Here is a 117,006-nt window from a genome sequence, read left to right as displayed (position 1 = left end):
CCGCGAGGAGGCTGTTGGCTTTTGTGAGAATTGACAAGCGAGAGTCGGGACGGAAAGCGGGCGGGGCCGTACTGGCACCATGTGAGCGATGTCCACCTGGCTAGCCAGGCTGGTACGCGAAGATGAGAGCAGTAGCACGCGGCTACCTAGGTACCTGCCCAAGTACCCAGCTAGACAGCCTAGGTCAGGCGTAAAGGTCCAGTCAGTCACCAGTTTGAAGGGCACGGCTGCACGTGCCAAAAACCCAAGTGTTCAGGCCTGTTACCCCAGGTAAGGCAGACACACTAGGAAGACCGGCGGGCTTGCAGGCTAATGAACATGAGACGAACCACGGCCGGCACGGCCATGTCTCAAAAAGCTTCACATAAGACCTGGCATCATTTAGCAAGCAGATGGATATAGTCTAGTAGTAGCACAATTTATGGGTGGCCAAGTCAAGTCAAGTCAAGTCAAGTCAAGTCAAGTCAAGTCAAGTCAATCCAAGCCACGAGGCGAGGAGAGACGTGGAAATTCCCGGCTTGGCAAGATTAGGTTTGTTTCCGCTATGAATCCCGTCCCCCCCCCCCCCGGGATTCTACCTCCTCGACTCTGGTTAAAAAATTCATCAGTGAGGATTCAACTAACTCCAACCCAAAGTGGTTGTTGGTTTCTATATTGTGCCTAGCGCTGGATCCCAGCAGCAGGCGCTATGGTGGACGTCTCCGTTCAGATGTTCTCCACGCCGAGAGCGGCTCCGCTTGGATCCGCTGGGTGGGAAGCGGAACCTTTGCTCAAGTCAGCGACTTGCTTCTGTTGACAATGGTGTCATACGAGAGTCCTCTTTCGTGACTCGGGGGCCCAAGTGGAGGTGAGTACGTCTTATAGCCCAGGATACTGGGGGGTTCTGGAACACGAGCACCGAGGAAGACCGAAACCTGATTCAGCCGGATCCGTGTCCATGTCCGATATCTTGAATCAAGGCCGGTGGAATCAATGGGAACAGTGGGGCCGTTGACTGCAATGAGGCTCCCCTGAGGAACTGCACCCGTCAGACTCGACCAGTGGACAGCGAACCCCCCGATTGGTGTCTCTGCCTCCAATGTCGGATAGGAAAACCTGAGACTAGCATTGCTTAAAAGAAACACTGCTGCTTCTAGGCTCTAAGAATAATGATTATACAATATTAGAATGTACAAATTCCGCAAGCTAGAGTGTCAAAGAAAACAGCCCTTGCAAATGCTCGCTTGATTTGGAATTCATCGTCCTGGACCCCCTCCCCCGAAACCGACCGCCCAATGCAGTGAAATGCAACGCAGAACTTGGCTTGCTGTCGCGCGCCGTATGTACACACGAGACGCCCGCCATCGTCCTGAGGTGAGTAGATGTCTCGTGAACGCCTCGACAGGCGCGCGTCACTTGGGTGCCCGGCTTGGTTCTCGTCCTCGACCCTCCCTCCTGCCCTTCCGCTCCTGTTCCTCTCCACACGCCCAGCCCTAGCCACTGAAGCCGTGGGTTAAGAAGTCGGTCAACTGGTCGACAGGATCGAGAAGCGAAAGCGTGTGCAGGGGTATCCTTGGTTGCAGACAGCGAAAATTGGCAAATTGGCACCTCCTCCAAACGCCCTATCCCCTTTCAGAAATTCGGTATCAAAGTCGTTACTGGGGTGAGGGCTTGTTTTTCGCCAAGCCCCCAGGTATAATGTGAGTGGTCGTAATCAGTCGGTGACATTCGGTCCGAGTGGTGATAGTGATCCTAGTGGTAGTCCTCGCGCTGCTTCTCCCTCAGGCCTCCAATGTCGTCCATGTCAATGGAATAGAACTGGTGTTTGCTCTCCTTCTCGTAGGCGGGGAGCTGCTCCTCATCCAGAGGCTCCATGCCGACGGTAGCATTATCGCCAACGCGCACGACGAGGACGCGACCACTCTTGCGACGGCCGCTGTCGTCCTCCTCCTCAGGGAAGGTGATGTGAATCTCGGGGACGTTGTCGGGCGAGTGAGGGGGCTGGCTGGGGTTTGACAGCATCGGCTGGCCGTCCTTGTTGAAGACCAGCACACTAGAATGGCCGTTTCTGGTCTCGATGGTCAGACGGCGGTGGTTACTGTTGCGCTTCGCGTCTTGCACGACGTCGTTGTACTGGGGTAGGGAGTCCTTGCGCACTCTCTGCTGCTTGTTTCGCATTCGTCGGAGAACGAACAGGACTCCGCCGAGGAGCAGGCCGAAGACGACCACGACAGCCAGGATGATAATCAAGAGGTTGATGACGTTGGTGTTGCCGTCATCGTCCTCTGTGAGGCCGTCGCGCATGGCGAGCGGGTTCCGTGCGGTGAGCTTCGATAGGGCAGGCATGGCGGTTGTGGTTGCTGTTCCTAGCTGTGGTCTGGTTTTGGTTGTGTGTGTACAGGTTCAATGAATGAATGTGATGTGTAAACGATAGTGATGATGATGCTCTCGATCGAGCAGTGACAGTGACAAGACAATACAGCGTATTGGAGACTATCCTGCCAAGTCTGTCAGTTTATGGTGCTTGCACGGTCGGGCAGATAGGGTGACTCTGGGACCATGTCTCGCCGCGGCTGTTTGGACAAGGGAGGAAGGGATCTGAATCATGGGCGGTGAATAAGATTGAATAGCGTGCCCGACATACCTCTGCGAAGAATGGCCCTGGCGGGTCAGGGTGGGAGTCGGAGTCAAGATCACTAGTTATTACGGGTTGGAAAGTCGGCCGGGCTCGCACTGATTTGTTTATCGTGTCGTAGCGTAGTCGTCAGGAATTTCCGGGGCGGATGGGCCAAGTACACACAAGGGAAAATGAAAGGACGGAAACTCGACTGAAAGAATGAAGCCGAGACCAAGGAGGGAGGGAAGGGGCGGCGGCAATGTCTAATCTCGAGGGATTACGAGCAGTGCAGCAGCATGTGCAGTATGGGAAGGAACGAATGTGGACTTGACGACGCCGGTGACAATGGACCAGGTGGTGAAGGAAAGGGAAAGAAAGGAAAGGGTTGGAAGGGGCAGGAACGGGCAGACCACCTCCTTAGATGAGATCGAGCCGCTCGAGCCACAAAGAGCACAGCACACCACCCGGGCGGCCAGCCCACACACACACCTTCACTCACCAATTCGCGCTATCGATCGTTGCCGCTGCCACTGCAAGCTGCAGACTGCCCTGCACCGCATTGCACTGCCCTGCCGTGCGCACGCCTGGCCCAGATTGGACTGGCAACTGGCTGGCTGACTGACTGGGGGGGGACAGCGAAGGCCAGGGCAGGGTGAGGTTGGCTGGATGGATTCCCACTCTACCACCGGGGGACTGACGATGGGGGTTCGGTTCGGTGCCACTAGACTGCAGGTGCCAGGGACAGAAATGCAGGTACGCACGGGGGATGCAACGGCGCCAAAGCTCGGGTGGAGAGCACGCCCGCGAGGCTTTGTTCTTTAATTGGCCGCGCCCGGCCTCACCCCTGATCATTGCCGCCCTAGCGTCAGCTCAATTTCAACGCTCAGGAACACGCACCCAATCAGTCGCCTCGCCTGTTTGTAAACGAAGGGAGAGAGTGGGCCACCCAATTTGGCAACCATGGCAGCTTTCCTGCATGCTTGTCGTCCTTCCCCTTACCCCTTCTGGCCGCACAACCAAATGATCAGGATTGTTCAAGGTCACGCTGCCCAGGATCAGTGCTTTCTTTGGCTCCAGCGCCCGTCGACGCGGTCCAGATTCGAAGATTTGCATGGCTCAAAGGATCGCCCGCCTCGCCTCGCCTCGCCTCATCAGGACGTCGCAGCGAAGTAAGGGCTCCTCGTCCTTGCCGTCGTCCTCGTCCCCATCCCGATCTGCTTCCTCCTCTGTCGCCAGTATCCATGCTGTACAACAGACAACCTTGAACTTAGTAGACCAGCACAGAGGAAACAACACCGAGAACCAGGAATCAGGACAAGCCCATCGGCCCGGGGCTAATGTCCGAGCCAGAGGTTCATCCCGTCCCCTGACCTCGACAAGAAGCCCCATAACCAATAGAGCAAAGAGCCCTCCATCAGTGGCCAGTCCCGTTCACTGCCTGCTTCCTGCTTGGGGGCCGGCCGCCCTCGTGTTGCATCGCCTCCGACCCGCCAGTCAGCCAGTCCAGTCATGTACCGAGTCCAGGCCAATCCATACATCGAATGCATGGCCTGCCCTGGGTGTGGGCGTTTGTCCTTCTCCTGCATCTGCAACGTCACCGCACTGACGTGTTTAGCAAACACGGAAGAAGGGAAAACTCTTACCAATAGTTCGAGGTTACACGAGAGCCACGAGAACCCCAATAGAGTTTTGCCTTACCTTTGCGTCCATGCTCACCATGTGTCGCATTGTATGAAGATCATGGAGATCACTTCCGATTCATGTCGCCTAGACCTTCTCACGCGGGAGCTCATTATCTATTCTTTTCAAAATTTTATTACTTCAAACCTTTCTGACACGCAGCCACGCAGCGACGCAGCGACGCAGCACAAGCTCTCGGGTGCCGGTAAATCACTTAACTGACTGTCGAGTCGGTCACCCAATCGCCTTTTCACGTTGGACTTGGGGGCCGTCGCCTACATTCAGAAATAGGTTTGGCAAGTCAGCCGTCAGTCGTCCTCGGAGCGAATCGCCTTGCGTGGTCGCCAACCATTTTATCCGGACTCCGGCGTCGCCATGTGTCGGCAAGGAATGCATCTGCCGGCCGTGGAGAGCTTCGGCATCGGCAATGGGGTTTGTTTCCTCGTCGATCCTGCACTCACTGAAGCATGCGTGGCTGACCCCAGGCTCAATCTCGCCGCTGCTGGTGGCACATCTGCGGTCTGCGTCTGCTATCAGTCAGTGGTCGACGGGCCAGGACCCGACTGCGGGCTGCACGATCGGCTCGCAGCGCATGAGGTGATTGAGCTAATCCCATGGCCGGCTGGCTTGCTCTGGATGGACGTCTTGTCATCATGGCATCTGCCGTTGTGCGAGTCTGGCTTGCGCCCTGCAATCTCGATGGCAGGCTGCACGGCTGCGCAACCATGTTGTGAACCGCAGATGTGTCTTTCGCCACTAACCGACCGCCATCAGCCCAAGAAACGGTTTTGGCCGTTCTACAAAGCTGTGGTGTGCGTTGCCTATCCTGCGCCGTCCGCGGCGTGCCGGCCGTCTTTGCCCGACTCCAGGCCGGAAAGTTGACGGGCAGCACCGCTGGCAGACCGATGACAAGAATGCATCGTACGTGAACTGCTTCTCATGCAACGTGATGGAACCTCGCGTTGGACAGCAGCCTGCCGCGGTAGACGGCCACGATCATGGAAAAGCAAGGCTCCTCTATGACGCAGAGGTCGCGGCCGTCGTTGATTTGGTTGATTGTCGTTGACGATCTTATCATGCCACCGCCCTCAGTCGAGGACTCGAGGTTGAAAGCGGTTGTCATGGCCTCACCGCTTTTCTATACACGCAAGGATGGATGCTCATGAAGACACAGTGTGTCTTTGCCTGCGGGAACTACCCTCGTCGGGAGGCCTAGGCTGCTCGCTAACGGGCCAGTATCACTTCGTCCGAAGTGTTAAGACGATCTTGCGAGGCGTCGTGACGGGACAGGTCGCCCGAACTGCCATTGGCGATGTTTCACTTCCGGTCACACAAGGGCGGGGTCCTGTCTCCCCTTGGAGCTTTGCCCCGGTATGGTTGTGGTGGAGCAATTTGATTACCCGCCCCCAACCCTCAATGCGCACCATTGTTGCTTCGTGCCTTTTTGTTTTGGGAACAAGATGTTGTTGGCGGAGTCGAATCATGTGTTGATAATCCTTGTGGTAGGCGAGGCTTTGGGAGTCGAAGACGCTGGATGGAAATAGAACAGGCCCAGAGCTAGACCCAACCCGGAGGATTGCCAACTGTTGTGTGACAAGGGAGGGAGTGAGGTTGTTGGCTGTTGGTGCAGAAAGGCTTCAGTCAGAACCGCTATTCCTGCAGGTCACGCCTGGCTGTCAGCTGTGCACCTCTCCTGAAGGCAAGAATTCTGAAACGTCGAGTTACCTGGCACCCTGAGTATCGAGGGCAATATGACGATCACTGCGTTCTTTACGAAAAGCTTTGACAGACCCCTCCCGCGGAGGCAAAGTGGCAGGCCCCTGTGGGGAGGGGGATGGAATCATAATAATACTGTACGAGAAGCCCGGTATTTTTCTAGTGTGCGTATAGCTGCTGCTCCTAGGTATGGATACATGCGGCCTGCCCACAGCCTACCGGCCTTTTTCTCCCACATGCAGATGCAAGATCCGCCCGTCCACCACCCGTCCACGGGTCTCTGCCCCACTAAAACTGCGGGGCATTCCGCGGCTGAAGCCTGAGCGTGCATCAAAGGGGGGATCCGGGGCGGATTGGTCTCGAAACCAACTGGCAGACACTTGTGTGCCGTGTGTTTTGTACGGTACCGATCGGGACGGGCGATTGTTGTGAGAGCCTCTGGATACCTACCTGCCTTGAACACGGCGTGACTTGGGCCTTGCAGATTTAACTCCAACATAGACTTTGTACCAAATTTGGTAGACTCCCACGAAGACCGGCGCCGAATAGAAAGGGGGACGAAGTAAGGAAAAAGGCCTATACGAGGCTAGCTTATTGCGCGTAGATCCCCTCTGCCCAGCGAAAGTGGCTTTAAAAAATTAGATTTGCAACGTTCCTGATGTGCACGCATCTCCCAAAGGCACCGATTTCGCGATCACCGTTCACGGACAGCTATGCGGCCTCGCCCGCGCACGCAAAAGTCGCCTCGGCTGCTGCTAGTCTGACCTTGCTGTCACGTCTCCTGTTTCCGCTTGTGGACAGGACACAGGATGCCCAGTTGGGCTACGTGATTGGAGCCGATGTGGTTGACCGGGCACAAGCGAGCCTCGCGAGCAAAAGTCTCTTTTTTGTTCTGGCGATATGCATGAACGGCGTCACCGATGCCTCCCTTGGCAGAGGGCGAGTGTTTATTAGTGGCGGGCCAACATGCCAGTATCTGCTGTGGCAGAGACCACCCTATACCGCACCTGGAGGTCCACAGGCGGGCGAGAATGCCAATGAGCCCCTGCTGTAATTAGATGGTCAATATTGAACCGGACCCCCAAGGCGGTGCATGCAGCGGAGGTTTCGACTTCAATGGTGAGCGCGGCGTGGGGGGAGGAGGGAGGACTATCCGGGGCCGTTGGCCACCGTGGCCGCCGACCGTGACCATGGACCAATGCGGTCGATCTGACGGGCATCTGGTATCGCTACCTGAGTGACCTGACGTGACCCGAAGCTGTTCCTCCCTTCCAAAGCTGAGGCTGACCAGATAGGGAAGTGTTGTCGCCCTTTTCTCTCGCCCTCTCTCTCTCTCTCCCTGCTGCCTTGCTGCCCTGCGTCGTCGTTCATCGCTCGTCGTTCGTCCAGCAAAGCGCACACCCTTCCCTTCCCTTGCCTTCACTATCCTCTCCTCCCCCCTACTGTACTCTTGAAGGGGAACATATGTCCAAAATCCCACCCCGTCCCATCTCATCCCAGTTTCTTGTCCATTCTCCAGCTTGTTGGTATCTGCAAATCATATGCAGCAAATACATCATCGCCGTACAAAAAAGGGTCTTTCGGATTGCTGGTCGTTCGTTGGTCTTGCGACTGCTCCAGCCTTTGGAAACAAAACAAAAAAAGTATCCACACCACCTTCATTGACCGTCACATATCAAGCCGTAAATAGCCTTGTACATCATCAGCCAACAGCAACCAGTTGGCCCTCAGATCCGCCAGACGCACTTACATATCCACTACAACTACTGCCGCTCGTCACCTCGTAGCTGTTCATCACGCCCATGGCCATTTGAGCCTTATTGTCCTGCAGTGAGTCGCCCTTGTTCCAGTCCACTGACGTGACACGCAGGCAGGCAGGCAGGCAGTCAGTCAGTCAGACAGATGGGCAAACTACATGCTGACCACTGGCTGCAGCCACGTACCGCGAACATAATATCACAGGCGTTCTGCGCAGGCCTCACTTTATTCCGCGAGAAGAATTGACGAGGACAACAAAGAAGCCCCGTTGCAAGTCTTTTGCCAAGGCAACTGGGCCCGCCTGAGCCGCCTCATCCGATCTCTTGACTTTCGGGAACCAGGTACACGCACCTGTGAGCCCGGCATTCACGGGCAAGCCAGGCACTTGGAGAGCGTCAGCCTTACCAGCCATTAGCTGCGTGGCCAGTCCGGTGCCGCCCCTGCACGCTTGCAACCTGCAATAATAATAAAGCTGCGGAGAGATTGCCCGTCCCGGCGCATTTAGTGCGCACGCAGGAGCCTAGGCTGCCGCATCCTGTCCGCCCCATCGACACCACCCTGGCGCGCATAGCAGGTCCCGAGCCGTAGAGAAGAGGGCCGGACATCATCAGCAGCACACACCAGGGCTGCACCATCCAGCTGGAGGCCAGAGTTCGCTCGAAAGGACACTGACAGGGTGAACTTGTCGTCGCGGTGAGTCGTGTGACTTGTGACATCCGTCTCGGACCCGGTTTACCCCTGACATGCTGCTAACAATGCGCTAACGGCGACTTGTGGCAGACGGGGGGCCACACCGGAGTCAGTATCTCAAACATTCAAGAAGCTCACCCCGCAAAAACCCAGGCCCTCTAGGGGTCCCTTCTCCGGCCTCCGCTCCCTCTCCTCTCACTTCATCGTCGCGTTTCTGGAGCTCGGCCCGTGGTGGTCCTCGCGCAGTGCTGAACATCACAGTGCAGTCCGGTACAGTGCCCTGCTGTGCCGCGCACCTCAGCTCAGCTCAGCTTCAGCTTCAGCTCAGCTTCAGTCCGGCTCAGTGCAGCAGTGCAGCGCAGTGTGCAGTGCAGTGGGCTGCTTGGCCACCTCGCTCTCGACCTGTGCGTACTTTGTCGCCCGTTTCCAGGTTCTCCCCGGTCTGGTCTCAGGTGTTTCGCACGCTGGATCATCCACATTTGCTGCCCCTTGGCATTGGAATGCAACCTTAAGACTTCACAACTGCAACCTTATCCTTCCCGTCCGCCTCGTCCCCGTCAACTGCATTGTCGCAACCCACGCCCGACACTTTGTTTGCATTGATACAGCACCCTACGCCCTGCCCTGCCCTGCCCTGGCCTCGCACCCGGCCGGACAACACACCATAGGAGAGGATAGGAGAACGACAGGCAAACTGTCCTCCGAACGAGTCTACAAGGTAGGTACTACACAGACACTGACACAGTATACACACACCTACACACACGCGCGCACGCCCTTTCTGGCAATCGTCGCTCACCCACCAAGGCATGCTCTTCACACTAGCCTGAGCACCGCTGAACCCTTGCGAGTTGCGAGGGTGGATCGACTCGGCCCTAGGCCAAAGTCAAACTCCACTGGCTCGCCGGTAGTGTCCCTCCCTCACTTCTAGCCGTGGGCTGGAGGCGTGTGTGTGCCTGACAGCTGAACGCCTTTATCTTAGCGCATCTGTCTGCAGCACACACTCCAACTTCGCAATCCGATTCCCTATCCTCCAACTTGGTTTCCTGCATCCAATCCTCCAACGACATCTTCCTTCTCTGTACATCTTGGTTCGCGCGCACATTTTCACGGCCCCTACTTCCCTTCTAATAGGTTCTGTTCTCCCGCCTAACACACGTCTGGTCTTTTGCTGCAGCCTATCCACCATCCCACAAACTGCCAGGACGATAATTTCCGACTCTCGATCGCGAGGCTCCGCTCCGGAGTGACGCCCACCATGGACAACAGTCAACCAGTGAGTCGCCCACAGCCTCGTACCCGCGCACTTCCTTTGCGCATGCGAAATGCGCATGGCCCAAATCATACGCCCTTGTACTGTCCTGTGGTCTTCTGGGCATGCGCTTTTGACCCTACTCCGACTCCGCTGGGGAGTCGGCACAGAGGCACTGTTTTGGAATCTGCGGCTGACCCTTTGACGCAGACTCACGGTCAACAACCTTCGACGCAGACTCAAGGCCAACAACCGAACCGCAACTCGAGGGCCACAAACCTCTTCCCTCCCATATTGAATAGCACCGGACAAGGAGGCACCAGTAGCATATGGACCAGCCACCCACTCACAGATGGCCTTGCCTCCAGGGACAGCACAGGTGTGTCCGGTGCGTATAAGAGCTGGGATAACGAGGGCGCAAAATTGACACAATCTACAGCGCCCGGCCAGTCGCTGCACTCTGTACAGAGACCGACTGCCATCGGCGGATCCGACGCCAGCCGGTGGCCCAGTGGACTGGCAACCTGGTCCTCTCCAGACAACGTGCAATCTCGACCGAACCCATCACGAAGCACATCTCCTCCGTCTGCGTTTCAGAACACTTCCAATACATCCCCATCTTTCAACCCAGGTCGCTTAACGAACGGGCAAAGCAACACCTTTCCGACGTCCCTCGCAAACACGCCCAGCGGCCTCGTTAGTCGCGCCAGTGTCTCGGGAACCTCTGGCAGAGTCAACAGTTTCCAGTCTGGATTTGGTGGTTTTGCAAGAACCAACTCAGGGACCTCGGCCTTTGATGATGGCGCGGCGTCACGCGAATCAGTACTGCCGTCATCGAGACAGTCAGATAGCGACACAACTGTCAAGTTTAACAATGACGTGTCTGGGTTCCCCCAAGGGATTGCATCGCACTCTCGGCGTGCTTCTCGACCATCCCTCAGCGCCGCACCGTCGTCATATTACCCGCAGCAGCAGCCAAGCTCGAGATCCCAGAGCCTGAACCCGCAGAAAGACGATGCCGCTCTCGAGGCTGCACGCCAATCCCTGGCGAGGAACTTTGCCAGCAACTCTCCAGCCCCTCGGTTCAGCACAGTCCAGGCAAGCACACCTGCGCCTTCACAAGTCCGCTGGTGGGGAAGCGAGTTCACGCCCAACAACGGTGTCGTTCAGAACCCTGCATACCCCCAGGAAAGCAGACGAGAGTCGCTAGCCATGAGTGCCAACCAGTCCGCCATGAACAGCCCGAGGGCTTTTGGTAGCGCCAGGCCCGCCGAAACATGGGCGAGTCCAGCGCCACCCGTGGATTTCGATCTTTTGGCCAGATACCAACGATCACAACAAAGCCAGATGTCAAGGCTGGCCACCCAGTCGCCATATATCGATCCCACATTCGGCCAGATCCAGATCCCCGAGGTACCAGCGCATATAATGCAACAACTAATGCAATATCCCAATTATGGAATGGCAGGACAACAGTACTACACTCCTACTGCTCCCGCTGCTTACGGGGGTCGACCAGTGCGCAACCAGAATCCTTACGAGAATTATAAAACAACGCCTCAGCTACTCGACGAGTTCAAGAAGACGTCAAAAGGTGCCAACAGGAAATGGCAACTCAGGGTACGTGGCCATGTGTTCTCGTCTCACTGGGATCCGTACTAATTGACCTGCAGGATATTTTTGGCTACGTGGTTGATTTCGCCGGTGACCAACAGGGCTCGAGGTTCCTCCAGGAGAAAATTCCTGCGGCGAACAGCGACGACAAGTCAAAAGTGTTTGATGAGATCATCGTGAATGCCAACCAGATGATGACGGATGTGTTCGGCAACTACATCATTCAGAAGCTCTTTGAGTACGGGACTCTTCAACAGAAGAGAGCCCTTGCTTTCAAGATGCAAGGAAACGTGGTGGATCTCTCCGTGAACATTTACGGCTGCAGATGTGTCCAAGAGGTCAGTAGGCTACGGAATTTTGCGTCATATCACGCCCTGCTAACCGTATCTCTAGGCCCTTAATTACGTCCTTGTTGAACAGCAGGTCGAGCTAGCCATGGAGCTCAAAGACGAGATCTTCCAACTGATGAAGGGTGTTCACTCAAACCATGTCGTCCAAAAGATCCTCCAAAAGCTACCCAGGGAGCGCATCGACTTCGTTTACGACGCCGTCCGTGGCAAGGTGTACACGCTGTCAACACAACAATACGGCTGTCGGGTGATCCAGCGTATGATCGAGCAGGGATCGAAGGAGGACAAGGCCTTCATCCTCGACGAATTCCACCAAGTCGCGCACAAGCTCGTGACGGATGATTGGGGCAACTATGTCGTCCAGGCCGTCATCAAGCAGGGAGGGCCAAAGGCACGGTCGGAAGTGATCCGACTCTGCATCGACCAGTTCCTGGTGTTCTCGAAGCAGAAGGTCGCCAGCAATGTTATGGAGCACTGCATCGAGTTCGGAGAACCGGAGGATCGGCTGGAGATCTACCGCTTGATCATGAACACCCACACAGAAGACGGCGGTTTGCTGCAAGCCATGTGGAAAGATCAGTTTGCAAACTATGTTGTCCGTAAGTTATATACTCCAGCCTCGGTTTTCCCTTCTGGCACGGTGGATTCCGGACGACTCGCTAACAACAAGCCAGAAAAACTTTGCTTCCACCTCCAGGGTGTGGAGCAGGAGACCCTTATCAGGGAAAGCAGACCTTACTACCTCGCGAGGAAGAAGCCCAGCCGCCCGGATGAGAAATGGGCGGCGTTTGAGAATCTCATGAGCCAGTTCAGAGCCACCGTCTCAAGGCAGGGTAGTATCAGCAGCACGAACGGCGACCTGAACGGCGTGACAGCATCACGACCAGGCTCACAGTCCGACATGAACTCGGCGATGCCTACCCCGGCGCTTACTACGGGTGGTAACAGCCCGCGGACCAGCTCCTCCCAGGCCACCAACGACGGCCCAGCCGATGCCGATACACCTCAACCGTTGCGAGACCTTCTCAACAAGTTCGACGAAGCGACCCTACATGATAAGGTTCGGGCTTAGGCATCAGGAAACAGGTCCAAATCGACATTTGGGGTGCGCACGCAGCTTTCACCTCGGTCTCTCTCAACGCTCGCCAGGGCAGTTCTTCTCGGGCGTCAAGGGACTTTGGGATTCTCTCGACATACTCGTTCACTTGATGTGACGCTGTCATTCGTTTTGATGAGTCATAGAGTAGTGACGACAGGTTTTCGACACAAAAGACGCGACCGATTTTCTTGCGCATCTTATCATCCAAGAGTTACAAGGGCAGGCGTGGTGTCAAAAAGTAGTTTACTGGACTGGAAGGGGCCAGTATTGGGATTTCTTGTCCATTGTTTTTTGGTGGTTGGGAGCTTGTTTATTCTTTTTTTGGTGGGTTTGGAATCATCACTATCGTCAACGTTACTCCTGGATACCATGTCATGTCTCGCCCATGGGACATCAGCGGATTATGAGGGGCTCAGATGAGCCGGGCACAGCAGACGTAAGGTTGGGCAAAAAGGCCTCGGGCTCAGGTGCTTGTTTTCCTTTTCCTCCTCGTCAACTCTCCTACACCTCTCTCTATCTCTCTGTACTAGTTTAGTTGCCTCCCCCCCCCCTCCAGCGCCGACAGACCCGTCGTCTGGCGGTTGTCTCTCGCTTTACACCCTATTTTTGATATTATTTCTGCTGTTCATACTTTGGCTCGGCTGGGTATATGGGATTCTTGTCATTTTCCCGTTCTCGTTCTCTCTCACTTCAAGTCGAGATCTGGCACAGTAATGAGCGGGGTGAAAGACTCAGCATAATGGGTAGGCGTCTTTGGTCTTCCATGGTACAGCGGTGTTATTTTAGGGGTTCATCGGGGAAATAAAAATACAACCAGACTTTCTGTCATACTTGATGACTGTCCGCTCGTCCGTCGTGAGTCGCTCGGCACGGTGGCCAACATATCCTGCCGTGTTGGTCACTTCTTGTCTCTTCGGTCTGAAGATCGTCGGGTTCCGGCTGGAAAGGCGGCGCTGAGGACAGGAGACGCTCCGCTAACTTGACCTCCCGCCGTGTCTCACCCGTGGGCTTGCACTTCAGCGTGCCACTGATTTGTCTCCCTCGAAATCGAAGCCTCGCTCGAAAGCCCAATCCCCGCCCTTCTCGTACCGCCAGAGCGCACACGCCGTCGCCATCCCTTCGGCACCGCGGAACCCCGCCCCCACCTGTTCCAGCGCAGCATCCACGGCCCCCTCGTCGGCGGCCTTGTTCTGCACCGTCCAGTGAGGCCTCCACGGCCGCCGGTCCTGCGCGCTGAGCACCTCCCACCAGCGGCGCTGCAGCTCGCCACGCAGACGTCGTGCCGCCTGGGACCCTCCTTGCCCGCCCACGTCGCCCGCGACGTTGATGCCCACGCCACGGCGCATGCGGAACGCGCTGCCCGTCGCCAACCGCAACGGCGCCTGCGCGGCGCACAGGTCGTCCAGCGCTGAGGTGATGAGGGGCATCTCGGACCCCGGGAGGGCGTGGAAGAGGGTCAGGTGGGCTGGGTGGCGGTCCAGGTGGCGCGGGAAGTGGGACCTGCGCAGGGCTGTTAGGGGGTCCGTCAGGGGAGGGGTGGTGGTTAGTGTTAGGACGTGGACGGTTTGTTCTGGGGCTGTGGTGTTTGGTTTGTGGTCTGGGTTGGGTTGGCGTCGTGCTGGTGAGGGCGTGGGATGATAGCCCGTGGTGGGTTTGATGTTCCCGGTCTGGGCATGTTTTGGAATCCCTGGTGTTCTGGCAGTGGGTGTGTCTGAGTGGGTTGTGGCTGTGGTTGTGCTGGCCGGTGAGGATGAGGAGGATGGTGCTGAGGCGTGATGCCCAGTCAGGGCTTGCGAGCATAGCATGGTCCGTTGCAGGGTCGGTGCAAGACGGGGAGGAACTTTGGTGTATGTCCGGAACATTACCATCAGGCAGATAGAAGAGAGAGTTTTCCGACGTTGAAACGTAGTTGAATGTCTCTAATCCGAGAACAGTTTTGAAAATTCCACAAGCCGTGAACCCAGGACGCTAGGACATGGTGACATCAACGACATCCTCGCCCGTCAACCAACAGATCAAGCTTTCTTGCAGTCATAACAGCTTGATGCCGCATACCCAGGTTGTTTGAAAAGTCTTTCTGGTTGGTTTCAATACCCAGGGGACCTTCATTCCATCTCTTGCCTTCTCTACCTGTCTTTCTTGCAATCTTCATTACTATTGTCAATGTTTTCAAGTAGAGATCACTCCTACAATCTTATTGTGAATGTGCAAACCATACCCGAACTGATTCTAGTAGAATATAGTTGCAGTCTTCAAACCCAACCAATAAATGCTATCTCATCGTTGTTGCCGTATTGACTTTCCGCGTCCTGAGACGACCATGACAACCTCACTTTCTATTTCGCGGTTTGTTGACCTCCTTCCTTGTGATCTCTTACCTCTCAAGGCTCCCAATTATGCATCCACTCAAGATCCTCGGTATAGAAGTCTTCCAAGGCTTTGTCCCAGCTCCTGATCGTATCTCTCATATGCTCAACCAATTTCACCCACAGACGGCCATGTCCGTAACCGCCAAGGACCTCCGGGTCCGAGTCATTGCAGCTTTTGCATCGGCACGCGAATGAATCATAGGCGGCATGTGCCATTTCATGCACTAGAATCTCCAATAACTCTTTGGGAGTCTGTGGGGAGCCGTCGAGGTGGAATGCGTCGATGTAAATGGTCGACTTTCCATGTTCCGAGGGATGAACCAACGCATGGGCTGCAGACTCGGAACGTACAGCGTGCCCTATGTGTCCTTCGGCAAAGATGTTGCCTTCAACATGGAGTTCTGCAAGTGCAGGCCAGTTTCTCGTTTGCGTTGTGCCAGTGAGTGCTCTGCCGAAGAAATGGAAATCCAGGGCTGTCATCGCAAGATGTAGTTCCCCCGAATCTAGAAGTTGGCGGATATCATCATGTGTGTTGCGCCCGTTCCAATGTTTATAGACTGCGACAAATATTCTCCGGGCGAAATATATGTTGCGGAGGGACAAGGGCAGATTTGCGAGACGTGCCACCTCGTCCCAGATATCTTGTGGCTTGTGTGCCACTGGTGTCATCCCCAGTGTTCTGAATATCTGAACTCTACCGAGTATAATGCTGCTCACGTCGTGAGGTTGGGGTCGAGGGTGCGCTACATGGCGAGACATTGCGCCAGTGTGCGTGGATCGTGCTTGATTTGTTGATGGTCTTGCCTTCGAAGGCGATGGGACTGTGGTAAGTACTGTTGTGGGTCAGCCTTGGTCGTCACAGAATATATAATCGGGATTCAATATCTGGACGCCACATGCATGTGTCTCGATAGTTATCTTGTCCGTGTTTTGATCTGAAATGTTTGTATTGCCTGAGTATTTCATGACCGAAACGCTCCTCTACTGAGCTGGAACGACCACGATTGTCCAAGTGGGGCAAGAAGTTATGTGGGATGTAGGCAATTACAGTCAATTTCGCTATGAAATAGCTTTAGACAGTTGCCTTTTAATATTCTGCAAACCAGTGTGGTGTTAGAAGCCACTAATTCGCATTAAAAGTCTTAGTGTCAGGCCGTACCTATTCGTGATGGCGCGAGGCTGTTGGGCCCACCGAAGTATCAAGGTTGTTTCTCAGAAAGGAATAAACTAAAGAATTAGCAAGTTAGTGTGATGCTATTTTGACATCTGAGAAGGAATCTCACGCTTCAGATCTCTCCATAGGTCCTGGATTTGAGAATATGGCTTGAAGAGCACGGTCTCCAGCATACGCTGATATGATTTGATGGAAATATGATAGGACAACGTCTAGGGGCATATTGTTGATGTATCTAAGCACTATCTGCTATCGCGCCAGGATCCAGGTAGCATCACCACAGTTGTGCTCTCCATCGACTGAAGACACAAAACACTAAGGCTTCCTCACAGCTTCGCTCCCATCTGCCACCTGTTGGCCAATGCCTGATGTGTGACCCAATGCTCCTCAAATCCCAACAAGATCAGTTCAGTTTTCTGTTGTGCCTGCGTATATCATCGGTGTTGTAAAAGTCGGCCAAGTCGTCGTCCCAGGTTTGGATGGTATTCTTCATATGTTCAGCCATCTGCACCCACAGATTTCCGTGTCCGATTTGACCCAGAATCGACGGGTCAGTAGCTACACGCTGGCAGTCTGCGCTTCTACACGCGAAGGAGAGGAAAATGGCATGTGCCATCTCATGCACCAGAGTCTCGAAAATGCTTTTAACGGTCCTTGGGGAACTTGTTGGCAAGTACGACCCTTGCTATTAGGAGGCTACTTTAGTTATCCCCTACGGGGCACATAGCCTTTTAGAACTTAAACAGAACAACACCAATATATAATTGCTTCCTATATAATTATTATATATATAAGAAACCTATTAATATTAATTAATAATTATAAGTATTATAAATTAATAAGATAAAAGAGATAACCTTATAAGGATTTCCTTAACTTAAAAATTATATTCTCTTTATTAGCAAGCGCTATATAATAATAATTGCTTCTTTAGGCCTCCTTATATTATTAAACTTTCTAAATAAATATTACAAAGATTAAATAAATTAAATAGCATTTTCTATAATATTTATATATATATTTATTATTATTTAAGAAATATATATTTATTATATATAAAACTTTATTAAAAATAAACTTATTATAAACTTATCTTTAAATCCTTTAGCAAAACTTAATAAAGCTTTATTTTATTAATAAATAAAGCTTATAATTATTATAATTATTAAAATTAATATAATGCTATATTATAAGTAAGCATAAGTTATATATTATGCTTTTAATTAATATAAAAAAACTTAATAATAAGAAAAAGCCCTAACTTTTAAGGCCTAAAGAAATTAATAATTTCTTTCTCTTAATAATTATAACTTACTCCCTATTAAATTATCATTATTAACTTACTCTTAAATATTACTTATTTTATTAATATTTCTTTTTATTTTATTAATTTTACTCCTTATAATATTTATTATAAAAACTTATAAGAATGGCTAATAATGTTAAAAAGCTATTAACTTTTATTAAAAGGTATATAGTTAATAAAATGCTTGCTTAAACTTTAATTACCTTAACTTATTATAAATATATTAACTTAAAATTATAATTTATAGCTCTTATATAAAAAGCATTAATAAAACACTTAGTTATTTACTTAGTAAATACTTTAATAAGCTATATATAATAAAACCTTTATAATAATAATCTTTTTATTATTTACTATAAGAATTATGCAATATAAATATAGATAATGTTTAAAGCATTGCTAAATCCTTATTAATAATGCTTAAAAGTTTTTCTTTAAATATAAGGTATTTATATAAGATATAATAATTAACTTATAATATTATAATTAATTATTATAGCTTAAATTAAGGAAAGATTAAAATAAATTAATAATATGCTTTATAATGCTTTATTAACCTTAAAATTAAGCATAAATAAATATTGCATATAACTTTAAAGATAGCAATAATAATTATAAGCATAGCCCTTATAAGCATTATAAGCAAGTTTTAAATAATAATAATTATTAAAAGGATAATTCCTAGGATAACTTTTATCGCTACTATTAACTTTAAGCACGTAATTATAAAATTTAAACTTAATAATGCAATTTATTAAAAATTAATATAATTAGCAAAGCTTATTATTATTAATAAAAAAATAAAAATAATGCTTATATTAAAAATATATATTATACTTAGCATAACCTTAAGCTACCTTAAAAATATCTTTATTAAATAAAAAGTATAACTTATATAAAACTCTTTCCTTATAATATATTTTTAATAAATACTTAAATTTAATAAAGTTAGCATAATTTATAAAAACTTTTAATAATTTTTATAAGTATATTAAGAACTTATATAATTTATTAAATAATAAAATAAAGATATTTTTTAATATTTATTATTATATTAAAATTTAACTAAGTTAATTTTATATAATTTTTTCTTAAATACTTAAAGATTAAGCTAAGGCTTATTACTTTTATTTTATAAATTAAATTAATATATTTATAATAGCATATCTTAAAATTAAAATACATTTTAATATAAATCTTAATTATTAATATTATTATATAAATTAAATAATAATAATATTTATAAAAATAAAAGTATAAAACTTAAATAAAAACTTATATAAGGTTTTATATTTAATGCTTAATAAATTATAACTTTATTAATAAGCATTAAGTTAAGATTATATTAAAAAGAATAACTTAAAAATAATAATAATTAAAGCTTATAAAAAAGTTCCTAAGTTAAAAATAGCTCTTTTTAAGCTAACTTAACTATATAAAGAGTTATTTTTAAATTTAAAATTTATAATAAAAATATAACTTAGCTATATAATTATAATTTATATTATAAATAAAGTTTTAAATTAATATTATATTAATTATAAATATAATAGCTAAAAGCTAAGAGAAAGATAATAATTATAATTTTAAACGTTTTAAGGAAATTAAAGATTTAGCTAATTAAACTTAAGCTATTTAAGCTTTAAGTAATTAAAATTTTATAGCATTAATTATAAAGCTTAAAGTAATAATGCTTATAAAAAAGGAAAAAAAGAATAACTTTAAAAGAAAAGATATTATATTTATAAAAAGAAAGGATATTAATTAATTAAATATTTAATTAATAAATAATGTTTAATAAGAAAAAGCTACTTAATATAGTATAAATATAAAGGTTATAATAATAACTTTAATATCTTTTTAAGTAAGTTTAAGAAATATAAAATAAATAATAAAAATAAATTTTATAAATATAAAAATAAATAGGATTAAGATAATAATTATAATAATAATGCTTATATTATAAAAATAGGACTTAATAAAAAAGTTTATTATATAAATATTAATTTCTTAATTAATAAAGCGTTTATATATTAAATTATTAAAGATAATATCTTTTAAATGGAAATAATTATTATAGCTAGCTAATTTATTTTAAAAAATAAATATAATTAAACTTATTTTTAAAGAATCTTATTAAATATAAAAGCATTATTAATATTTATAGCTAAATATAAGTAATTCCTTATATTATAATAAGAAAACCTAAAGTATTAAATAAATATAATTGCTATAAGAAAAGCTAAAGTTAAATTTAGCAATAAAATAATTATTAATTTGCTTAATATAATTAAAGTTCCTATTTTAATTAATTATATTAATTTTTATATTATTTAAATATAAACCTTATTCTTGCTTTACTTAATAAATATAAATAAACTTTAAGTATATTATAATAATATTATAAATAAAATAATTTCTTTTAATAATATAATTATTATATTAATACTTAAAAAATAAGGTTACTTATAGTTTTTTTTAAATTAAATTATTAATACTATATATTTCTTCTTAAAAATAAAAATAAGGAAACTTTATTACTGCTTTAAATATCTATTAATAAATTAATTATGCTAAATGCTTAAAAAGGCTGGTAATTTAAATATTAATAAATAAGTAATAATAGAAATTAAGAAGATATATTATTATTATTAAATAAATAAATTTATATTTAAGCGTTTTAAGTTTATATTATATAATAATTATAAATTTAATTATAAAATCTTAATTAATATAATATATTTAAGTAAATACTTAATTCTTTATATTATAAACTAAGCTATTGCTTTTTAAAGAGTAAAATTTTTAAAATTTATATTTGCAAAAACTATATAATAAATATTATAAATGCTTTAAATTAATATATATTAAGAATTATTAAATATTATTAAATATAATATAAGAATAAACTTTATATCTTTAAAATTTTATTTAAAGGCATAAATAATGGAAATTAAATATAAATAGGTTTTTATAAAGGTATATTAATTCATTAGGAAAGTTAAAAGATATTATTAAGCTCTTAAATAAATATATAAAATCCTATATATTAAACTGCATAATAATATAAATAATAATGCTATTTTATAAATAATTATAAAAGTTATTAATAATATTACTAAACTAAATAAATTAATCCCTATGCTCTTAATTTTTAATGCTTACTTATAAATATTATATAAGTTATTATTATTATTATTAATATAAAAGTAAGTAAAAGTTATTTTAAAGGCTATAAAAATGCTATAAAAAACTATAGCTAAATAATAAGTATAAAATGCATTAAATATTAAGATTAAACTTATCTTTAATATAAAATATTTATTATAATATAAAGTTTATATATAAAGAGAAAAAAAGGGATAAAAAGGTTTATATAAAGTTATTACTATAAATAGCTATAATATAACCTTAAATATACTAAATAAAGCTATAATATTTAAATTAATAATTATTTCATTATATTATTAAGATAATAATAAGGAAATATAATCCTTATAAGCAAAAAACTTAGCCTTAGCTATAAAACCTTAAATATAACTTATTATATAATTATAATTATTAAAGATAAAAAACTGCATTATTATATTATATATCTTAAAAAAAGAAAATAAAAACTATAATTTAGTAATTAAATTAAAATAAAATAAAGTTATTATAATATTAAGCTTATTATTTAAAAAGTTTAATAAAATAAAAATTAATAACCTTATTGCTAAAAGTATTTTTTAAATTAAGAAATAGTTAGCAAAGCAATATAATAAATATTATTTTTTTAAGTTTTGCATAATATAAAAGATAAAAGATAAAATTATAAAACCTTATAAAAAATTCTAATTTATTATTTAAGGTTATAATAATAATAAAAAGGAATTAATTTTAATATAAAGCTTAATTATTTAAAGAATAAGCTAATAAATAATCCTTATACTTACCCCTTTATTAATTTAAGAAAAAGGTATAATTTTTATATTTTAAGATATTACTTAAGCTTACTCTTAAATAAAGTTAAAATTATATAAAATAATCTTTATAAAGTTATTAAAGGAATTAAAAAATAAATTTTCTTTAAGTATAATTATTTATATTATTTAACCCTTATATAGCATAGTAAAATTTAATGTTTATTAATTTAATATATATTAAAAATATTATTAATAAAAACTTAAAATAAATTATTTTATATATAATTCTTGCTTAATAATTATAAAGCCTGCATAACTCTTTAAGATAATAAGCATATAAATAAATAATATATTAATTTTATTTATATTAAAATTCTAAAAAAAAAAAATATTAAAATAAAAGTTATAAAATTATAAGGAAAATTAAAATAAAAGTTAATACTTAAAAACTTAATAAATTATAATAAGGCTTGCATAATTATAAATATTATTAACTTAATTATTACTTAATAAAAGGAATAAGCTAATAAACTTACTCTTATTAATATAATAATTAAAAACGCTCCTTAAAGATATCTTAAATAAAAAGCTTGCAAAGCATATATAGCTTTAATTTACTAATTAAAAGCTTTATATAATCTTTTAATAGCTATATAAGTATAAAACCTAAAAGCAAGAAATTATAAAAGCTTAAATATATAATTATTATAATAAATAAATAATGCTATGCAAGAAATTAAATATATGCCTTTAAATCTTAAAATAATAAAACTTTTTATATTTATAAATAAATTATTTATAAATAACTAAAACTTAATATTTTAACTTAAATATATTATTATTCTTATAAATAAAACTTATAAGGAAACTAAGGAATTTATAATAATAAGTAATATTTTTCATTAATTATTAATAAAGTATAAATATATTACTTAAAGTATATTAACAAATAAAATTTATAATATAATAAATAAAGTAAATATTAAAATTTCTTTAGTTATAATAATTAAAATAATTATAAGATAATTCTTATTATTAAATATACCTTTAATTATTTATATAAACTTATATAACTTATATAAATACCTTATAAAGCTAAGAATAATAAAGGAAAAATGCCTTATAATTAATATTATATTATTATAAGAATTATATAAAATAAAAGGAATTATTAAAATAAGGTAAATAAATAAGAAAGATAACTTTATTAATATAATAATAAAATTAACTTTAAATACTATATTATAAAAGCTTATTAATAATAATAAGCTTTATATATAAGTAAATAAGTTAATTAAAAAACTTAAAGTAGCTTTTTTTTATTAAGAAAGGAGCAATTTATTATTAATACCTTTTCCTTTTAACCTTATTGCTATTAATTATAAAATCTTATACTTTTTAAACTTAAACTCTTAATATAAACTTTAACTTTTTATATTTTAATTAAGATATTTTTAATACTTTATTATATATAAGGATAACTTTATAATTATTAATATTATTAATAATTATTATTTTAAAGTTAACTTTATTATTATTATTACTTTTTATTATTATTTATTAATAATAACGTTAAAATTAACTTTTATTAAATTTATTTATAACTTATTAACTTTTCTTATAATTAAAAAATAAATTAATAATTATTATATAATAATTATAAAGTTTTATATTATAAATATTTATTTTAATTATTAAATTTTTATAAAATCTTTTCCTTTTTATTATAATAAAAAATATTAATAATAACTTATAAGAATTATTTAATATTTTTATTAATATATTTTATAAGAATAATAATAATAAGTAAAATTATTTAATAAATATTATATTTATTATTTACATTAAAAATATACTTAATATAATTATTATTATAACTATTATTAATATAATTAATATTAAAGGTAGCTTTGCTGCAATCCTTAATTAAAATTAAAATTCCCTTATAAATATTATAATTATAACTTTAATTAATAAAATAAACATTATAATTATAACCTTAATTAATAAAATAAATATTATAATTATATTCTTAATAAGCAATAAAATAAAGATTAAAATTATTATTAAGGCTATAAAAAGAGTTAAAATTACCTTAAATAATAAGAATAAAGATAAGCTTATTAATCTTATTAATTCTTATAATAAGGTTATTACTAATAATGCTTATTTAATAAATATTAATAAAAAGATTAATAATAATAATTCTTATTTATTTGCTTATTTAATAAATACTAATAAAAAGGTTAATAATAACAATTCTTATTTACTTAATATTAATAGCAATTTAATTATTATTAATAATAAAAATAATTAAAATTAAGCTAATAAAACTTTAATAAAAATTATAAAAATTACCTTTAACTTTATTTTTATATTAAGTATTAAAAAAAGCAAGCTACTTATTAAGGTTAATTCCTATAAAATTATTAAAATTAATAAGCTAAAGGTTATAATTATAGCCTAAGTTAAAATACTTTTCTTAAATAACGTTATTATAATAGCTATTATTTAAATTATTAATAACTTTTAATATTAAAATAAGTAAATATTTTTTAATAATATAATTAAAAAGCTATATATTTATATTAAAAGTATTAAAATTCTTAATATAAAAATATATAGCATCCTTAATAATAAGAATTATTAAAATAATTACTATCTTAAATACTAAATTATTATAATTTTTATAATAAATAACTTAATAAAAGTTTTAATTTTAAATATCTTTTATATATATTAAATTAAAAAAATTTAATTATTAAAGAATTAAATTATTATACTAACTTAATTTTAAAACTTTTTATATTAAACTATTAATAAATATATATAAAGCTTATATATAAAGAAACTTATTAAAAAATATATATTATTACTTAAGCAACTTAAGTAAAAAATAATTATTAAGAAAATTAAAAAAAATAATAAAAAATAAGAAAAGGAAATAATAAATAAATAAGCTACTTATAATACTTAGTTTTAAAAGAATAAAAAGTAGCTAAAGGAAATTAATTTAAAATAATATTAAATATATTTTAATAATAAAAGTAAAGATAAAAATAATAATATTTATATTATAAAAATATATAATAAAAATAAATATAAGCTAAAGGATTTAGCATTAGCTTTATAAGCATTAATTTTCCTTATAAAGAAAAAATTTAAAATTAAGGCTATTATATAAAAGTTAATAATTTTTATAAAAAAGTAACCTTAAAAGCTAAATATTAAAGATAATAAATATAATATTTAAAAAATAATATAATAATAATAATTATAAATTTAAAGAGTAATATAATAATAAAGATTATAAATTTAAGAAATAATATAATAATAAAGATTATTAAAACTTATTTTAAAACTTATAAGTTATAATTTTAAGCCTTTTTAATAATGCTTTTTTATAATAAAAATTATATATATATAATATATAATGAATTATAATTTTAAGCTAATTATAATAAAAATTATATATACTTATTAAAAAAAAAGAAAACTTTAAGTATTAGTAAGTATAACCCTTGCTATTAAGAGGTTACTTTAATTATCCCTTATAAGGCACATAGCCTTTTAAAACTTAGATAGAATAATATTGATACATAATTGCTTCCCATACGATTATCATACGTATGAGAGACCTACCAACAGAACCATCCTCGAGCGTGTCGATGAAGATCGTTGTGCGCCCGTCACTCACAAGACCAGCGGCCCCCAAGAGCCCCGGTAGCCCAATTTTGAGATAGACTTGATGCCCAGGTTGTCCCATACCAAAGACGTTGTTCTGAACTGTCAGATCTGCAACGGGCTTCCCATGTTCTCCGTATGAAGACGGCTTGGTTAGACATCCAGCGAAGAAGAAAACATCGAGGGCCTCCACCGCACTTCGTAGATCCCTGTTCAAATCCTTGAGCTGTTGAACATCATTTGGCGTTTTCATTCCTATCCAGTTTTGGTAGGATTCAATAAATTCTTCCCTGGCCTGTTGTTGACGATAGTCTGGCTGCCTTGTGAGCATTTTCACTTCATGCAGGATGTCTTGTGGCTTATGTGACAGCTTAATTAGCATCAGTGACTTGTACATCACATCAGAATTGGAGACAGGGTGAATCCTGACTCTATGGATGGAGTGACAGTTGCAGCTGGGCATGATGCTGAGATTTTGGCTTGTGCTTGGTGTTTTTGATGGTCTGTGTTGGATGCTGATGTGTTTCTGGGAAAACATCGCTGTAAATCTGCGCTGACAGCCATGAGTTATATACTTGGGATTCAAAAACAAGCGCATTGAATATTTCCCCCCCGGGCTTACCAAAACGAGGCACAAATTCATCGAGGACAATGCAATTCTCTGCCACCGATGTTTCAGTTCAAGATGTTCTTATTGTCTCCAAATACCTGGGCAGTGCCACGCCTATTGCTTTCCTGTGGCTGGCCAGACAAAGGAAAGCTTTCTCTCAAGAAATTTATGATACGACGCTCAATCCAACTGAAACTTGAAACTTCTGAATACATTTGTACTCGAGGCAGCGAGTGCCTTTATGAGATTCCATGCATAGCAAATCTGGTACCTCAGCACCGTCAAGTTCCATTCGAAATGACCCGAAAGAAGGGCAACCCCTCGAATACTGTGTGGCAGCCGTGAAAAAGAGCAAATCCGATCAACTCCTTCACCAATGCAATTATTTTCCGACTGCAAATGCTCATCCAGCTTTTTCTGCTGTATGCTTTCCGAGCCTGTCACACAAGCTCCGTCTCCCTGTTCAGGATATCATGATCCCCACAAGGCATCCCCCAACCCAGACCCGGTCTCACATGGTGGCTCTCATTGCTCATACAAGTTCCAACATATGACGAGCCCGATAAATCCAGTAAAATATCCCAGCCGAGATGACTGCTAATGCGCTTATAGCGATGAACTTGTTGACCCCAGCCTGTCGTGTATGAATGCCCTTTTCGTTGTGCTGAAGTTCATCGTCCTCCTCCCAGCTTATGCAGTCCTCAAGCCACCGTCCTCTTCGAATCCACTCCGCGTCTCCTACCTCGCGACACTGCTTGCAGGCCCGGGGGGAGCACCTGAGGCGACACTGAGGCTGGTGATGCCCGCCGTAAGAACAGCCGTTCCAAAGGCCCGGGCAGGACGGAGCACAGTCGTTTATCAACTCTGGGGGTGGTGAATCGAGTTCTGAGCTGGATTTTTCGTGATTCGGTTCTCGTTCTGATAGACTGTGCGTTGGTGAAATTGTCCTTGATGAGGGTATGCTATCAGAGGGTAGGTTGTTCCCAGCTCTCGAGGCCAGCAAGGCTTCATCGTTTGGACGTTCCATGTTCGAGTGTTGCTGTCGTTGCTGCTGCTGGCTGCTGCTGCTTCTGTTGTTGTTGATCAAAAAACGAGGCCTGGTAAGATCGTTGAGTAGGTGATTATCGGTCTGGATGAGTGGCATTATTGTGACGGAGGTAGAAAGCATTATAAGTTCGGTGGTTTGGTCATTCTTCGCAACTATTGTGTGCGGTGCCTACCTAGGTAGGTCACCCGCAAAGCGACGGCTAACCTTAGTGGTACAATTAGTACAGAAATAGATGAATATACTGTGCTCATGTGCCTTCATGAGATACAATTTTTGGAATTAGAAGAGAGTTAGTTGCCGCGCCGGTTCTTGCTTGAGAAACAAGCTCTCGACCCCAGATGTAAGCGCTGACGTCAAGGGCATTTGAATGTGCGGAGTTGATGCTATGCGCTTTGATTGGTTAGTCCGGGTGTCGGCTCGAGATCCTAGGATAGCTCCCCTCTAGCGTTGCCCGGCCTCTCGACTCATGTGCTGCCAGCTGTTCGATTTCATCGTCGGACTGCACGTGCTGCCAGTAACGAGATCCGGCTCGAGGTTGACTCACACGGCATACAGAGCAAAAAATATTACATCAGGTCATCACGATGGCTTCAGATTCGGCAAAATGGACGACCACGGGATCGAACCGTGTACCTCGCGCATGATGATCTTCTCAGAGAGAGGATTGATGCTAAGCGCGCGCTCTACCATTTGAGCTAGACGCCCTTGACGATCTGCCAAGACGTGGGTATTATATCGGTGGTGTCGGCCGGGATATCGGCCGTGACATGGGACCGAAACCTTGCCCCAGAAGTACAGAACGCACACCCAGGGGAATTTTGCTTCATTCCAAATCTCACGCCAATTTTTTGCTACTATCAATTATTTGCATACGGATTCTTTTCATGTACCGTAGTTAATTCTGACTTTGCACATGCATAGAGGGGGCATGGTGCATTGAAAGATATGACCAATTCTGTCTCACCAGAACTATTCACATAGTAGTCTGCACGTGATAGCAGCATTCGCATGCCAAAGTCACGAGATACCAGAGTGTACTTCTGTCATTCCGTCTGAAATGAGCTGAACTCGAATCTCCTTTCCGCCACTATATGTGAGTTGGTGCTCCTTTGGGCGAACGTTGCGCTGATGTTATCCCACTTCAAGCCCCGGGGGGGGGGGGGAACACGATTACACTACTGAAAGAGTACTTATGGCGTCACCGTCAAACCGATTCTCGTTTGGTGAGCCAGTGCCTTGGCTTTGATCCAGCACTGGCTCACCAAACGAGAATCGGTTTGACGGTGACGCCATCTTCCATGTCCTTAATTGCCTTGAGGTAGTCCTCAGCCGGGTAGAGCTTGACTATCTTATCGACAGGGAGGTTTCCAGCCTTGTACCACTTGACCAATTCGGGAACATACTAATATCAAATAAATTAGCAAAATGTTCAGTCGCGAATATTTCACGTAGGAGGTCATAATTACCTCTTCAGGACGCACGCCGCCCTCCATTGATCCAAAAATCGACTTGCCCGACTGCACAGGTGTCAGTAGATGATTCAGAAAAGACAACGGCTCATTATGCGTACCATTGTGTACGGAACTAGAGTGATCTGCAGAGTCGCGTCCATCGGCGGGATGCCCAGGAGGATCATCTTCCCTTGGTTCGCTGTAAACTCGACGCCCTGCTGGATCAGCGGGACCGCCCCTGAGGCATCCACGGTTATGGTAGTGCCAGCGTCCCCGGTGAGTCCTCTGATTTCCTCAATCAGAGTACCCTTGATCTCACCCGTGTTGACCACGTGAGTAGCACCGAGGCTTTTCGCCAGCTCGAGACGCGACCCAACCCGGTCAACACCGATGATGGTCTTGCAGCCTCTGATCTTGGCACCCTATTTCGGGTTCAGCAAATCGCATGCACGTGAAACGGTAGATATAGAAGCGCTCCTACCATAATAGCACATAGGCCCACTGCCCCAAGCCCGAGGACGGCGACGGTGTCGGCCGGCTGAGCGTTGGCGAGCTCAGTGATTGTCCCGGCCCCGGTCTGGATGCCGCAGCCAAATGATGCCAGGACCTTCAAGTCGTTGTCGTTCTCGAGCAGGGTGGTGACTTTGACCACGGAAGTCTCTTTTACTTTGGTCAATCGCGCGAAGCTCGACTGTCCGAAAAAGGAGCCGCCGACGGACTCGCCAGGAGTCCCTGACTCCGAGCTGGAGAAGGCGTCCCTGCTGCCGCTGAAGTTGATCAAGCCCCACTTCACGCAGTAACTGGGGGCACCGAATTTGCAGTTGTAGCATTCCTTGCAGCATGAGAAGGATAAGAGGACCCTGTCTCCCTCTTGGACCTTGGTGATCTTTGACCCGGTCGACTTGACGATGCCAGCACCTGTTTGACACGCAGTCAGACATCGACGCTTACACACATCAGACAGGAATTAGTACCAGGAAAATATGTTACCTTCGTGACCGAGAACCCGCGGGTACGTGGGCAAGCCGAGTGGGAGTGCTTCATCCGGAATGCTCCCGCAGACCAGGTCAGTGTGGCAGATGCCCGTGGCCACCATCCCCACGACGATTTCGTCGTCCGCGGGAGGCGAGAAAGACACCTTCTCCAGAGACCACTTCCTCTCGCCATCTTGAGGTGCGCGGCAGACAATCGCCTGCGTCTGGGTGTGTTCTCCAGAAGACATGGTGTAGTTAATTTATACCAGAAAATGTGTAAATAAATGTGTAAAGGTAGTAGGTTCTCAATCAAATCACAAGGTGAACAAGACAAGACGTTCCCCTCATATCCGACGTTGCTCTGTTGACTAGTGCTTCCGAGGTAGTTTCACCGTGGTAAGCTTCCCGTCCTGACGGATGATACCCCGACTACAGACTACCACGCGTCGGATGAGAAGTGTCTTCGGCACTTCATTTGTCTCTGCGCAAACCATCCGTCTGTTGCTTCCCCGCATTAAAAACCGCAGGGCTCTTTTGCAGACCCACACATGACAGCTCACGCTGGAGGGCAAATCTTCTGTTGGTGTTGCTCTGGTGTTAAGTCAGGGTCTGCACATTCGGCCCACCCCCTGATTCGGCCCACCAAAACGGTCCTCCTCGCCATACCACCCCTTTGATTAAAGTTACTCTAAATTATTATCATTACCCATAACAATGCATTCCTTTGCATTTATAGTATCTTTAAAAGCGTTTATTTTTGCTAAATTATCCTTAATTACGCTAGCATTAATTTATGCCCTATATATATGCTTAATTTTAATAAATATAAAGTTTAGGCTTATTTTAATCTTTCTTCTTTTTTAAGGTATTATAGCCGTTAATTTATCTTTAAGGACCTAATTCTTTTATAAAAGCATTATTAATTGTTAGTTTTTCTTATTATATCCTTTTTAAATCTTCCTAAAGAGTAATTATTAAGTTATAATTAAGTGTTTTTATAAGTTATAATTAGCAAAAGTAACTTGCATTTCTTAAAATACTTTAAGGGTTAAAAAAACTCTTTTTTATAACTTAATAAGTATTAAAGTAATTAATTTAAGTTTTTTAATTTTTATAGCATTATTAAAAATAAATATAAATATTATTTTATTAAAATTTTTAAGTATAATTATATTTATTAATAATTTAGCTATATTAATTAGCTATAAATTAATTCCTTATTATTTAAAAAGTATATGCTTTTCTTTAAATATTATAAATCTTGCCTTTTAATAGCAATAAAGGAATAATTACTTTTTAATATAAATATTATTAATATAAAAGTTTAAAAGATTTGCTTTCTTTTTATATGCTACCTTAAAGTTAAAAAATACCCTTAAATTAAAAGATTGCAATATATATAAGGTATGTAGTAATAAATAAAGGCAATAAATCTTATATAAAAAGCATTTCTATATAAACTTTAAAGTATAATAGCTTTTATATCTATTTATTATTAATAAATACTACTTTTTAAGAGCATTTAGCTTTATTTAAGGGATAAAAATCTTTTATAGCTACTTAAGTGCTATAACGTTATTTATTTAGCTATTTAATGTTATTATAAATTCTTAATTTTTATAACTCTTAAAGATTTTAAACTATTATTATTAAATTAACTTCTTTTTAAAAATAATAAGGAAAGGATATAATTTACTTATTATAAAAATATACTTAAGGAAAGAGGTTTATATGCATAACTTATAGCTTTTTTAAGTAATAACCTTCCTTCCTTTAAGTTTTAAAATAATGCCATTCTTTCTCTTGCCCTTAGCTATACCTCCCTTATTAATATTATAATGATTTTTTAAGTAAATATTTATAATTGCTAATAATTAAAGAAGATTAAATTACTTTTTAATTATACTTATTTTTGCTTTATTTACTTAGCTTAAAATTATTTAACGGCTTTATATACTTTAAATTTTAGGATTTTTAATAAGAAAAGCCCTTAGCTAATGCTTATTAAAAAATAATTAATATTTTTAAAAAACGATTATTTAAGTTATGAAAAACCTTATTTTAAAATATATTATTAATAGCTTTAATATTGCTTAATTAATTATTTAATTAAATAAATATATTTCTTAGGTTTATAATAACCTTATTTAAGATTTTAAGGCATTTAAATAGCTTTAAGCATTATAATAATAATTATAAAGTATAATTCTTAAAATGCCCTAATATAAAAAGGCCTTTTAAATATTAGCGCTAGCCTAAATTGCCTTAAGTACTATACCTACATCTTCTTTTATATATGGCTTTATAATTAATAAATAATAATATATTAAAAGTTTAAAGAAAAGAGAAAATTCCGTCGTAAAGAAAACGCGTGATATGTAATGGGGTGGACTTAACGCGCACGCGGGTGTAGAGTGGGCCGAATCAGGGGGTGGGCCGAATGTGCAGACCCTGACTTATAACTCTCTTGGCTCCGTCGGAAGACGTCTCTGATGCAGGCACTGTCTAGCAACTGCTACTCCAACGAGCTCATATGTCCTAATGCAATGCAATTGAATTGAGATGATTATTAAATTTAAGATCTATGACATGCTTTTGTACTGAGGTACAGTACTAACCCCACGCTCTGCTTCTAGAAAGTATGCACCGCAAAGCAGTTGAAATCAAGGAGTCGCAGCCGCCGCCCCGCCCGTGCAGGTGGCCGTGTTGGTCACGACGGGCGAGTGCGCATTCTGGGACGGGCAGTTGGGCAAATAAGTCCCGTTGATATTGATAGGCGAGAAGCCGATGATGCCGCCGCCGCCGTAGCCATCGACAGGGACCGTGATGGGCTTCGACTGGGTGCACGTGCCGGTGGCCTTGTCGCAGGTGAGGTAGTCGGCCAGCGAGGTCAAGTTTGCGGTGAGGGCGAGGCTCTGCAGCGCCTTGGTGGGCCGCTGCTCCTGGGCGTCGCACCAGTACCACTCCTGGATCCAGAGCCAATTCTTGCCGTCTGAGATGACGCGCAGCAGGCCGTCCGGGTCGCAGTTGCAGTCGAACAGGCCGTTGTAGGTGCCGCAGTGGCCCGGGGTGTCGGGGCAGCTGAAGGTGCCGTTTCCGTAGGTTACCTTGACCGAGGCGGCGTTGTTGCCATTTGAGTCGATGGTGGACTTGAGGCCGGACACGGCGAGGGCTGTGGGGAGGGGACAGCCTTTGGAGGCGTAAGGGTTGAAGAGAGTGTTGGTGGTGGTGCTGGTAGAGGCAGTCGAGGAAGCACCACCGCTAGCAGAAGACGGGGATGGGGTTGTTGCTGGTGCAGGTGTGCTAGATTTTGGGGATGAGGCGGGCGTGGTAGCGGCGACTGAAGACGACGACTTGGAGGTGCTGCCGGGTGTGGCGGATGGAGTAGTCGAAGACTTCTTGGTGCTCGACGAAGAGGGGGGACTTCCAGCAGAAGAGAGACAGCCGCGGTCGTAATAAACATCTGAGCTGCCTTTGTCCGCGTCGAAGTTGCCCGCCAGAGGGATGTTGAAGAGCATACACTCCTTGCTGCTGTATGCGAAGCTCTTGCACTGGGTGTCAGCAACGCAGGCGGCTGAGCATGTCAAGTACGAGTTGTATTTGCCGCTGTTGTCGTAGAAATAGTTTCCTTGGTCACGATCGTAGCCTTTGGTGCCGCAAACTTGAACGTCGGCACGCTTGTTATGACTGTGGCGTATGTGGCCGGCTTCAACTGACCCGGCTAGGGCCGCTGCCAGTAGAGCGATGGTGTATGCCTTGTGAATCATTTTGCTGGGTTGGCAGTCTGGATACTTTAAAAGAATGTGAAAAAGAGAAGACTGCACGACTGAGAGAAGGAATTGGTCTTAGAGAACTGAAGAGAATGCAATAATAGCCCGTGGATATAGTTGAAGGAAAGTCAAGTTCTTAAATCTTCATGCCGGAATTACTCTCTCTTTAATTACCCAGCTTACAACATGACCACAGACCACATAGGTCCTCGGTGCTTATGCAAATACACCAAGTTGATCTTGCAAATCGATTACGGAGCAGTCCGAATTAGTCCGATTGACACGGAGCCGACGCAGGGACGCTCGTGAGAACGATGTGACGTGGAGACGGCCTCCGAGTGATGGCTTGAGGCCGCTCCGGAACTATATTAGCTCTCTAGAGGCTTAAAGGCTTCCTTTGGGCAGAGGTCGAGATTCGTGAGCTGCCCTGCCCCCTAGAAAGCGCGGGTGCATGGACGTTGAACAGACCTCCAAGTCTTTATTCTTAGGGACAAACACCCGCTTGAGGACAGCGGTTAAGCTAGTAGTGCCAAGCTAAGGCAGGGGTAGCTTCACCTTCCATTACTCCTGCCCTCACTTAGCTCCGGTGTTGACCGAAGCCGTATTCGTAGCACCGGGATGCGGGCCGCTGGAGAGTGAGTTTTTGGATCTGTTTTACCCTTGCTCCGGGGCAGTGATTGCGCCAACCCCGGCTTCCTGGAGGCGTCGATCTTGAGCTAAGCCCGCAGCTATGCCCGTTACCGTAGTCTTGCTCCAAGAAGATCGTATGTTTAGAGTTTGGAGCGATTAATCGTCGGGTAGTGGCATCGGATGTGGGGATATCGCATCGGTCTACGCGACTATATGCTCTGGAGGGGGAGTGTAGTAATTGTAGTGTGCTCATTACGAAGCTCAAACCCATCTTTGCAAATCAGCTCTATAAGATATTCGCGTCCTCGGCTGGACTATTTAATTTGTATGACAATCTGCGGATTTAGCCCAGCTCCACACGCTACAAGACTCGCATTTAAAAAAGTCCAAGACAGACTGGCAGGATGTGACAAAGGCAAGGGGGAGGGGGTGGGCTCATGGCAGCTCCCAATTATGCCGATCCAGAGACCGTGAGTTGGCCTCGATACCCACTAGATAAATAGTCTACAGCTAAATGTCCGGGGGTCGTGCCACAAAGCTTGGCCAGCCAAGACAAGCCGGCTGGCTAGCTTTGGCTCACCCGCATTGTCTTTGGCCGAGATGGTTTCCGCCTTGTCAAACCCTTCACAGTTGGTCTACCGTATCAAGACTAAAGATAGGAAGCACTCACAGGCCAACGGCGCCCATGTTACCCAGCCAATTCTGGTCGACCGCGATACGGGCCAGATCCTCGCTTCCTGACATGAATTGGGCCCTCCTTGTGTTTCAGCTACTTCACATCCCGAAATAAAGTGATGGGCAGAACCTTGCCTCAAATTACTCATAGAGGCGCCCTTACAATCCAGTCATGGACTAAATACGTTGTACATCCAGGTTTGTGGATGGTGAGAGGAAACAGGAATGGTAACCCACTGTCGCGACAAGTACCTGTCTTCGTATCCTCGTGGCCTTGTATAGATCGTTTGAGTTCTGACTATTGCATACATTATATAATTACAGCATGATTTTGAGTTTACCGAGCATCTCTATGGACTGACGGAAAATCTTGGAAGAACCAGCCCTCTGACGTTCAAACCGCGCCCATCCCACTGTAAAGTGCGGGCTTATTGGGCGCCTTGCTGGATATCTCGATATTATAATACTGGCTTCCAGGCTCCTGGCCAGAGCTCGCATCGGTGAGTCCCAAAGCGCGGAAGACGCGGGGGTAAAGCTTGGTGATGGCGCGAAGAGGCGGCACGCAGGACATTATGATGACCATGGTTTGCTCCACAGCGGTCCACATCGTGGCGATGGAGGCTTGGTGTTGGGATGCTGCCGCCTCAGAAGTCTGTGTGATGATGGTCTTGACAATGGAGGCAGCCATGGTGAAGAGTGATGCGGCCATGAGAAGTACCAGGCTGATCTTCTGACACAGGGGCATATTCAGCCTCCAAATGATGACGGTCGGCAGCAGCACGAACGTGAGGTCGGAAAAGGTGAACAGTGCTATGGTTCCCAATTCTTGTCAGCAAGTGGAATAGCCGAGTTTATAGGACATTTCAGAGACTTACACTGCGTGAGAAATGCCATGTCCTGCTTGACGGCAGGATCCCACCGCCGCGCCGGCAGCGTCATATCCCACAGTCCTTCGACAGGGCTGACTTGCAACCAGACAAACAAGATGAGCAAGATGCCACACAAGATCTGTAGCGCCGTGAAGCCGATCACGAATCTTTTGAACCACACCTCTCGGCCAAAGATCCGGGTGAGCAGGATGGCGCTTGATACCCTCGATAGGACCGACACGAAGATCCCGGGCGTCACCAGAATATACACCCACTTCATGATCTCCATCATTTGGGGGTAAGTAAGACTCGAGTCCGGTTTTCCGAATCCGAGTTCATAGGCCTTGGTGAGGCAAGCTTCGAATGCCAATTGGCATATCTTTGGGAGCGAATAATGTGTTAGACATATCGCCTTGTCTCAGGGTTTGGGGTGAACGGAGGGTATGGCAACATACGACGGCTGCAAGCATTATCCAATCATCCAAACCAATCGTCCTGTTGACGCTCTTCCTCACGTAGAGCCGTAAACCCACAGCCAGCACGGACAGCGCCGTCAAGGTCCATGAGACGCCCATAAACAAAGGCCCGTGGCCCGCAGAGGTAGACATTTCGAACAGCCAGGTTCTTCGACGTACTGGATTACTTACCCGGAAATTTGTTGATGATTGACGGTGATAATCATATGAACCAGTGGTCAGCGCTGCGATCTCAAAGTTACACAGCGGGCAACCTGATATTCATCATTTCCATTCGTTGGAATCCAATTTTAGAAGACCATGTCTACAGACACCCAGAGGATCGCTTGTCAGCCATGACTGTACACTTAAGGAAGGTGTAAGGCGTCATCCGTGCCTGGCTTCCTTGGCCGCGACCAGCGGAGCCGCGGTGAGTGCCCCGCAGACGATGCACCGGAGGTTCTTCCTTTTTGCGACTCCTTCACGGAGGATTTGCGGCGTCCCGATCAATACAGATCCATCGTCGGAATAAGTGCACCAGATTCGTGCAGGTTTGCACAGACTATTCACCAACGGGCACTTGTGGTGGTATTTCATCCTTCACCTGGATCCCACAGTTATTTTCGTACCTGTCGAGGCCCTGTCAAGGCGCAATCCTAACCCACCAGGCTGGCGGGACCCTGGCGAGGGCTCCGCAAGCGCCTTGGTGGAGGAGCCTGGCTCACCGAAGAGACCGCCGGGATTTGCGTGACTTCAAATCGCAGGGTTTAACGGTGAACATTGAGTCAAGCAGCTAGAGTCAACACCACACCAGCCTACCGGGTTCGCACTTTACCAAGACAGGAGCCAACAGATCTAGATAGGTTGCAGATTGACCACTTGAAATGCATCTCAATGCCATGACTGTAGCCGAGCGGCCGAATCATCCAGACTATTGAGTCCCCACACCTGCGATCCTTCGAAGGAATCACTCATTGCGACTGTTGGCTCTCCAGGTCCCGATTAGAAATGATAAGCGACGGCAGGTTTTGCAGGCTTGCAGGTAACCTTGGCGTTCTCCGAGAGTGGTCAAGTGGTCTCCCTGGTAATCTACTTGAATAAATCCATATGTCTTACCCTACTTAAATCATGCAAAGTTTCAAAATATCTTATACTTGTTTATAAAATGATACTAAATTTACATGTATGATATTAAATTCTCTATTTAAATTTATTATGCAGTTTTCTAGTTTTCTTTAAAAGATAAGATAAATAAGTAACCTTTGATTTCTTGTGTATTGTAACAAATTTTGCTTTGTTAAATAGTAGTAAATTTCTCACAATAGCTTACAAAAGTAAGGTTTCAATGTATCCCGAGTTGAACTTATAACGCACCGAAATATAAAGATGTCTATGGTTGTCCATCTCATCTTCTAGATCTCGGCCTCAAGCCTCTTGCCTCTCGCAGTGGTGCGACGATTCTAACGAAGAACATCAACATGGACGGGGCACTCGAGCGTTTGAGGGAGCTAGCTGCAACGACCAATGGTGCCAGCCGCCAGCAGCTTGGGGCGGAACTGTATAGCCTGGCACATTCCCTCGAAGATTCCGAGACTATCGTTGACCGGCTTGGGTATTTGGTAAGACGCTGATAGCTTAGCCCAGATGAACAGCAAAGTATGCGTAAATACTCTTCCAGCACCTCCAAACAGTCGCTGTTAAGATTGGCTTCAACCTTGGGCTCTTCAAACTGTTATCCGCCTCCAAGAACAGCCTTGAGGCAGGACAGATAGCTGACAAGCTCGGTGGCAACAAAGCACTCATAGGTAAGACGTTTACAGCATACGGCGCTGGACTGGACCTGACAATGATGTCTGCTTTCGCAGGGGCTGAGCGGGACGAGGCTCAATGGCGGAGTCTGATCGAAGACGCTGGGTTGAATCTTGTCAAGGACTATGACTACAATCCGCTTGGATATGAGCGTGTGATGGAGGTGCGCTTACCATGAGCATTTTGTGTATTGAGCCCAATTTCCACCACTAGACCTAGCAAAATGAAGCGAAATTCGTAATTTTCAGAGAACCGTGGTACAAGTGCTGGCGATGTGTGTGCTATAAAAGGGTTGCAAGTTGAAGAACAGCGCCTTTGCAGTACCAGTCCATACATCTTTTGCTCCACTCACTGTTTGTCTTAAAAATAACAGGTTAAAAATAATAGGTAAGAAATAATAAGTTAAAAATAATAAGTTAAAAATAATGAGTTAAAAATAATGAGTTAAAAATAATGAGTTAAAAATAATGAGTTAAAAATAATGAGTAAAAAATAATGAGTTAAAAATAATAAGTTAAATATAATAAGCGAAAACAATTTTTTTAAAAATATCCTTTTAAAATAAAAGTTTAAAATAAATTTATTTATAATAAATAATCCTTTTTCTCTATAAATATTTGTCATTATAATTTGCTATGTCTTAGTTTATTTTAAGTCTTAGTACCTAAGTACTTTACATACTTAATGATATAAAGACTTTAAACCCTGCAACTGCCCTCCTCCAGTATCTCACTGCATCTATACTCCCTTCCCCCTTGTATGCAGACATGATGGATGATATGGCGTTATCGCTACAGCAACTTCTCCTGAGCCGTGCTCAGGCAAAACCATGCAAGGGTCTTATTATTTATTCCACTGGGGAACACATCATCCTCCCGTTATTGTACATACAAAGATCTTTAGATCCAGGCCATAAGGTACAGCACACTCATCCGCTCTTTCAAAGGCTTTCGTGAGGTCAATCCGGTATTGATACACGTCGACGACCATTTGAATAACATCTTGTGGTTTGGGGCAACTTTCTACGCTAATGGAGTTCCTATTCTTTCAACGCCATTCAGCAATGATGCTCATTTCAGACAGCGTCACGTCCTGGGCTTCGCGAGCTGCTCCAGTCACCACACTGGATCACAAACTCACAGACCATCAGCCTCCTTGATTTTGAGCACACTTTACTGATCCATATGGCCGATGACCTGGTGCAACTAGATTCTTTGAACCAACGCTGCACTTGGAAATTGGGCCCTGATGCCAGACAGCCACCTTCGGCGGACGACCTCGCAATGCTCATGCTCACACCTGGCAGCACAGGAAACTCCAAAGCCGTGTTCATCTCCAATGGCCAAGCTCTTGCTTCTGTCAGTGCCAAAGCTGCTGTTCGACTTCTGCCAAAGGATAAGCCATTCCTAAACTGGATCGGCCTCGACCATGTTGCCGGCCTCTTGGAAATTCACCCCCAAGCGCTTTACCTTGGTGTTGACCAGGTTCACGTCGCTGCGTCCGACATGGTCTCTTCCCCTCTCGATTTTCTGAGGTTCAAGTTACTCAGCCATCATCAAGTCAGCCGAACTTTTGCGCCCAACTTTTTCCTCGCTGCTCTGATTGCGGCTGAACACCAGAAGCGTCACAGAAAGGCTACTTATGAGCCGCATTGGGATCTCAGCAACTTGTTCATCCTGGGATCTGGAGGAGAAGCGAACGACACGGTTGCCGCTGTTGCTGTCTCGGAATTACTACAACGCCATGGACCCGCTGACGCACTTCTACCTGGGTTTGGCGTGACTGAGACATGTGCTGGTTGCTTATACAGCAAAGACTGCCCAGCTTATGACGTGGTTTCAAGTCGGCAGCAGGTCTCTCTGGGTGAACCCACGGCGGGAGTTGAGATGCGAGTCATTCAGAGGATGGGAGGGAGGCCCCTCAAGCGCATGAAGGAGACCTAGAAGTACGCGGACGCGTGGTCACTCAGGGTTACTACAGAAACGAGATGGCCACAAAACTGGCGCTTCCGCCGGATGGATGTTTCCGCACCGGAGACAAAGCCATCATCGAAAAGAATGGGAAATTGAGCTTGTTGGAGAGAGGAAATGACGTGGTGAATATCAACGGGGTTAAGTTCATCATCTCAGACCTCCACATATGCATGAACCAGGCTCTGGGGCCGAATGCTGTGATGCCTGTGATTTTCGCCTCGCGAGATCCGTCTTCTCCCACAGAACAGGTCACAGTGGTCTATGTGCCTGAGCAATGGCCTCCCCGTTCCAGGGGAAGCTGTCGTGTTGCACGACTTGCTTGTTCATGCTCTTGTGGGTTTGACAGGCTCAAGACCATTTGTCTTTGCAGCCCCAGCCTCTGAAGATCTCCCCATGACTACGCTTGGCAAGATCTCGCTGGCCAAGCTGTGTGTGCGTTTCGAGTGCGGCGAGTTCGCAGACCATATTCCCACATACGACGCCATACTCCGACAGCAGCGCCTACGAGAGCGAAAACAGAATCCGTGCACCTGCGAATCAGAGAGACGCCTTTTGGATAACGAGAGAGGTGGTGGGGAATCCACACGAGGATTTCAGCCCGGACATGTCTCTTTTCGACATCGGCTTCAATTTCTGGGCAGATTCAATCTCCCACCCAATATCGCCCGGCGCATGAGGCAGCTGACATGGTGGGTGGAACCCAGCAGGATCTCAACGGAAGTTGGACTTTTTCATTGCTGACTGCCAAGTAGGTCCTCGTATTTATTCAACCTGACACACTTTCTTTGGCTTGTCACTCCTGAATGAGCTGGCGACATGCTACACGGCACTCAACAATATGCGTCCAGGCCCAAAGAGGAACTCGTTGCCCTGGTCTTGGGACGGCCCCACACTCTCGCCTCGCCGATCTTGGCCTCGGCGGCCCGGCGCTCATTGTATGGGCGGATTTGTCCTTCTGCCTTTGCAACATAGCTGTGGACTACACACCGAGTGGCAGCGTTTCAGCTCTGGACATATTTCATGCTGAACCCTTACAAGCGGCAGCAAGATCACGTGAAGACTGGGTCAACAATCATCTCAGAAAATGGCGAGACTTCTTCTCTGGTGAGGTGCGCTTCCACCAAGTTCCTGGTCAACACTACACTATGTTGAGCCCGGAGCATGTTGGAGAATTTTCTCAGATATTGAAGAAGGCGTTGAACGGGCGAGGCCTGTAAGTACAGTTGTCGGAATTACGATTACGACGTGCATTTCTTTTAAAAGTTGCTTTCGCGACATTCTCGATCTTGTGAGTACGTGGGTACAATTCTCATCTATCACGCGTTAGAGGGAGAGGATCAAAGTGGGAAGGGGTGTTGCTCAAGCAGGGTACCCCGAGGTGGGCCATGAGAGGGACCATGAGAGGAGTTCTTGGAGTGGCTGCCTGGCCCCAGCCTGGTTGGTCCGTACGCAGTTGGAAATGTGGCCGATGCATCCTGCGGCACAGCTACGGCGCAGCAGTGCCCCAGCTTTGGCCTCGGCCATTCGAAATGTGGGTAATGCCCAGCCCAATGAACAAAGTTTCCAGAGCACAGGGATTGGAGCACTGGAACGGTATATGCACCTCGTTCCTTGCCGATGACCTGTTTCGGTAGCTCTCTCCGGTGGGATTCTGTGGTACGGGGTCAACGGCTGACACAATCCTCCATTCAGACCATTCCTATCAGTAATGGTAGCCTAGAATGCGGGCCATTGGACCTCATCCTTTCCAAGCCTCTTCAGTACCCGCCTTGCAGCCACTGGTTGGTCGCCTGATTGCCCAGCTTGCAATGATGTTGCGTCTTCAACCAACATCAAATGCGGCTGGGTCGATAAATCGTAGCATTATGTCTGCATCGACTGCCCCGCTTCCTGGGCAATGCATGCACTATGTGACCATCAGGACTCAATGCCACGTAGATCCATATCACGACGTAGGTATTTATATCCGTACAGAAGGCTGTTGGTTCTGTGCGTTATCGACTGTTGGTGAGATTGTGCCATACTTGCAGCGTTTAGCGCTTACAGCCAGGTCCCGATCTGGCACGCACATGTAGCACGCAGAGCATTAAACACCTAAATCCTGATCTATGCTATTTAAAGTATTTTACTATAAATAAATCAGTGATAATTAATTTCGTAAAAGCTTCTTTCAAATTATTCTTTTAAAATTAAAAATAATTTAATTTATCCTTAGTTATTTATTTAAATTTAACTTTTTTTTTTAAATAAAATTTAATATTCTTAATGTTCTCTCTAAATTTATACATTAATACTTACTTTTTTGGGACTCTCTTAACAATAATACTCTTTGTTTTTTCTAGCTTATTGATGAATGTAGTATGTATGTCTTGGTTGGGCCCCCGTGGGAAAGCAATAAGCAGCCTATAAGAAGCCGCCGATTACATTCACACGCTACAGCCGTCATCTGCTGCTGTCGTTGGACTTATCCTTGTTCATGCCCTCCCTTCCTTCGCGTCTCCAGGAACATTCTAATTATCTGACTCTGTTCCAAGCTATTCAAGTCTAGTATTCTCGTACACTTCAATTCATTCCAATCCCAACAGCTGATACCATGTCCACATCCAATCTCCGCAAGGCCGATGGCCCTCTCGGCCTGATTTCAACGCCACGGACGCTGACTGGCAAGGTTCGTGTCTCAGTTCCCGCAGGTTTCAAGCTGGAATGCGCTAACACCCGAGAAACAGACCGACCCATTCACAGAAGATGCTTCTCAAATGGCGCTTGTTCACAACATGTTGATTCGTGCATACAACAGTATCTACCTCCAGGCAACACATGTGCGGTCAGCAGACGTGCCAGACTTTTTGAATTACTGCTCGGCGTGGCATATGACACTCAAGGGTCATCACGATGCCGAGGAAGAAGTTTATTTCCCAGGCATCGAGAAAGCTACAGGAGTCAAGGGAATCATGGATTCGGAGGTCGATGAACATGGTTAGAACCCCAATCCCTTCTGGAATGAGTCGTCCTGGTGTTTTTATCAATAATTCGGTGGTATTCTGGCTGACATATAGCCTCGCGGCGATTTGTTCAAGCTGCATTTAGCGAAGGTTTGCAAAAGTTCAAGGACTATGTTGATTCCCGCCTGGCCGACCCATCTTCATATTCTGGCAAGGAGCTGGTCAGCATCCTGGAATCGTTTGGCGAGGTCCTCGCGACTCACTTAGCCCATGAGCCGCCCAAGCTGGCGTCTCTCGGCCAGTACGGAGATTTTGACCCCAAACCGCTCTCAGAGCAGACGGCAAACCACAGCATGAAGTACATGCACGTCACAAATGTACTCCCAACGTTGTGGTTCAACTTGGACAAGGAGTTCGAGGAAGGAAAATGGGCTGACTTTCCTGCGATGCCCGGTCCCGTCAAATGGGTCATGATCAATGTGCTGGGGTCCTGGCAAAGGAACTGGTGGAGGTTCGGGAGCAGCGGTGCAGACGGCTTTCAGAGAGAGCTCTACTGTCTGTCGGATGAATACTCCAAGGCATAAAGAGTTGCGTTGCCTGTCTTGTTCGCTTTTCTTCCCAATTTGCACTCGCAGAGATTGGTAACTTATAAAATATAACTACTTTTCAACATTAATATTTTATGTAATGATGATAATCTTTATCAAGTGAGTTATTGTCGTGTTCCCATATTAATAACGCGTAGAATATTAGTATTTATTCATAATAATAAACTATAGAATATTGGTATTCATTAATATTAATTTCTTGTAGAATAATGAGACAATAACCCTTGTGAATAAACTTCTATTCAGTATCAAACGTGAAGTATAAGCATCTGCGTTGGGTAATGGAGTTCTGGAAGTTCATATGGACAGCTCAGACACGCAGGCCCAAGTTGAAGTGCACCCGTTACAGCTCAACTCCGTCTCAGCTACTTCGCTTGTATCGAGGTCAGGGAGACATCAAAGAGAATTATGTCGTCGAAGGTACGTCCTGTAATGAGCTCCCGAGGCCTTGGTAATGCGATTCTGTGGTGAGTATGATTATACGATATTTAGTTTTCGCCCATAAATGATGACCACTGAATGCAACAGGCCAGCTGGACGCTGATGGAGGATTTGTGTGATACTGTCGCATTGATACTGCCACATATCACTCAGGCAACGTCGTACGAAAGTAGTTCATCGAAGGGCTGAGAACTGCATGCAGGACGGCACGGGTTTCGGGTCTGCTGATCCGTCATCCTGCTGCACCTGATAACTCTTCTGCCATTCAGTACCCTGCACCACCGACGATCCATCCAACCTGACTTCGATGGACCCAGCCGGCGAGGCTTCCAACGCGAGCTCTGAGGGTATACAACGTGAGCCTATCTTCAGCTCCTCTATTCTAGCCCATAGCAAAGTCTTTGCCAGCAGGACAGGTACTGATACGCGAATTCGACAGCCCAAGGTGGACAAGTCCGGTTGGCTCCTCCCCTGCCGGACGCTAAATGGGATCCTACCCCTCTCTCAACAGAAGACGAGGACGATGAGCCCAAATGGACAGAGATACAGCTGGCATCTCGGATCGGGGACCTGGGACGCGTGAGCGAGATCTTGTCGGCTTGTGATAGCATCGCCCAGAGGTTGGAGGTGGTCAATCACCCCCCGGTGGGATACTATGGGCAGACGGCACTACAAGCCGCTTCGATGCGCGGTCACCGTCTCGTTGCTCAGGCTTTGATAGAAGCAGGGGCTGATGTCAATGCTCCGGGAGGGAACAATATATATCGCAATGCTTTCGAGCTTGCCTGTGGTACAGGTTGGTCCAACTACATGCACACGACTGTTATTGTCTGGCGGCTCACTGTGCACAGGAAATCTCCGTCTAATCCGCCTATTACTCGAAGCTGGCGCAGTAGTTGACCCAAAGAATGTCACGAGGTATCAAGGCCGTACGCCTATCCAGGCCGCAGCTGAGAGTGGTCACGAGGAAGTCGTACTGCTTCTTCTAGATCTCGGTGCCAACATCAACGCGCCAGCATCACCCAGCTCTGGTGTCACCGCTCTGCAGGCAGCATGTTTCCAGGGACATACTAGCTTGGCAAGACTACTGATTGATAGAGGCTCAGATGTCAACAGCCCTCCAGGAAAATCAAATGGTTACACTGCCCTGCAGGGGGCTTGCCTGGGAGGAGAAGAAGATATCGTCAGGCTGTTGCTTGACAGTGGCGCCGACGTCAACGCGCCTGGAAGTCCGTATAATGGAGGAACGGCTTTACATGCGGCAGTCTCTCGAGGCAACATGAGGCTTATCAATATCTTGCTATCTGCCAACGCAAACCCCAACAGTCAGGCAGGCCAACGGAGGCAAACTCCTGCTCAAAGTGCACATTTAATAGGGCGACAAGACATTGTTGATGCATTGAGAAGTTCTGGCGCCACTGGGATTCTAACAGGCGGGACGATCTTGTTCGACACGAGCAGGATAAGAACATGGGCTAAAGATGATATTGGGCATACGGCGGCCTGAGGATAAACATACATAGGCAGCTAATTAGACAGGTTGCACCTATAGCCACGAACCGATATCGATCCCTGGCTGGCACAACCACGAATCGACATCGATACCGGGGAGCAACAACCACGGATCGATATCGATTCCAGGCAGCCTCAATCGCGAATCGACCTAGATGCCCAGCACTTATGACCACCGACTCACCTGCCTCAATGCCTTGTGCGTACAGCCACAGAGCTCCCTTAATGACTCATACCCATATTTGTAAACCTGAAACCTGCAGCCAGGAATCGATGTCGATTCCTGGCAGCCACAGCCACAGCCACGCATCGATATCGATCCCTGCGCTGGACCTGATCTGCGAGCATGGCCAGGCGCTGCTGCCTCACGTGGCCATGGAAGCGTGGCAGAGCCGCAACAAGGGCAGTGTCAGCTGGTCCCTGCTCCGGACGGCGTCTGGAGAGAAGCGGAGCTGTCGTGTTTGCGGGTGTAAAATTTCAAAGTTCTATTGAGGATTGCGACGTGCGGGATTCTCAGGTGGCAGAGTTCACTTGCAAGAAACATGTTGCTTGTGAAACGTGCTTGAGCTCGACAGAGGGTGCCGCGCCGGTGTGTCTGGAGTGTTTGGCATCCGCAACGGTCTCGTCCGCATCAGGTGATAAGCGTGACACCGACTCGCCCGTACAGCCCTCTTCTAAAGTCTCCGCGCTGGTGAAGAATATCATGACGACGCTGGAGAGCCAAGCTCTTGAGGATAAGAACTATCCCCCGAGCAAAAGGTACTGTATCTTTCATATCTATAAGATCATTTTGCATACATTTGAACCAGTTTTGCTGATTAACAATTATAGTGTTGTTTTCTCCTACTGAACGCGCATGCCTGATTTGATAACTTGTGCCTTGAGCCCACATCTCCACCCTTATCTTCTCCGTTGTACGAATTGACGGTCACCAAACATTACAACAACGTCGCATTGCGCTGGATCGATTCAACAGCTACAAAAACTGCGTGATTATGCTGGCTAAGATTGGAGCTGTGGGTGAAGGGTATGTATTTCGTCGGCGCACTAGAGCATTGTGCACTTGTGTCACCCGTGTGTTGCCCTCACAGGTGCATCTCGACTCATAGGCCAGAAGCAGTGGGAGACTCGTAAGAAACAAAAACTAACGTAAATTGTGGTTGGAATAGGATCGATTTGAGTAACCCATCCAATGTTCATATCGTCGAACCACAATGGAACCCTATGGTTGAGGCTCAAGCAGTCGATCGTGTACACCGCATCGGGCAGACTAGGGAGGTGTTAGTCACAAGATATTGTGTCAATGGCAGTATCGAGGAGGTGAGTTGGTCTAGTTTTTGGTTCAGCTTCAACAGTTCTTTTCCACGAGGATCACCTTGGTATTCACCTCAGTGGCTGATTTATTGGATAACTCATGTTCTAACCATCTGGTTCTCAGTACGTCCAATGGATTCAAATGAACAAACTGAGGCTGATTTGGGAGTCTCTCTTGTCTTCCGAGCAGAGTGACATTCAGAAATTGAAGGAAGAAGAGCGCCTTACAGAGCAACGTTGAGAGGTAAGATCTGGAGGGCCCCTAAAACTACAATTAGAGTTGAGACGCTAACATTACTCACAGAAATTCTATAGCTTCTTAGGTAACTAAATGCATAAGAGAATCTGTTCCACAGATACTACGCTCATTTTTGTTTAGCTCAAGTGCAAAGTGTTGGCCACACAGATATTACAGTAGGGGCTGAGAAATTCTATCCACCATCTGAATGGCCTTTCGTAGAGTTCATAACAAGCTATTTCCCGGACCATCCTATCCATAGCTTCAAGTGGCCTTAGAGACCCTGACAGTCATGTCTGTCTGTCTCCAGAGTACAAATGAATCTTCCTTGAACGGCGTCGAAGGATTCACGAGTTGGAAATCAAAGTCCCGCAAAAGCTGAGCAATTTGAACTGGTTAGAGACCAGCAGGCCATAGTAATGATGCTCGGCAGACTTACCTCGAAGTATATCTTATGGAGTTCAGTATACGCCACCATCTTTCCCGCGCACATCCACCGACCCCCTCCGAAGTGGATGTCGATCGTCCGGTCCATTTGATGTCTCTGAGCCTCGCTGCACTCAAGCCAACGCTCCGGCCGGAATACCTCCACGTCTGCACCGAAAATCTCTTGTCTTCTCATCATCGAAAACGAATTGTGCCCAACAGCCGTGCCCTCGGGGATGAACATGCCGTTGATAGTGTCACCGCCAGGGGGGACGGACTTGTAGTGACCGTAGGGCGCGGGGGGACGCATCCTGATGCCTTCTGCGACGACGGCCTATGAATTTGTCAGCATAACTCATCATCTCCCGTTGCTCCTTAGGTCTAAAGTGCTCCCGCTTACCTGCAGATATGGGAGCTTTTTTGCCTCCTCAACGGTTATGGGCGACGATGCCACACCGGTCTGGATCGCATCTTGGATGTGCTCCTTGAGCTTTTGGTAAGCCCGAGGGGAGGTCATTAGAAAGCACATTGTGCTTCTGATGACGGTCGAGCTGGTCTCCGCCCCGGCGACCAGCTGGAGCGGCACTTCGGCTATGGCTGACCCCTTTTCAATTCCATGCCGCATGAAAGATCCCTGTACACACTCTCTCAGCTTGGAACATCCTAAAATTGCTAGGATTGTACGTTGAACATAAACGGAATCGGTTGAAACTGAGCCTGTTAGGGGAGAGTGCGGCACTCGAAGCACTAACCAACATATCTCCATGGTTCTGTTCGCCGCTCTCGAATCGCTTCTCAATGATATCGCGGGCAATCCTACAGCCGGCCCGGTTAGGTGAACGTTAATTTGGCGTATTTTTAAGTTGGTTGGCACGTACCTCATCAGCCGTCCCATGCCTGACTTGTCTGAGAATTTCGGTTTGAACATATCTCCCACGAAGGTATTGTTAATTTTTCGCAAGAAAGGAATTTCGGAGAAGAGACCCGTTACCACCAACAACTGATCAAGAGATCGCGTATAATTGTACAAATCGTCCTCAGCGTCCAAGAATCCAAATGCCTCACCGTAAGACAGGTCGGTAATGACGTCCAGAGTGAAGTAGTAGGCAAGGCGGGCGAGATCCACGGAAATGAGTTTATCGCCTTCGGACAAATACCGTTGCCGCAGAACATCCTTTAGATGTGAAATCTTGCCCTCGACCCTCTTCTCCACTGCAGCATGTGAATCAGCTATCAAAGCACCGAGGAACACATTTTATTCAAATATAAAAGAGGCCGGGGGCAGGCCAAGTGTGCCAGTAGCCTGTCTGAATCCAGAAGCTGCTTACTATCCATGTTGTCACGGCCACCGTAGGCGGCAGCCATCTTAGCTTTGACCTTATCATGGGGTTCTGCTTCCAGAATGGTTGCTAGATTCGTAGACCCAGGAGTCAAGCTGAGGCTAACCCACCACTCGTCTCTGTTATATTGGCTCCTGGCAGCTGAGATCTGTCGGAGAGTCTCTGGGTCATCTGTCAGGAGGTAGTTTGGTCCCACCCTTACCAGACGGCCATACTCTTGTAATCCCAGCAATGCGGGGGCGATGCGTGCTTTGAGGAGTTGCTTGACAACCCATAGGGATGAGAAGGAGGCTAGGAAGGGACCGGGAACATGGGAAAGTCGGTACCAGGCCTTGAATGTGGAAACGAAGAACCACGAGACAGCAATTGTAACCACCAGGCCGAGCAACGTGGTTCCACGCAGGCTTGACAGACCCACGTCCAACAATTCCATCGTTGAAATCGAATCAAGAGACGGTCGGTAGTAGCGATATTGAAATAAAGTAGCCTCAACTGAAGACATGAGACGATGAGGAGCGACGTCCAGGCTTTGAAGCAGAGGAAGAACGGGCAGAAGCGGGGTTTTTATCTCTGAACTGGTTTTGCAACAGGCAGGTTAGTCTGTTCCCTAAATATCATGGCAAAAGGACTTGGAACGGCCATCTCCCGCACCTGCAGGAGACTAGTCAGCTTGACCAACAGCACATAATAGTAATAATAGGTGGAACGGGTGTCCACTTTGTGCAGAGAGGTAGTAGCGCATATGCAGAGAAGCGGGGTGGAGGGGATGATAGTCATATTGTGCGAGATGGTCTTACTCTCACATGCCATCAAGTTTTGGGCTTGGCTAGTACAGTGCAGATTAGCACTTTATAAGCTGGAAGTACTGAAGAGACGGGATAGTACTCGTAATCTTTATTGAATGCCTAAATATCTGAATTCGGGAGATGGTTTCGCAGACATCTTTTGTTCCTCTTCCCAAACTGAGCCATTGGGGAGAAGACTTGATCACATCAAGGGCCTGAAATTCATGCTTGGAAAGGGTGACTCTGGGCTGTCCATATTATAAGATACATCTGCCTACCAACCAGTGAAGAGCACGAGTTCGGGGCCTATTGAAGAACTTCAGTTAGGCTACATCAAATGCTTTCACAATGTCATCGACCCCAGCAAAACTTAGCTCATGCATAGTCTCTCTCCACAGCCGTCTCGCAACCTGCCCACCCTCAGCATGAAGGTAAGACAGGGGCCGCTTGCCAGGTTACTCTGGCGATGAGAAGTGAGAAGTGAAAAACGTCCATGCCGACCAAGCAGGTTGACTGGTTACCAACGCAGTGTTGGGGTAGTATCTATACGTTTCACAGCAGAATGGGTGACAAAAGTCCCTGGGTCAGTGTGGCTAGTGTAATTTGCAACAGAGCGTCCCGGTGCTCACGGGATTGCTGTTCGTCCATTCACGAGACGTAGCACAGCCAACTGCATGTATGAATCACCATGGCTGCCTGGCCAACGTTGTCGAATCAGGTCCAACATGGCCCGAAGAAAGTCATACTCTATTTGTGGCTGGACTTCCACAGTGCCGTAACCGACGCTCGACTTGCAGACGCTATTCAGTGGTCTCTAGCAGCCTCACATCGTTTCTCAATCAACATTGAATTAATCCATCTCTCCCAAAGTCGACTTTAGAAGTCACAATGGTCGTTCTAGGCGCACTGAGATTGATGACAGCCTACACCAGTTACTTGGTCCTGTCTGCTGTGAGTAGGCCTCCTCGATGTGCCACCGTTTGCTCAATCCGTTCATTTGTTGCCGGCTGCGAAGAGTGTTGTCCTTGTCGGCTACCGGATCTTCCTACATCGTTTGCATAAATACCCAGGGCCATTCTTTTGCAAGCTGACTGACTGGTACGCTGGTGTAAGGCTTTGTCATCCAACAGCGCCTGCCTCAAAAGATCTTGCAACTTCACCAGAAATACGGGTCGGTGATCAGAATAGGTCCGGACCGACTGGTGTTCAACACCGTCACAGCCTTCCAAGGTGACTTTTCCCTACAAGTCTACCAAGTCTCACATGTATTTTAAAGCGTGGGACAATTGCAATAGGATCGTTACGGTAACTGGTAACAACAGATATCTATCAAAGCGACCAGGTCACCAAGTCCTACACATATCTATCCACGACAAAAAAGAACATTGTCAACGTCTTCACCGCCCTTGATAATGAGGTGCATCGCTCGAAGCGGGCAGTGGTCGGACAAGCAGTCACGGATCGTGCATTGAGAGAATTCCAGCCCTCAATGATGGAACAGATCGACATATATCTGGGCCAGATACGAGAGTCCTCGCGCTCTTCCACTCCGGTCAACATGACCGAGAAATCGAGACATCTTAGTCTCGACACTGTGGGCCAGCTAGCATTTGGCTACGATCTAGGTGTCCAGAAGCGTGACGACAACAGATACATCATGAGGGCTATGTACTTCGGCAATTATCGTGGGAATATCTATCACCACCTGTTCTTTCTCTCGAGGCTCTACGTCAATAAGATCTTCGACTACGTATTCTACCAAGCTCGGGAGAAGTATTGGCGATTAGTCGAGTGCATGATCCAGAAGCGCTTGGCCGAAGACAGGCACGCAAGGCCGGACTTCTATTCCTTCGTTTTGGACACAATGAGCGCGGACCCCGACGGCTTGCGTGGAGGGGCATTATGGATGGAAGCCCTGTTTTTTCTTGCGGCAGGTAATTATCTAGCTCCCACCCTCTTTCCTTGTACCCATTCAATATGTCTTGAGGTATTGACTAGGAGCTGCTCCAATTTAGGTGGTGATACTGTGGCAACTGGGACCAGTGCTGCCTTCTTCTACCTCGCGCACAATCCAGAATGCTATCGGACTCTGGCCCGAGAAATTCGCTCAGCATTCGACAGCGAGGAAGACATCAAAGCCGGCCCCCGGCTCTCGGGCTGCACTTATCTCCGAGCATGTATTGAGGAAGCCTTGCGCATGTCTCCTCCCGTCTCTACCACTCTTTGGCGAGAAAAGGATCCCTTGGACCACAACCCGCTGGTCATTGATGGGCATGTCATCCCTCATGGTACTCTGATCGGGGTCAACACGTATGCCTTCCATCAGAACGAGCAATATTTCCCACAGCCTTTCACTTTCCGTCCCGAACGTTGGTTAGATAATGCCGACAACGAAGGAGCAAGGAAGGTCTCCCGGGTTGCGTTTTCCGCCTTCTCCATTGGGCCCCGGGGGTGCGCCGGGAAATCGATGGCATATTTAGAGATCAGTCTAGCGCTTGCAAAGACTCTGTGGTCTTTCGATTTCGAACGTGCGCCAGGACGCCTGGGTGATGTGGGAGGGGGCAAGCCCGGTGCTGCAAATGGTAGGGTCAGGCCAAGTGAGTACCAGATTCACGACATCTTCACTGCCAGGCACGATGGACCTTACCTGGTCTTCAGACCCAGAGCTGGCTGAGCTCCGGGGGGCAGGGGGGGGGGGGGTTTCAATGACATGTTTCAGTCAATTGCCCAGAATTTTGATACTGAGAGGGGCAACTTTACATTCGGCGCGTGCCGTCGCTTGCGCCAAGGGACGCATATTGTGAAGGAGTCAATGTATCTCGCTATTGCACATCTCCTGTGGGCCTTTGATTTCGAGTCCGCAAATGATCAACAGAATGATGAGAAGCTTGGCTAGACATAGGTTATCCACTCAATGCCCGAGCATTCTGAGTTTGCCAGCGGCTTAGCAGAGGGAAATGCGTTGAGTCTGCAGACCCCAGTCCTCCCAGTCTCTGCTTTTGTCCGACCGGGCCAGCGGCAAAGGATGGCCAGTCTGAGTCGGAGAACATGTCTTGCTCTGAACATACGCACGTCCAACCACTAGATAATGATCCTCTTTGCTGGCCACTTTTCGAAGGATAAACGGGAATCGTGTGCCAGGGATGACGGCGCATGTATCACCACTACGGGTGGTCCTAGGCGCAATTCCGTAGTGGCCACGACTTAGCAGGATGAACCGTCGACTTTGTGAAGACTTGATCGCGAATGTCGAGATGCGCCGGGCCTCTTTATTCCTGAGATATGTTTCGATGGAACTCGTTGGCCGGTCGTCTTGGAGAAGCCGTGCAAATGCCTTGAGCGACTCCCAGAACTCGTCGTATTCACCGTCGAAAAAGCTCCGACAAAGTGCGGTTAGGAAGGCCAGGGATTTATTCAAGGCGGTGTCCTGATGTGGTCCGGGATACTTGGTGGACTGCGGCGCGACTTCTCTCCAGAGTGAAACCACCTCTTGAATATATTCTGGTGCGTTACGCGTATCTGACCATGAGACTATTTTGGAGACGTATTGAATAGAATCGAGAATAATGGCATTCGCTTGGATGATGGACCCCCCGTTTATAGTTGGTGTATTCGACGTAAAGTTGCTGTTAATTTCAATCTTTGGAACTGTGACATTGAGCCAGTATGCAACCCCACGTATAAGTGGGAGCCCACGATCCCAGCGCGGGATCCATGACGGGAAGGACAGGAACAAGGAGGAGAGCTGCAACCCATCAGCCTCGTCTCCATTGTCCAAATCACTGTCTCCGTGTTCAACATAGCTCAGAAGATCCAGGTCCCGGGTCTTGTGCAAGTATCTGACAGCAAAGTCTCGATAGACGTCCAGGTGCGATATATCCTTTCTGTAGTCCGGCTTTATATCCAAATCAGCGAACACTTTGTCTGAAGTTGGCATCGACATAAATGCGTAGATGCCGTCTTTGGGCTCCGATACATCCAACGTCCGGGCAGCATTTAGCACCTCGAGTGTCGGCATAGGCTCTAATAAATCTTTGTTTTCCTCGAAGTGAAGCTTCCCGTGGCCGTCGCGTTGCATATGTCCGCCGATGGGCATTTGGTATTATCAGCAATCTGCCGGTCGGCATCAGATGGCGTACACGCTGCACGAGCCATTCATAAGTTCGGAGAATACTGATCCACTGTATCTCAGCGTCGGCCCAGAGGACGACAGCCTCACGTGCTAATGCTGCTTCCTGCACGACCCAGCCCCTCCTGAACCAGTCACACTTTCCTAATTTCTCCCATGAGATCCATTTCTCATCATGAAGCAATGGCTCATCCTCTCGGGGGAACGGAAAACTCTCCCAGTCCCACGAAAACTCCGGGCTGGCAAAAGTCCGGTCCATCATGTTGTTCACGCCGTCGACCAAAGCAACCACGTCTCGGGAGTATTGTCGAGATTGCGGATCGAGGCCGAGGCATATTAACGTGCGACTCGATCTCGCGTAGATTCGACCCATCATGGTGACCTGGTGAGCCTTCTCGACGTTGTCCTCTTGATTCATGCAGATCGAGTCGGCCCATAGAGTCCGCTGCTTGTCTGACATCCTTGCATGTCGCAGGGCGTCCTCCATGCTCGTTGTGATAGGGAGTTGTCTACCATCGATGACAATCCACCGATCCCGAATACTCGCACCCCATACGTAGGAGATGGCTTCGAACCCAGGCGCATCCGGGAGCTTGGTTGTCACCAGGCTGCCGCTCAAGGGGTCATTGCCTTGGCCTGGGCCCAGGATCAGCTGGCGAATGTACTCATCGTTCAGCGGAAGCGGCTGGTATTCGTAGAATCTACACCCCGTCGCGGTGGGAACTGGACCGAGAGATTCCTGGCTGGCCATAACGTGTGGATAAACTCAACTTCTTTTCTAATTAATGCAGGCTGCCGATTTGTGAAAATCGGACAACAATGACTGCCAAGGTGGAAGACCAGTGAGAAGCTATCCGAAGCTGGGTAATGGACAGATCCACCTGGATGAGCGTGTGAGAGATGCTGCACAGTATTTGAGGAACTTAGAAAGGAGAGGGTAAGAGTTCTGGTTCCGAGGGGCGAAAAGACGCTGACATGCTCGTGCAAATGACTGAAGAAAGGGCTTCTGGAAGCACTTGAGATGTGCCTGCCCGGTGTGAGCAGAGCTTCGGTTTGTGTGACCCACTCTCAGTATTAGTGCGGCTGGCTTAGGCAGTTATAACTATGCCGATTGGGTGTGTAGGAAATGGTGTGTGTGTGAAGAGGTGCTCCAACTCGCTGTTCTCCAGCTGAGAAAGCTGCATGCTTATTCCTAAAGCTGCCAAAGCAACCCCCCTTGATTGAAAGGCTGCACAGCAGGATTCGGTATCAATGAGGCTTCTCAACGCGACCACTTACAGATTCCACGAGTACGTAGGGCGAGATGTCCCTGAATACGCCGTCCTCTCACACATCTGGGGAGAGGGGGAGGTGACGTTCCATGACATGCGCCCTGAAGCTCCTCCGGAGATCTGGAAGGCGAAGTCGGGCTGGGACAAGATCGAGAAGTGCTGCCTCCGAGCCCTGGCCGACTCCATTCAATTTGTCTGGGTCGACACCTGCTGCATCGACAAGTCGAGTAGCGCGGAGCTGCAGGAGGCCATCAATTCCATGTTCCGTTGGTATGAGGAGTCGACCGAATGCTATGCATTTATGGCTGATTTCGAGGCCCTGCCGGGAGACGTGGAGATGCGGCAGTTAAAGTCGGCGCGCTGGTGGACTCGTGGCTGGACCCTACAAGAACTCCTTGCCCCAGAATCGGTCCGCTTCTTCGACTGGCAGTGGCGCGAATTCGGAGACAAAGTCTCCCTTCGGCAGCAGATCGCCGCCGTCACCGGCATCAGCGAGGCCACGCTGTTGGGCACCGTCATCGGCTCGCGCCAGGCTCTGGGCCGTGTCAGCGTCGCACAGCGCATGTCGTGGGCGGCGCGCCGGGGGACGACGCGTGCGGAGGACACGGCATACAGCCTGCTGGGTATATTCGGTGTCAATATGCCGCTGCTATACGGCGAAGGCGGCACCGCAGCCTTCCAACGGCTGCAAGTGGAGATCATGGGGTCGTCGCCGGACCAGTCGCTGCTTGCGTGGGGCTTCGACCGCGCCGAGTCTGGGGCGTCGCCCTGAGGCGTGTCGAATGCGCTCGCTACGTCGCCAGCCGACTTTTCGCAGTGCGGCAGCATGCTCGCGCGAGGCGTGGCTCGGCCGGGCGACGTCTTCGCCATGACGCAGCGCGGCCTGCGGCTCAAGCTGCCCGTCGTGATGAGCGTCGACGGCGACAATCTGATCTACTGCGCGCTGAACTGCACAGTGACTGAGCGCATGCCCGCAGACGGCGACGCGCGTGGTGCTCGAGTGCTGGCGGTGCCGTTCCTGCGACCGCAAACGCGCGCCGATGGGCTTCGACCGCATGCCAACGAGTACTACCGGCTGCTGGCGCGAGTTCCGCTTTGGGTGGAGCGCACAGTTCTTGTAGATGCGCCCAGGATGGAATTGTATATGCCGCGAGTCTTCAAGCATGGAGATCCGGCGTACCAGAGACTGCAGGTCAATGTCGGCCTCGGGCCGTTGCCGGCAGACTGGTTCGTGGCAGGCATGTTCCCCCCAGAGAAGTCTCAACACGACTGCATTGTCGTCCGGCCACGGGCATCTGAATCAGCCGCTGCTGTCCTTGTCCATCTTGCCAGCTCGTCAACAGACCGGGAAGTGTCCGACTTTGTCTTGGTCGTTGAGTTGCAGCAGTCCGCAAAGCATGAAGATGGTCTCATCCAACATGCTACGTCTGAAAAGACACCACAGAGCGCCCCAGCACCTGACCGTCCCGTGCAAAGACCCTTGACCCTGTCTACTCTGAGGGAGAGTGTGTTTAGCGTTGTAGCCAACGTTACGCAAGTGGACATCAAGACACTGTCAGAAGACATAGACCTAGGTGATCTGGGGGTTGACTCACTCAGCAGCATGGACATCGCGAGTGAACTGGCCCGCATACTCAACATCGACGGCCTTCACTGGTACATGTTGATGGGGGTGGCGTCCATTGGGGACATTTTGAAGTCACTGCGCTTCGTCACACGGCCCAGCTTTGCCCTGGTGGGTAACAGTTTCACGGGCTACCAGGCTGCGGCACGACACGGCCTTGGGCTGTCAACTCGACGGTTCAATGCAGGCGAGGCCAGATATTGCTTTGTAGAGGTGCCTGGCCACTTTTCGCTGGCGGATTTGGGAGTTGGCGGTGATGCATTCTGGAATAATCTTGATGGGCGTTGGAAGAAGCTGGAAAGATCTAACACGCACACAGTCATTCAGACACCTTTAGAGGGATATTCCATTAAGTTTAGAATTTAAGATGGTGCTCAGCTCGTAACCGTTACACTTTGACTAGGTAGAAGTATAGAAACCAACGGCCAGGTAGAACTTGAGCTTCCACCAATGCTGAAATGTCTGCTAGTAGAAGCAGTCCAGATCGTGGTTGCTGCACGTCCAAGTGACGTAACGGTTACCGGCGCCGTTTCTTCACTAGCGCTAGAAGCTCATGCTTAACCCGCCACTGAAACCTTTGCATCATCGTCCACCCAACCGTGGCCATTGGGCCTCTTGCCCTCGGACGACACAACTCTCCACAGGCATCACAGCCAGCGCATGCAAGGCCCCTTGAGTGCTTTTGCTGCCGATGCTGGGCCATTAATCTGTACATCAACCTGACCTGGATCACCAGTGACACACCTAGCTGGGAGCGTCTTCATGCGTGTAGCATTCCGCAGCCGTCAGCATTGATCAGACCCATCAGCAGCCATCCGAGGGCCTACGCTCGAGTACTGTGCGACACCGTGCCGAGGCTGTATGACCCTGGCCCAGGCAGCTCTTCGTTCAACACACACCTTCGAGACGAGGCGAACGACCCTCGCTGGATTCCAGCTGAACAGCATCCTCGGCGAAGCCCACACTGGGCAAAGACAGCCTCGAACACTGCCCTACTCGCCCCCTCGAAGCGGCTGCAGGGCAGACAGCCGGGCAAAGTGGCTCCCTTCTGGTCTTTCCGTCGCTTGTTCGGCCAGCCCCATCCCCAACACAGGCAGAGCCTGCTGCGATACATCTTCCCCCACGCCGCACGCAAAAGATACCGTGAGCGCCTGCTCGATTTCCGCCTCGACACCCTCCCCTACTACAAGCACCGCCTGCAGTCGCGCATATATCGCTATATCCTCAGTCGCCAACAACGTCGGCTCTCCAAGACCCGCTGGGTTGACCATATCAGCAGGGCTGCGCAGAACAGCCGGCGCCTGCTCTTTGGGCCGCAGCCTGGGCCAGCGCGCCAGGGGCATCACCAGCATCGGAAGACCCAGGGCTGGCGGGGGAATGTGCTCGGCAAGACAATAGGCCCGGGTGACAAAACCAGAGGCGGCAACATGGCGCAGTCGGGCAGTGGTGGAAGCGGCTACGGATACGGCTACGGCTACGGTGGCAGCGACCCCGGCCAGTACGCCGACAGGGAGCCTGGCGCCCGGCGCAAGAAGCTCGCGGGCTTTGCCAAGAGTGTCTACCAGGCAGGCGTGGCCACAGCATCCGAAATCCGCAATCAGTACGACAACACGAGGATACGTGGCGTCGTCGATGTAGATGACTCGACCTACAAGGTGTCCATCCCCGGGTCCTTCCCCGATGTTTCCATCATCAGCAAAGGGGACGAGCAGATGGTCCTTTTCCCCTCGTACGCCGCCAGGCATGTCCGGCAGTTCCGAGACGATGATAGGCAGCCGTCGGCGCACGTCGACGGCGAGCGCAGGGAGGCCGACCTCAGCGAGGAGGACTACTGGCGCAACGAGTGGGCGAGGATGGAGGACAAGAAGGCCGTCGTTGACGTCGATGTGCGAGGATGGGTGTATGCGCCGCACAAGGGGCCAATGACCAGGAAGAACAGGGTCCTGATCGGCCTCGCAAGAAGGCTCAGCGGCATACCGCAGCAGACACATCAGCCGTCCGGGCAGCCCGACTATCTCAGGACGGGACACGAGGCGCGTGAGGATGCCAGGGAGCAGCAGAAGATCGACAAGGAGGCCGAGATGATCGAGCGGCGAGGCCAGGCTGAGAAGGATGCTGCCGTCAAGGGAGGGTACAGCGAGACCCCAAAGGAAGAGGACTCAGAAGGGGAAGGCCCAGGGACTTCTATACGCAGTCGTAGCGCAAGCGGGACTGCCACGCCCATGTCTGGGTCTTCTTCTCCGCGGCTATCTGCACGGCCTGCCAACAACGGCGGCGCCGCCGTGGAGCTGACCGAAGCCGAACTGGCCGCGGCCAACGCCAACCTGATGGCCCGGCTCGGTCCGTTCCTAACGACGCCGCTGGTCGAGCTCCCTGTGACGCTGTTCTTCTACAACAACGACCAATCCGTGTCCAGGACGGTCATGACCAACGACGCTGGTCACTTCTACATCAGGGCAGCCCTGGACTTTGTGCCCACCCATGTGCGCGTGTTGGCCAACGAGAAGCTGTCAGCAGTCGAACCTGTCGATATCATCAGCGACAACGGCGTGAGTCTCATCAGCGACATCGACGACACGATAAAGAAGTCTAGCATCTCCATGGGTGCCAGGGAGATCTTTCGAAACACCTTCATCCGCGACCTCAAAGACCTCACCGTCGCCGGCGTCCGAGAATGGTACGGCGAGCTCCACAACATGGGCGTGCGATTCCACTACTGCTCCAATAGCCCCTGGCAGCTCTTCCCCGTCATTGCCACCTTCTTTGGCCTGGCCGGCCTTCCTCCCGGGTCGCTTCATTTGAAGCAGTACAGCGGTATGCTACAGGGTATCTTCGAGCCTGTCGCCGAGAGGAAGAAAGGAACATTGGAGAAGATCCTCCGTGACTTCCCCAGGCGGAGATTCATACTCGTTGGTGACAGCGGCGAGGCTGATCTAGAGGTGTATACTGATCTAGCGCTTGCGCATCCGGGCCGGATCCTCGCCATCTTCATACGCGACGTCACGACTCCGGAGCAGACCGGGTACTTCGACTCTGCTTTCAACGGCCCTGCATCAGCAGGCCCGCCAAGAAGACAACAACCAACTAATGCGCACTCGAGGAAGGACTCCGGCAGCGACCATCCTGACCGGAGGCCGGCCCTGCCATCGCGGGCTACTACCTCGGCTGCGAGACAAGAAGCGCCGGCCGAGGAAGATTTGATCGACTTCTCAGACGAGCCACAGAACATGACAGCGAAGGAAGAGCATATTTTGGACAAATCAAGCGGTAACCCCTCGCCGCCGGCCCCTTCTCAGGATCAGGCACCACGCAAGAAGCCTCCTCCCCCACGTCCGAGCAAGCCTGCCGCACTCAGGGGCGAATCCTCGGGCTCGCTCAAGACTGCAGCGCCTGTGAACGAGGGTGACCCGGTTCCTTTGAGCAAGAAGCTATCTCCATCCCAACCCAGGAGCTCAACTGCACATCCCCTCGCACAGACACAGAATTCGTCGGCTCAGTCTTTGGGAAAGAGCCCGACCCTGCCTCCTAGGAAACCAAGCTACGGGAGTAATAGCAATGCCGGTTCTATAAAATCTAACAACAATTCCTCCAACGCTCCATCGCCTCCCGCTTCATACTCTGCATCATCAAGCAAACAGCCGCCTCCCCCGCCCCCGCCGCGCCGCCGCGGTACCCCTTCTTTGATCAGCTCCAGTCCCCGGCAGCGGGCCCTCAAGCGTGCCACGTCCAACTCGGACATCGACAGCCTCAACCTCGATTCATCCACCTCCATGTCTACACCCAGACCTGGTCCACCGAACCGGACAGGGACGGCTTCCACTTTCGATTCTATCCTGGGGTCCACTACAGGGCACACTATGCAACAAGGCGGCCAGAATATGCCAGCTAACAAGAAGCTAGAGCTGTGGCTGAGGAGGCTGGAAAGGGCGCACGAAACCCTGGAGAGGGAGGGCGTGAGACTGTACACCTGGCGCAAGGGGGACGATGTCGTGTCAGAAGCAGTGGGAATCGTCAAGGAAGCCACCGAAAATAAAAAAGGGGCAAATAAAATACCCGGAGATAGATGGCAGCCGGTGTTTTCCTTAGCATACCAAGCTTGATGGAGTCAATTCTGCGTGGAAGAATTATGCGGCATGAGCATGGCGTTGGCAAGGGCTACAATACAAGCATGGATACCACACAGTACTGACAATTTTCATAGAAAGAACACACGGCTGCTTGCTTGCTGTAAGGTGTTTCATGTCATCCGAAGTCCGGCCTGGGCAGTCTACCAGCGTTCATAAGCACGCTTTCTCAAGCTCCACGGGAGATCGGCAACCAAGCTTTGACTAAGTCACCCTGCATCATGATAGTTGCCGGATTCGATGTACACTAGCTGCCATTCCATTCTCCACCTGACTGGCGACTGGCTGTAGGAGACTCGAGAGCTTGCCTGGTTGATGGCTTCGCCGGATGACTCACACATCTACCGTTGCAACACCTGTCACAAATACCCGGCGTCCACGTTGCTGAGGCGATGCGTCTTCATTAAGCGCGAGCCTAAATTCCTTCCTTCCAGCCGTACACGAGTGCTCAGCCACCGTCGCTGTCGTCCATTAGTAGGATGGACTCCGAGGCCCTCCTCGATTCCATCACGGCCGATACCCAGGCAAACATCGATTTCCTGCAGCGTCTCGTCCAGGCTGCCTCTCCTAACCCGCCAGGCGACACCCGCGCCGCGGCCGCTGTGATCCGCGACTACCTGTCCTCGCAGCACAGCATCGAGAGCCACGTCATTGCGCCCGGCGGGGAGCAGCTGCCCAATGTGGTCGCCGATTTTGCCTGCGGCGTGGCGCAGGGTCCGAGGCTCGCCATGAACGGACACATGGATGTATTCCCCGCCGGGGATGGCAAGGACTGGGAGCGCAGCCCGTGGTCTGGAGATATCGTCGACGGGAGGCTGTTCGGCAGGGGCACGGTGGACATGAAAGCGGGTACCGCGGCCAGCGTGATCGCGTTTGCCTACCTGCACCGCCACAGGGAGCATCTGAGGGGCAGTGTCGCACTTTGTGCTGTCAGCGACGAGGAGACGGGCGGCAGGTTCGGGACGAAGTGGTTGCTGGGCCATGACGAGGACGGCAGGGAGCTGGCCGACGGGGAGAGGAGCAAGTGGGCGGGCGATGTGGCCATCAATGCCGAGCCTGGTGGACTGAACACGATCCGCTTCGCGGAAAAGGGGACGCTAAGGCTGACCTTCACTGTTGACACGGGCCCAGGGGCCCACGGAGCTTATACGCACCTGGGCAAGAGCGCGACGAGGATCGCCGCCCAGTTGATCTCTGACCTCGCTGCCGTGGAGGCGATTGTGCCTGAGTTAGACCCCGGGCTCAAGGAGCACTTGGAGAGGGAGGATGTGAGAGAGGCCATTGACAAGTGCATGGGGAAGGGCGCGGCTGATATCGCCATGAAGTGCACCCTGAACATTGGCACACTCCACGGCGGCCTCAAGGTCAACATGATACCCGGGCACTGTGTCTTCGAGGCGGATATCAGGATGCCCCTGGGCCTCAAGGCCGACCATGTCATGACTGTGATCCACCAGGTCCTGGAAAACTACCCAGAGGCCGAGGTCGACATCCAAACAGCGGCCAGCAACCCGGCAGCCGCGTGCGCGCACGACCACCCCATGGTGGATATTCTGGCACGGCATGCGGAGAGGGTTACGGGGCGAAAGCCATTGGCAATACCGAGCATGGGAGCGACGGACTGCAAGTTTTATCGCTACCGCGACATTCCGGCATACATTTTTGGTGTACCACCGGATACAATGGGCGCAAAGGACGAGAGCGTGTCAATTGAGGACTTCCTGGCTGTCGTCAAGACTCATGTTCTTGCAGGCTGGGAGTATCTCGGCGGCTCGGTATAAGCTACAGAAGATCCGGTTCATATTAAACAGAGCCATATGCATATGAGATGATGAAGTTTGGTCCATCATGGCCCACGATATATGAACATGGGTTTGCACGGAGACGTGCCTTTCACCTCTAGATATATGCATGGAATACTAGTCTTAGTATCACTTTTTTCGCATAAAAATTGCTCTTCAGTCGAAATAAGCTGAACGGTCTCTATAGAATGAGCTCTATACTATGGCCCGCTGCGGAATATTCCTCATTGCAAATGGCGTTCGTTGGACGGATTCCTCAGACCTGCCAAATCCTGAAAACAATTCTAGAATCTGTGCAGGCTGTCTAGCATGTCTTTTCCGGCGATATAATGAGAATTTTCAGTCACCGAATATGTAGCATTCATCACACAGCCCACACGATAACCGTGCGGTGCAAATGCCACCACTCCTGCAAATAATCCTGCTGATACTCGTGAAGAAACTGGCCATAGACTCTTGGGGTTTCTTATTTTGGATCCCGGTTTCCTTCCACGCGCAATCAACTGAGTGTAAGTTGCTCACCTGGTTCCTATCACGAATGGGAGGGCACTTGCCGGCCCAAGCAGGGACTTTAGTTGAGTTATTCCGCATCCGGTCATGAGTGAAAGTAGTGAGCATGACACTCGCCACTCAACGGAGTGGATAGATTCAGTGATCCTGTTCATTTGCCGCGCAATTCCAGCTGTAGTGATTAATCGACGGCCTGTCGCAGGCAGGGACCTCTACCCGTGCACCGCCCACATCATCCGCGGACTTCCGACCTCCCTCCACTCGCATGACGCGTCGCACGACTTGCACCACTTCCCGATGAGGGAGGTCAGCCAGATGAAGGAGGTCTCATTTTCTCGCCTAGGTGCTTTGTCTCTAGAGTGTCATCTGAGCATTTCTGGGCAGCGCTTGGCGAAATCGCTTGTTCGACTGGGGACGACTGCTGTTGTTGTTGGCGTCCAGAAGTCTCGGCGCGTGTATATATGCAGGCACCTCGGCGGAACCAGCCAACCAGGAGTAGATGGCCACTCCCAGGACATATTCACGAAACGGGCGTAACAACTTCGATGCCCCCAGGGCTTATCGGAACGGGCTTCAAGCCAAGGCGGTCTGGGCGAACCAAGAGCAAGATAAAGCAGCCCCAATGCTCCTCTATCTATCCGCGTGAGGCAGGATGGTTGTTCTGGTGACCCCTTCAGGCCTCCTCCATCCCCGCAACTTCGTTCCTGGCATGCAGCCATGCTAGGCTCCAAGCCGAACGACGGCCGAACGCGTCTTGACATCGCCAAGCGCTCAACAGCTACCTGGCTGCTCGAAAGATACAGCGATGCAGCTAAGCGATAGGGTGGTCCTGGCTGCGCCTGCCACCATGTAGAGCCACTACCCGGTCATTGTCGCGGTGGCACTCGGCCGGTGATATGAGAAAGGAAGGTCTGGAGACTTGCCACGCAATCTCGAAAGATGGCTCCTGGGAGAGATTAGGTTGACGGGTGTTTTGCAGATAGGGCGCCGCCATGTATACGCTGCATAGCTTGACACGCATGACCAGCGGCGGCCAGCTTTGATGGTACCGACTATTAAAATAGACAGACTGTGTCCTTCAGGAGTAATAGTGATCGTCGCATCGAAATCGCCACTGTCACCGGTATAACATTCGCTGGTTAAGCTCAGCTCGACTGTATATACTATCACTCCTCGCCCGCATAAAGACAGGATGTTGTTCAAAGCCGCCCTTCTTACTGCCCTTGCGGCTTCTCATGCTGTGGCACAGCGAGCGTGTGGTGCCCCTGAGCCCACGGAGGAGGAGATTGCCATCGCCAAGTCATTCTACCAGATCGAAAAGGAAGCCCGTCTCGCAGGCAACGCCAGCTCGGCTGCGGCCACTATCGAGGTCAACACTTACTTCCACGTGCTGGCCACCTCGACTTCCGCTTCTGGGGGTTAACTTACTGTGCGTGCCTTGTCGTGATTTGCCTTGGTCCAGCGTTTCCCCTTTCACCTCTTTCATCGTGGCTGATCTTCGTGACCCGAGTAGTCAACCCAGATCAGCAACCAGCTGAGTGCCATGAACACGGCTTTTGCACCGCATGGAATATCCTTTGTCAATGCCGGAACTGACTGGACTGTTAACTCGAACTGGGCCAACGACGGTTCTGAGACTACCATGAAGAGGTCCCTCCGCAAAGGAACCTACGCAGATCTAAACCTGTACTTCGTCTATTCGATGGACTCCCTCGGCTACTGCTACTTCCCAGCCAGCACCAGCGGCTCTGACAGCACTTTCTACATCCTGTCATCCACGGTCCCCGGGGGCTCCGAGACCAACTACAACCTAGGACTCACGGCTGTGCACGAGATAGGCCACTATTTCGGCCTGTACCATACGTTCCAGGCCGGTTGCTCTGGCTCTGGTGACAGTGTGGACGACACGCCGGCCGAGGCCAGCTCTGCCTCAGGCTGCCCGGTGGGTCGGGATTCCTGCCCGGCGGCTGGCGTAGATCCTATCCACAACTACATGGACTACACCTACGACACATGCTACGAGGAGTTCACGCCCGGCCAGGAGGACCGCATCTACTCCTACTGGAATCAGTACCGCGCGTCATTCCAGTGAGCTCCAGTAGGACAGGACAGGGTTTTGTCGCCGGGAATGTGCACAAGATATCAGTCTTGATAGGGGTCATTGGCCGCCGAGCTTATGTATCTATTGGAGCGGCTGTTGCGTTGACGGACTCATCGGAAAGGTTGTATATACTCAAGGCGCCTTTGTCAACGTTGAGAAAGACGCCATCGAGTTCCTTAGCTCGCATTATACTGCTGTCTTTCATCTGAATTCAATTGATTGATAAGGGTCAAAGATAATTCGATCCACTCAAAAATATGCGGATAGTGTTAGACCTCAGTCCCATACAGCATTGGAATCTGCTCATACGAGTATGCAAAAGGACCCAAGTGGTCCGGCGAGGAAAACTTCCGTCGTTGTTAGTGACAAGATGTTTGTGTGTACAAGATTATTGAATACTACAGCAGTATGGTCATAACACATTACAGCGGCATACGAGCATGCAGAATATGTACTTTGCATTGTCATATAATAGCTACATGCTAACGCTCCACCGTCTCAAAGGCTTCACGTCTTCACTTGCTCAGAATTCCTCCACTGTAGATACTGATAGCCTCGCTGAAGGCCTCGCTAATCTGTGCGGCGAGCTGCTGTCCCGTGGAGACGAACGTGGCCGGCAGTTTGCTCACGACAGCGTCGCTGAAGTCTGCCGACGCGGATCTCTGCTGCTCCAGGTTCAGGAGCACGACCGGCGTCAGCAGGTTGCGGTCGAACTTCGGCTTGGCGTCGACGATGGTGTCCAGCGAGGCGTTGACGTTGCCGACCAGCGTGATTGTTGCCAGGCCGACGGTCACCGCCTCGAGGTCGGCGAGAGCGGCAGACTCCTCGGCGGTCTTGGTGCCCTTCTTGATTGTTGAGAGGAGCTCGGTGGACTGGATGATGATGGGGAGTGCCCCGAGGATGTTTCCGTTGTAGTTGCTGACCGTCGTGGTGAGCTCATTGGTGGCGTTTTGAATAGCTGTGATGGCATTGACGATTGAGGTGCCGTCGGCGAGGACGCTTCCAACGCCGAGGACGAGGGTGGGGAGGACTCTGGAGATGAGCATGGTGTCTGGTCTGCTGTGGCTCTATAGGGGCAAGGGGCACCGGTACTGCTATCAAGCGAGGTAGTGACTGGAGGTGTAAGATGGTCCGTGGTGACCGAGCAGAAAACCTGGTACTGGCGCACGCGCTTTATATTTATACATCAGGCAGGACAGGACAGGTTTGAGGAGGCCTGAAAGGTTGCATTTCCAGCTTTGTCTAGGCAGGGTACCGACGGGCGTAAAGCTGGCGGGTGGCAGAGATTGAGGCTACCCCGCAAACCTGACGGAATATTCGACGACACGGGTGTCTTTTGTCGATGGGTTTCCTCATCCAGTCATAATATCTCGGGAGTTCTCCCACCGTTGCATCATCGAGTGATTTTCTTGCGCAGGTAGGATCCAACGGTGATTGTAATGGATCGTGGAAAGGCGAACTAGGTTTAAAGGTGGCGCCGGCCGAGTTACGGACGTTTGGATTGATCGGGACAAGCTTCCAGCGGTTCGTGCCCTGGGGTCGTTTTGCGGGGAAGGACATGCCACGATGATTGGACACACGGTGAGATATGCAGCATCGCGGGATATTTGGGCCAAGCATGCCGGCCCTTGCAAGCCGCGGCATCTCAAAAACTGGGCATGTGAAGATACAGGGCCGCCATTCGTGCAAGCACCGACGCAGCTGAACTGCGCGAGGGTCTCTCTCCGTGTCATAAAGTGGTCCAGAGGGAAGCGTAGATCGTGATAAAGAGCTGGAACAAGAAACATCAACAATGATCTGTGATTAGAGTTCTGTTGCTCACAGTTCGGACGAACCGCTCTACTGACACAGCTCGGCTGACGAGCATAATCATCATGCTATATGACCAGGAGGTTGCAATAGATCGTCGTCGGATGTTCATCCGAACTCTGTACCGAATCTTGAGAGTGTAGCATAGCTGAAAATCATATGTCAGATATCTTGATGCTCATAATGGTTGATCCCTCTCGGCTGATGTATATCTTACAAAGTGGTGTACCTTGTTCGCATGTCTGATGACCATACCCATGCTGCTAGTATAATGAAATAAAGATGATGAGCCAAAGCATAGATACAATATATCACAGTAATGGACAACAAATATTGAGAGATGCGAGTTTGGTTGTATTGCAGGGCCTTATTCCGGGATATTAACAAGGGCGCTATTCTGATGATACCATAAGTTACGAGACAAAGAGAGCCCTGTGCATGCCACCTGAGAGCGATGGAGTTTGAAGACTGCAAAGAAATGCAGACTTACCCCAGCAGCTCTAATCTATTCAGGAATGCAGGGTTGATGACTGGATTGTGCAATTCCGCGATTGTAGACATACAAGCTGCCGCCGGGTCTCCGCTTGCCTGTAGATTGTTCATCCAGTACTCGTTTCCAGGGAAGCTGTTCGAGTCCCAGGCGTAACTCAGCACCAGGAGCTGGCCGGCCTTGTCTCCTTTCAGCTTTGCGGCCGGGTTCCTCTTGGAAAACAGTACGTCGATCCCATGTTCCTGTGCAGCGCTTCTCATGTTTGTTCGTTCTTTACCAGGTACATCGATCCAGGCAAATTCAAGCGTTTTCAGGTCAGTCAACTCAGCACCTTGCTCTCTTATGACCTGTTCAAAGACTTCGACATAGAGCCGCCCCTGGTCGGGATTTTTCTGCCACACGCCGAGGCCGAGGCCGACAATGTACACGTAGGCCTTCTTGCCCGCAATCTCCGCACGCCTGTTGGCCTCGAACAAGAGTATCTCTGCAGTCAGGCGCATGCGGGCCTGGTATGCCACTTTGTTGAAGGTGGTGCCTGGGGCTGTAGGGCTGATTCCAAAGAACTCGTTCCATATTCGACGCAAATCCGGATGCATCCTTGACCTTGCAACGGGCGGCAGGATGTATGTTGATTCCATGTGATCGGGCCTTTCAAAGCGGGCCCCGACAAGTCCAATGATCACTCCTCGTTCCTCAAACGTGCCGCTCGGCCCAGGGATAGCACTATTATACCTGCCGCCATCGTTCACAAAGTAGCTTGAGCCCGAAACCCCAATCAGCGCACTCAACATCATCTCGTCGTAGCTCAGGTAGTCCTCGAGCCGGATATTCTCATTGATTGTCTCCTCCTCTGTACCAACACGATCCCAGGATTTGGCCGCGTTGCCAACATTCCTGCCATTTCGGAGTACGGTGGTGTCTCCGGGGTTCATGAAGACCAGGGGACGCTTGGAGACAAGACGAGAAATCTCCTGGTGCCGAGACAAAGACATGTAGAGAAGCTGCTCAGCGGGAGTGCCATGCTGTACTTTGTGCACTAGGAATTGTTGAACAAGGTCGGGAAAGCGCGAGTGCGCAATGATCGTTGTGGTCTTGGCATCGTTCTCGACGGTGGCGGGGTCGAATCGAGGGTTGACGACGCTGCTTTGTTTGTTGGGTAGGAGCTGGCGCATCTCTTTGACGAGCGCAACACTTTGCCCCGTTATGTCTGCTACTCGTTGGTCCTCGGACATGGTGTCAAACAACAATGTGGCTTGCTACGGTGGGATGAAGTTGATGAGGTACGAGAGAAGCTCGTGCTGTATGAACGAGCCTGAGGAGGTCGGTGGTCGCCTGTGGTCAAACGACTGCTTGCGGTTTACGTGTTGCCTGCGGTGACGGGTTGCTAGGTAGCGATTGATGGTTGGCTTTATGGTAGCTTTGTGCTTTGAATGATTGATGGTCAAATCTAGACCTGCCTTTCTGCCATTCACTCCGGAATGGGAAGGACAGAGTGGCTCAAAGGACACGTTACGTCATCAGCCACGATTGCAGCCTAAACCACTCAACACAAATCAAATTGTTTGAACGCCGGAGGACGGCAAGTAAACAAAAAAAATGCAAGATCAAAAAATCAAGTCGACCGTATATCCAGATGACAGGCTGTTCCGATTTCACTATTTTGTGACGTACTCTTACTTCCCTCTCACCAGAAAACCCCCTCATGGGCACCATCTGACGGGCGGAATTGGCCGCCTTCCGGCAAGCATCATTGCTTCAGGAGAACACGACAGAACTGCCATGCAATAAGAGTCAGCACTAATATTTTTGCACAAACCCAAGGAAATCAAGGAGGTGGTTAGGTCAGCTGCACTCTTCAACTTTGTTCAGAGAGCGATGCTGCATGTGCTGAGAGAAAGTTATTGAATTAAAGCGAACCTTCGAAGAAATTGGAGAATTTCTTGCACCATCTCCTCAGCTACGGAATACCTAGGCCAAGTAGACATGGCTTTTTTTTTTTTTTTTGGTATACTTACTGGCTGGTCCCTCGAGAATGAATGATTGAGAGAAATCCTTGGCCAAGGTCTTCAAAATGTCTTACTCTGAGACATTTGCGACTATCAGTTCATTTAGCTTAGTTTGCTCCTTGCTGGAGCATTTCATGCTGAAAACATGCTCGAGGGTCATACAGATTAATAGCAATACCACCATCGCTCTCAGCCGTGCCTGATGCCAACGCCGCCACGTGAGACAGGCTGCTGGCCTGACACGCCGTTGCTCACCTGGGTAGGCTTTCACCCTTCCTGAATTTCATCTCTAACGAACCGGCTAATAAGAACGCTGCCGAAAAGAATCATCAGGTGGGGCGGTAAGCGCGAGTACTGGAGAGAAAGAGACATCAGTGTTATTCAAGGAGAAAGACAATCAGTTGATATTTTATCCTGATACTATCGGAGACGTTCCTAAACAAAGCATTTTAGTAATTATTAAATGTCAATGTTGATTATATTCATATTATTATTTGTTTTTGTAAAATTGGTGAGGAATTCATTCCCCAAACATGTCTAGGTATCCCTTTTCTGCTGGTCGTTCTTTGACAGGACCAGGCTGTTGATCCTTCTTCATCGTCGCGACAAACTTCTTCATGTCGATCCTGTTGTCGTTTCGCCACTGGGTGATCCTATCAAACTCAACACATTGCCTATTCGTGCTCATGTCAGGGAACGGGTACTGCTGTCGCTCCATCCAGTGCATCGTGACCAACTCTATATACACTGTTAGCGAATTATCGTTTCTATTACGGGCCACACGGGTGAACTATGCCCTTAAAATCAGGAGGCGGGTGTACTCACGCAGGTTCCCAGAACATTGTATAGCCTGCAATATAATATCCACACAATGGTTGGTATGCACCTCATGTGTGGTCAGGGCCTCCGGGTCCGCGTTGGCGATTTTCATGTGGTAGTAGTCCGCGTAGGCAAACTTGCGCAGCTGGTTCAGGCAGTGTATCTGGTGGAAGACGTCGAGCACCCCCGCGTATGCGTCGTCGCCGAGCCCCCAGACGTCGTCCTCCAGCTTTGCGGCGGTCGAGATGTCCTTGCCCAGCTCGCGGATGCCGGCGGCCGTCACGGGCACGACGGTGGTCAGCTCCCAGTCGTCCCAGACGGCCTCGTCTGCCGGGTTGGGCATCTTCCGGGCTACGCTGCCGCCGTCGGGCCTGTTGGCCGGCCAGAAGGTGCCGTTGGTGGTGGTCTTGTATGGGTTGAGAGGCACCTGGTCGTAAAGTGGAGAGGGGCCGTTCACTTGTCGGTATACTTCATTGGGACTAGCTGACGGTTTTGTGTGTCCATTGTGCCATAAGGTCAGGATGGTGACAGTGAGTCCCAACGCCAAGAAATTGAAAATGCTGAGGAGGATGAAAGGACGGGAAATGCCTCTCCATGAACCCTGTTTCTGATCACGATATACAGGAGTTGGCTCAATGAACGCCGTCCTTTCTTCTTCGTCTGACGAGGATGATCTTATCGGGATCATTTTTGGGGGATAAGTGAGGGCGAGAAAATAAAGTCTGACGTAGGATATGTGGCGGCAAATTGTGTAGCTAGTAGAAAACTCAGTGTTGTAGAGCTTCACGACGATATCTGATGCTAGGCGGTGAGATTAATTCCCAGCGTCAGGGAACTCATTGAATGTGTGTCTCTACCAAGAAATCGGGTGTAGACGAGTCTTTTCGAAACGATCCTATATAGATTCTCAGCTGAGTCACTCTTTCCTTTATCTAAGCTCAAAAGTTCTAACTAGCCGGAAGGAAGGGGCTCGTGGCCAGTGAGAACTACACGAATAGGAACGGTAATCTTGGTTCCCATTTCGTTCCACGGGACCAAGAACGACATACACTGCCCCAAGGCGCTTTTTTCCCGCACGTGTTGGTGATACTAGAAGGCCGCGCAGGCATCCAAATACTTCGGGAATACCTCCAGGGAAACGTCCTCGCAGAGAAGACACACGTGGCTTCGTGTGACATAAGGACATGGCTCCACTATCAGGGCTGAGGTGATCGCCGGAACGTGGATGCTAAGCCCCCCATGGGAGGAAGTGGCTTGCCTTGGAAACGCTTGCTTAGTAGATGCCGCCATAGGATCGAAACTAACGCCCCGTAGGGCTGGACATGTGACTCAGGTGGGTGTGTGTGCCTTGCTTGTGGCCGTAAGCGAACCTCCGAAGGAAGTTCTCCTATCAACTACCATGTCGTCCGTTCCAGAATGGAATATGCATTGTCCTCTGGTGGAAATAGGTGGTGGGCTGGATCCACAATCACGGCCGCTGCGATAATGTGCGCGCCGTTGAGCTATATCTTTACCAGGATGACTCAGATTGAGGCAGGAGGATTGGGTTCTGGAGCAGCGTTTTGCGTAAGACACTCGAGCATGAACGCCAAATAATGTTAACGTGAGCATGTGGTTCTTGGCCCCCATGAGTCTGGTCCAACCAGAAAAGAGATAAAAAGTCCCCATTATAGCCCACGCGATCCTGCACAGTCGCACGCATGAAGCACAAACTGACAGCCGAGAGGGTAAGAAACAATTGGCCCAATCGTCTGCGGGATCGTGCGATCGAAACGTGGGATGGTGTGGCCGGTCGAAGTCAGCCTAGAGTTTGAAGGGGCTCCGCTTTGCCTCGGACTGTAAGCAGCATCGACCCACAGAAGGATGCGAACTGCAGCTCAAGGGAGGCCCGTGATAGGCCCAAGTACCGCGTCATGTGCTGGAACTCGAATTATATGTTCATTTCCGAGCTGCTGGGTCCGGGATAAGCAGTCTCGGCCCGGCATGGTATTGCGTGGTCGAGGACCACAAAGTCTAGTCGGATGACATGCCTAGCATTCTCTTGGAATTAGAAAGAGGGGAGAAAATCTCTGTCATCTTGCTGACGACAACACGCCTCCGGAGCCAGGCTTTGTGCTCTACAATCCTGGGAGATGTTTCTTGACTCCTCCACAGCATTGCCTCATTGCTGGTGACCGTTCGGTGAGCCGACCGAGATTCCTTAGGCTTCCGTCACTGTTGCCTACCTTCTAAGGGTGTGACAGGCCCCCAACAAAGTCACTGCCTCAGATACATGACTGTGACGGGCGACTTGGCTGCGTTTCTTACACCCCACCGACTACATCGCAGGTACGGAGGATCCCTCCAGGCTTCACGTGGATGACTTCAGTCCAGCTCCGAGACCAAGAATTCCTGGCTCCGGGCGCTGAGCAGAGGCACATATAAGCCCAGGAGTTCCCGAGGCTTGAGTTCTGAGAAGACATCTACTCATCATCTTCTTTGACAGCATCAGAAAGACTCGCGGCAATTCAATTCATCTTCCACAAGCAACATTCCGAATCAACACATCAAAACTCCTCTCATATCACTTAAATGCTCTTCCCAACCCTCCTCACTCTTCTGACTATTAGCGCCATGGGTGTCCAACCTGGCGCTGCACATGGTAAGTTTTAATTCTCAGACAACCGCAAAGAGAGCCGAACTGACTGTGACAACCTGACCAGGTGTCATAACCTCAACCGACTCAGACGACTGCTACATGCCATGCGACGAACAAGGCGTTTGGATCGGACCTCGCAGCGACGCCTCGGGCACTGTCGATGACACTGCCGTAGCACTCAAGCGGTTCGAGGACGAGCTCGCAGAATTTGAGAGGCTAGGCGAGGAGAGGTGGGCGGCTGGCGGCAACGAAGCGATCGTCAAGGTTAGTACGCCGGATAGTCACGAGGTTGAGTAGCTGCGGATACTGATTTGTTCCAACAGCAGGATGAAGATGTCCAGACTCGTGGCTCAAAAGCAAGGACGGCGAAGGCAGCGAGACGTGCTGAACGGCGTTCCCGAGCAGCTTGAACAGGACAAGCGTGTGGTGTAGTTGTTTACAGAACGGACTTCGAACATGTGTTTTAGCCAATCCAGTGCGGAGCGAGGCCGGGGGTGAACTTGGGGATATGTATTTTTGGAATTGCCTTGCTGATACCCTGGCTGGGACACCTGAGGGGGGCTCATTCCTCGGCGTTGATGACCGCAGTAGCATAGAAGAAACAAATTAGCATCGCTATGATTCTGAATGCTTGCCCGTGTCATTCCAAGTCGAATGTACGATTTCTGGTATTTCTTATCTACATGGGCCGGGGCTTGCTATGCACCTTCCAACTTGGTACCTTTGTACATTCCGGTTCCTAGTTAGTTAGTCCGTTCATATCGGAACTATGTACATTCTAATCAACTAAAAATATCTCCCCGACTGACGCATGAACAAGGAAATAGCGTAGAATGGGCGTGCATCACAGCAACATCAACACCCTTCGCCCACGTAATCTACTAGCAGTGTAGAAATATCGATCCCTGGTCAGTATTTAAAAACAGGTGAGGAAACTTTTATATACAAGAAGTCCGATAGGTACAAAGACACTGAAGCTAAGCTGCGAGGTATGAATAATGAGCTGCTCCTGACTGCTACAGGTCATCAACCAGGGGGCTAAGCCCCTGAGGCGTGCCAATCAGGTTCTCGTAAAGAGCTTCAACCTCTCGACACGGGGACGGTCGGCCATGAAACGGTCGAACTCGTTAGGGTTGGTGGAGTTGAGCTCAGACAGGGCAGGGTATCCAGCAGGCGGGGGGATATCCTGGCGGACGCTCCACATGCCCGTGTTGGCGGGGTCCTGGTACTCGTCGGTCAGGAGGAAGTTGTGCAGGAGCTTGGCGCCCTCCGGGTGAGGCGCGTCCTTGAGAATGGCGCCGCGCTGGCCCCAGGTGGTGAAGAAGCCGTTCTTGGGGATGGAGACGTTGAAGGGGGCGGTGGGGGCCATGCCGGCGCTGCCGCTGAAGGTCGCGGCGTAGGTTCTGTTGGCCTGGCCGATGAGTGTCGTCGGGGTGGCGGTGCCGCGGACCCAGCGAGGTCTCTGGACGAGAAGTTGCTTGAACCAGCCGAGGCCGTTCTCCCGAAGGCTGTTGTGCGCCGGTTAGTCTCTGTGTCACAGACCTATTTGCGCATTCTGGGGCTCAACTCACGCCAAGTCGAATGCGAAAAGAACAGCATCGTCGTCGTTTGGATATGTAAAGACCAGTTTGTCCTTGAACTCCGGCTTCAGGTAATCAGAGTACTCAACCGGCCCGTTTGCCACCTTGTCTGTATTCCAGATGTTACTCCAACCGAAGACAACGACAGCGTACCAAGCCCCCGGGTGGATCTTGTCGAAGTTCAGCGGTTTATATCGCAGGAGTGCGCCCTCCTGATCCCAACGAGGATAGTCGTGAGTGGTCTGGAGGATGACACTGTCAACGTAGACATTGTCCTCGATCAGCTGCTGGTCGATGTTGCCGTCGTGGTACTTGGAAACGTCGACAGTGACGTTGAGTGTCATGCCAGGGAACCGTTTCTCGAAGGCCGTCTTCAATGAATCCTGTTGGTTCTTCTCGTCACCACCATTCCAGAGGGTGACAACACCACCCTCGGCAAGTGGGCGGCCGAGGTCACAATCTTGGGGGCAGAACCATTTTGAGGATGAACGAGAGGAGAATGGTCGGCTGACTCCGAGAACGACTGTTATTCAGTTTGCTTGGTTGGATCGTTCATCTGATGAGCCGGACAGAGGGCTGATATTTAAAACCTTATTAACGACATAGAAAAATTAACAAGCAATTGTTTCTGGGCTTTGATCATTTAATCACGGACACCACACAGCAGGCGCGCGCCCTCCTATCCATCAACAATTTCCACCAGTCCTGATTCATGCCACAAGACTCCATGATGCTGCGCCGCTGACCTGTCGAGTGAATGATGGGAGTGGTGAGAATACTGGGGGTATTGCAATTAAACCCCGTGTGGGGCCCACCCGCCTTGGTTGCCCCTTATACGCTTGGATGCCGTAACAAGCAAGAAAAGTGCGTGGGCTGAAAACTTATACGTAACGGATCCCTACCCAACCTACCTGGACAGGTATATCGTCATTAGTAATGCTTCTAAATTATAGAGGCTAGCCATTGAAGGCCAAGTCCTAAGTCATGGCGTTCATGATGCGATGAACATGCGGCCCAGCAGGGCAGAGAATACGCTGGAATCAACCCAATTGGGTGCTGTTTGGCTCCCTGCCCACTGATCCATCCCCACGGGGCTCACCGTCCCCACTATCGGCCAAAGCCAAGCCGTTAACTCTAAGTTTATACAGGAGTCTAGTGTATGTGACATGCACGTCCACACCCAATGTATGCACAACTTACAGTCTAGAGCTTCCAAAATGCAGGTCTTCTGCAAACCAAAAGATGCGGACGGGGGAGACCAAGTCAAGAGTTCGGAGCAAGATGAGGCAGGAAACGCTCGCATATCCTAGCAGGAACCATTGATCAAAGGAGGCGAGCTACCAGATGCGCTGCCGTCCAAGCGATTGCGTGACTGGGTGGTTCGGTCGGGTTCCGGAGCGGAAGCAAGACCGAATGGCCGAGTATAGGAAAAACCAAAACAGGCAGGAAAGTATGGTTACACACAGAGACATCTGTGGCTGCAGAACTGGACAGGGAATGAATTTCCCGCCTCACCGTTTCGTTTGAAGGTCAGCTGAACGAGGTGAGGATTCTCTAATGAATTGTTACAGGAAGCTGCTCATCGTCCAAGCTATGTTGACGTACGTTCCCCGGTTGAACACTTGAACCTACCTAGGTAATCTTTAAAAGCGAATTCGGCTTAGCGCTGACACTTATACAGTTGAAAATGCTGACATTGATTTGATTCAAGCCGCTGGGAAGTTTCCGTGCGTTACATTGAGTACCAAAACTGCACGTTTATCAAGAGGCGTTAGCCAGCGTATTACAGTTCTTGCCAAGCGAGATATGATGCATATAATCCGCCCGACCATTGTATGTTACGTGGCATGGGCCGCGCTACTGCTCTTCCAGGAGCTGAAGAGAGGATTCCCCTCCTCAGCCCAACATCAGAACACAGTTTTTCCTCCCCTTTCTGCACAGCATGACTAGACCATGAATGTGCCGACAATGTCAAGTGGTTCTGGGACCACCTGGGCCATGGCAATTCAAATCTTCAACCAAGAGCTAACACGACACGGAGAGAAGAAGATCGATCTAAGCCAACAACCAATGGCAACTTTCAGTGATATCCACAGCCTGGTCACCAAGGAGCAACAGGAATGGGATGCCAAAAAGTGGAAAATTGGCAATATTGCATTGCGCGATAAGGTTCATGGGCTACTTACTCAAATTTCGACATATGCGATCGTAGGAGATATTATTCTCCAGCATCATGCCGAGTTCAGTGCCATTGCTTGGGGAACTTTCAGGTTTCTTCTACAGGCAAGCCTACGTCGCACCAATTTGCTTGTTCAATAGTTGACCAGGCAGTAGATCGCGCTGTCTGCGCTCAAAACAGCCGAATTTCTCGTCGATCAACTGCAGCATATCCTAGGTATCTTTGGCAGGGCCAGAGAATACGAGCGTCTATACTTGAGCAGAAGCCAGCGCTTACAACAAGCTGTGCCTCGCCTTTTCGCCCATGTCATCAATTTCCTTGTTCGGGCTCGGATATACTTTTCGCGAAGCTTCCTGAGTACGACCCAAGATACATTTGCCGCCGTGTGCTACGTGTTCTGATGTTCTCATTTTACAGATCAGATGTGGTACTCTACTCGAAAACCACCACACATAAGCTTTGAACCAGTAGTGCAACAGATTAGGCTCTATGAGCAGGTGGTAGAACGGGAGTCATTGGTCTTTCTCCACGCTGGTGAGACGCATCGCATCAATGGCGACTCGATTTTGCTAATGGAGGAAAACATAGACATTTCAGACCACAATAGGCAATCAAACACACAGCAAGCAGGTATGATGTCTCTTCTCACTCTCGATAACGTTTGTCACTAAACTCCACCATCATAGGTCTAATACAATCCCTTGACACATCAATGGCGAACATACAACAAGGTAAATTCAATCTCCAAACCAAATACCAGACGCGACCTAATATTCTCTGAAGACCGTAAGAAAGCGACATTGCGGGAGATCTATCGATGGCTTCACCCACTTGGGGGTGAAGGATATCATGCAATGTTGAAGCGCACAGGTACAACTTGTGACTGGATCCTTCAGAAGAAAGAATTCAAGAATTGGTTGAATGGAAGTGCTGGTTCAGTTCTATGGATACGGGGAAAAACAGGTGAATACGCATTTTCTCTTGTCACATATCTACAATGACGTTCATATTTGGTTTCTCACTGGCTAGAACAGGATGCGGTAAAACGTATCTCCTAAGCAGAATAGTGGAATCCACCCAGTCAAATGGTCTCCGGATCTATTTCTACTTTGATGCCAAAGCCCGTGGGGATCAGCGATGGGCCATAACACTCGTTCGGACTCTTGTATACCAGTTGCTGAAGCAACAATCACAACTGGTACAACATGTTGAAGACTTTTACTTCAACAACGGATCCCAGACTATCGACAGTTTCGAACATTTCGAACCTTTATTCGAGGTTTTTAAGACCATGACCTCCAAAGTTGGCCCTTTAGTATGCATCATCGATGCATTAGATGAGTGTCAAAGTCCCACTACACATCGCGAAATTCTGTTCCAGAAGCTCCTATCAATGAGCAATGATTCATCTTGACAGTTTAAGCTTCTCGTTTCCAGCAGGGACGATGATGTGGAAGTACAGCGACTTTTTGGTAACGCCAATCTTTTGTCAATAACTGGCGAGGACACCAGCGACGACATTCAAAGATATTTGGAGCATCGCCTTGCCACTATACACGCGGTTCATCTGAGAAATGAGCCATTCAAGACCGAGATTCGAGACTCGTTGACAAGCGCTGCAGATGGCATGATCCTATGGGCCTCCCTTGTGTTCGACGATCTTGAAAACCAAGATTCTCTAGCAGCTACACGGAAAGCACTTCAGAAACTCCCGAGAAAGCTGGAGACAATATACACAGAAGCTGTAGAAAAGCTGGGTAAGGCCCATGCTAACACGATACGGTTTGCTTCTTTCGCGCTGGGCTGGCTCGTTGATGGGTTCCGAATGATGACGCTCCAGGAGCTAGAGGAAGCTTGTCAAGTACGAATCCAGAGCCGCGAGCTAGACCGCAACTCGAAGCCGTTTGACATTGAACTAGCGTTGAAACGGTCGTGTGGTCCATTTGTGCGCATATACGCCAACAACAATGTCTCCTTGAGCCACTTTTCAGCCAAAGAATTTCTGGCGACTTACCGCAAGGAATCTGAACGAGCACTTCTGGCTCCTCAAAGAATCGTCCATCGCAGCATTGGGCTAACCTGTGCCGCTTATCTTAATCTTAAACCTTTCCAGTCCGGCAGAATCGCGTTCGACGACAGCGAGCAACACATGTACCCGCTACTTGGATACGCCACTCAATATTGGCACTTGCATATCACAAAATCCGATATCTCAGCCAGTGGCCATGTGGAAATGTTGAACAGCTTCTTACGGAGCGAGAACTTCAGAACCTGGATCATACAGTATCATCGTCACATTTCTGGACCTATCGACTATACCTACTCTATAGGTCAGCTCAAAGCGATCATATCTGAAGTTCAAACCTGGCTGCACCACTTAGCTGCGAAGTTTTCAATGCATAACCAACCTGAGGGTGATGACCAGGTCATCGCTGCCTTCGAGCATTACAAGGACGATACAGTACGACTCTTCGGTCTCCACAATAAAGAGGCTATAAATGCGACAATGTCGTTAGCTCGCCTCTATGCTGATCATATGAACTACGAAGAAGCATGCCACCTCTATCAAGAAGGCCTCGAGTGCATGGAATATGTGTATGGTTCAGACAATAAACAAACGCTATTCGCCAGTGTTCAGTATGCTCGGTACCTGAGGGACTCTGGGAATATGTCAGAGGCCACCCAATTGTTTCATAGTATTTACGACCGCCTGGAGTCGTTTTTGGGACAGGATCATCCTTTCACGATTCTTACCATTGGGGGCATCGCCTATCATAACACCATCGCTGGGAATCAGGATATGGCGTATCGGATGTATTCCGAGTGCATCAGGATGAGCGAGGAGGAATTTGGAGAGTTACATCCCAACACGCTAGGCCCATTAAGCAGCCTGGGATGGCACCTCACCTGCTACGGTCCCTGGAACGAAGCGGAGAAGTACTTGCACATGTCGCTGGAACGGACAATAAGAGCGTTTGGGGATCAACACCCATTCACCGCGACTAGCATGTATAATCTCGGGTGGCTTAGGTTATGCCAAGATAGGGTAGAGGAGTCCGAACAACTGCTAACCGATTCGTTCGCTACAAGAGTGGCGACTCTCGGTATTCATCACACGGAGACGCACACAGGCCGTTGTGGACTAGCAACGCTTCTGGAGAGGGAAGGAAGGCTGGAAGAGGCATGGTCATTGTTCAGAGATCGTTTGGTTCAGGAGAAGCTGCCAAGGCTGAGGTCCGTGTATGGGATCGATATTACACCGACCAGAGAAGAGCCCTGGGTTGCGTACAGGGTAATGTACCAGCGAACCGTCCAACACACTCGAGGGTCGCATGGACAGTCAATCTCATGTCAATGAGACGCTACTACCATCAGCATTCTGTTGGTGCCGTCACTCTGAGGTTTCTCGCTCCCTGCATCGCCGGCGCAGGCCTTGGCAAGGTCGATTTACTCAGATCATGTGGCCTATGTAAGTCCCCAATGCACTATTTGAAATATCCCTTTATACTCTTCTCGTCTGCCTAGGTCAGTGATGGTGTTCTCGGCTGAGGTGAATTGTGGGGCGTAGAAGCAATCCAGCCGCCTTGGCGACCAACCTGGATCTCACCCAGATGCTAGAGATGGATTTATTGCGACCTAAGAATTGAGTCGATTGTCAGGAATGGTCACAGTTCCTGGCTCAGACGACAATACTCCAGATTGGGGAAAATTATGGGCTTTGCCAATACATTACTATACGAGATCACTTATTACTGCCTACGCGTTTATTCTAAAAAGCCGCCGCCTCCGCCCTGGCCGACTTAGCTTTCCCGTTATATGTCGCTTTTCCGATGTTAATATACAACAGAGTGAGGGCTTTACTCCTCTGAGATGGCCTAGCGAATCGGGCGAGGGTCGTTGGATAGAACCTGCAGTGCTTTGGGCTTTGGTCTGGGTTGGATCCTATTTCACATATCGATCTCGTGTAGCGCACGAGGGGTTAGCCAAACTTTGGACAGGCGATCCCAGAACTGAGGTGGGAAGTTCGAAGGCTCGGCTCTGGATTTGATCTTTTTGGCTGCACAGTCGGATTGTGACAGCTCGTTTATAAATGCGCTAAGACAAGCTTCATGCCGCAAGCGACGGGCCAAGAGCAGATAGTGAACCGACGGCGCGTGGTCCGTTTCTGTAGCTTCTGACACTCGTCCATACTAGTACACGGTGTCCTGGATGCGTTCGACTGAGCAATGTGTATGCCGGGATGCAACATGCCTCGAAGAGAAAGCCTGCAATGCACAGCCCATCTGGAATCCCATCGACCATTCTCTCAGGGAACCAGTACGGACAGCAGACACAGGCAGCCTGAACCCGTTCGGGCCAAGCGAACAAGACCTTCATCAAAGACATCTCATTTCCCTAGATATGAGACGTTGGGGGTCACCCTTTCCCGGCTGTCGTGTAACCAGCAAGCACCGCGCTGTGAAAAAGGACGGTACAGAGGCCAGGCCAAACCCAGGGCACGACCTGACTCACTGCAGACTACACGAGATAGACATCTATGACACCCATAGCGCGAGGAGGGCGCTAATCCGAATAAGCCTCAAATCTACACAGTAACCTGTCATGACGGCAGGACAGTTGATGCAGGACTATGAACGGCAAAGACTTCACGTTGACACAACCGTGAGACGGCATGATCTGGACCCTGACGAGTACCCGCATGCCAGGATCAGCCGAGGACAGATCCGAAGAGTTTCCGCTCTTTTTCTCCCAGTCGTGCCAAGGTGCTGTGTTATTTCGCGACTACTCGTCTCGCGCCAACGGCTGCCGCAATACAATACTGCTGAGGTGGTGGTCCTATTGAGTGTGACCCATATATTCCCCTGTTCTTTTAACAAGGACCTAGCTGCTACCTAGCTGCTACCTCGCCCGCTGCAGCATGACAACCAAGACCACCCCACACTTGAGAACCCCATGCTCATGAGGAAGTCAGACTGTCCTAATACAAGAGATCATGGATAACAGAAACCCCGTCTCAAGGCCCAAAGAACTCATCACACCAGTCCATCTAGTGCCTTACTCACAGGGCCCGTTAAAGCCATGCGTTGATGCAACCTATCAGCTTCCGTCTCCACCAAAGCCCGCATTGATATCGCCAAAATCATCAACACCTCATATACAATCTTTGACACACTCGAGCCAGTGTCTCTCAGCATCGGCGAGCCTGGAGTACAGTGCCGGACCGGTCAAGTCTGTCGTGTCTTGTTCGATTTCTTCTTCCCCGTCGCTGATATGACATAGCTTCTGGATCTCGTTGTCGGCATGCACAAGGTGCCCGAGCCCTTACTCCTGCGCTGCGGCGCATCAGCTTAGCGAACGGAACAAAGATGGTCATCGCAGAGTCAACCTACCTCCCCCAAGATCAAATATTGATTCTTCGAAACTTGACGACAAAGGAGTGTGTGCGCTGAGAAGCCATTGCCCTAAACCGTAATTCATCCACGGTCCTAACATTGCCGTTTTAGGCTTTGGCGAAGTCATTTTGTCGCGCATCTGCTGGTCGACGTCGTCATTTATTAGCATGAGTGACACGTCAAATATTTCCAAGGGAGTGTGGGCAGGGCACAGATTCGATATCATGACGGTTGCGAGACACAGAGACGAGATCCAGGAGGCAGGTTGGAGAGATGTCAGTGACGAAGTGGCAAGTGAGATGGTGGGCATCTGGGAGAGTGAATACGGTCCCGATTAGCGTGAGACTGCCTGCAACCACTGGTATCGGCAGTTCGGCCTTTGAAGAGCTGGCTCCGGAGACTACACATGCGAACACTATTTGGCACAAGTCCTGTTTCTTGATCTGTTGTTAGAGAGTGTAGCAACCGGGAGCCAATACTTCCAGACTACTAGTATCAGTGGATTCGAGCAGCGCCTTGCAGGCTCTCGATGCCCCAAAAGAACCTCAACTTGAGTGTGGCGAAGACCAACAGTCTCCGGACCATGACCCAGTCATATTTCGAATATCATCACCACATCTGACTCTAGCTTAAAAAATATCTGAGAAATTAAGGAGCCGAGAATGGAAGGACCAAGTGCAGCCTGATGGATTCATTTACCTGACATACGACGACGACTGGGACAACGAAGCACTCTGGATCGTTTTGAATATCATTCACGGTAGAAGTCGGCAAGTTCCACGTTTGTTTCTTTGGAAATACTGGCAAAGATTGCTATTATCTTCGACTATTTCGAACTCCATGAGGCAGTAGAGTCGTTCAGCATCCCTTGGCTTGCTGGTCGCAGCCTGTCTTTACCCACGAGATATTGCCAAGAGCTCATTCTATAAATTTGGGTTTCTTATATATTTAACGGAAAGAAAACACTTAACATATCAAAGTCCACACTCCGCGGGACCAGTAGCATTTTCCTTCCTCTCTGTTCTCTTCTCCAAGGGGTTTAGGGCCTCGTGAAACAATGAATAAACGGGCAGGAGGATCGACAACTTATCTGCATGCGAGCTACAGCACGTGGCATTTAATTTGTACCCTTGTCGAGTGATACCATCTGCCTTAGTGTCTGCCTGGTCAGAGAGGGGGCCAACACCTGCATATATGTTTATGATTAGCTCGGATGGATATATCAGCATTGTGTAAGCGCCCCTAAGAAAACGGGCCATATAATTAGAAACGTATTTTACTATATTGGCCGGTTAATAAACCGTTTTAACTGATTCAGGAGTACCCAATTTTAGCCGCGAAACCCCCTAAGTTCAGCCTCCCTTAAACCAACTAACCCACCTTTAGGCAAGAGCTACTCGCATCGTTATCCATCGAATTCTTCTCTATAGAGAGGAAGTAGCTTAGCGACAAGAAATCGCTTGAGCGATTACTACACAACATCACACGCATTCCTATCAGTACTCTTTAAGACAACCCACTCACCGAGTAAAGTAATATTAAACGTATATCCTAATCAGAACAACGACAGACGAAAAAGGATGAAAATATAGCCTATTTTCTACTTAGTATCTTCAGCATTTAGATAACGTTAATTTATAGTGAATACCGGTACAGTGCAACCTTTCGGCTTAAAGAGGCCATTGTAAAACACTAAGAAACTCATTAAGAACATTAGCCACAGCAAAGTGAGATCTCAACATCCATAACTCTTAGTTGATTACTAACACGTTGTGCCTTAGCTGCTCCGTAATCTCATTTAGTTGTACCATTTAGTAGGAAAAGGGGATTTATCAGCTGAAAGCACCTTTTCACACAGCTTTATTAATATTAAATAATATAATAATATTTTATTTATATATATAAGCTACTTATTTTTAAAAAAGTTTATTATAAATAAAAGTTTAAAAATAAATTTATTTCATATAATCTTTATATAAAGAAATATAAAATTATTTATATAAATTAAAATAAATTATATAAATATAAATAAGTTTAATATAAAATAATTATATATAAAGCTTTTATTTATAATTAACTATTTATTTATAATAATTTATATTTTTATTATAACTTTAAATATTATTATTAAAATACAATTTTAAATAAATAATAATTTAATTTATAATTAAAAATAATTATTTAAAATATTTATTTATATATTTTTTAAATAATAATTTATTTTTAATATGTTTTAATTATTTTAATTTATATTTTTAAAAATCAAAATTATATATTTTAAAATTAGCTTAAATAAAATTAAAAAATAATTATTAATTTCATTATTATTTTAAAATAATTTTAAAATTATTTAATTTAATATTAAATTTATTTATTATTTTAAATTATATTTTTAAAAATTATAATTACTTTTATATATTTTTATAAATAAATATTAAATTTTTATAATTTTAAAAACATTAAATTAATTATAAATATAAAATGTAAATTTATAAATTTTAATTTAAAAATTAAATTTATAATCTTAATTATTAATGGATTATTTTAAAAAAAATATATTACGCTTACGGGCTTTACTAAGTTACCCGGCACAAAGGCATTAATTTTAAAGTTAAACTTATATATTTTTAATTATAATATTTTTTATTTTATAATTAATTTTAATAATTATAAAATTATAATTTAAAGTAATAATATTTTTAATTATTAAATTTTATACTTTTTATATAATAAAACTATTAGCTGAGTTACGTATTTAAATACGTATGGGTTATTTGTGGGTGTAGTAGATTCGCATTAATTATAGAGGGGAAGGAGGCAGCGTGTGCTGCAGCCTTTGCCGTCTGGCTATGGGCTATGAATAGAGGCCCGTGATTGGCCAGCACGGGCCACTTGCACGCACCCATTTATCTACGCACATACGGCTTATTTTTATAAAAACTTTTATATATTTAATTAATTTGAATAATTAATATTATAATATTTTAATTATTTTTATTTTAAAATTAATTAATAATAAAAATTAAGTTTAATTTATAAATTTTAATGCTTTAAATATTTATTATAACGTAAGTTATTAATAAATAGCAAATATTAATAAATAATAAATTTTTATAACTTTACTTAACTTTAATTAATATTAACATTACCTTAAGGTTAATAAATAAATAAAAAGTTAATATTAATTAATATTAATTACTTTTAATTCTTTATTTTTAATTAATTTAATTAATTTAAAGTAATTAAGGGTAATTATATTAAAGTTTAAAGTAATTAACTTTTAATAAAAAGGTTTTATTTTAATGCTAATTATATCTTAAGTTTTTATATTAATCTTGCTTTAATTTACTTATTTAAATATTTAATATATTATAAATTAATAATTATTAATATATTCTTTATTTAAAAAAAATAAAATCCTTTTAATTATTTAAATAATTTAAAAATTTAAAAAATAAATAAGATAAAACCTTTATTTATAACTTAAGCTGCTAAGATCTTTTATATTTTTAAAATTATATTTTATTATAAAATAAATTAATAATGCTTTTATAAAAATTTATATATTAATATATATAAACTTAATTAAATTAAAAAGTAAATATTTATTTAATATATTATTAAGCAAAATATTTAAGGATTTTCCTTATAACTTTTTAATATAAAAAATATAGTTAACTTTTTATTAATATTATATAATATTAAATTTATTAATAAGCATTAAGCTTAATACTTTATAAATTTATAATTTACCCTTAAAATTAAATTTAATTATTTTTATAATTATTAAAAGGCTTTTTATAAAAATTTAAAAATTATTAAAAATTAATTTAAGCTACTTTATAATATAATAATTAAGTATAAAATTATAAATAATGATTTTTATAACTTTAATAAAATTAACTTTATAATAAATATAATTATTATATTAATAATAATTATATATATTAATAAGTATAAAAAAGTTAAATTAATTTAACTTAATAATTAAAAATAAGTTATAATTATTAAATATATTAATATAAAAAGTTAATATATTTTATTATTTATAATTATTTAAGGTATTTATTATTTTATAAGCTAAGTTATAAAGTTAAATTTCTTAAATAATTAAGTTATTAAATTTACTTTAAATAAATAAATAAATAATAAAATTAATTTAAAATAAATTTAATATTTTAATAAATATATTAAATAATAAATAAAGAATATATATTAAATATTAATATTAAATAATTATAAAAATTATATATTAACTAAGTTTAATTAATATTATAAAGATAATAATATTATCTTTATTAATATATTATTGCATTTTTCTTATTTATTTTAATTATTAAATATTATATTATACTTACTTTTAAAGTATATATATAATAATTAAATTAACCTTTTGATTTAAGTATTTATTAATTATATTATTAAGTTTAAATTCTTTTTTATATTTATAGCAGCTTATAATAAAATTTTTATAAAGAATAATATTAAGGTAATATTTAAAAAAGTTAAAATCTTGCCTTAAAACTTAAATTTTATTATTTTTAATCTTAATATATACTTATAAACTTTTATATAAATTCTTTTTATTTCTTTTCAATATTAAAAATTTTAAATATTATTTAATGCTTAATAAATTATTAAGTAATTAAGCTTTATTAAAGGCAAGATCTTTATTTATTAAGAAAGCTTTTTTAAATTAATTATAAAGGTTATTAATTAAATAATAAAAAGTATATAAGTAATAATATATAAACTTATTATTTTAAAAGATTAAGTTTATATTTTTAAAAATATTAATATAATACTTATTAAATATTAAAGAGCTAAAAGAATTTAAATATAGCTTAAAAAAGCACTTATTATTAAGAAACTTTAAGCTTTTATTTAAAAAAAATAAAAGGTAAAGTAATTAGCTAATAAAATAAATAATAATGCTAAGAAAGTAATTTATAATAAATTAATTAAATAATAATATAATAATTATAATAAGATTAAGCATAATATAAAAACTTATAAAAAAAATAAAAAGGGTTAAATTAATTAAATTTTAATTATATTATAATAAATCTAGCTTAATTAATATTAAATAATATAAATATATTTATTTTAATAATTTATAATAAATTATATTTTTAATAATATAATTAGCATTATTTAATATAAAATATAATTTTTTTATTAAAAGTTATTTATTTTAAACTTATATTATATTTATATTAATTACTTTAAATTAATTAAATTAATTAAAAATAAGGAATTAAAAATAATTAGCATTAATTAATATTAACTTTTTATTTATTTATTAGCCTTAAGGTAATATTAATATTAGCTAAAGTTAAGTAAAGTTACGAAAATTTACTACTTATTAATATCCGCCATTCATTGTTAAACCACGTTAATGTTATTTATAAATTTATAGTAAATTTATAATTTTATAATAAATTTATTACTTTTACGGTAAATCTATAATAAATTCATTATATAACTATTTAAGCACGGTATATTCACCATTGGTTGGATCTGATAGTATTAATTGAGTGCATTACTAGTAAAACGTGCCTAGGTATCGTGGCCCACGCGGGCTAATCTTCCTCCGTCTCCGCTATTGGTTAAGTATCTAACATTAGGATGTCAGCATCAGCATGTCAGCATCACACCGGATACCAATCCCTTCATCGCGTTCATTTCGTGGAAACCACCGCCTTGTTCTTCCTCTTTCTGATTTTGCTTCGTTCTGAATTGGAAGATGATGTTCCCCAACATCGCTTGCTTCATAGAGTCGGCGCTGACTGTTGCATCGTTTGCGACGAGGCAATCGCTGGACAGCTACAGCGATGCTCATTTCGACTACGTAATCCTAGGCGGGGGTACTGCTGGCATGGTGATTGCGAACAGACTGTCCGAGAATCCGAATAATACCGTCCTCGTCGTTGAGGCCGGTACTTTTCAATACGACAATCCCCTTGTCAAGAACACCACTGTGTTGGGCATAGCCACGAATACTGATGTCGATTGGCAATACGAGAGCGCGCCGCAGATTTATGCTGCCAACCAGACCATCGGATGGAGTGCGGGTAAAGGTCTCGGTGGCTCGAGTCTGATCAATGGGATGACATTTATCCGCCCGGCCAGCTCTCAGATAGATCTCTGGCCTTCTTTGGGTCTGGATCTCGACTGGGACAAGCTGTTCGCATATGGAAAGAAGTCCGAACGCTTCACGATTCCCCCGCCGAGCATTCAAGCCCTAGGGGGGAGATATGTTGCGGCAAACCATGGCTTCGATGGTCTTTTGGATACATGCATCAGCCAGCATATGCCCTCCAGTGATATCCATACTGTGTTCAACGATACAATGAAGAATTTGGGGATTCCCCCAATCGCGGACTTTGACGGGGGAGAGTTGAGAGGGTTTGGATGCCAGCCAGTGACTCAGGACAGTATGTTGGACGTACGAGAGGATGCCGCCAGAGCATACTATTATCCGATCCAGGATCGTGAGAACCTCCACGTCATGGTCAATACGACGGCTACTCGCATCATCTGGTCTAAGAACAATGAGGACGGGAAAGCAGTTGCCTTGGCAGCCAGCGTCGTCCGCCAGGACGGCCAGGTATCAACCATCTATGCTGATCGCGAAGTCATTCTTTCGGCGGGCGCTATCAGAAGCCCGGCAATCCTGGAGTACTCTGGTGTCGGAAACCCATCAGTGTTATCGAGATACAATATTAACACCACAATCAACTTACCGGCCGTAGGTGAGAACTTCCAGGATCAGACCGTGCTTGGTGTCACGGCCAACTTCACCAGCCGAATTGAGACGGGATTTCCCAATTTCGTCTCACATACATCATTGCAAGATCTTTTCGGCGACAACACCACGTCGGTATATAACACGGCTATAGCACAGCTCCCAGCTTATGCTGAACAAATCGCAGCGCAGAATGGAGGGGCGAGCAGCGCCAGCGTTCAACATCGTCTGCTCAAAAGCCAGTTGGATCTCCTTTACAACTCGAATACACCAACCTCGGAGGTCGTACCTGCAGGCTTGGGGAACCTGGCCGGTGTCTTCTTCTGGCCCCTGCAACCACTCAGCCGAGGAAATGTGCACATCGTCAGTGAAAATGAGACCACGTCGCCATCCATCAATCCAAACTTTTTCCAGTCGGATTTTGACGGTCTGGCTGCGGTGCAGACGGCGAGGTTTAGCCGCAGAGTGTTGACCACCGCGCCGCTGTCGGACCTTATTGATCTGGCAAGTCTCGCACCCAGCTTCGAAGAAGTTCCGGAGGATGCGGGCGATGAGTTATGGCTCAACTGGATCAAGAACTCCGCTTTCGGGCCCAATTCCCATCATCTCGGCTCGTGTGCCATGTTACCTCAGGATATGGGAGGCGTGGTGGACAACAATTTCATGGTCTACGGAACAAGTAATGTGCGTGTCGTCGATCTGAGCGTGATTCCACTTCAGGTAGCCGGCCACTCGACATCATTACTATATGCTGTCGCAGAGTGGGCCGCAACGAAGTTTACATAATTTGTAATGCGTAAATAGTTAACAGGGCTTAAACTCATGTATGAAATTGATGTCTCAAGATTTAATAGATATATTGTCGGAAAGTGCTGTGTGGCAGTCCAGGTCAGAAGCACTTATTCTGACTCCATCTATTCCATCTAACACTCTCATCTGTCCATCTCTGGCGCAGTCGCGATGATGGCTGTGACATATATGCGGCTCTCATCACGTAACTTCATCTCTACATGCTAATTCAGGTTTAAATGTTCAAGCCAACTCCTTTATCGCATCATCGAATACTTCATATGCATGCGCCTCGGCATCGAAATCGAGCAGCCATGCCTCTCGCAGAAGATGGAAACGCTTCGGATCCTTGCGAACCTCTTCCCAATCCGCCTTATGCCAGCGTTCCCGTGTACGGACACCTTGCGCCTGGGCATCTCGAACGCGATCATACCGTATCTTCTCGTACGCCTTGACGGCCTGTGTGATCTTATCCGTGCCGCTTAGCTCGAGCGTGATGGCAAGGGTCACTCCATCCTCGAGCGCTTGGCCGGCTCCTTGGATTGAGGTCGGCAGGAATGGGTGCGCGGCATCACCAATGAGCGCTATCCTGGCCTTAGGAGAAATGAAGGTCGGCAAGGTGTCACGGTAGACTAGCTTGTGGTCGATAAGTCGTCCTTCGGGGGTTGCCTTGATGATCTCCTGCACGACAGGAGACCACCCTTCCATATTGGTCAGGGCTTCCTTGACTGTACCAGGGAACTGCCAGCTTTCGCCAATATCTGCCAGGTCCTTATGAGTGTGAGCCCAGTTGAAGTCCTGTCCATCTGTTAAACACGAGCACAGGAAGGGCAGATCAGGTCCAATCCAGCCACCCATCCAGTCTCCATTACTAACTAGATGCTTGGTAATGTCGTTATTCCGCAGCCTCTCCGCGGGATACCAAGCCCTATACACCGCGTATCCAGAAGACTTGAGGTAATCCTCGAAGCCCAGTACAATCTTCCGACCGGGCGACCGGACTCCTTCAGCAGCGAATACTACGTCGGCAGTCAGACGCTCGCCGTTGGCCACGACGCCTGCCTGCTCGTCATCCTCAAAGTAGTCCGTGACTCTATGGCCCAGACGAATGTCAATACCGCGGTCTACGGCGTGATTGTATACAGCGGCATGCATTTCGCCACGATGACCACTCAACTTTGGTCCCCAATTCTCGTTCTCCCATTTGAAAGACTGCTGCGTCAAGAGCTCACCGGTCCATGCGCACATGTCAAAAACCTCAGCATGCCGAGTGATCGGCCATAAGGATTCCCAGACACCAGGCCAACGTTTGAGTAGACGAGAAGCATTGGGATCGAAACTGATAATATCGCCGACGTTTTGGAGATCTTCAATATTGCTGCTCTTCTCAAGTAGGATGACAGAGTGTCCCTTCCTGTCACATTCAATAGCAGCAGCTAGTCCACCAAAACCGGCTCCGACAATGATGACGGTAATTCCAGAGGGTGGGAGCATGGGGAATGGAGGCATATTGATGTAGCTGCAAGGATGAAACGAAATGCTTTTGGTGCTGCTGGTGCTTCGTAAAACTCGAAGTTGGAAATAATCTTACCTAGATCTTCAGACGATGTGATCCTCAACCCGGCTAAAAGCAAACGAGCTCGGCATTACCGGCTGAATGACGACGCACGACAATTTGCTATTCATCTAGAATAGTCTGTATACGGAAAATTTAACACGCCAAACCAAACTTAAAGCTTAAAAGCTGATTAACTAAGCAATTTGCTATTTATTTAAAATACTTTATAAATGAAACAAATAATATGCTAAATCAAACTTAAAACTTAAAAGCTAATTAATTAAGGAAGATAATATTATTAAGTAAAAAAGATTATTAAACTAAACTTAAAGCTTAAATGTTAATTAATTAAGTAATATAATATTATTAAGCAATAAAAACTATTAAATTAAACTTAAAGCTTAAATATTAAATAATTAAATAATATAATAAAAAGACATTATTATTATTAAATTAAGCTTAAGGACCTTAATAATTAATTAATTAATATTATAATTTATTTAATTAATTTAAGCCTTTATTATTTTATAATTTAACATTATTATAATAATTAATATAAATATACTTCTTAACCCTTTTTTAACCCTCCTTTTAAAGTTATAATTATATATTTATATATTATATATTATATATTTTATATAATTTATATATTTTATATTTAATATGTTTTATATATTTATATATTTTATATTTTATATATTATATATTTTATATATTATATATTTTACATATAATATAAATAAATAAATAAGTAAATAAATAAAGGTTAATAGCTGCTATTAATAAAATTAGTTTAAATTATATACCTTTGAATTTATGCATTACATATATATACTTATTATATGAGCATGTTATGCTTATATATATTATTTTTATGTTAATAATTTTATATATATATATATATACTTTAAAATTATACTTTTCTTTAAATTATTGCTTAATTAATTAAATTACTTAATTAATATAAATATTTTATCTTTTAAGGGGCTATAAGGGGTTAAGTACTTTATAATTATTACTTTAATAAATTAAATTTAAGTATTTAAATATAAATATGCTTAAATATTTTAAGTACTTAAATTGCTTAAATTACTTAATTAAATTATTTAATTATTAATACTTTAAAACTTTAAAGTATTTAAATACTATATTTTAATTAATTAAAAGTTTAAGTTATAATTATTAGCTTAATTATTATTATTATTATTATTATTATTATTATTATTATTATTATTATTATTATTATTATTATTATTAAAGTTTTTATTAAAGCAATTATTATAAATAATATTAAGGTTATTACTTAATATTAACTAATTATCCTTTTTTTAAGTTATAATTATTTTTATAAAAGGTATAATAATTATTATTTTAAGTAATTTCTTTTTAATTATTTTGTTATCTTTTTAATAACTTTTAAGTATTATTTATTAAGGCTTATAATAATATTAATTATATGTTTAGCTTTTTTTAAAGCTAAACATATAATTATTATTGTTAAGATTATAGTAATAATTGCTAATATTATTAAAGTTTTAATAATAATAATAGTTTATATATATATTATAATTAATTAAATAATACAAAGGGGTATTTTTATTAATATGCTTAATGACCTTATTAAGGAGAAACGTATTAAGGAGGAAGTTACTAAGAAGGAAGTTATTATTAAGGAGGAGGCTGTTAAAAAGGAGGCTATTAAGGAGCAGGCTGTTAATAAGGAACTTATTAAGGAGGTAGCTGTTAATGAAAAGGCTGCTAAGAAGGAACTCATTAGGTAGAAAGAAGTTATGGTTAAGAAGGAGGAGGCTTTTTTATAATGATTAGCTTTTTATTTTTAATTAGCTTTAGTTATTTCTTTTTAAAAAGCTTTTATTGATGCTTATACGCGTTTAATTATAAGTAAAATATTAATATTAATAACTTATTATTAAGCTATTTAAATATAATAAGTTAATTAATATTATTATATAGTAATTAAGCTAAAGTAATAAGTATTATTATTATTAGCATATAATTACTGTTTATATAAATCTTATAATAATAAAGTATTTATTTAAGCTTTTAAAAAAGCTTTTAATTAACCTTTTAAAAGCACTTTTATATTTATTCTTTAAATATATTATTAAAGCTATTAAAAAGAGTTTTATTATTTTTATAATTATTATTAAAATATTAAGAGAAGATAAAGATCTTATTTTTATTAAAAAGAGTAAGATAAGGCATTTTATAAAGGCATAATTAATAGGTAACTTTTTGCAATTAATAATAAGTATTATTGCTATTAAGATAAATTTTATAATAGTTAATTATAAGGCAAAGGGAAAGAAAAAAGGGAAAATGTTTTTTTGCTATACTTTTAAATTAATAATTAGCTCTTAAATTATTTACTTATAAATATTAATGCTTAAAAACTATTATTACTTAATAAATTAACTTATATTAATTCTTAAAAGTATTTAATATTAAAGATTATTATTAAGGAGGAGGATATTAAAAAGGGGGAAGGAGGAAAAAAGGTAATAAGGGTATTAAGAAGAGAAAAGAAGAGGCTATATAAAAGAAAAGTTATGCTTATTAATTAAATATTAATTATTATTAAAAAGTAAAAGTTTTAAAGGTTTAATTAAGTTATTTATATAATTAAACTTATAATAAATCTTAATTACTCCTTTTAATAATTTTAATTTAATTAAATAAATAAAATAATTACATTAATTACTTATTTTTTAATATTTTAAAGTATTAAATTAAGTATATTAATTAAGTATATAAATTATTTAAAAGAAATGTTATTTATTAATACTTTAAAATATTTAAAGTACTTTGCATTTTATTAAATATTTAAAGGGTTTTTAAAAGGTTATAATCCTTAAATATATTATATAAGTGCTTTAAAGGGTATTAATTATAAATAAGGGCTTTTTTAAGGATATTGCTTATAAGTAAGGGCTTTTTATAATAATTATAAGTAAGGGCGTTAATAATTAAAAGTGCCTTATAAAGGGCTTTTAAAGGTATTATAAGGAGGGCTTTTTAATATAAACAAGTTATAAGGAAGGTTTTTAATATAAGGTTTTTAAGACCTAGCTAATTATTAATATATAGTCTTTTTAGTCCATATAAGGACGTTTTAAACGTTCCCTTATAAAACGCTTTTTATTTTAAAGAAATAAACCATTATTACTATTAATTACTTACCGTAAAACTTTATTTTAAAGCTTTATATAAAGTAAATCCTTTTAATATTAATTAATAATTATAAAATAATTATAAATTAATAAAAAAAAGAAATATTAATTATTTATTATAAAAATTTAATATATTAAGATAACCTTTTATTAATTATATATTAAACATTGATTTTAAAGCTTAATAAATAATTTATACCTTTAAAATAATAGTTTATTAAAATCTTAATTATTAAATATTTAATAAAATAAATTAATTAATTAATTATTTTAAAGTAATATAAAATTATTAAGTATTTAGCTAATTAATTTACTATTTTTAAAAAGTATTATATTATATATATAATAAAAAAATAACTTATTCATTTAAATTTAACTTTAATATTACTTAAAAACTTATTATTATATTAAAAGAAATTATTTTTTTATTTTTTCTTTTTAACTTAATTATTTCCCTTATTACTTTTATTTCTTTATTTTATATATATAAGGATTAAAAAATATACTTAAAATTAAAATATATATTAAAAGCTTTTTAAACTTTAAAGATAAATTATAAAAAAAGTTTATTTAAATTATTAAGCTAATTAAAATTTAATTTTTAACCTTATTATAATTTAATTAATTAATTAATATTAATAAAGCAATTAATAATTTAAACCTTTTAATTAATTAATTAAATTTATTTATAATATATTTATTTATATTAATATATTATAATAAGTTATTATAATTATAACTTATTTATAAAGTTTATTAATGATTTTAAAAATTATAAAATAAAAATATTTTTAAAAATTAATATAATTTTATTATAAAAAATAAAATATATTTTTAAATATAGTGAAATTTATATTGAAAAATTAACTTAAAGCATTTTATTTATATTTATAAATATAATAATATAAAAGAATGTCTTTAAATAATTAAATTATTAAAATATATAACTTGTATAATTAAATTCCTTATATATAATATATATAAAATAAAAATAATAATAAAATAGTTAAATTATATAAATAATTATTAACTTAATTTCTTAAATAATATAAAAAATTTTAAGCTTAAAATTATTAAAATAGTTTATATAAATAATTATAATATAATTATATATATATATATAAGCTTAAAGCTATAAAAACTATTATATTAATTAAACTTAAATTAAAAAATTTAATTATGCTTTAAAATAAATTAATTAAAAATAAATAATTATAATATACTTTTTTAAAAAAAGTTTTATAATAATATTATTTTATTTAATAAGTTAATTTAATGTATTTTAAAAAGAATTTAAGTATTTAATTTAATACTTTAATTAATAATAAAATATAAATTATATTTAAAAAAAATAAAGTAACTTTAATTAATTTTATAATTATTAAAATTACTTTTAATTTAATTATGTTTTATTAAAAATATAAATTAATTAAATATTAAAATATGTAATATAATTAAGGAAATAATATATATTAAAAATAAATTTTTAATTTCTTTAATAATAAAACTTAAATACTTATTATCTTTTTTAAAATATATTTTAAGAAATATTATATTTTATTTAATAAAAATAAAGCTATTATATCTTTATAAATACTTTAATTATTTATTAATAAATTATTTATATAAATTACTTATAAAAATAAGCTATAAAAATATAAATTAAAAAATAATAAAATTTATTAAAAAATTTTATTATTAATATTAAATATATTTAATTAACCCTTATTACTTTAAATTTATACTTTAAAATAATTATAATTATACTTATATTATAATTATAAATAATATATATTTATTAAATAAAAACTTAATAATATATATTCATTAAATAAAGAATTAATATTATATATTATTAATAAAGAAATGAATTTTTAAAATATATTATTTATATATAATATTTTTATAAAAATTATTTAAAACGTTTTTAAATACATTTAAATAAACATTTATTTAAATTTATTTAATTATATTATTTATAATATAAAAACTTAATTTAACTTAAATAAGATTTATAAAAAGGCTAAGCTTATAAAAATAAAATATAAATAAATATTAATTAAAATATAATAATTAATTAAAAAAGTAAAAAAATATTATAAATCTTTAAAATATATATTTTAAATTTTATATTTTAAGTTTAATATAATTATAATAAAAGAAATAACCTTATAAATAATTATTAAAATAATAAATAATATTATAAAACTTAATAAGCTTATATTAACCTTATTTATTTTTAAAGCTTACTTTAAAATAATGAATTTATTTTTATTAATATTAATATTAATTTAAAAAATAAAATTAATTTAAAAAATAAAAGTGATTTAAAAAATAATAAAAGTATTTTAAGAAAATTCAATATATAAGAATATTAAATATACTTTAAAAATACCTTATAAATTAAATATTATAAATATATTATAGCTTTCTTTATAAAATAAAAAATATAATTAAATTAAGTTATTTAAATTAATATTAAGTAATAATTATAATATAATTATTTAAATAAAAATTATATTTAAGGTATTTAAATTAATAAATATAAAATTATATAAATAATATAATAAATTAAATAAATAATATAAATTAAATAAAAATATAAATATAAAAAGTATGCTTATTAATAAATATTTAATAAACTTAAATTAAATTAATAAGCTATTAATAATATAATAAAAAAAATAAAAATTATTAAAATTAAAAAATAAGCTAAATTAATATATTATATAAAAAAAGTTAATAATTATAAACTTACTTTAAAATTATAAAATAATATATTATTATAATATTATGTGCTTTATTTAAAATATTTATAATAATTAAGCTATTAAAATTAATTAATAAAAAAATAATTATATTTAAATAATATAATAAAACTCTTTATTATAATATATAAATATTTAAAGCATACTTTATATATAAAGTTAAAGGGTTACTTATTAGCTTATTTAAAAATAATAATTATATAAAGATATAATAATAAAAATAAATTATTGATTTTAATTTAATTATTAATAATTTAATAAATCAGTATAAAATTAATCTTAATTTTAATATCTTTAAAGATACTTTTAAAAACTTATCATTTAGCCTTATAAAATATTATATAAATATATATATAATTAAAAATTAAGTTTTTAAAAGATATTATTATTTAATTATTAAATAAATTAATTAATAAATAAATATAAGGAATTATTATTAAAATTATTAAGCTATTTTATAAAATTATAATGTTAAATATATATTAATTTATAACTTATTAACCTTGTTTATATAAATAATTATATATAAATATATCTTTATATAATCTTTATTTATTAATTATATTAAATAATATAATTAATTTTAATATTATAAAAATATAAATAAATAATACTTTTATACTTTATAATTTATAATTTTAAATAAAAAGAATACTTAATTATATATTATTAAATTTAAAAGAAAAATATTAATATTTTTTATATATATTAATAATATTAATTTTAATAATTATAAGATTATTTAAAATTATATATTAAAAAAATATAAATTATAATAATATTATAATTAAAAATTTTATTTTATTTATTTATAATAATATAAGCTTAATAAAACTTTTTAAAAAAGAATTATAAATAACTTAATATATAATTATAATATTAAATTAATATTATTAATTAAAAATTAAAATATATTTTACTTAATTTAAATATATTTAAGTTATATATTTTTATAAATAGATTATTAATAAATATAATAAATTTAAGTTTATAAATTAATTTTATTATTCTTTTTAAAAATAAAATTTTATAAATAATAATTTTATATTATATATTAATTTTATTTATTAAAATTTAATATTAATATTATTTTAAAAATAATATTTAATTTTATTATTTTAAAGTTATTATTATTATATAAATATTTAATTAAGCTTAAATTTATAATTAAAAAATACTTAATAATTAATATTATAATATTAAAATAATTTTATAAATAATAAAAAATAAATAAAATAAAGTAAATTTATAATAAAAATAACTTAATTAATATAATAATAAAAATAAAATTAAATAATACTTTTATAAAGCTTATAAATTATAATAAGCTTATAATTTATATTAAAAGAAAAGTTATATAATTAAAATTAATATAAATCTTTTTTTTAATAAGTTATTTTTTAAAATATAAATTTAAAATAATAAATTTTAATTTATTATTTATATTTTTATTTTTAAGTTTTCTTTTAATATTAATATTATTTAATACTTAAAATTTAATTTTTTAAGTAAATTAATCTTTATAAATACTTTAAAATTTACTTTTAAAGCTTATTAATAAACTTCTTAAAGTTAAAATTTATAAAGTTAAATTTTTTAAACGTTTTAAACTTATTCTTTTAAATATACTTTTTAAATAAAATATTAAAAGTTAAGGAATTTAAATTAATAAGCTTAAATATATATTACTTAATAAGCTTTTAAATTAAGAAAAGAATTATCTTAAGCTTTAAATTATTATTTTTATAAATATAAATAAATAAGTTATTATATATATTATTAATATAAAGCTTATAATAAGTCTTTTATATTTAAATTATATTATTTAAAATAATTAAAAAGTATAAAAATAAAATATAATTAAAATTAAGATTTTATAAATATTTATATAAATATTATTACTTTAATTATATTAAATATAATAATTATTATTATTAATATTAATATTAAAGTTACTTTTAATTAACTTATTAAAAGCAGTATTATTTATATAGTTTATATAAATAGTATTATATTTTTTAATAAAGTTATAATCCTTATTTTTTTTAATATACTTAATTTTAATATTTATACTTTAAAGCACTTTAATTTTTACTTTTATGTTAATAATTTAAGTAATATTTTAATTAATAATAAATTAAGTATTTAAAAAGTATTATTAATATAATATAAGTTAAATAAGGGTTTTAAAACTTATTAATATTATTATCTTTAATTTTATTATTTCTTTCCTTTTTAAAGTATTTAAAAGGTATAATTATATTATTTTAATAATTTAAAGAAAATTAAAATATAATATTCTTAAATTAAGTTATTAAAAAGATATATGCTTTTAATTAAGGTTTTAAAAAGATTTACTTATAAAGGAATTTAAAACTTTAATTTTTATTTATTAAAGAATAATTAAAAAGTAAATGCTTTAAATTAAGGTTATTAAAATAAGAAAGATTAAGGGTATTTATATTAATATAAATAATTAGCTATATTTCCTTAATTTAAGATTTAAAAAGTAACGCTATTTTTTAAATTATTTACTTAATTAAGGGATTAAGAAATAATATTAAAACTTTTTTTAAATTATTTATTTAATTAAAAAGTTAAAAGGTAATATTATAAATTTTTTAAATTAATTATTTAATTAAAAGACTAAAAGATAATATTGCAAATTTTTAAAATTACTTATTTAATAAAGAAATTAAGAAATAATGTTTATTTTATAAAATATATAATTAAATAATAAATTAATAAGCGAATTAAGCATAAGCATACTTTATTTCTTAAAAATAAAAAGTATTAATATTTATATATTGTGGGAATAGTACGTATGGGCGTGGCGTGCCCACGCAATGAGTGCGCACACGCAATGCATAGATTTGCAGGTGCACAGGTTTAAACTAATCTTATTGATAGCAGCTGCTAGCTAGTGCCAGCCGGCTGCCAGCTAGCGATTACGTGCTTTGCACACGGATCACCATAGCTAGCCTATAGCCAAATGGGGGAAGGCTGCAGCTTCACTGCAACCTACCCTTCACACTATAGCTAATTTAAATATAACCAATTTGCTATTAATCAATATACATTAACCCAATTAACATTAATTAATAATTGCTTATAGCAATTATAAATAATTAAATTCTTTAAAAGTTATCTATAGGCATTTATAAATAGCGCAATTTTTTAATGATAAAGAAAAGCTATTTATAAATATTTATAAGTGCAAAACCCTTATAAAAAAGCCATCTATAGGCATTTATAAGTATAAAAGAATAACCTTTAACTCCTTTAATAGGTATGCTTAATAATAATACATTAAAAACCTTCTTTATAATATTCTTAAAAGCCTTTTACAAGGCACTCTTAATTATTAATGCCCTTGCTTATAATTACCATAAAAAGTCTTTGCTTAATACCTTTAAAAAGCTCTTGCTTAATACCCTTAAAAAGCCCTTACTTATAATTAGCACCTTTAAAAATCCCTTATTTGCAATTAACGCCCCTTAAGGTACTTATATAATATCCTTAGGGCCTATAACCCTTTAAAAACCCCTTAAGCACTTAATAAAGTATAAGGTGCTTAAATACTTTAAAGTATTAATAAATATTATTTCTTTTAAGTGATTTATATACTTAATTAATACGCTTAATTAAATACTTTAAAGTATTTATTAGCAAAAATAAGTAATTAATGCAATTATTTTATTTACTTAATTAGCTTAAAATTATTAAGGGGAATAGTTAAGATTTATTATAGGTTTAATTATATAAATAACTTAATTAAACCTTTAAGATATTTACCTTTTAATAATAATTAATATTTAATTAATAAGTATAACCTTTTTTCTTTTTAATGCCCTTTTTATTAATGCCCTTTAATAAGATTTTAAATATAAATTACCTTAAAGTTAATAAAAGTTAATTTACTAAGTAATAATAGCATTTAAGCGCTACTATTTATAAATAAATAATTTAAAAGCTAATTATTAATTTATAAGCATAATGCAAGAATATTCTTTCCCTTCCTTTTACCTTATAATTAATTATTTTAAGATCTACCTTAATAATAATAATAATAGCAATAATGCCTATTACTAGTTACAAGAAAGCCTTTACTCCTTAGCTATTTAATCCTTTTTAAAACCCTTTAAAAGCAACTATATTTAAGCATTATTTATAAGTATTTATAAATTCTTAAGTTATAATAATAAAGTTATTTATAAAAGCTATAAATATATAACATAAGAAAAACGCTATTTATTAATAATACAACTTAATATTTAAATTAAAACGTAAGCTAAAGGCATATATTTTTAATGCCCATTGCAATAAGTTGGCAAGCAATGCTAACGATATTAATAGCAACGCTATTAAGTAATAACTTCTTTAGCAAACTATGCCTTATTAGCAATAGCAGGCTCTCCTTTAGCTAATCCCTTTTTATTAGCAACCTTATTAATAAGCCCCTTCTTTTTAATACCCTCCTTAGCAAATTCCTCCTTAATAAAGCTATTAAGCATATCATTAAGAATACCTATATATATTTAAATAGTAATAAAATAAATACATAATACCATTATTATTAAAGCTATAATAATTTTAATAGCTATTATTATAGCTTTAAGCAAAGCTAAGTATGCAATTAATGTTATTATATGCTTTAATAGATAATAATTAAGAGTTATTAAAAAAATAAAGGAATAATTAAAAAGAAACTACTTAAAATAATAATTACTATATTTTTTATAAAAATAATTATAACTTATAAGAAGAGGATAATTACTTAGCATTAAGTAATAACCTTAATAATATTTGCAATAATTACTTTAATAAATGCTTTAATAACAATAATTAAGCTAATAACTATAACTTAAACTTTTAACCAATTAAAGTATAGCATTTAAATACTTTAAAGCTTTAAAATATTGGTAATTAAATAATTTAATTAAGCAATTTTAAGCAATTTAAGTACTTAAAACATTTAAGTATATTTGTATTTAAATATTTGCACTTAATTTACTAAAGTAATGGCTATAGGGCACTTAACTTATTATAGCTTCTTAAAGGATAAAATATTTACATTAACTAAGCAATTTAATTAGCTAAGCAATAATTTAAAGGAAAAGTATAATTTTAAAGCGTATGCATATATATATATAAAAGATTATTAGTATAGGAATAATATATATAGGTGTGGCGTGCTTATATAATAAGTATATATATGCAATGCATAAATTTATAAATGCATAGGTTTAAATTAGTTTTATTAATAGTAATTGCCAGCTAATGCTAGCTGGTTGCCAGTTGGTGGTTACGTGCCTTGCGCATAAACCATTATAGCTAGCCTATAGCTAAACGGGGGAAGGCTGCAGCTTCGCTATAACCTACCCTCTATATCATAGCCAATTTAAACACAACCAGTCTGCTATTAACCAATATACGTTAACCCAACTAACATATATAATCTTTTTAATTTATATAAGGATGTTTTAAGCATTTTCTTATAAAATGCTTTTTATTTTAAAGAAAGTAGCTATTATTATTATTAATTGCTTACCTTAAAACTTTATTTTAAAGCTTTATATAAAGCAAACCCTTTTAATAATTAAATATATATAACTTAATTTATTATAATAAGTTTATATTAATAATAAGTTTTTTTAAATAATTAAAATATTTTTATTTAAAAATTTAATAATATTAATATTAATAAAAGAATTAAATTTTAAATTAATAAAATTAACTTTTATTAATAATAATTCTTTAAATTTAAAATTATTTTATTTAATTATTTTTAAATTTAAATAAATAAGATTATTATTATTAAAATTATTTTTATTTAAAATTTATTTTATAAATTAATTATTTAAATTATTATTATTATTAATAATTAATACTTTTAATATATTAATATATTATATTTATTTAATTATTTGTATAATAATTTATATAATTATTAAAATTAAAAAATATTAACTTAATTAAATTAAATTTCTTAAGTTTATTTTAATTAATTTATATTAATTCTTACTTATTTAAGTATTTTTATTATATAAAAATGAAATAAATTTCTTTAAATATAATTATTTAAACTTAATTATTTTAACTTAAAACCCTTTTAAAATTTAACTTTAATATTTAAATAAATCTTAAAAGTCTTTTTCTTTTTAATTATTTTAAAATAAAGAAAAAGTAAAATCTTTTAAATAATTTCATATTTTTATTATTAATTATTTATAATTAATTAAAAATTATTAAAAGATATTTAAATCTTAATTCTTAAATTTAAAATTTTAAAATTAATAAGTTATTTTTCTTTATATTAAATTATAATTATTATTTTTAATGAATAATTTATTTAATTTATTAATAATTAATTAAAACTTTTATTTATTTAAAAATAGCCTTTTTATTAAATAGCCTTTGCCATATAGCTATATTTATATATACATACGGTATTTATTTAATTAAATTCTGTTTTTATTATTTTATTTAAGTTGTAAAACAAGGAAGCAAATAAGTATTATATAAAGAAGTATTACATAATATTTTAAAGTAAGATTAATCATCCTTACCTATTAGCATATTTCTATGCAATTAACTTTAATATTATTTTAATATTAAAAGTCTTTTATTTTTAAATTATATAATGCCTTAATAATATTAAATAAATTATATTGCTTATATATTTCTTTTTACTTATTAAGAAAAGTATTTTCTTTATTTTTATAGGTTATATTATTATTTTTTATTTATATAATATAAATAAAGCTAGCTATTTAATTAATACTTTTTAAATAATAATTAATATTATATATTTAAAATTTTATGATATTTTTTATTTAATTTTTTTACTATTCTTTTTAATTATAAACTTAATTATATAAATATAAAAAAAATAAAAAAAGCTATCTTTAATAAGTTATTAGCTTTTATAATTAATTAATTATTTAAAAAGGGAGTCATATATAGCGCTATTTAACGCTAATACTTAAATTATTTTTTTCTTTATTTTACTTACTTTTTTTTTCTTCCCTCTTTATTATATAATACTTTCTCTTCCTTTTTACTTAATATTTTTCCTTATATTATATAATTCTTTTTTTATAATATATATAATTAATTAATTAATTATATAATATTTAATTATAATACTTTTTTATTTAACCTTTTTAATTATTATACTTCTTTATTTAGCCCTTATAGCTTTTCTTTTCCTTTAATTAACCCTTATAGCTTCCTTTTTCCTTTAATTAACCCTTATAACTTCCTTATTATATTTATTTTTAAGTTTCTTATTTTTATAATTTATACTTTTTTATTGCTTATGCTAATAGCTTTTATTATTATTAATTAAAACTCTTTAAGTTTAATTTTTAGCCTTTTTTAATTAATAGCTAGTTTAACTTTAAGCAATTAAATTATAATTCTTTTTATTAATTATTTTTTAAATTATACTTTTTTTACTTTTCTTTATATTAATATTTATATAATTCTTTCTTTTTATACCTTTTATTTTTTAATTTTATATATAATATAAGATATTAAGTATATAATTATTACCTTGCTATTAAGTAATATTTATATATTAATTAATATTAACTTTTTCTTTATTAATTATATTATTTAAATCCTTTAATATTTAAGCTATTTTTATGCTATTTTAATTTAATTATATAGTAATAATAATAGCTTATATATATAATGCTTATAAGATATGCTTAAGGCTTATTAGTTTTAAGGTTATTATTAAATTCTTGGATTTTAAGAAGATATTTATATAATTTATATTTAATAATTATAAGGTTATTAATACCCTTATTATAAGAATTATTAACCTTATTAATATAATGCTTATAATAATTATAAAGGTTATAAAAAATATAATAATAATAATAATTTAAATAATAATAATATAAGCTTTTTATATAATTTAGCGTTTATTATTAATATTTAGTAGGAAATTAAGGAGGAAGAGAAGAGTAATTTAGTAATTAACTTATATATCTTTGCTTATAAGATTTTAGAATAATTATGCTATAGTTTTAATTTTATATAATATTTTTTTAAAAAGATAGAATTTTATATAATTAAATTTCATATATTAATCTTTTTAAGAATTAAATTATATATTGCATTTTTTAAATATTATTTAAAAATTAATTCTCCTTTTATTTATTTTTAAAAGTATTTTAATAATTTCTATATAATAATTCTTTATGCTATTTTATAATAACTTATTATATATTTTAATTTATTTATTAAATATTTTAACTTAATTTTAACTTTATTCTTTATGCATTTTAATTATATTTAAGCTTTATTTTAAGTTTATTATTATATATTTTATTTATATTTAAACTTTATTTTAAATTTATTATTATATATTTTATTTATATTTAAACTTTATTTTAAATTTATTATTATATATTTTAGCTTTATTTAAGCTTTATTTATACCCCTTTTAATTTATATAAATCTATTAAGTTTTCCTTTAGCCCCTTTTTTAATTCTATTTTTTCATTCCTTTTATATTTCTTATATACTTGCTTCTTTTAAGCATTTTATATATGCCTTAATTTTAATTCTTAATATATTAATTAAGATTAAACTTTCCAATGCTTTATTTAAAGCTTTTTTTATATAAGCATTAATTAAGTTATCTTTCCTATTAATTTATTATATTTTTAAAATTTCTTTCTTTTTATATACCTTTTATAAAAATATAATATTAATTATTAGCTACTTTTTATTAATTATTTTAAATTATATAAAGTATTTATATAATAATCTTAAGTTTATATAAATTATTATTTAAATTTTTATTTTTCTTAAGCAATTTATAATTTAATTTAAAATTATATTAAATATTATACTATTATTAAAGCTAATTATTATTTTATATAACTTATTAGCTAATATGCTTTAAGTTATATACTTATATTTAATAAAACTTTAATAAATTATATTTTTAATAATTTAAAAATTATTCTTTATATAATTAGTTTTTATTATTAATATAATAATAAATCTTAGCTAAGAAATAAGGTTTTTATTATTAGTAAATAATTTATTTATAAAGATATATAACTTTATATATTTTAATTTTAATAAAATAAATATAATCTTTTTATTTAAGTTTTCTCTTTATTACTTAATTTATATATTAAATATATTAATATTTTTTGCATTAAGATCTTAAATTTATATAGTAAATAAGAAATTATATACTGCTTTTAATTAATAAATAAATATAATATATGCTTTTTATATTTATTAAAAGATATATTATTATAATATATTTTTTATATAGCTATTAATTAAATTAAGATTACTTACTTATTTTTTTTATATAAATAAAAAGTTTTCTTTTAGGAAATTAATTCTTTCTTTATTAAACTTTAATAGCTTATTTTCTTTTAAAATTTATTTTAGCTTTATATAAAACTTTTTTTTATATAGTCTTTTTTTAAAAAAAAAATGCTTTAATAATAATTAAAAAGGTATTATTTATTTATATTTTTATAATTTTAAAGTTATATAATTTACTTATTATATATAAAAGGCATAAATTATATATTAATATCTTTATTTTTAATGCCTTTATATAATATATATATATATATTTTATATTAATATAACTTTAATTTTATAAGTTTATATAATAGCTTATAAATAATTAAAATTATATTTAAAGAAAACTTATTTTTAAGCTTTAATAATAAGTATATAATAATTATATAAATAAGCTTATTCTTTATTTAAATATAAATTTAAGTAATATTTTATAATTTTATATAATATTTAAAATAATAAATAAATATTAATTTTAATATAAATAAGATTTATTAACTTATCCTTTAAATTATTAAAGCTTATATTAACATTATATACTTTTTTTTATTATTAAAACTTTAAACTATTATTTTAAATTTCTTAATTAACTTTATTAACTTATTTTTTACTTTTTATATTATTTTTATCTTAAAAATATAAAAGTACTTATAAAGATATTTATTATGTAATATATATTTAAATACTTTCTTAGCTATAAGTATATTAAGTTTAAAAGCATTAAATTCCTTAAATAATCTTTTAAAAGCTATAATTATATTATTTTCCCTTAGCTTAATTATTAAGTTATATATATTTTTTTCCTTTTATATTAAAAAGATACTTATATTATATTAAATAATAATAAAGAAAGTATATTATATAGCTATCTTTCTTAATTATTTGTATTTTTTAAATAATGCTTATATAATAGCTTTTCTTAATTTACTTTATTTTTTAAGCAGTTTTTGCTTTTATATAGCCTTAAATATAAAGGCATTTAAATTATTATATAATATTAAATTTATTATATAAAGGTATAATTTAATATAAATTACTTTAAATTAAGTTAATTTATTTAATATTTTAATTATTATTATATAATTCTTAATAACCTTAATTTTATATAACTCTTTTTATCCCTTATTTTCTTTTTATATAAAAACTTTACTTTAAAAAGATAAGAATAATATAATTTTAATATTTAACTTATTTCTTATATTTAATATATAATTAACTTTTATTTTTACTTTAATTATATAAAATATCTTTATTACCTTTTAAATTATTAATACTTTTTATATAATCTTTAATAATAATAATAAGTTATATAAAACTTAAGAATATATATTAAATATTAAAAATGTAAATATAAAACTTTTTAACTTAATTATATTATTTAAGGCTTTAATAATTATTTAAAAAATAATTTTATTATTTATATAATATTTAATTTTAATCTTAAGAATATTATATATTTTCTTTATAAATTTATATAAATATTTAATTTTATTAATAGCTTAATAAGCTTTAATAAGCATTACTTTATATAAAATGCTTATAATTCTTATATTATTTTTAAACTTTTTAAATATAAAGTTTATACTTAAATTATATATAATATAATTTAAGAAATTAATATATATATAAATATAATATTTATATAATGCATTTTAAGTATTTTCTATAAATAAGAAAATTAAAAATATAATTACTTAAAAGTTAATATTTAAATTAATTATATATAAGGCATTCTTTTTACTTAATTATATAATATTAATTATTACTTTATAATTAAAGTAATTATTATCCTTAATTAAGAATTTAAATCTTCTTAAAATAAAGTTATATAATTAATAATAATAATAAAATCTTTAAATTATTTTTAAAATTAAATTTTTTATATTATTATATTTAATATTTTTAAAACGCTTATAAAGTTTCTTTATTTAAGGATAAAGTTGTGAATTTATATCCAGATACAAGATACAGATACAAATACAGATATAAATATAAAAAAATCCTAAATATAAATACAAATACAGATATAAATATAAAAAAAATCCTAAATATAGATATAGATATAGATATAAAATTCTATATTTAAATACAGATATAGATATAGATATAAATATAAATACCATATTAATATTTATATTTATATCTATATTTATATTTAAATATAAATATATAAAGAAGCCAGATATAGATATAGATATAAATACAAAACAAATACAAATATAAATATAAATACAAATACAATATCTATATTTAAATACAAATACAAATACAGTATCTATATCCAGATATAGATATAAATACAATAAATACAGATATAGTCACAACTCTGTTTAAAGATAACTAAAATATTTATATAATTTCTTAAGCTTTAATTTTATAAGGGAAATCTTATTTTTTATATAGCTTAAATTAAAAAATATATATCTTTATTTTTATATAATAAGGATTTTTATTTTATTTTATATAATTATATTTATTATATTATTAAAATATACTTTAAGTTTATTAATATTATATAATAAAAAGAAGAATAATATTAATATATTTAAGATATAATAAGTAATTTTTTTAAGTTAATTAAATATTTTTATTATTTTTATAAAAGAAATTGCTTTATTTAACTTAAATTTAATTTTTATTATATCTTTTTTTATAATATTTTTATATAAAAGTTTTTATAAATATATATTATAATTTAAAGCTTTTTAATTATAAATATTTTTATTACTTTTATATTTTAAAGCTTTTCTTAATATATTATATTATATAAATTATATAATATAAAACGTTTTATTAAAATTATTTTTAAAGTAAAAATGATATTCATTTTTATTATATAATAAATAAATATAAAGTTAATAAAATTTTATTATAAAATATTTTTATTATTTAATAATTATAAATTCTATACTTATTTATTTATATAAATATCTTTTAGCTTTTCTTTTTTATATTTTAATATAAAGAAATAAAAGCCTTTTTTATTTTAAATAAATTCTTAATAAAGGTTTTTATATATTTATAAGTATTAATATTTTATATTACTTTTTTCTTTTTTAAAGTAATTTATTAATTAATATTTTTCTTTTTTATATATAAAGTATTTTTTAAATTAATTACTTATATAATATAGCTTAAATAATTATTTTAAGCTTTAGCTTATAAATAATATAAATTATATAAATTTTTATTATATAGATTTTTCTTTATTAAAATAAGAATAATTATATATTATTTTTAATAAATATTTAAATTTAATATATATTGCTTATTTATAAAGTTAATATTTACTTTATTATATATAAAGAATTAATAAGTTAAATTTCTTTTTATTATAATTTAAATTATTATATAAAGATTTATAAATAATGCCTTATAAGTTAATTTTTAATTTATTAAAGCATATTTTAACTTTAATATAGCTTAATAAGCTTAGGAAATAATTATATAAAGGGTAAGTTTTCCTTAATATCCTTTTTTTAATATATACTATATAAGCTATAACTTATTTAAAAGTATTTTTAAGGTTTTTAATAATATCTTATTTAAATCTTTTCTTTTAACTTATATAAATAAAATTTTTATTTAATTTGCTTAATATTAATTATAATTAATATTAATATTAAAATATATATTTAATAAATTATATAATTCCTTTTAATATTTATTTAAGTTAATATAATATAAGTAAAAGTTTTTTATATAATTTAAAAGAATATTTAAAAATATAATATAATATTAATCTTTTATAATTTTTAATCTTTAATAATAGCTAATAAATATTTATACCTTATTATAAAGCAAGTTATATAATTTCCTTATTTAATTTTAATTTTTCCTTTATCTTTTTTAAAGATTTAAAATTAATTATAAGTTAATTAGCTTATTATAAATTATTTATATTAAAAGTAAGTTATATAAAGCGCTATTTATATAAATTAAATATATTATAAATGCAATATTTAGCTATTATAAAAAGCTATTTACTTTTTATATATATTTTATTCTTAATAATATTTATTATATAGGAATAAAATTAGCTATTTATATTTAAAAGTATTATATATTTCCTTATATTAAGCTTTAATAATACCTTTAAGATTTTTTAATTATTTCTTTAACTTATAATTATTATATATCTTATTATTCTTTTTATATATAAAGATTTAGGGATTATTATTATAATTATTAAATGGTAGGTTATATAAGTATTATTTATATATACTTTAAAATTAAAAGTATTTATTTATTAATTTTTATTTCCTTAATTAATATTCCTTTAATCTTAGCTATATTTAATAATTTATTTTTAAAAAAATATAAAACTTACTTTAATTAATATATAATTTATTTATTAAAGTTTAATATTAATAATGCTAATAATATATTATATTAAAGTTAAAGTTAAATTATTTTAATAATTACTTATATAAAGTATATTATAAATTATATAAGTAATAATAATATTATAAAATTAATTTCTTTTTTATTTTAAAACTTAAAATTAATAAATTATTATTATTTAGCTATTAAAACTATATTTCCTTATGTTATTTCTTTATATATAATTATAACTTATTATTATTTAATAAATATTTTAAAAGGGTTTATATTAAATAATATTTTTTAAAATTTTTATATTATTTTATATTAATTATTAATTATTATATAATAATATATACTTTATTTATTTTAACTATATATGCCTTTATTTATAATTACCCTTTAATCTTTATTAAGTAATATAAATTTAGTTTATATAATTAAAATAAACTTTATCTTTTAAATAATTCTTTATTCTTTATTATATTATAGCTTAGGAAAAAAAACCTTTAAGCTTTTAGCATAAGCATATAAATTTAATTATTTTTATTATTTAATCTTTATTAAGCAAAGCCTTTAAAAATTTATATAAATACTTATTTCTTTATTTTTACTAATTTATAATTACATTAAATAATTATTAATTAATATTAAATAATCTTTATTATATAGCTATATTTATATATATATATAATATTTATTTAATTAAATTTTATCTTTGTTATTTTATTTAAGTTATAAAATAAGGAAGTAAATGGGTGCTATATAAGGAAGTATTACATAATACCCTAAGGTAGGATTAATTATCCCCACTATAATGGGCTTAAGCTATTGCCTAAGCCTTATATAGTGTGGCTAAATAATCCAAAGGAGCTTGAATTATTACGTACCTTTTGGCTTAGATAGCTATAAGGTTGCTAGCAAAATTAGCTTATAGCGAAAGGCGTTAGCCAGCTTGCAGCCCCTTTAAGGCCGAGCTTATAATATATAATTTAAGCTTTAGGGTTAAGAGTTTAAGTTATGGTTTTACCTAATTATAAAGAAGATCTTTGGTTTAAAAAGGCAATATCTCGGGTAAGCCTTGGGGGTAATTATATTATTATATTAAGGGGGTTTTAGGAAAAGGGGCTATGTAATGGGCTTAAGCTATTGCCCAAGCCTTATATAATGTAGCTAGATAATCCAAGGGAGCTTAGATTATTACATACCTTTTAGCTTAAATAGCTATAAGGTTGCTAGCAAAACTAGCTTATGACGGAAGGCGCTAGCCAGCTTGCAGCCCCTTTGGGGCCGAGCCCATAACACCCACCCACTAGCATATCTCTATGCGGTTAGCTTTAATATCATTCCAACACTTTTTAATATAAAATTAAGTTTTTATTTTAATTTAACTTACTTAATAATTTAAAAAACTTATATAATAAAAAAATTATTTTATAATTTAAATACTTAATAATAAACTTAATAACCTTAAATATAATTATTATATAAATATTTTAACTATTTAAAGAAATTTCTTATAATTATTTATTAATAAAATAAGGTATAATAAGCAACTTTATGCCTTATTTATAAGCGTAAAAATAATTATTTATATTAAGGGGTTTTGCTAAATAAATTAAAATAAATGGGGCTTATAAAAGGTAAGAAAGAAAATGTCTTTTTAAAAGCAATAATAATAATAATAATAATATTCTATTTATATAAAGCTATAATATATATATATAAAGCTTGCTAATTAATATATAATCCCTTTATAAATTTACCCATATTAAAAAAACTATGCCTTAAAATTAAATAAAAATTATTATGCTTTTTAATTCCTTTAATTAAGAGCTCCTCTCTTAATCTTTCCTAAGATTTATAAAGCCCTTTCTTACTTTTTTTTTTTAATAATCCTTTTTTTTAATTTTAATTTTAATAAGAACTGCTTTTTATAAGTAAATTCCTTATAATTACTTAATAAAAAGTTATTACTTTCTTATTAAAAGCCATAGTTATTTTAATGCAAGATTATAAAACTATTTTTATTAATGCAAGGCTTTTAATAAAGTTAATTAAGGCTTATAATAAGGTTTATTTATTAATTAATTTAAAGGCTTCTTATAAAAAAGCCTTATTATAAAGTATATTTTAAAGCATTATTAACTTAAAGTTTTAAAAGCTTAAAGCTTTCTTTAAGTGCTTATTTTTATTAGCTTTAATAAGGTTTTTAAGGCCTTAAATATAAGCCCCTTTTAGCTAAAGGGGTTATAAATAGGCAGGCCGCAATTTATCATAGCATAATCAAGGGGAAAATTCCTAAAAAAGGTCTTAGCGGCCATGGCAAGATTTAAACCTACGCTTTTTATAGAGAGAAGCCAGATGCATGATCAGTGCGCCATGCGGCCTTTTTAAAAGCAAGCTGCTTAGAAAATAACATAAAGAAAGATTAATTCTTTTTAAATAAAAGAAAAGGAGGGGGGCTATAAACTTATATATATTTATTTTCTATTAGTTTTAAACGGTGCACTGTTATAATAACTAATCTTAAGTAAAGAGGCCATGATTAATTAAGAGCTATAATTAATCTTAAGTAAAGAAGCCATAATTAATTAAAAGGCGTTAGCCATGGCCTTGGAAATAATATAATTAATCTTAATTAAATTAAGCTAATTAATTATTTTATTAAGGTTAAGTCTTAAGGTTTCCTCCTTTATAATAATTAATTATTACCTATTTATTAAGATTAATTAACTTATTTTTATTATAATTATAAATATTAATTACCATTCTTTTTCAATACTTTACTCTTAATAATTAACATTCCTTAAAATATAATTTTATAATTAATATTAATAACTCTTTTCTTTAACTAAATTACTAGCCAACCATCCTTACTTAAAACCAATCATCATATTAAACCTTTTTATATAAACATTCTATATTAATATTAAATTATATAATTTTTAAATTATATTATTATGAAATATAAATATATTAACATAAAATAATTGTTTTTATTATTTTACTTTCCAACCCCCTTTAAAAATTATATTAACCTTAAATATAATTTTAATATAACAGCAAAAAATTAATATATATAATAACTTAATTATTATTTAACAGTTAAAAAGGGAATTATAAAGCTTAATAACTAAGTATTAGTTAAGATTTATAAGGCTAATAATATAATATAATTAACTTAACCATTACCTTAATTATTTAGCCTGTAATTTAATTAAATGATCTTAGGATTTAAGCTATTAACATACTAGCCTATAATTTAATTAAATAGCCTTAGGATCCAGGCTGCTAGCATATCCTAATATAGGGTGTCTTTATGCGCCGGGCAAGTTTAACCAAGCCAAGCTCCACTTAATTAAGCTCATCTTAGGATCACCCCACCTTACTGTGAGCGTAGTAAGACTCTATCCTTACAACCATTCCAAACTTAAGGGCAACTCAACTCGAGGGACGCCTATTTAGGTATGTTTCACCCTACCCATCAGCCATTCCGTAACAAGTTGAGGCTCAATCACATGACATGACTGTACGTCTATAAAACACGCGCCTGCCAATAAATCGGAGGCTTGAGCTTGACTGAATGATGGACCTCTCTTTGTAGGTTTGTCACCCCAGCGTACTTGACCCATCGTCAACTCCCAGCACGGGCACTCACACCCCCGCCAAGCGACAGTCCCAGTCCAAGACGGAATCCCCAGCCCCGGCTCTTTTTCGGCGGCGATGGGTCCCTGTGGCTCCTCTGAGATGCCGGGTCGTTCGCCTGTGGCTGCTGGGCCTGTAGCCCCGAGGCCCCTTGCCCAGCCAGCTGCGTGCCGTCGTCCTCGTCAGCAAGAGCCGGCACGAGAATACTCAGGCTCTGTTCACACCCTGCGCACTCAAGAATCATCTCGAAATCCTCCTCGCTGTCCTCTTCAATTTCATCCTCCCTTAAGCTGAACCCGCGGGCCTTGCCACAGCCATCGCAGGCGCGGTAGTACAACCGCCGCTTGCCGTCCCATTTCATATCATCATCCAGGACGACCGTGTCTACCCCCGAAGACCTGGACTTTTGTCTCCTCTTGGTCTTTGTGTGAGCACTACTCGATGATGTCGTCTTGGTCTGTGACCGCAGTGTGCGCGTATACTCGCGCCGCTTTTTTGCGTCACTAAGTATGGTGTAGGCCTCTGTGATCTGGTCTACGGTGAAGTGCTGCGAAGACTGTTCATTTGAGGCCGATGACGAGTCTGATGTTGCAGCGGCGTTTTCGTCGGTCTTCTGGGCCTGGCGATCAGGGTGGTGTTTGAGCAGCGCGCGGCGGTATGCTTGCCTTGCGATCTTGGCTTGCGACGCTTGGTCCTGACCGTCCAGGCTCCGTGGAGAGATGGAGAGGACCTCGAAGAGAGTTGGCTCGCGATTAGGGTTTCCGGGTGCCATGGTGTGCGTGGCTCACTCTCCTATTCCCTTGGCCGTGGAATATCTGATGAGTCGTTGGATGGAGTATTTCTTTGAAGATCAGAGAGACTATGCCTTGGTACAGGCTGAGGAATTATGTGGGAATCGCCGTCTTACTACATAAATCGGTCTAACCAGGTCTAACTGAAATGGTCATGTCGGCGGTGATGTCATTGCTGAGCCGGACCTTGATTTGACCCAGCATGCCAAGCTTCGTACCTACAAGAGCATGGATTTGGATTCCCTATTAGTAGGAGTTCACGGACTCTCAAAAATATTAATACGTGGAGATAAGCAATAAATGTAAGGCTATCAAAAAAATCATCATCCCACAGGTACCATATGTATTCATTCTACTTGTTGCAAAGTAATCCGTGGAAGCCAGAAGGTACCGCCTGTTCTTGCTAGGTGATGCCAGGATGCAGCAATCCGGGATCGGTTGTCAAGTCTCACTTGTTTTATACGGCTGGTGACAAGGACCCGGCATGTAACTCTCAGGAGAATGTGACGGGGGTGAACCAGGAAGTGCGCCCCACGAGATCTGATGAGGGACATGAAAAACAGGATGAGTCCAAAAAAATGGCCTGCGGTCGGAAGCCCCCCGGCATCAACATCTCAGAAAGGAGACGGATTAATCGACCACCCAAATCTGTAAAACATTGTACAAATGTCGAGTAGTGCAGTGTTTGGTGCATTCATGAAGAATATAGCTTTTACCTGCAGACCGTACACCAACACCGTGGTTTTCTGCGCGGGCTGGTGGTACGTGGAGTGAAGCGTACGACGCCTTGAGGAAACAGTATGCGATTAAGAACTACAGCTTGTAGCGAACGAGAAGAATACTAAGATGCTTCAGCCTTCAGCCTACGTTCGTCCTCTGCCCTTTCCCCTTGCACCCTTTTGGGCCTTTGGCCCCCTTGGCCCGGCATCCGCAGCCTTGAAAGCCGGCCCATCCTTTACCTTGCTCGAGCTGGATTTTCCTGCCCCTTTGCCCGGCTTCCGCAGGTTCAGGACGGCTCCCTTACCTGCCCGCTCGGCGGCTCCCTTCTTCCACAGCCTGCCATTCTGCCTCTCGGCCTTGTTGTCCAGCTTCTTCATGTCCTTGTTGCTCAGCTTGCCGTTGGCATGCTTTTTCTTCAAGCTCTCCCTCAGGGCGCTGACTTTCGACGGCGCGGGCTCCTTTGCCTTCTTTTTCTCGTGTTCCGTCTCAAACCATGTCCGCTTCGGCCGTGACTTAATCTCGGCCGCATGTTTGATCAGATTCTCGCCCTTCTGAAGCTCCATGTCGGCCTGCTGCAGCTGTTTCAGTTCCTTCTCCTCCGCGAGGATTTCATCCACCTCGGTTTCGAGGTCGTCCACCTTGGACTGCCATTCCTTGGCGAAGGCGGTTTCGATCGTGATACTCCGGGTCTTGGTCCCCTGAACTTTGCCCGCTTTGACAGCCGCCTTGACGAGCTTGCGATCAGAATCCGCAACGAGTGTGATGGCAGTACCCTTGCGGCCCGCACGGGCTGTTCGTCCGACCCTGTGCAGGTAGACGCTAATGTCTTTTGGTGCGTCAAAGTTGATGACCGTTTCGACGCCCCGGATGTCAAGACCACGAGAAGCAAGGTTGGTTGCCAACAAGAACGCAACCTCACCGGTCCTGAAGGCTTCAATGTTGGCAACTCGCTCTGTCTGGTTCAAGTTGCCGTGGAGCTCCCTGGCCGACAGCCCCAGGAGGCCCAAGATGACGCGTGCACGGTGTGCATCCTGCTTCCTGGAGAAAAAGATGATCGCCCTATTTGTGTAGAGGTTGTTGCAGATATGAAGAAGGAAGCCAAAGCGCAAGTGCTCGTTGCTTCGTAGACGTAAAAATTCCTGAACGAGCGTGGTGACCGTGGTCTTTTGCGAGTCCACCATGATCCGAGCCGGCTTATTCATGCCGAGGCGGATAAGGTTGTCAACTGAGGAGTTCATCGTTGCGGAGAAGAGCATGGACTGGCGGGATTTGGGTATCTCTTGGAGGATCTCGTTCAGCTCGTTCGCGAAACCGTCCTCGAGCATCCGATCAGCCTCATCCAAGACCAAGATCTCGACCCCCTCGACGGTGAAGCTAGCTGAGTTGCGCATGTGGTCGATGAAACGACCCGGCGTGGCAATCACGACATCAGGGCGGTGCCGCAGTTCCGCCTCCTGAACCTTCAGGCTCAAGCCTCCAACGGCCAGGCAGAAGGTAATATCGGTGTAGCTGGCGAGCCTCGTAGCCACGGCATGACACTGGATCGCCAACTCACGGGTCGGGGTGAGGACGACGACACGGGTG

The 117,006-nt window shown here is 40.3% G+C and overlaps 29 protein-coding genes and 1 non-coding gene across 30 annotated transcripts in view; 13 read left to right on the top strand and 17 right to left on the bottom strand.

Moving 5' to 3' along the window:
• Positions 1-1,731: 1,731 nt before the first annotated feature.
• INS49_005932 (uncharacterized protein) lies at positions 1,732-2,325 on the bottom strand (the record flags this gene model as incomplete). The annotated part of the gene is made up of 1 exon (XM_043166707.1): positions 1,732-2,325. One exon carries the CDS (start codon positions 2,323-2,325, stop codon positions 1,732-1,734), a length of 594 nt encoding a protein of 197 aa, XP_043027851.1.
• Positions 2,326-5,097: 2,772 nt separating this feature from the next.
• On the bottom strand, positions 5,098-5,399 carry INS49_005931 (uncharacterized protein; the record flags this gene model as incomplete). The annotated part of the gene is made up of 2 exons (XM_043166706.1): positions 5,098-5,170; positions 5,233-5,399. 2 exons carry the CDS (start codon positions 5,397-5,399, stop codon positions 5,098-5,100), a joined length of 240 nt encoding a protein of 79 aa, XP_043027850.1.
• Positions 5,400-9,698: 4,299 nt separating this feature from the next.
• INS49_005930 (uncharacterized protein) lies at positions 9,699-12,728 on the top strand (the record flags this gene model as incomplete). Its single annotated transcript, XM_043166705.1, has 5 exons — positions 9,699-9,716; positions 9,903-11,312; positions 11,366-11,644; positions 11,700-12,255; positions 12,331-12,728. 5 exons carry the CDS (start codon positions 9,699-9,701, stop codon positions 12,726-12,728), a joined length of 2,661 nt encoding a protein of 886 aa, XP_043027849.1.
• Positions 12,729-13,771: 1,043 nt separating this feature from the next.
• Positions 13,772-14,430, bottom strand: INS49_005929 (uncharacterized protein; the record flags this gene model as incomplete). Its single annotated transcript, XM_043166704.1, has 2 exons — positions 13,772-14,255; positions 14,318-14,430. The coding sequence occupies 2 exons, from the start codon at positions 14,428-14,430 to the stop codon at positions 13,772-13,774; spliced, it is 597 nt and encodes a 198-aa protein (XP_043027848.1).
• A 706-nt stretch (positions 14,431-15,136) lies between these two features.
• Positions 15,137-16,520, bottom strand: INS49_005928 (uncharacterized protein; the record flags this gene model as incomplete). The annotated part of the gene is made up of 3 exons (XM_043166703.1): positions 15,137-15,783; positions 15,842-15,957; positions 16,408-16,520. 3 exons carry the CDS (start codon positions 16,518-16,520, stop codon positions 15,137-15,139), a joined length of 876 nt encoding a protein of 291 aa, XP_043027847.1.
• Positions 16,521-26,446: 9,926 nt separating this feature from the next.
• Positions 26,447-26,692, top strand: INS49_005927 (uncharacterized protein; the record flags this gene model as incomplete). Its single annotated transcript, XM_043166702.1, has 2 exons — positions 26,447-26,611; positions 26,687-26,692. The coding sequence occupies 2 exons, from the start codon at positions 26,447-26,449 to the stop codon at positions 26,690-26,692; spliced, it is 171 nt and encodes a 56-aa protein (XP_043027846.1).
• A 764-nt stretch (positions 26,693-27,456) lies between these two features.
• On the bottom strand, positions 27,457-27,556 carry INS49_005926. The gene has a single exon. It is a non-coding gene; the product is annotated as a tRNA-Ala (tRNA).
• Positions 27,557-28,109: 553 nt separating this feature from the next.
• Positions 28,110-29,524, bottom strand: INS49_005925 (uncharacterized protein; the record flags this gene model as incomplete). The annotated part of the gene is made up of 5 exons (XM_043166701.1): positions 28,110-28,253; positions 28,333-28,368; positions 28,422-28,724; positions 28,784-29,220; positions 29,293-29,524. The coding sequence occupies 5 exons, from the start codon at positions 29,522-29,524 to the stop codon at positions 28,110-28,112; spliced, it is 1,152 nt and encodes a 383-aa protein (XP_043027845.1).
• Positions 29,525-31,939: 2,415 nt separating this feature from the next.
• On the bottom strand, positions 31,940-33,043 carry INS49_005924 (uncharacterized protein; the record flags this gene model as incomplete). The annotated part of the gene is made up of 1 exon (XM_043166700.1): positions 31,940-33,043. One exon carries the CDS (start codon positions 33,041-33,043, stop codon positions 31,940-31,942), a length of 1,104 nt encoding a protein of 367 aa, XP_043027844.1.
• Positions 33,044-34,745: 1,702 nt separating this feature from the next.
• On the bottom strand, positions 34,746-35,512 carry INS49_005923 (uncharacterized protein; the record flags this gene model as incomplete). The annotated part of the gene is made up of 2 exons (XM_043166699.1): positions 34,746-35,161; positions 35,227-35,512. The coding sequence occupies 2 exons, from the start codon at positions 35,510-35,512 to the stop codon at positions 34,746-34,748; spliced, it is 702 nt and encodes a 233-aa protein (XP_043027843.1).
• A 1,641-nt stretch (positions 35,513-37,153) lies between these two features.
• INS49_005922 (uncharacterized protein) lies at positions 37,154-37,662 on the top strand (the record flags this gene model as incomplete). The annotated part of the gene is made up of 2 exons (XM_043166698.1): positions 37,154-37,294; positions 37,354-37,662. The coding sequence occupies 2 exons, from the start codon at positions 37,154-37,156 to the stop codon at positions 37,660-37,662; spliced, it is 450 nt and encodes a 149-aa protein (XP_043027842.1).
• Positions 37,663-38,668: 1,006 nt separating this feature from the next.
• On the top strand, positions 38,669-39,427 carry INS49_005921 (uncharacterized protein; the record flags this gene model as incomplete). The annotated part of the gene is made up of 1 exon (XM_043166697.1): positions 38,669-39,427. The coding sequence occupies one exon, from the start codon at positions 38,669-38,671 to the stop codon at positions 39,425-39,427; it is 759 nt and encodes a 252-aa protein (XP_043027841.1).
• A 2,623-nt stretch (positions 39,428-42,050) lies between these two features.
• On the top strand, positions 42,051-42,983 carry INS49_005920 (uncharacterized protein; the record flags this gene model as incomplete). Its single annotated transcript, XM_043166696.1, has 3 exons — positions 42,051-42,125; positions 42,184-42,433; positions 42,514-42,983. The coding sequence occupies 3 exons, from the start codon at positions 42,051-42,053 to the stop codon at positions 42,981-42,983; spliced, it is 795 nt and encodes a 264-aa protein (XP_043027840.1).
• Positions 42,984-43,288: 305 nt separating this feature from the next.
• On the top strand, positions 43,289-44,955 carry INS49_005919 (uncharacterized protein; the record flags this gene model as incomplete). The annotated part of the gene is made up of 4 exons (XM_043166695.1): positions 43,289-43,427; positions 43,718-43,804; positions 43,888-44,244; positions 44,300-44,955. The coding sequence occupies 4 exons, from the start codon at positions 43,289-43,291 to the stop codon at positions 44,953-44,955; spliced, it is 1,239 nt and encodes a 412-aa protein (XP_043027839.1).
• Positions 44,956-46,776: 1,821 nt separating this feature from the next.
• Positions 46,777-48,711, bottom strand: INS49_005918 (uncharacterized protein; the record flags this gene model as incomplete). Its single annotated transcript, XM_043166694.1, has 6 exons — positions 46,777-46,890; positions 46,952-47,272; positions 47,339-47,572; positions 47,691-47,754; positions 47,817-48,150; positions 48,267-48,711. The coding sequence occupies 6 exons, from the start codon at positions 48,709-48,711 to the stop codon at positions 46,777-46,779; spliced, it is 1,512 nt and encodes a 503-aa protein (XP_043027838.1).
• A 1,240-nt stretch (positions 48,712-49,951) lies between these two features.
• On the top strand, positions 49,952-51,737 carry INS49_005917 (uncharacterized protein; the record flags this gene model as incomplete). The annotated part of the gene is made up of 4 exons (XM_043166693.1): positions 49,952-50,014; positions 50,194-50,293; positions 50,386-50,997; positions 51,079-51,737. 4 exons carry the CDS (start codon positions 49,952-49,954, stop codon positions 51,735-51,737), a joined length of 1,434 nt encoding a protein of 477 aa, XP_043027837.1.
• A 270-nt stretch (positions 51,738-52,007) lies between these two features.
• Positions 52,008-53,943, bottom strand: INS49_005916 (uncharacterized protein; the record flags this gene model as incomplete). The annotated part of the gene is made up of 2 exons (XM_043166692.1): positions 52,008-53,066; positions 53,203-53,943. The coding sequence occupies 2 exons, from the start codon at positions 53,941-53,943 to the stop codon at positions 52,008-52,010; spliced, it is 1,800 nt and encodes a 599-aa protein (XP_043027836.1).
• A 500-nt stretch (positions 53,944-54,443) lies between these two features.
• On the top strand, positions 54,444-55,235 carry INS49_005915 (uncharacterized protein; the record flags this gene model as incomplete). The annotated part of the gene is made up of 1 exon (XM_043166691.1): positions 54,444-55,235. The coding sequence occupies one exon, from the start codon at positions 54,444-54,446 to the stop codon at positions 55,233-55,235; it is 792 nt and encodes a 263-aa protein (XP_043027835.1).
• Positions 55,236-55,289: 54 nt separating this feature from the next.
• Positions 55,290-61,992, top strand: INS49_005914 (uncharacterized protein; the record flags this gene model as incomplete). Its single annotated transcript, XM_043166690.1, has 4 exons — positions 55,290-56,198; positions 56,964-57,124; positions 57,181-59,859; positions 60,690-61,992. The coding sequence occupies 4 exons, from the start codon at positions 55,290-55,292 to the stop codon at positions 61,990-61,992; spliced, it is 5,052 nt and encodes a 1,683-aa protein (XP_043027834.1).
• A 1,723-nt stretch (positions 61,993-63,715) lies between these two features.
• On the top strand, positions 63,716-64,615 carry INS49_005913 (uncharacterized protein; the record flags this gene model as incomplete). The annotated part of the gene is made up of 2 exons (XM_043166689.1): positions 63,716-63,892; positions 64,046-64,615. The coding sequence occupies 2 exons, from the start codon at positions 63,716-63,718 to the stop codon at positions 64,613-64,615; spliced, it is 747 nt and encodes a 248-aa protein (XP_043027833.1).
• Positions 64,616-65,139: 524 nt separating this feature from the next.
• Positions 65,140-65,670, bottom strand: INS49_005912 (uncharacterized protein; the record flags this gene model as incomplete). The annotated part of the gene is made up of 1 exon (XM_043166688.1): positions 65,140-65,670. The coding sequence occupies one exon, from the start codon at positions 65,668-65,670 to the stop codon at positions 65,140-65,142; it is 531 nt and encodes a 176-aa protein (XP_043027832.1).
• Positions 65,671-66,919: 1,249 nt separating this feature from the next.
• INS49_005911 (uncharacterized protein) lies at positions 66,920-68,155 on the bottom strand (the record flags this gene model as incomplete). Its single annotated transcript, XM_043166687.1, has 1 exon — positions 66,920-68,155. One exon carries the CDS (start codon positions 68,153-68,155, stop codon positions 66,920-66,922), a length of 1,236 nt encoding a protein of 411 aa, XP_043027831.1.
• A 1,294-nt stretch (positions 68,156-69,449) lies between these two features.
• INS49_005910 (uncharacterized protein) lies at positions 69,450-70,436 on the bottom strand (the record flags this gene model as incomplete). Its single annotated transcript, XM_043166686.1, has 2 exons — positions 69,450-69,667; positions 69,755-70,436. The coding sequence occupies 2 exons, from the start codon at positions 70,434-70,436 to the stop codon at positions 69,450-69,452; spliced, it is 900 nt and encodes a 299-aa protein (XP_043027830.1).
• A 1,925-nt stretch (positions 70,437-72,361) lies between these two features.
• Positions 72,362-72,717, top strand: INS49_005909 (uncharacterized protein; the record flags this gene model as incomplete). The annotated part of the gene is made up of 3 exons (XM_043166685.1): positions 72,362-72,389; positions 72,451-72,654; positions 72,713-72,717. The coding sequence occupies 3 exons, from the start codon at positions 72,362-72,364 to the stop codon at positions 72,715-72,717; spliced, it is 237 nt and encodes a 78-aa protein (XP_043027829.1).
• A 729-nt stretch (positions 72,718-73,446) lies between these two features.
• INS49_005908 (uncharacterized protein) lies at positions 73,447-74,310 on the bottom strand (the record flags this gene model as incomplete). The annotated part of the gene is made up of 2 exons (XM_043166684.1): positions 73,447-73,894; positions 73,958-74,310. 2 exons carry the CDS (start codon positions 74,308-74,310, stop codon positions 73,447-73,449), a joined length of 801 nt encoding a protein of 266 aa, XP_043027828.1.
• A 2,832-nt stretch (positions 74,311-77,142) lies between these two features.
• Positions 77,143-79,190, top strand: INS49_005907 (uncharacterized protein; the record flags this gene model as incomplete). Its single annotated transcript, XM_043166683.1, has 3 exons — positions 77,143-77,460; positions 77,563-79,118; positions 79,187-79,190. The coding sequence occupies 3 exons, from the start codon at positions 77,143-77,145 to the stop codon at positions 79,188-79,190; spliced, it is 1,878 nt and encodes a 625-aa protein (XP_043027827.1).
• Positions 79,191-87,284: 8,094 nt separating this feature from the next.
• On the top strand, positions 87,285-89,072 carry INS49_005906 (uncharacterized protein; the record flags this gene model as incomplete). Its single annotated transcript, XM_043166682.1, has 1 exon — positions 87,285-89,072. One exon carries the CDS (start codon positions 87,285-87,287, stop codon positions 89,070-89,072), a length of 1,788 nt encoding a protein of 595 aa, XP_043027826.1.
• Positions 89,073-89,318: 246 nt separating this feature from the next.
• INS49_005905 (uncharacterized protein) lies at positions 89,319-90,230 on the bottom strand (the record flags this gene model as incomplete). Its single annotated transcript, XM_043166681.1, has 1 exon — positions 89,319-90,230. The coding sequence occupies one exon, from the start codon at positions 90,228-90,230 to the stop codon at positions 89,319-89,321; it is 912 nt and encodes a 303-aa protein (XP_043027825.1).
• Positions 90,231-111,527: 21,297 nt separating this feature from the next.
• On the bottom strand, positions 111,528-114,683 carry INS49_005904 (uncharacterized protein; the record flags this gene model as incomplete). The annotated part of the gene is made up of 2 exons (XM_043166680.1): positions 111,528-111,575; positions 113,925-114,683. 2 exons carry the CDS (start codon positions 114,681-114,683, stop codon positions 111,528-111,530), a joined length of 807 nt encoding a protein of 268 aa, XP_043027824.1.
• An 882-nt stretch (positions 114,684-115,565) lies between these two features.
• Positions 115,566-117,006, bottom strand: part of INS49_005903 (uncharacterized protein) — a gene marked incomplete at both ends in the record, with an annotated part of 2,422 nt that continues 981 nt past the window's right edge. Inside the window, one exon of the mRNA XM_043166679.1 lies at positions 115,566-117,006. This exon is cut by the window's right edge and continues 836 nt beyond it. Coding sequence (XP_043027823.1) covers positions 115,566-117,006 — 1,441 coding nt within the window.

Source organism: Diaporthe citri, assembly GCF_014595645.1.
Source record: "Diaporthe citri strain NFHF-8-4 chromosome Unknown scaffold_2, whole genome shotgun sequence".
NCBI classification, from domain to species: domain Eukaryota; kingdom Fungi; phylum Ascomycota; class Sordariomycetes; order Diaporthales; family Diaporthaceae; genus Diaporthe; species Diaporthe citri.
This window is presented reverse-complemented; position numbering and strand designations above follow the sequence as displayed.